The sequence below is a fragment of the Dromaius novaehollandiae genome, unplaced genomic scaffold (assembly GCF_036370855.1).
Source record: "Dromaius novaehollandiae isolate bDroNov1 unplaced genomic scaffold, bDroNov1.hap1 HAP1_SCAFFOLD_31, whole genome shotgun sequence".
Taxonomy (NCBI): domain Eukaryota; kingdom Metazoa; phylum Chordata; class Aves; order Casuariiformes; family Dromaiidae; genus Dromaius; species Dromaius novaehollandiae.
This window is the reverse complement of record NW_026991289.1, coordinates 3,281,424-3,402,727: the sequence shown is the minus strand read 5'-3', so window position 1 is coordinate 3,402,727 and position 121,304 is coordinate 3,281,424. Positions and strand designations below refer to the sequence as shown.

At 55.8% G+C, this 121,304-nt stretch overlaps 4 protein-coding genes, 1 long non-coding RNA gene and 1 pseudogene across 5 annotated transcripts; 3 read left to right on the top strand and 3 right to left on the bottom strand.

The window, feature by feature from the left end:
- Positions 1 to 9,787: 9,787 nt before the first annotated feature.
- LOC135325580 (apoptosis-associated speck-like protein containing a CARD) lies at positions 9,788 to 12,590 on the bottom strand. Its single transcript, XM_064503679.1, has 6 exons — positions 12,365 to 12,590; positions 12,094 to 12,218; positions 11,259 to 11,400; positions 10,734 to 10,814; positions 10,471 to 10,518; positions 9,788 to 10,338 (listed from the first exon to the last, which is right to left on the bottom strand). The coding sequence occupies exons 3-6, from the start codon at positions 11,332 to 11,334 to the stop codon at positions 10,085 to 10,087; spliced, it is 459 nt and encodes a 152-aa protein (XP_064359749.1). The 5' UTR covers positions 11,335 to 11,400; positions 12,094 to 12,218; positions 12,365 to 12,590; the 3' UTR covers positions 9,788 to 10,084.
- Positions 12,591 to 13,260: 670 nt separating this feature from the next.
- On the bottom strand, positions 13,261 to 14,383 carry LOC135325524 (uncharacterized). Its single transcript, XR_010386449.1, has 4 exons — positions 14,324 to 14,383; positions 14,177 to 14,230; positions 13,767 to 13,828; positions 13,261 to 13,320 (listed from the first exon to the last, which is right to left on the bottom strand). It is a non-coding gene; the product is annotated as an uncharacterized LOC135325524 (long non-coding RNA).
- Positions 14,384 to 47,479: 33,096 nt separating this feature from the next.
- LOC135325596 (class I histocompatibility antigen, F10 alpha chain-like) lies at positions 47,480 to 49,351 on the top strand (annotated as a pseudogene).
- Positions 49,352 to 63,738: 14,387 nt separating this feature from the next.
- LOC135325598 (olfactory receptor 14J1-like) lies at positions 63,739 to 64,674 on the top strand. Its single transcript, XM_064503697.1, has one exon. The coding sequence runs from the start codon at positions 63,907 to 63,909 to the stop codon at positions 64,672 to 64,674; it is 768 nt and encodes a 255-aa protein (XP_064359767.1). The 5' UTR covers positions 63,739 to 63,906.
- Positions 64,675 to 72,569: 7,895 nt separating this feature from the next.
- On the bottom strand, positions 72,570 to 81,526 carry LOC135325553 (olfactory receptor 14A16-like). The gene is made up of 4 exons (XM_064503665.1): positions 81,485 to 81,526; positions 80,459 to 80,599; positions 74,792 to 75,706; positions 72,570 to 72,662 (listed from the first exon to the last, which is right to left on the bottom strand). The coding sequence occupies exons 1-4, from the start codon at positions 81,524 to 81,526 to the stop codon at positions 72,570 to 72,572; spliced, it is 1,191 nt and encodes a 396-aa protein (XP_064359735.1).
- Positions 81,527 to 102,033: 20,507 nt separating this feature from the next.
- Positions 102,034 to 104,566, top strand: LOC135325552 (class I histocompatibility antigen, F10 alpha chain-like). The gene is made up of 7 exons (XM_064503664.1): positions 102,034 to 102,082; positions 102,424 to 102,684; positions 102,851 to 103,119; positions 103,272 to 103,542; positions 103,624 to 103,707; positions 103,839 to 103,871; positions 104,547 to 104,566. The coding sequence occupies exons 1-7, from the start codon at positions 102,034 to 102,036 to the stop codon at positions 104,564 to 104,566; spliced, it is 987 nt and encodes a 328-aa protein (XP_064359734.1).
- The last annotated feature ends 16,738 nt before the right edge of the window (positions 104,567 to 121,304 follow it).

The window sequence follows — 121,304 nt, the reverse complement described above, 5'->3', positions numbered from 1 at the left end:
CACAGGTTTGGTAAGGGCTGCCTTGCCAGGGCGTGTGCAGGCTGCTCAGGAAGTGCTTTGGGAGCAAGTCTTCCCAAGGGCTGGTTCCCAGTGCCCTGTGGGCATGCTCTTCCCTCCTATAGCCCTGGGTGTGTGTGTGGGGGGGTTCTGCCGAGCTCTGTGCTGGCTCCCACCTTGCTGAGGGCTTTGTTGCATTAAGGGCCTGGGGATGGAGGCTGTTCTTTGCACAGGCACCGCCCTGCGCGTGGGAGGGACTGCAAGGGCTGTGGAGGAATTTCCCCTGGTGGTGCAAAGCTGGAGGGAAGGAGCCTCCTCTGTTGTGCCTGGACATGAGCATGCACAGGGCTGGCAGACAGGCTCCAGTGGTGACCTGGAGGGTTTGTCTTGGAAAGCTGCAAAGGAGCTTTCCAACGAGAGGGAGGGGAAGCCCTGGAGCAGCGTGAGGAGGAAGCTTGTGGCCCTGCAGGCAGGCCTGTTGGGTCCCTGGGCTTCCTAAGAGAGTCCTGCAGGAGCTGGCCTATTCCGCACATTCCCCTTTGGGAAAGGGTCGGCTTCCGAGCAGCTCTGACATGTGTCTGTGTGCCCAGAATTGGCTTCAGTGGCAAAGGGCATGTGGAGCCCTTGCTTGCGAGTGGTGTCTTTCGTTGCTTCCAGGTACGTGCTGGAGACGGCCCCTGGGAAACCAGCTGTGCGAGCTGTGAAGCCCACCCGTGAGGAGGAGAAGGGGCAAGATGTGGGCAGCAGCAAGAAAGGTAATGGAGTGGCTGGCTGCTGGCAGGGCTTTGTGCCTTCTCCTTCGGTCCTCCTTGGCAGGGCATCGGAGCCCAGGCTGCAGCACCATGGCTCGGCTAGCATGAGGCAACAGACTGTGGAGGCAACAAGAGCTCAGGGCAGCTCAAGATTCCCAACAGCCCTTGGTCCTGCCAAGCTCCCCTTGGCCACAGGACCCCGTGCCCTAGTGTACACTGCAAAGTACTCCTCCATTTGAGGAGTTGGAGAAGAAGGGAGTGCAACTGGAGGACAGTCCTTGTGACTCATCACGTCTGCCCAGAGCAGAATGCAAAAGGAAGGAGGGCCCTCTCTCCTGGAATCCAGGGACTTTCCTCTCATGGGAAAAGTCCCCTAGAGTAGAGGGTCCAAAGTCTGCTCACACGTGCAGAGACTTCCTTGGGTTTTCAAAGCAGGCAGTTCTAGCCTTTTCTTGTGAGTTTCTCAGACACATTCCCAAAAGCGCTGCCCTTGGGTTGACTCTGTCACCAGAGGTAACGTAGGCCTGTGACATGTGTCAAAGGATCTGCACGCCACTCTGGTTCCAAGGGTCACTGTGATGCTGCTCTGAAGTGTGTTCTTGTCTCCTGCTTGCAGAGAAAGTGTCTGGCCAGTGGCTGCTGCTGCGAGAGAGGCAGCCGGCACCCAGGGTAGCGTTTGTGCCTATGGAGGAAGACGAGGGGGTGAAGGACAAGGGGAAAGAGCCTCCTGGCAGGTGAGAGCCTTGGAGCAAGGGAGGAGGGTGACCCTGTAGCCCTGCGTGTCTTGGAGGGAGAGGTTTCCCTTGGACCCAACGTCCCTCGGAGCTCTGGATGCCTTTGAAGCTGTGCCGTGCCGCAAGGACTAGGCATCCCTCGCTGGAATTCTGGGACCTGGGAGCCCTTTCCTTCCCAGGAAATCTCGTCTGGTGGCTGGCACAAGCAGGGTGTGGTTACACCCTGCTAGCAGGAGCCTTTCTGGGTCCCCAAAGGAGTGCCAAAAACTTGTGCAAAGTTGGTGGAAGAGGTGGAAGAGAGGGCTGCAAGTCAAGGAATGGTGTTGGAGGGGAGGAGCGCCTTGGGTGACTATCTGCCCAAAGGAGTGATGTTTCCCCTTGGGCAATGCCCTTCCTTTGCCTTCCATCAGCAACGCGCAAGGAGGGTCTTCTCCAGGCCGCCGTCAGGCGGTGTTGAGCAGCAGGTTTGAGAGGTGTGCCCTTGCCGCAGGCAGTCCTTAGAGGCCAGGGCTGGTTGTTTTGTCACTTGGAAGAGGATGTAACTGTGGGACATAAGAGCCTGAAGACTGAAGGAGTGCAAGCGACCGAGCAGTTATTCCCGTTTCAGTTTCCGAAGCTTCCAAGAAACCTGGCCATGGAGGAATGGCTAACAGAGTTGGCAGGATAGCAAGTAATGGTGTTTTTTGGAGCTGCTCCTTATAGATGGCCCTGCAGCTCTTCTTGTAGCATGGACAGACAGTCTGTCTGTGGGCACCCAGAGCTCTCATTCACGCATGTCGTGCAGCACTGCGTGTTTTGGCGGGGGTTGATCTCCGCATCCATTGATGTGACCCCAGTCAGTGGAACCCACATGCTTCTGCTGCAGAAGCAGGTGCCCAGCCTGCGAGCACAGCTTGGAGACCCTCCTCCCCCTGTGCTCATCCCACCTCCCCATGATGTGTGTATTTGCAGCATGCTCCCAGCAATCCAAGCGTGCTCTGCCAAGGATGAAGCACCCAGCAGGAGGAAGCAATCTCTAGACCCTAGAGCACGAGCTGCATGGGCTGTGAATGAAGGCCATGAGAAGGCAGGAGAGGTAGGTGCTGCAGACAGAGGTGCTTCTTGTGCCAGCCTGCATTCTGCAAAAGCATTGTGCTATGGGCGCTGGCTGTACAAGAGCTCTTCCAAAGACCACGGTCAGAGGAGAGGGTGAGCAATAAGCTCCCTAGGAAAAGAGACCTGCCTCAGCCCCCACTGCCCCCTCCCACACTCCCAGGCAGGATTGCACTGCAGATTGCCCTAGATTGTAGTGAGCTGCCTTCCCCTGTGCTTGCCTCCCTTGCCTTCTCCATTAGGCAAGAACTGGTGTGCTGGCTGAGCCTCTTGGCCTTTGCCCTTGCCAAAAACCCGCGAGGGCTTTTAGCCATCCTCCTGTATTGCCCTGCAGCTGCTGCTCTGTAGAATTGAGGAGCTGCTGTGGGAAACAGCGAGGGTTGTTTCCGAGTCTCTGAGAAGCAGCTGCTTTTCTGAACAGTGGAAATGTTGGGTGCCCTTGTGAGCAGCGAGACCTTTTTCTTGGTAGCATCTCACCTGTGCTTCTCACCTTTGCAGATGCTACCAGACTGGAATTCTACCTTCACAGCCAGCAAAAAACCTAGAACTGAGGCCCCTGCTCTTCCTGCTCATCCCGATATGTTTCTACCGTGAGTGTATTTGTTTGCTTCTTCACCCCTGGCTGACGAAGGGAGCATCTTCTCAGCACAGGTCTGATAGGGCTGCCTTGCCAGGGCTTGCGCAGGCTGCTCAGGAAGCGCTTTGGGAGCAAGTCTTCCCAGCGGCTGCTTCCCAGGCACCTGCAGGCACGCTGTGCCTTCATAAGGGCTCTGTGGGGGGGAGGTTCTGCTGAGCTCTGTGCTGGCTCCCACCTTGCAAGTGGTTTGTGCTTTACTGCCTTGATCCTTTCCTCCTCCTTCGACACGGGGTGCCCAGCAACAGTCCCTTGTCTTTGGGGCCACCGAGCAGTGGCTAATGGACTTCGCAGGGCAGTGGGTAATGGTGTGTCTTGCGGGTCCTTGTAGATGACCCTGCTGCTCTCCTTGCGGCATGGACAGAAAGTCTGGCTGTGGGCAAGCCCGGAGCTCCCTTCGGACATGTTGTGCAGCCCTGGGTGTTTCATTGGGGGGTGATCTCCATGTACAGTGATGTGACTCAACTCAGTGGAACGCATGTGCTTCTGCTGCAGTCCTGCCTTCTGCTGCAGGAGCAGGTGCCCACCTTGTGAGGATGAGCGGAAGACCCAACTCCCCCTGTGCTCATCCCACCTCCCCACGACGTGCGATCGCAGCCCATTGCCAGTCATCCCGGAGTGCTCTGCACAGAAGGCAGCACCAGCGGGAAGGAAGCAGCCTCCAAAGGCCCGAGCACGTGCTGCACGCCCTGCCAACGCCGGCCGTCGGAGGACAGGCCTGGTAAGTGCTCCAGATCGACGTCCTTCTTGAGCCAGCCTGCGTTCTGCAAAAGCATCATGCTATGGGCGGTGGCTGTTGAGCTGTGTGATTATTTAGCTGCTTGGTCCAAACAAGTAAGGGCTGTTCAGCCTTGCTGGGCTTCCCTTTCCGGCAAAAGGGTGCTGCCAGGAAGGCTCAGGGCAAGGGGCAGAGGAGACGGTGAGAAGTAACCTTCCCTTGCGGGAAAGCAGACCAGCTGTCTCCCCCAGATTTCAAGCTCTGCAAGTAGCAATTCCCTCCACTTTTTTTCTGACAGCAAGAGAAATCAGAGACTGAGCCCATGGGAAAGAGAGGGAAGCCTGCGCAGGCTGAGAGCTAGCCTGGGGCGTGTTGCAGTCCCCTCGCTGTTCTGCAGCTGGGGCTGCAGCATGGCTGCCTGGGGCAGCAGTTGTCATGCGGGGTGCCTGAGGGCAGGCCAGAGCCGGGGGGCTGGTGACTGCCCAGGTCCTGCAGGCACTGGGTGCTGGCGAGGTGCATGTTGCGAGCAGCTGAGTGGACTTGGAAGTGGGGCACAAAGGGGTGTGGAATTGTCTGGCAGGTGCGGCGGGCTGATGAGAAGTTGCCTGAAGAAAAGCTAACTCTTCGGAATGTCATGAAGTACCAGCTGGGAGAAGATAAGGAGGTGATCCTGAACATTTACTTCTCGCGCCTGGAGGAAGAGGCCAAAAGGCTGGCGGCTGAAGCGGGGCCTCCCCCGCAGAGCAGGTATGTGGCAGCTCCAGGAGAAGCCTGGCAGAGCTGAGGGGCAGTGAGGCAGCGAGGGGTGCCCCTCCCAGTGCCAGAGCCCCTGGGTTGCCTAGAGCATGCTGTGACCTTTCCTGAGAGGGGCGTGAGGTGGCTGGAAGCCTGACACTAAGCAGCGCTCTGCAGCCCCAAGCAAATGGCCCGCACTGCTGTGGAGCTGAAGGGCTGTGGCTGCAACTGGGAGCAGGGTGGAGGGGCTGTGGGAGGAGAGGAGCAGGAGGGGTCCGAGGCAGAGTGAGAGAGAGGAGGTGTCAGTGCTGCTGCAGCCCCATTGCCCCCGGAGCAAGCCACAGGGCTGGCCTTGGCTCAGCCTTGCCTTCCATCCAAGGGGTAGCTGTTGGGTGCTCAGAACCAGCTTCAATGGTGGCACCTAGCAGTTGTGAGCAGCTGAGCGCAGAGGGATCCTTGCAATGCTTGTGTGCCCCTTTGCAAAGCTCTCACTGACTGCTGAAGCCAAGACACACGTTCCCCACCTCCACCAGTCTCGGTGCCAGAAAAATCAGGCACAGGCTGCTGAGCTGCACGCAGGACCTTGTTTGGACCCAGGGGCCTGTGTCCCATGCCGGTGAGCATGGCACCACCAGCAGAAGCCCCTGCAAACAGCGCTGGCCTCAACTAGTCAGCAGTATTTCTCGGCCTTTCTGCCCAGGCAGAACACAGCCTCTTCCTTTCTCCCTCCTTCTGCAGGGGGAAGAGGAGCCGTTGGCGGAGGCCGAAGAAGCAGCAGCAGTGACTGCGAGGCATGCGGGCACACAGGAAGCTTTTTTCGGTTGAATTAAACCACCTGCCCCAAGTGGTGTGGCTCTTTGCTGGGTGTGCTGTGACCTCTGTTGCTTGCAGCATGGGAGCATTGGGGAGGCCTGAACAGGGCAGCTGCGGAGTCAGGGCTTGGATGTCGGTGGCTGCTTCCAGGGCAGCTCTCTGCCAAGGTGCTGCTGTAGCTCTTTGGCTGCAGCTGTGGTTGTGGCGTAGGGGTGTGCTGCATGTTGTTGGTGCCTGCGAGATGCGTGGAGAGGGCTGTGCCCTGGGCAGCCCATGCCCTGGGGCCAAGGGGCGTGTGGGGAGAGAGCTGGTTTAGGCCTCTGAGGCAGAGAAGGGCTTGAGCCTCCCTTACTGGTGCCCAGTGCTGGCTGCATGGTGGGAGGGAGCTTTCACCTTTGTGTGTGTGTGTGTGTGTGTGTGTGTGTGTGTGTGTGTGTACACACGTGTTGGGTGCCCTTGAGTGGGGGCTTTTACGGGTGTGAGGGGCCTAAGGACGGTGCCAAGGGCCAGAAGGGGAAGCTGCCACCCAGGAGGTTTCGTGCCAGCAGAGTCCATGGCCACCTTGGCGGTAGCATCCATGAACTACGGGAGTTGCAGAGCCTGAGGGGAGCGAGGAAGGAGAGCAGCAGAGCACAGAGCCTGGCCTTGAGGCGAGCAGACTTCCCCTTCTGCAGGGACCTGCTAGGACAAAGGAGCTTGGGAGATCTGGCAGGTCTTTAAGGTCTTTAGGGACAGCCTCCTCCAAGTGCTGCAGTGCTCCACCTTGCTACTGGAGCAAGGAAGCAGCCAAGTCTGTTCTGCCCGTTCTGTGCACCTCCAGGTCTGCATTTCTTTCAGTGAGCAGTGGCGAGGTGTTTCTCGCTGTGGTGTCTCCAGGACCAAGCCTGCTCCCCATCTCTTCCTCTCCCAGGCTACAACTTCTGTGTTGTGGACTCCAAGCCAAGAACTACCTGCTACTGCGAGCAAGATCAAACTAGCGTCATAGCACTCAAAGAGAAACAAAACCCATGAGCCATATGAACGTGGTGCAAGAGAGAAATTGCTCTCACAGCTAAACCAAGTGAAAGCAAGCTGCAGGCAGGTCTCCCAGAGGTCAGTGACAGCAAGCCTGACAAGCCTCAGGCCTGAGGCCTTGCCAAGTCAGTGCAAAGCTTACAGCCCATCACTAGGAATGGCAGATTCCATAGGACAGGGCTTCATCGTTACATCTGGTAAGTGCACATCTGCAAATGCAGGAGCTTTGCTTGCGAGCCCGCTCATGAAAACATTCATAAGCATTTCACGAGGATCAAGTGCCCTTCTCCCTGCAAAGTGACAAGCTTAGGGGAAGAACGTGCACCTCAGACAAGTTTCCAGCCTCTTCATCCTCCACAGCTTTTCACTAACCCCCCCAGCAGGCGCTGCGAGAGAAAGCCCACACCAACTCTTGCAACTGCCTTGGCAAAGCCAGAGGAGGGCCTGCAGAAGTCCAGGACGTCTGCTGTGGCAGATGTCCTACACGGACACCGAGGTTCTGCTTGCACACTGCAGATCCCTAAATGCTTGTTCCAGGGTTGTGAGAGCTGCAGGCTGCTGTGGCAGCAGAGGCCTTGGCTGTGCTTGGGTTCATTCCTCAGCTGCCATCTTTGCCTCAGTCTTTACTGCTAAGCCTGGGCCTCAGGAGTCCCCGGCCCTGCAGACCACAGAGGAAGGCTGCAGAGAGCACGTCTTTCCCTTGCTGCGGGAGGACTGGGTTAGGGGTCACTTCAGCAAAGCGGACATACATCATGGCACTCTGGAAGAAAGCAAATGTCCCCTCGGTCTTCCAAGAGGGCAAGAAGAAGGACCCAGGGCACGACAGGCCGGTGAGCCTCACCTCGAGCCCTGCAAAGCTGCAGGGGCAGCTCATCCTGCACACCATTGCCAAGGTGATCAGGAGCAGTCAGCACGGCTTCGCCAAGGGGAAATCACGCTTCAGCAACCTGAGAGCTTTCTACAATGGAGTGACTGGCTGGGCAGATGAGGGGAGAGCAGTGGACGTTGTCTGCCTTGACTCCAGGACGGCCTCCAACGCTGTCTCCCATGACATCCTCAACGCTGGCTCCAATCCTCAACGTGTTCATCGGTGGCCTGCATGCTGATCCAAACCTGGGAGGGGCAGCCAATACCCAGAGGGCTGTGCTGCCATTCCGACGGACCTCGACAGGCTGGAGACGAGCGGAGGGGAACTTCATGAAGGTCAATAAAGACAAGTGCAAAGTCCAGCACTTAGCACAGGTTACTGAGGTCAGGAAGGGAGCGGAGCATCTCTCCTAGGGGGAAAGGCGGAGAGAGCTGGGCCTGTTCAGCCCGGAGAAGAGACGGCTGAGGGAGGATCTCATCAACGTGTGTAAGTGTCTGAAGGGAGGGTGCCGAGAGGATGGGGCCAGGCTCTTCTCAGTGGTGCCCAGCAATAGGACAAGAGGCAACGGGCACAACCTGAAATCCAGGAAGGTCCATCTGAACAGAAGGACAAGCTTCTTCCCTCGCAGGGTGACTGAGCACTGGAACAGGTTGCCCTGAGAGGCTGTGGAGTCTCCATCCTTGGAGCGAGTGAGAAGCCATCTGGCCAGGGTCCTGGGCAAGCTGCTCCAGGTGACCCTGCCTGAGCAGGCCGGGTGGACTACAGGACCTCCAGAGGTCCCGTCCAACCTCAACCCTGCTGAGCTTCTGTGGTTCCGGGAGTGGAGGCCAGCTCCCAGGCTACTTGTGGGTGGGCAGGGCCAAGCCCCCATGGGGCCAGGCCTCGAGGAGCCCCCCCGGGGCTGCTGTCGTCATGCCGTGTCTGCCCGAGTCCTGCCGTGGCCCCCAGCATCGCTGCGGCCTCCGCTCGCACGCCGCCGTGCTGTCCGGGATGGAGAGCGGAGGGAGCCTTCGCCCGGTCTATGTGCGGGCGTCTGGGCCGGGCGATGGCCTGGCCAGGTCCCTGTGTCCTCGGGGCCTCCCCGGAACGGCAACGCCGCAGCTCTCCATGCTTTCAGCCACGAGACCAACCGCTCTGGAAACACCTCCTGCGAGAAGACCTCCAGGGACGTGACGCTACGTGCATGCGTGTCCCCACCGCCTCATTCTTCAACCCTTTCTGCAGTTGGCCTGGGAGAAGAGCGAAGCTTTTGGGTGCTGCAAGGAGATGACCATGCCAGCGCTGTCACCCCGGAGAAGGGCGGAGCAGGGGGATGTGGGTCTCCCCAGCACACGCCATTGCTTATCTCGGCACGCTCCCTGCCGTCATTGAACATCTGCATTTGTCATCCCACCGCTGCAGATGTGGGCAGCGATCCGAGGCTGCTGGGACACAGCAAGTCCCTCCCAACTGCCGAGAAGGAAGAACATCTGTCCCGAGGGGAAGAGTGAGCTCAGGAAGCCTCTTCCAGCTACGAATTGGCAGTGCCTGACGGGCAGGAGCAGTCCCATGGTGTCCATGCTGCTTGTGAGGTCACTTCTGCGCCAGGACCTGATAGGCCAGCAGCAGGCCCATGACTTCGAGGCTGACCGTGAGGTCCCTTGTGCCTAAAATGACGTCAATGCTGCCTGTGAGGTTATTCCAGCCTCCCTGCGAAGCCAGGAGGAGGCACATGGCTGCTGCTTCTGCTCGTGAGGTCACTTGTGCCTCGGCACTGGAGAGGCCAGCGGCGGGCACATGGCTGCTGCTCACGCTTAGGAAGGAGCAACCTGCCTGGGGAGGCATCAGGAGCGTCGCCGAGCTCGGTGCAGGAGGGGAGAGAGGGGCCACTGGGTCCAACCAAATGTTTCTGCAGCCTGGGCCTCTCCCGTTGTGTCTTCGTAGACGCACGGATGAAGTACGAGCTGGATAAGAGGCCAGGGAGGTGGACCAAAACCTGGCTGAGCTGCAAGGAGCTTTGCAGAGAAGCACCTGGTGGGCACCAAGTTGACGGTGAACCAGCGACGTGCTCTGGTGGCCACAAAGACCCATGGCATCCTGGGCTGCATCAGGAGCAGCGTTGCCAGCAGGTCGAGGGAGGAGATGCTTCCCCTCTCCTCAGCGCTGGTGAGGCCACACCTGGAGGGCTTGGTCCACCAGTACAACATGGACCTAGTGGAGCAAGTGCAACCACCGAGATGACTAAGGGCCTGGAGCTGCTCCCATACCAGGAGAGACTGAGAGAGCCAAGACTGTTCAGCCTGGAGGGGAGAAGACTCAGGGGGATCTTATCAATGTCTAGAAACGCCCGATGGGGACAGGGGGTGAAGAAGACGGACACAGATTCTTCTCAGTGACAGCCAGGGACAGGACAAGAGGCAACGGGAACATACAGAAATACAAGAAATCCCATTAAACATAAGATTTTTTACTGTGAGGGTGATGGAAACACTGGACCAAGTTGCCCAGGGGGGTTGTGGAGTCTCCATTCTTGGAGATATTCCAAATGCGACCACACATGGTCCTGGGCAACCTGTTCTAGGTGACCTTGCTATAAAAAAGGCGGTGGGGGTAGGTGATCTCCAGAGGTGCTTTCCGACCTCAGCAAGCCGTTGATCCTGCGGTGATGCTGCCATTGGTGAGGTCACTTGTGAGCTGCCTGAGGGACTTTGCTCCTCCACGGAAGACCGTATTGAGGAGCAGCATTGGTTACTTCTCAAGATCTTCGACGAGGTGTGGGTGCTTCTCCTTCAGGGCCTCGTAGATGCGGTCCTTGCACCAGGGAGTCCAGCTCGGCATCAGCTTGAACAGCTCGCGCATCCTGCTGTGGGACGTTTTCTCCACCAGGATCCTTTGGTATTGCTCGAAGTCCAGAACATCCCCAAGCAGGAGGTCCAGGACGCCCTTCACTTCGACGACGCGGTTGATCAGCTCCACTCGGTGCAGATCCAGGAAGTGCTTCTCTGCGGAGGCCACAAGCGAACTCAGCGGACTAGCCCGAAGCGGAGGCCTGTGAGAAGGTCCCATCCGATCCGGGGCCGTGCCAAGGTCGATGGTGGGGTTCAGGGCGGGCATTTCACCCCCAAAGGTCTCACCTGTCGTCGTCGCGGAGGCTCCTGGGATTTGTCCTCTGTCTGCCCAGCCTGTGGGAGAGCAAGACGGAGCAGACACGAGAGGGTGAGCGATGGCGGGGCCCAACGAGGGATCTCCAACCCCGCGTGGTCAACGGGGCGCTGGAGGACACAGGGACGGAGCAGACGCACTTCCACGGGAAGCTCCGTCCTGCAGGAGCACCCAGCCTCCCAGGCCACCTCCCGACCTTGGCTTGGTGACCTTTTCCCACGGCTTCGCCTCCTACCTGGCCGGCTGCGCCGCGATCTGGGGGGCCGGCAACTGGCGCGCGGTGCATCTGCGCCCGCCCCGCTGGGTGCGATGTCTCCTGGAAGAGGACAGGAACCAAGGTTGGGTTCCTCCACCCTAGGGCTGCTCCCGTTCCCGGCCAGCTGGTGCCATCACGTGGCAGCAAAGCTAATTACAGCCCTATCAGGGCCCACCACCACTCTCACATTGGCCGTGGGAGCTGCTGGAGCTACGGGTGATGTTTGATGGGCACCTCTGACAGGGAGGTGAGATCCCATCACCTGGTTCAACACGTATGTCTTCCTGGGAACTCACTGCAGTGGAGCTTTAACCTAATTTCAGACACCGTCACGGCAAATACGTACGATCGAGCTCGTCACCCTCGGTTTCTTCTGCAGCCAGCAGAAAAAGAGACGTTTTGAAGGTTCTGCTTCTGTCTGAAAAGACTTGGGCACCAGCCTTCCCTCCTTGGGGCATCTCACAGCTTCACCATGCTGGAGGGGAAAGGACGCGAGACACCTACCTCTTCGCAGCACCGCGTGCCACACGCACTTGTCCTTCCTTTTGTCTTTCAAGCTGAGTTTGACTTCCTCTACCATGACACTAAGGTAGATTTCACTGAAGATCTGCTGCTTTTCTGCCCCTCTGAGATGGAAGTCCAGGATCTGGTGGAAAGGCAGGAATTGCTCTCAGGAGCTGCTCTTTCATAGCCAGCACAGCAGAAGAAACCAACCCTGTGACCATCCATCATGGTCAAGCTCATCCGCTTGATGGAGGAGCACAAGAAACCAACCCCATGACCATCCGCCATGGTCAAGCTCATCCACTTAATGGAGGAGCAGAAGAAACCAACTCCATGACTGTCCATCGTGGTCAAGCTCATCTTGGAAGAGTATGAATGAGATGGAAGAGTAGAAGAAACCTTGTCTTAGCATATGTCCCCAAAATTTGGATATTTCATGTAAACAAATAGCTTAGGCTCCAGGCGGCAACTCTTGCCCCAACCTTAGACACCGATATTGGGGTGGGATAAACTACATTTTGACAGAAACCAGTCTCCTTGGTTGTGGAGCAACCTGAGATGGTTCTTCCACCTGAGACAGATGCATTTTTAGTAACAGAAGTTGGAGAACCATCACATTCTACCAACCTAAAGGGATCATAGGAAGGAACTGGAGACACAGGCCATTTTCTAGAGGTCACAGCTCATGTTGAGGATGTTTATATAGGAGTTGAGGCTTGCTAACAGCGCAAGAACCGTCGCTCTGCCACGTGATTGGGCTTATTCCACCCTTAAAACGCTCGGCTCTACCACGTGAAGTACCACCGGCCTCAGCTCTTCCCCAAATCCCAGTTACCTTGGGGTGTACGGCTGCGGGTGCGGAGCCAGAAACAACGTAGGACCTCCCGCAGTTGAGAGCTTGGTCAACGGCGGTTTATCCACCCGGTAGGACATGGATGACTTCTCCCTCTCTTCGATTGCCTGCAGAAAGTCAAACATGGTCAGCGCCAAGAGGGAAAGATGAGCAAACACGGACGTACATGTAGATCCGGACTCGTCAGGCGCCGCCCAGCCTTGGAGGAGCGGTGACGCTTCCACAGTGTGGCATGTGCTTGCTGGGATCTCACCTGCTTTATGGAGCGGTCATCGGGGATCAAGTAGAGATGGAGGGTGACAGGTTCGTTCCTGGTGGCGTGGTAGATCAGCACAAGGGAGTGGAGAGGCAAATGGAGAAGCGAAGCCACCTTCCTCCAAAGCACCCCCAGAAAGGAGAAGCTGGGGTCTTCCAGCACCGTGTGGAACGGCTACACCTCCGCCGGCATCTCCAGGATCAGCTTCCCATCCATGAAGCGGCCAGTTCGCATCTTGGAAGCGTTGTCTTGGCCTACCGGGAGGAAACGAGGTCTGCTTCGGCTTCCAGAGGCTCCCGCCAAGGGTTTAACCTGTGAGCCCGGAGCAGGGACTCCCAGACCTTGGCTTTGGAGGAAGAGGAGGACAGAGAAGGAGGTGCAGGACCCCACAAAGCCAGGGCAAAGCCGCGGCCCGGCTGCTCCACCTCCGAGGCACACGAAGTGTGGCAGGTAGACGGCACCCACGGCGCCAGCCGGCTCCACCCAGATGTTGAACGGGCCGACGAAGGTCCATCTCTCCGCGTCAGCTCCCCACAGGTGCTGCTGCCAGGAGCCGTACTCGTAGCTCAGGGTAACCACCGCCTTCACGTCGAAGCACAGATCGGTCTCAGCGCACCGAAACAAGCTGGCACCAGGGAGGGAAACTCTGAGTGGCAAAGAGGAGAGCTGGATCAGGGAACGGTCAGGAGGTCTAGCTTGGACCCATGATGGAGTTAACATCCTGCACGAGCAGCGCTTAAAACCTGCCTCCTAGAGAGGCCAAAAGCTCTCAGATAACAGCAGCCACCTGGTAGACACCATAAATTCAAGCAGGCTGCTCCTACCTCAGTCCCGCCAAGCATTCGGCCATGTTGCCTGAGATGCCCCCAATTTGGAGCCACCACCTCTCACCTGTAGGCTTTCTTGTCACCCTCATCTCAAATGATCTCTGGCACAGTCGCTTCTGGGAGATACTGGAGAGAGGAACGAGCGTTAGCTTGGCACCCACCAGAGATGTCCCAGGAGCTCTGCGAGGTGCCGTGGGAGAAGAGCTTGGTAGTTTTGGAGCCGAGGAGGTGAGAGGGACCAAAGCCCAGCCTCGTGGTTTGCATCCTTGCGGGAGTATCACGCGCACGGAGATGATCCCCAAAATTCAGCGCAAGGAAGGAAAGGCAGAGCAGATGGAGAAGATGCATCACACCATTCTCCATCACCAGCTCAGCAAATGGGCAGGAAAAATTAAAAAGCAGGCAGAAAAAATGAAAAAACCCATCTCAAGCCCATCCCAGCAGGTCCCCAGAGACCCAAGGTGGATGTACGTCTCTCCCACCATGCGGCCAGGGCTGCCCAGGCATCTAACACTGGGCGAGGTGACTCTTGGGGACAACGGAGAGGGACGCCGGAGATAAGGAGCTCCCACCTTGTCCCTCTGACAGCGGCCACAGCTGTCCTCCTCCCTGCGTCGGGCCACCAGGGAAACATCTGTCACGGAAATAGCAGAAGAAATAAATCCCAGACGGCTTTCGAGGCTCTTCAGGGTGTTGTGAGGCAATGGTAACTGCATGCGAGAGCAGCTGCGCTCTCGCTCGCGGTGTGCGACGCTACAGCGTGATCCCCTTTGACCTCGTTTCAACCAAGATCAGACCTGGACCATCCTCCTCTCCCCGGCTGAAGGTTGGGTGAGTTGCATCCCGCCGTTGGTCCCACCAGGGCTGAGCCTCGGTGAAAGGCAGCTCCCCATTTCAGCAAAATTCAGTGCGCCGGCAACGGGACACGAAGCCCCTGAAACGCCTGTGAAACCTCCCTGTGGACAAGCTCAGCACCACTCACCGGGATTAGATGAGTCCTCCTCGGAGCTGGATGAAAAGCCAAACCTGGACATCACTGAAGAGACACGAGAATAGGTTAAAAGACACAAAAGAAAGACGATGAGCGACACAGAGCCTCAGCGGAGGTCGGAAACATAACCTCGCTCACCCGTCAGCGCAGCATCTTGCTGCACCCAGGACACAACTTCAGCCCCTCCGTGGGTTTCTGGAGGAGAAAGTGAGGGGAAAGTCCTCAAAATCTGGAGCCCGGATCAGCTCTCCGCTAAACTGCCGGCTGCAGGCAGGAGCCAGGCTGCCCCATTCCCCGTAGCAAGCAGGAGGGACTTTGTGCCATCTCAGAAGGGTTCAGGACCCAGCTGGATCAAGCCCTGCTTCGAGCAGGTTGGGCCAGAGACCTCCCAAGGTCCCGGCCGAGTTGGATTGTCCCCGCGTTCCCACAACGCTATGGCTGAAACCACCACAACACCCCGTCCCCAAGCGGATGAAAATGGGACCGACCTGCTTCTCTTGCTGCCACCAGAGAAAAGCCACAATTGTTGCTTCTGCTCATTTCTGGAAGGAGACGCAGAGAGGAAACCGGTGGGAAACCCGTTACAGCGGCGCGACGTGGGACGAGGACCCCAACCCAAGAGGACACCCTTAACCCCCCTCCAACCTCCGTCCCAGGGAGGGGGTGCAAGGAAAGAGGACTAGGTTTCACACCCATTATTTCTGCCCCGCTTTTGGCTTGGGAAGTCCCGGCTCCTTCTCCAAGTGACCTAGGTCAAACCGAGCCATGGCTCCAGGGCGTTTCGTTCCTCAGAAAACGCACGTGCAAGGAGGTGGACGTCACTTGTTGGGACAAAGCCAGGAGGAGAAAGGTAGCTGCTCCAACTAGGAGGGTCCAAGCAGCTCTTCTGCACCCTCAGCAGTCAAAAAGAACCAAAAACAGGGCCAGACTGAGCACCAGAAAAAGTAAAAACATGATCTGGGAGCAACTCAGCTGGTAGATCGCATCCTTGTTGGCTGAGAGTCCATAGAGATGCATTGAAGTGACAACGTGTTGGAGGCTTCATGTGTCCAAGGGACCACGTGTCCGAGGGACCACACGTACTTCGGAAACGGAGGAGCCCACCAAGACCCGACAGAGATGACTGACTGGAAGGACGAGGCAGTACTGGGAGCTGGAAGGAGTTTTGGTGTCTAAAGCTGGGGCTGAATCCCACCGCAAGGGTTGGAGGGGCCAAATCCCACCACGAGCGCTGGAGGAGCTGAATCTCCCCTGGGAAGCGGGAGGAGATACAACCTACCCAGAAACTTGGAGAGGGTAAATCCTACCTGAAGAGTTGAAGAAGATAAACATCACCTAAAAAATCAAGTATGAATCCCACCAGGAGAATTGGAGATGAATCCCACCTGGAGAACTGGAAGAGAAGGAAAATCTCACCTGAGAAATCAAATATGAATCCTACCAGGAGGATTAGAAAAGGCAAATCCCACCTGGAGAGTTGGAGGAGGAGATAAATCCCACCTGGAAGAACAGGTGTGAATCCCACCAGGAGAGCTGAAGAAGCCAAATCCCACCTGGAGAGCCAGAGGAGAAGGAAGATCTCACCTGGAAAGACAGAGGAGGTTGGATGAGGTCAATCCCACTCCAAAAGTTGCATGAGGTCAATCCCACCGCAAAGGTTGGATGATATCAATCCCACCCTGAAAGCTGGACAAGCTGAATCCCACCAAGAACACTGGAAAAGCTGAATCCCCCCAGGCAAGTCGGAGAAGGTCAATCCCACCCAGAAAACAGGACAAGGACAATCCAACCGGGAAAATCAGAAGGAGTCAATCCCAACTGGAGAGCTGCAGGAGCTGAAACTCACCCGGAAGGCCGGAAAAGGTCGATCCCACCACAAAAGCTGGCCGAGATCAATCCCACCTGGCAAATTAGAAAAGCTCAGTCCCGGCCCAAAAGCTGGATGGGATCAAGCCCACCTAGAAGGCTGGATGGCATCAAGCCCACCTAGAAGGCTGGAGAAGGTCAACCCCACCCCCAGAAGGTCAATGAAGTCAGTGTCACCAGGGAGACGGAAAAGGCCGTTCCCACCCCAAAAGCTGGGGGAGTTCGGGGCCACCAGGGAGATCAAACGAGGCCATTTCCACCCAAATGTTGAAAAGGTCAGTGCATTGCTTGCACAACCCTGGCCCTCGCACCCCCGTCCCTCACACACCCCATTCCTTGCACACCCTGTCCCTAGTGTACGCCAATCACTCGTGCACCCCTGTCCCTCACACACCCGTCCCTCGCACAACCTATCCTTCGCACACCCTGTCCCTCACACACCCTGTCCCTAGTGTACGCCAATCCCCCTTACACCCCGTCCTTCACACCCCCGTCCCTCGGGCACCATGTCACCCCGGTCCCTCTCACTCCCATCCCTCGCACCCCTGTCACCCGGTCCCTCGCACCCCAGGTCCCTCGCACCCCCGTCACCTCGTCCCTCACACACCCATCCCTCGCACCCCTAGTCCCTTGCACACCCTCAACCCCGTCCCTTGCACCCCTGTCCCTTGGGCACCATGTCACCCCATCCCTCGCACCCCCGTCGCACCCTCATTGTCGTCATCGTTGTCGTCGCCGCCGCCGCCGCCACCCCGGAGCCGCTTTCGCTTGGAGCTGCTTTCGCTTTTTGCTCCTGCCGGAACTGGAACCCGGCGGCCGCTCGGGGTGGGGGGGTGCATGGTGCTGCCCCATGGCTGCCCCACGGCCGCCCCATGGCAGCCCCACATCAGCCCCACAGCACTGCCCCACGCACACGCCAGCCCCACGGCAGGGCCCCACGGCAGCCCCACGGCACTGCACCACGTGCACGCCAGCCGCACAGCAGCCCCACGGGAGCCGCGTGGCAGCCCCACGGCCGCCCCGTGGCCTCCCCACGGCATCCCCACATCAGCCCCATGGCGCTGCCCCACCCACATGCCAGCCCCATGGCAGGGCCCCACGGCAGCCCCACAGCACTGCCCCACATGCACACCAGTCCCTCGGCAGCCCCACAGCAGAGCCCCATGGCACTGCCCCCCTGCACACGCCAGCCCCACACACATACCGGCCCCACAGCGCTGCCCCACAGCAGCCCCACGGCCCTGCCCCACGCACAGGCCAGCCCCACACAGCCCAAGGCAGCCCCCAGGCTTGCCAACCCCATGGCAGCCCCACAGCACTGCCCCATGGCAGCCCCACAGCAGGGCCCCACAGCAGCCCCCCGCACACGCCAGCCCCACGGCAGGACCCCACAGCAGCCCCATGCACACAGCAGCCCCACGCACACAGCAGCCCCACAGCAGGGCCCCATGGCAGCCTGGCAGCACACGTGTGTGCAAGGCAGCCGCACAGCGATGCCGGGGGGGGGGGGCACACGTGTGTGTGAGGGGGCGGGGGCCAGCAGGGCCATGTGTCCCCCGTCCCCTCCCCCCAGGGACCCAGGCGTCCAGGCCCCCCCCCCCCCAGGTGCCATGGGGATCCCCATCCCCCCGCAGGGACCTAGGCGTCCGGGAACCCCCAGGGGCTCAGGCGTCCGAGCACCTCCCCTCCCCCCACCCGGGGCGCCCGGCCGTTACCTCAGGGCCGGCTCCGCCGCCTGGCTCCCCCCGCCGGGAACTACAACTCCCAGCAGGCCGTGCGGCCGCCGCGCCCCCCCTCTTCCCGGCGTCCCGCGCGCGCGCATTGGGCGGGCACTGAGGCGGCGGCGCGTCCGCGGGGAGGGGGCGGGCGCTGGGGCGGCGTGTCCACGGATTGGGCGGGCGCTGAGGCAGCGGCGGCGCCCGCGCGCGGGCAGGGGGCGGGGGCGGGAAGATGGCGACGGAGCGGCTGGAGGCGGCCGCGGGCCCTGGCGCGGGGGAGCTGCTGCCGCTGCCGCCCTCCGCGGCCCCCGCGCAGGGTCTGGGGGGGGGGGGCGGGACCGGGACGGGGGGCGCAGGGATGGGGGGTGTTTGGGCACAGGGAGGGGGGGACTAGGGACAGACCCTGGGGGCTATTTGGGGACGGGGGGGGTTGGGGACAGGGGTAGGAGGGGACAGGGATGGGGGGGTTGGGGACAGGGATGGGGGGAATTTGGGGACGGGGATGGGAGGAACAGGGATGGGGGGGTTAGGGACAGGCCTTGGGGGCTATTTGGGAACAGGGATGGAGGGATGGGGGGTTTTGGGGACAGGGGTATTTGGGGATGGAAGGGGTTAGGGACTGACCCTGGGGGCTATTTGGGGATAGGAAGGGGGGGACAGGGATGGGGGGGTATTTGGGGACGAGGGGGTAGGGATAGGCCCTGGGGGCTATTTGGGGACGAGGGTGGGGACAGGGATAGGGAGGTTTGGGGGATGGGGAGTATTTGGGGATTAGGGGTTTGGGGACAGGGATGAGGGGATATTTGGGGATGGGAGGGGGTTAGGGACAAGTCCTGGGGGCTATTTGGGGACAGGGAAGGGGGGTTGGGGACAGGCTTGGGGGGGGGACAGGGATGAGGGGGCTCTTTGGGGACAAGAGTGGTTAGGGACAGGTCCTGGGGGCTATTTGGGGACAGGGAGGGGGGGTTGGGGACAGGCACGGGGGGGCAGGGATGAGGGGGCTCTTTGGGGACGAGGGGGGTTAGGGACTGACCCTGGGGGCTATTTGGGGATGGGGGGGGACAGGGGGTTGGGGACAGGGAGGGGGGGCTATTTAGGGACTGTGGTGGATTGATTCATGGACTCCGATGTGCTGGATCAGAATCAACTTTATTCAAGCAAGCAAGCCCTTTACATGAGCTCTAGCCCGGATCTGTACTTTCCCGAAGGTCACGTTCCCATCATCACTCCTTACTCCGCGCGGCTACTACCTTATCTACATACTGCTATTTATTCCTCCCAAGGCTTTCGGCTCCTTAACTCTTATCTTGTCCAATCCCTCGCTGTCTGCCCCTACATCTCCCCCTTTTTTATTTTCTAAACTAAATATTGCCAGTGCAGTGTGTATTTGTACAGCAAGTACTTGATGCAAAGCCCTTCGAGTCGTTCTCTGCATAAGGCTTATTAAGCAGGGGAGATAGATAGCAAGGGCTAGAAATCTTAGCAAGATTACCAGTCCACACGCCAGTACCTTCTTAACCCACGACCCCAAACCTAACATCCAGTCCTGTCCCTCAAAAGGGTTCCACTCTGATTCTATCTACAACTTATTAGTAAGGTCACGTAGTCGCGGTAAGCTTTTATGAATCGATATTGACCCTGCACGAGGCAGGTAGGTATTGCCAGAAAATGTCCTGAAATGGGCTCATCTTAACTGGCTCTCAGTCCTCGTTTGGTGTTTTGAGGGATGCGTCAACAGGTCGAATCAGCCGTGCAGGCATTCAACGAGGCCCATTACCTGTGGAGACAAGCATAACCTTTCCCCCATGTTATTAAGTCTACTGGTTCACTCCATTGACCTGTTTCCAGGTTCTTGTAGTGAACCTGAGGCTGTCCTCGCCACGTTGGGCATGAGAAATGCTTATTAACTGCACTTTGGTCTGTATAACGGTTTAAGAGGTTGAGAACATATAAGGCTTTCCAGAGCTGCTCTTGTGGGGAGGCACTGGGGCTATTCCCCCTTTTTAGAGTACGATGGGTATGTTCCACTATTGCCTGGCCAGTTGGGGAATAGGGAATTCCGGTCACGTGAGTGACCCCCAGGTTTGAGGAAATGCCCGCGTTCGTTGTATGCGGGACCATTGTCAGTTTTAATTTGAGTGGGAACCCCCATTGTGGTGAAACAGGCAAGCCAGTGACGACATACATCACGGCTTTTTTCCCCACAATGGGCAATAGCGACAACATAATGGGAAAAGGTATCTACAGAGACATGGACATATTTCAAATTTCTGAATAAGGGATAATGGGTAACGTCTGTCTGCCAAATACTGCAGGGTTGCAGGCCTCGAGGGTTGGTCCCTAAGTAGGGTGGTAACAGGGATACATTTTGGCAATCAGGGCAACTTTGAATAAAGTTTTGGGCCTAGTCCCTTGTGATATGATAATTTTTTTGTGGCGCTTTTGCATTTTAGTGGAAAAAAAAAAATTGTGGGACAATTTAGCCTGCTGATCCAAAGCCCCTTGCTGGGTTCTGCTGAGTTTTCCTCCTTTGTCAGGAATGGGCAATCCTCCTGACATAGTTGGACCAACTCTTTTTTTTTTTTTTCCTTTAATCACACACTCTCTCTCTCTCACTCTCTGGGAACCGCAGTCACACCCCCCGAGTCTTTAACTGCTAGGACTGCTGTCCCTTCGCAGCGGGCGGCTTCCTCAGCCAACGGGTGCCCCGATCGGTTCCCAAGCTATACGCACTCACACACAGCACTGTTCACGCTCACACCAGTCACAGTGACTCTAGATTTCTGTCTTACAGTTTTGCAGCGCGCCTTATGCTGATCAAGCTGCGCACCCCTTCTCTGGCCGGACCGAGCTGGGACTTACAACCCACTCAAACCCTGGGGATGGGACTCGCACCCGTCCCCCTGGTACGCCTTACGGTGGCCAGCCCGTGTACCCCCCTGCCTGGTACGCCTTACAGTGATCAGCCCGCATACCCCTTACAGTGCACTGTTCCCAGACCAGGATTTAGAATTTAGGCAGGAATTTAAGACTCACCTTTTCGGTGCCTCTCGGTGCCAAAGATCCCAGGTGAACTCACCCGATGGCGCCAGATGATCGTTTGGAGATGAGAGGCCCTGACAGTGGTTGCCTAGGGTCCCATCGGGGGTGCCAAAATTGTTATGGAAACTAGGCTTGTCGGCCACTATAACAGGGCCCTAACATGAACTGTCCTACGGTAAGAAGAACTATGCCCTAAATCTGACTAAGAATAACTATAACTAATAACTAGGACTAATGCTCCTAATGGTGCCGAATAGCTCTAACCAATAACTATGACCAATGCTACTTAGGATGCCTATAAGAAATAATTGACCCAAGGGGAACTAAAAATAAGAACTCTATCCTACACTTAGCCAAATACCTACGAACTTAGACCCCACCCCCGCAACTGCTCTAAGAATTCTCTAAGTAACTGCCTAAGAACCCACTAAGACTACAATAACTATACCTACACTATCTTCATACTACTTATCTTCCTAATCCTAAAATACTAATAATCCTAACTAACTTATCGCCTGAAGAGAGCTGTGGTAGGGTGGTGGGAGCCGTTCCTGGGTGCTGTCTCCATCCTGCAGCGGAGGTGGAGGGGAGTCCTGGCAGGGAGGTGGCCCCGTGGTCGGCCCTGCCTCTGCCGGGCAGATGTTGGTGCCCGGCAGTCAGGGGCAGGCCAGGAGGTGCCGCGCAGCCCGGCGCTCCTCAGCCTCCAAGGCCGGCGCCTTGGGCTCGGCTCCCCCGGGCTGAGTGCCAGCCCCAGCCTGGTCTTGCTGGGGGGCCGTGCCCTGGCTTGTGGGCAGCGGGGGCCTTCTGCCGGGCTAGCGCCTCCTCCTCCTCTTTGGCCCCTGGGGCAGGTCCAGGGGCTGCGGGGCGGGCTGCCCCTCCACAGGGTCCACCTGCATGGGCTCCTCCTCCTCCTCCGTGCGCTCCACCTCCACGGGCTCCGGGGCGGCTGCGGCACTCGGCAGGAGGGCGGCGCGGCGGTCCCAAACGGTCGGGCCCACCTTCCTCCTGATGCGCAGCGCCGCCTTCCTCCTCATCCACAGCCGCTCCGGCTGGCTCATGGCGGGCAGGAACGGAGAGCACCGTCTTGGCCCTTCTCCCACCAACGGTCTCCCAACAGCTCTGGAACAGCGGTGCTGAGGTCACTGCTGATGACATAGGTGGGCCATGGTGACGGCATGCCTGGTTCCGTCCCCACCTGTGGGGGCCCTGCCGGGCAGGGCCTTGCTGAATGTGTGTGTGTGTGTGTGTGTGTGTGTGTGTGCGCGTGTGTGTGTGTGTGTGTGTGTGACAACTGGGAAACCAGGGGATCCAGGGCCAACGACAGGACCGACTGAGTGTCTAAGGGCAGTTCTTGGAGGGAGCCACAGTGCGGGTGTGTGCGCGTGTGCGTGTGTGTGTGTGTGTGAGTGAGGGCCGTGCTGGGCACAGATGGCTCGGTTTGGGAGCAGGGCTCTGCAGGAGGCCCTGTGTGCGAGGAGACCACGAGCTGCCCTGGGCCAGGCTCAGCCACTTCCAACCAACTCTGCCACAGACGACAACAGCCCATTGCGCAGCAGGACTTCAGGCAGTCAGAGGAGCCCATGGTGCCTCTGCTGCAACGTCCTGAAGAACGGGCAGGAGACGCTGCAGGCAGGAGACACAGGAGGAGGCACATGGGAGGAGATACAGGAGACATGAGAGGCCCCCGTGAGGAGAACTGTGATGAACCATGTTTGGAGAAACAAAAGGCAGGAGCTACGTGGCAGGGGACATTGTCAGGCAAATGGCTGGAGTTGCACTCTTGCAAGGAGGTGCTCCATGCTGGAGCTGGTCCTCCTCTGAGGGCACCGTGGCCCGGGGAGGAGCCACGCTGCAGCAGGGACAGCCCCGAGGGACCACCGCCCGGGGAGGACCCACGCTGGAGCAGGCACATGCCTGAGGGACAGCTGCCTTGGTGGGAACCCGTGCTGGGGCAGAGGAGTGGCTGCTTCCTGTAATGTGACTAGTAGCCTGTGGAAAGCCAGAAACAGAAGAGAACCCTATTCTTTAAACAAACCGTTTCAAGAGTGCTACATGTATGAAAAATAACAGGGTTGTCCAAGGGGAACATTCACTCTTTTACTCCACTCTAGTCCCTGATTCTTTTCACACACTTTCTGGCCATCTTGTGCAAGCTGAAAGCCTCCAGGTTCACAAGCCTTACTCAGGTCCAGGGCAACAACCTCCACTGCTCTCCCCTCAGGCACCAAGCTAGGCATCTCCACGGAGAAGCCTATCAGGCCACCTTTAAGCACAAATACTTAGAGAAGCCGACCCTCCAAGGGATCTTTTCCCATGGCAATGCGCTCCCTCGCCTGCCTTGCAAACTGCTCTTTCCTTGGAGGCGTCTGAAAGTGCCAAAACGTCCTTTCCTTTGGACTCAGGAAAACTGGATGGCCGCTGCAGACACCTTTTCCCCTGGCGCAAGTAGGGATGCCTGGCGTCCTTGCTCGTAGAGTCACTGAGACACAGGTCCCAAGGGCTTTCCCTTGTCAGAAAGGGCATCGCCCTTTGCCGCACCTCCTCCTTCAAGGGGGGGCCTCCTCCACCCGCAATAACTGCCATGCATCTGGAGGCAGCAACAGGCAGAAAGGGGTGGGCAAAGAGCCTCCTGCCAGGGGAGACTCTGGGCCAGGGAAAAGGGGGGCCGTGTGTTCCATGGGGGAGCGAGGTGATTCCCACGGACACAACAGCTGTGTGACCTGGGAATAGTGATGGACACCTGGCCCAGGGAGGTGCGTCTCCTTGGGAGGGGCAAGCGCGTGCCAGGGTTTGGGGAGACTCTGCCATCGGTTGCGTTTTTCTCCTGACGAGGAATTAGAGCCTCCTCTTGTGCCTCTGTCTCTCTCCCCCTCGCTTTGTGGATTTCAGCGCCTGCAGTCGCATCTACCTCCCTCTCCTGCAGGACCACCTGCTGCGGCGCAGGCAGGCGCACAGCTCGGCAGCAGGGCACAGAGACCAAACCCCTCTGGTGCTCACACCAGCTCACCCGGCGTGTGCAGTCACGGGCAGCTTCCAGCAGCTGCCTTCTGGAGCTCCCCATCAGCGATGCAGGGGACTCCCTGCTTTGACTGCCCACTTCCACTTGGCTTTGGAAGTCTCACAAAAAGCATCCAGGCCCCGCAGCTCTCCCTCCCCAGGCCCTCGGGGATCCTCTCCGGCAGAGACACGGGAAGGTCTCTCTGGGGCAGCTGCTGCCCCCGCGGCAGCACCTCAGCAGCCCCCCCCACGCCTTGCCCAGGCCCCAGGCCGCGCACGCGCAGCTGCTGCTGCCTCCCCAGCGCCTGCGGCCTCCGCGCATGCGCGCAGCCCCGCCCCTCGCCCGCCCTGCCCGGGGCGCTCTGCCGCGGGGCCCCGCACTGCGCACGCGCACGCCCACTGCCTCGCCCCGCCCCTGCCCTGCTCGCCCCGCCCCTGCCCTCCCCTGCCCTCCCCTCCCGCCTGTGCAGCCCCGGCAGGCCACGCGCCGCCGCAGCCAATGGGCAGCGCGCAGCAGGGAGGGGCGGGGGGCGGAGCGTCGAGGCGGGAGGCCTCACTCGCATTGGGGGCGGGCAGGTGGGGCGTGTGGGGCGGTGGGTGCCGGTGTGGGGCGGCGGCTGTGGCTGGGTTGAGCTGGGCCAAAGCCTTTCTGAGCGCGGAGGGGATTCGTCAGAGCTGGGGGTGACAGCGCGGAACCGGCCCGTTTCTGCCTTGCTCCGCTTCTGCTGTCACGGTCTCGGCAGCCTGTGCATTTCCGGAAGGCAGGTAAGGCCTGGAGCTCCGCGAGCCCGCAAGGTGCCCGTGGGCAGAGGCCTGTGCTCTTGCCGGGCTGGGGACGGAGGGGCAGTTTTTGCCAGGAGAGGGCCCGGCTTTGCGAGGAGGCTGTGAAAGGACAGGAGTGCTGTTGGCAGAAGGCTGAGGTGTCCTGGTGCTGCTGCTGGGCTCTGGAGAGGCTCTTGGAAACGCCCGTGTGAGAGCTGGAGCGTTTGCTTTGCCAGAGCCTGTGATTCCCGCTGCTGAGCTTGGCTTTGTGTTGAGAAGCGCAGTCACGGCCCCTGGTTTCTCGCCCCTGGTTGTGCTGGTGCCTGCAGAGCGGGGAAGAGGCTCTGCCGTCGGAGACGCCTTGGCCTCCTGGCTGGGAGGAAGCCCTTGTGGCAAGCCTTTCTTCTGCCCTTCTTTTGTCTCCAGAGCTCTGGTGGGGCCAGCGGAGGGCTTCTGGTTGGATGTCAGTTAACGTGTCAGCTCTGCAGCTGCCCGCTGTGCAGGTTCTCTTGGGATTGGTGGTGGTGGTGGTGGTGGGTGCTGCCTGTGTCTGCTTGGTTTGGAGCGGGTGGGATGGTGGTGAGCTTGTTGACTTCAGGCAGAGCCCATGTTTTTCTTGCTGCCCAGATGCAGCTAAAGTTTGGGAGAGCGTGTGTGAGTGCTACTGCCAAGCGCTGCTGCTGAAGGAGGTGGGGCTCATGTCCTCCTTGTCCCTCCGACCTTGATGAGTGCTGGCTCCTGCTTGCATGCTGCCACTGAGCAGCCTTCTTCCTGCCTGCCTTGGAAAGCAGCAGCCAGGCCCCAGCAGGAGCCTGCAGCTGGCAGTTTTGCCCCAGAGCAAGCTCTCCCTCAGCGGAGAGCAGAAGCAAAGCGCAGCTGGAGAAGCCGAGTGTGGGGTTTCTCCTCTGGGGCCCTCTCTAGCTGCTCCTGGCAGGGTGGAACAACCCGCCAGAGATGGTGGCATGCTGTGGAGAGTTTCTGCCAGGTGTGGTCCCTCCTCGGAGGTTCTGAGGCTCCAGGGGTTTTTCCCTGCTTGTGCGTCAACTCTCAGCTGGTGGGAGGTGAAGGAGTGGGAGAGGGGGAGACTGGAGAGTGCAAGGCTCTCCTGCAAAGCGCCGCATCTTGCCCCTTTGGAGATCACCCTTAGTGTGCCCTGACAAGTCTAGTCTTCATTATTGTGTGTGTGAAAGCCCTGCTTTTGTTCCTTTGTTGCTCTCCTGTTTTCAGCCTGTCCAGCTAGCAGGCGTGGGTAACATGTCCGTTCCGGAAAACTACTTGCGTGATGTGGATAAGAAGAGTTTGCATGTTTGGAGACGAGTGTTTCGGGTGGACAAGGTGTTTCTGCTGGAGAAGAATCTCAGCTCTGAGAAGAGCCCGTGGCCTGGTAAGAAGCGAGATTCAAAGCTGGGCTTGCCCCTGTGTCGTAGTGAGGATCTGCTTCACGATTAGTGAAATACAGCTGCATCTTTGGCAGAACTGCCTCCCACTGCAGAGGCAGGAGCCCAGCACGGGCGCACGGGACGCAGAACAACGTCCTGCTGTGCTCATGCCAACTCCTCCTGCTATCTCCTTGTAGTCTGCTCCCACCGTGTCCAGGCAGCTCCCCCAGGACCAAGGAGGCCGGCAAGCAGCACCCACCTCCTCCAGCCAGGTGCACGGCTGCTCTCGCTGCTCCTGAAGGCTGTTGGAGACTATTGCAGGTACATGCCCTGGGTTGCTGTAATGACTGTGCTGTTGCAAACGGTGCCAAAGCCCCATTGTGCACATACCGACTCTGCCAAGAGCCCTTAAGCACTCTTCCGTTGACCATTGCTCTTCCTTCCTTCAGATCTCCTTGTGGGCCAAAGGCCTGCTCTACCTTTCCAGTGTGTCCTTGCCTCCTGTACTTGCAGGAAGCAGCCACGGACACTTCCCCAGGGCACTGTTGGCTCTAGCAGCAGGACCTGCTGCATTCTGAGGCTGTGGCAATGCACAGGTCTTTTCTAGACCCTTGGTAGTTGAGATCATTGGTCCTCCCAGACCGCTCAATGGTGTGTGCAGTGAAGGGAGGAGCCGGGCGTAACTTCAGGCCTGCTCACCTTTCCGGAGCCAAACTCTGGCAACAGGCCGGCTGAGGAGAGAGCCCAGGAGTGAGGGTACGACCTGCAGAAAGCCGTGCCCTGGCAGCAGCTGAGACTAATCCTGTGTGCTGTGGCATTTCTGTGGCCCTGCAGGAAAGCGGCGAGCTGTGCGCGCAGTGGGACCGAAGGCAGAGCCTGGGCTCCTTGTACAGAGAGCGGCAGGAACAAGCAGAGGCCGAATGGGCTGCGTGGGAAGCCTGGTGTACAGGGGAGGCTCCAGAGCCGGCTCAGGTACCGGCCCCATTGGACACCCTTCAGAACAACGGCCATCCTCTGCGTCACGGAGCCGAGGGCGGGAGGTCCTCTGGCCTTGGGGGCAGTGTGGCTGCTCAGTCAATGGGACATTTTGACACCTCCTCTCTACCTGCCTCTCTTGCTCCACGCAGACTCCTGCCAGACAAACAACGTACACCTCACTGCTTTTTTCCTTCTTGGTCCCAATCGTGCTGCAGTCAACTCAGGCTGCAGATGCTGCGGAAAGCTCTCTTCTCACCTGCCTCCAAAAGGCAGGGCCTCTTTTTGTTCTTTGCCTAACAGTTGGCCCCAGAGAAAGACCTCCACCCCAGGGAAGCTTCTTGCAGCATTTGGGAGGATCCAGAGCTGCCCAGAGCTGACAGGAGCAGAAGTACAGCTGAGAGCAGAGCACACCTGGTAGGAGCATTTGGGGAAGGAAAGCAGTAGTTCCCGCCCCACTAATGGCTGTGTGAATCCTGCGGGGTGTTTTTCCGTGAGTGCTGCAGCAGCCAAAGGCCAAGCAGCAGAGGGGTGTCCTGCTGAGGAGAAGTCACGGTGTTATCAAATCCCCCTTGCTGGGCTGCCGGGGGTTGGGGAAGCAGCCAGTGGGGCAGTGAGGCCTGAAGCTGTGGGTAAAACCTGAGTCCAGAAGGGTTTGGATCGCTTGGTGTGCCCTGCCAAACCTAGGGAGGAGCTCATTGGAAGTTCCTGCTCTGCAAATGGCAATTCCCTCCTCCCCATTTCCCATGTTCTCAGTGATGTCAGCAGGAAAGCAGAGAGCCAGCTGGGAATTGCAGTGAAGCCCTGCTCCCACCCTGCCCTTGCCCTGGGGGCCTGTGGTGGAGAGGTTCCTGGTTGCCCAGCTCCTGCTGCCGGGTGCTCGCCAGAGGGCCTCTGGGAAAGGGCTCCTCTCTTCCCGGTCTGGTTTGCAGACAGTCAGTCGCTCCTTCTTGGCAGGGCTTTGGCCGTAAAGAGACTTGGGCTCCCCACCCTCCCGCCCAGCCGAGGAGAAAGGAGCACAGGCAGAGGTGGAAAAGCCTCCCCCCAGCCCGTGGAAGAGAAGAAAGCAGCAGCCAAGCTGGAGACAATCCGGCCCCAGTAAGTGTGTGCTGAGCCCAGCCCCAGCCTGGGGCGGTCGAGTGTCCCTGACCCCCACAGGGTGTTATGGCTCCAAATCCCTGGGGCCTGGGGTTGCGGACAACACCCTTGGCATTCTGGTGACACGGGAATGGCCTGGGTTACACCTCCCTCCTCCCAGGTGTTATGGAAATTAGGCTTGTCAGCCACCATAACAGGGCCCGACCCTAGGTTCCCACAGAAAAGTTCAGAGCCAAATCAAAGCAAATTAAATAATTAAATTTTAATGACGCGCATGCAGTAATTACAGCTCGAGCTGGGTGCCTCCGAAGAGGGACCCCGAGCAAAGAAATCCCTGGCAATTATATCTTCCAATCTAACCTCTCCACCCCTCACGGGGTAGTTTGGACCAATAGTAATATTTAGGTCTGGGGTCTCCTGCTCCTTATTGGGTCTCATCCCTGTCTCTAGGTAGGCTGTTTATCTTTACTGTTGCGGTTTCTGCTGACAGATGTGTCTTAATTGTTCGGGTCCCGCCCTTGTCTCTCAAGGCTCTGACAAAGCGGTGTTGTTCCAGCAATTAGCACTGCCCCAGCAGTGACAGTAGGTGTTATCTCCCAAGGTCCTGATGAAGGGGATATAATCCAGACCCCAAGATAGTCCAGACCCTGTAATTAACACTGTTTCAGCAGTGGGAGGAGGCTTTGTTTCCCAGGGTCCTGGCACCCAACGAGGCCTTATTTCAGAGCCTTGACACCCTCCCTCCCGGAGTGTGAAGCACAGGAATGCAGACTGCTTGCAACTCCCTCATCATTCCAGTTTGAACCAGCTCTCAGGCCCTTTTCTTACTGAACTAGGTAAAAGTTCACTATTTTATCTAAGTGCGGCCTAAGGCTTCAACAAATTTAGCTCCTCATGCTAAGCAAGTTTTAGAGAAGTCGTGCTAAGCGGCTACCTCTAGACAGTTTCAGTTTGCTATTTCTTGACACAAGGATCCTGCCTGGAAAGTACCAAGTGTGATGACATGGCTCTAGGCCTGGCAGAGTAGGTGGGTTTTTTTCTGCATGCTGCCAGTGAGGGGAATGGGCTTGAGCAGCAGTGCTTGGATCCAGCAGGTCAGCCCCTGGGCGTGCAGCTGGTGTTGGCAGCAGGGCTTTGGTTTCCTGAGCGTGGGCCCCTCTTTGTGCATGAAGGCTGGTGTGGAGAGATGGTCCCCATGTTGTCCGAAAAGCGGATTCGTTGCCCGGTGTGCAATGAGCCAATAATTACACACTCAGGAGAGACATTTGTTTATTTATTTCAGAGTTGCGCAAGCCTGGGTGCTCGGTGGTTTTCCACAAATCGAGCACACACCCCCAACTTTTCAGATAGCATTTATACAATCAAATTTGCCATATTTGTGACTTCCTTCCTCTTATTTGCCATATTTGTGACTTCCTTCCTCTTTCACACTGATTGGTTAATGATTTCTTCACATTTCCCTGGGTCCCACCCCTACTTCTCAAGGTCCTGGTCAATTAATTAACACTGCCCCAGCTGGGTCAGTAGGTGTTATCTTCTAAGGCCCTGAGGAAGAAGACATAATCCAGACCCCTTAATCAGCACTGTTTTATCAGTGAGAGGAAGCTTTTTGCTTCCCAAGGTCTTCGCGCCCAAACAGGCCTTATTTCTCAGCCTTGGCATCCTCCCTTTCGGAGAGTGGGGCACAGGAATGCAGACTGCTTGTAACTCCCTTATCTTTCCAGCCTGCACCAGCTCTGAGGCCTTTTCTTAACGAACTGGGAGCGCGGCCTAAGGCTTCAGCAAATTTAGCTACTTATGCTAAGCAAGTGTGCGGCTACTCATGCTAAGCAAATTCTATCTAAGATAGAAGTTATCCAAATCTACCTACTTCAAACATTCCTTCTGAGCTTCTCAGGGTTGTCCTGTAACAATTCCCCCCTTTGAGACTTATATGATGATTTTCATATTAGTCTCACTCTTTTAAAATCTTTCCCATATTAGTTTCATATAACACTTAGAAATACATACATAAACGCATACAAAAACTACTAACACCAATCCCAAAATTATTAAACACTTTTTAACCCATGAGCTCACATCAGGGAACCAGGAAGTCAACCATTTCCATGTTTCTTCAAATCCAAAAGAAGTATCATCTTTCTGAACCTCATGTAAGATTTCAGTCTGCTTCCAGATTTCATTTAGATCGGTAGAAATTCTCCCGCTTTGATCCACATATACACAGCAACTAGTGTTTATTACTGTACATTCTCCTCCCTGAGATGCCAGTAACATATCTAGAGCCATCCTGTTTTGGGTACTTATTTTAGCAATTTCTGAAACCTCCTCTTGTAAAGCTGCAATGGCATCAGAGGTTTTATTCCCTATTTTTTTCAATAACTGCTGAAATATTTACTATTGCTTTTTCAAGTTCACTCACTCCCAGTTGTGGAAACAGCCACCTTACGAATGACTGCAACCTAGTAGGTCGATCTATTAAAGGATTATTGACCCTCTTTTGTCTCCTCATGAATGTTCTTAGCCAGGATTTTTGATATTTATTACTCAATTCTTTTCTTATAGTAACATTAGGGATTATTGCCCCTAAAGTACACGTCCCTGACCAATTAGGAGGTAGCACTTTTCGTGCCTTGTTCCCACACAACCAATACCATCCACTACCTTTCGGAACACGCCACCCATTTAGTTCCTTACTTGGCCACTTATAACCTATTTCAGGTATATGAGAGCAATTTTTATAACCTCCCACCTTAATGGCTCCAGTACAGTTGATCAGCTGCTTTCCATAGGGTACAGTTTTTTTCCCACCATCTTTTACTATTATTACATCTTCGGATGCATTGATAATAATCTCCTGTCACACTCTGGACTTCCCATTCCTGTTTGGTTGTTTCATTATATTTCGTTTGATCACTATCATTTCTTATCTGTTTCATAAATTCCATAAAGGAAAAATTAAGAGGCACTCCAATTAGGGGGAAGCCCTTGTTGGAATGTTCAGGGAAGTGGGTACACACCCAGCAATCCTTCTGGTTAATTATCTTCATAGATTTCGTAATTACTTCCAAATGGAGATTATGGCTCCAAAATCCTTCCTGGTTCCCTTTAATTGTTTGGCTCAGGTAACTTAGAAAAACTAACCACCACATTTCTCCCCTGGTTATTTGGGAGAACATCATTTTTACACAGATACCATAGATACCATAACAACAATATTAACCCTATTCCTAACAAACAGATTAAAGCAATTCTTTCCTGAATACAATCTAAATTTAAAACCGATTCGCTTTCAATACAACTCATATATCTTTCTATATTTTTAACTTTAAAGGTTGAACTTGTTCAGCTTTCCACGTCTCTCGAGGTACTGCTTTCACTCGGGTGTAGTGGATCCAGGAATCAATTCCCTGCAGTTTCACAGCAGTATTTGTTGTTAGCAATACAAGATACGGTCCCCTCCACTTTTCTACCAATGGCTCGTCCTTCCAGGTCCGAAGATACACTTGATCTCCTGGCTGGAATGAATGTACAGGTGAATCTAAAAGTACAGGAGATCTTAACTGGATGTACCTACGGAGAGAAGTAAGAACCTTTGCCATAGACAAGAGATAATCACTTAAAATTTGATCGCCCTTAACGTGCATTTGAATTTCATTTCCAGTTAAATTTACAGTGTAAGGTTTACCATACAGAATCTCAAATGGACTAACTTTCTCTCTAACCCTTGGGGTTATTCTGATTCTTAATAATGCCAGAGGTAAAACATCAGTCCATTTCATCTGAGTCTCCTGACACCATTTTCCTACCTGTCTCTTAATTGTTTGATTCATTCTTTCCACTTTTCCACTGGATTGTGGCCTCCAGGGGGTATGTAAGTCCCATTTAATTTGTAGTATTTTTGAGATTTGCTGTACTATTTCTGCTATAAAATGAGGTCCCCTATCTGAAGAAAACCCTTCTGGTACCCCAAATCTTGGTATGATTTCTTTTAATAACATTTTTACTACCTCCCTTGCTTTATTGGTACGACACGGGAAAGCCTCAGGCCATCCTGAAAAGGTGTCAACAATTACCAACAAATATTTATATCCATTACATCTTGGTAATTCAGAAAAATCAATTTGCCAGTAATCCCCAGGCATGAAGCCCCTTTTTACCTCCCCTGGGAGGGGGGGGGCTTCTTCTGAAACACATTAGTCCATTTTCCCTCCGATAATTCCAGAGCCCAGGCTAAAGCAATCAGTTCTGCTTTCTGGGCTGATGTATTTGCTGGTAGTGATCTTGCTTCGATTTCTCCTTCCAAAGTGACGACAGCATATCCAGCCCTTCTTTCTCCCTTTACTATAAAACTGCTTCCATTGGTAAATAATTCGCAGTCTGGATTCTGCAATGGAACATCTCTCAAATCTGGACGGCTGGAATATACTCGCTCAATAGTTTGCAGACAGTCATGAGCCAACCTCCCCCTTCATGAAATGGTAATAAAGATGCCAGATTAAGGGTATTAGACACCTTCATGGTTACATCTTCTTGCTCAAGTATCACTGCCTGGTACTGCACCATCCTACTCGGGGATAACCAGTGATGCCCTTTTTGTTCTAAAACTGCTGCAACAGCATGTGGCACATAAACAGTCACTTTTTGTCCCAACGTCAATTTTCGTGCCTCTTGTATTAACAGCACAGCAGCTGCAACTGCTCTGAGGCATCCCGGCCACCCTGCACTCACTTTATCCAGCTGTCTTGAAAAGTAAGCCACAGGTCTTTTCCAATTTCCTAAAGTCTGTACAAGCACTCCCAAAGCCTGGTGCCCTCTCTCATGTACATAAAGTTTTTTTTTTTGTTGGTTTTTTTTTTATTTATTTTTATTTTTTTACAGGCAGGATTGGAGTATTGTACTTGGACTGACATTCTCGCAACAGTCCATACTTTAAGAAATTATTAATCATAGGTTCCAGTCCAACACGGGCCTCTAACTTCATGGGATACTGTTTTCGCCTTACCGGTTTGGCTTCTTGTTTTAATTCCACCTTTACCGGTTCTGCACATCTGGCTCTTCCGGGTTTCTCCGTTGCCCACACAAAAGGGATTACTGCGTCCATTACTTCAGAGGGAATTTCGCTTGGTCCATCCTCCACCTGTTCAGAATCCAGTGCTTTCTGCAACATATATGCTTGTGCCTTCCAGGCGTTACTTTGTGGAATGTGCACCTTAACTTTGTTTTGATCAAAGGTTATCTGTGCCCCCAGTTTATTCAGTAAATCCCTCCCCATTAGGGGTAATGGGCATTCTGGCATGTATAAGAATTCATGTGTTAACACCTTATTTCCTATTTCACATTTAATTGGTTGACAGAAAGGTTTGACCTCTCGCTTTCCCGTGGCCCCAATTACTGGCATAGAGAATTTACTCATTGGTCCCTTACAGCTATTTAGCACTGAATATGCTGCTCCAGTGTCTACTAAAAATTTAACTGTTTCGTTCCCCAGCTTTACTGAAACCAGGGGTTCGGCTGGGGAATCCAATTCCTCAACCCCCGGTCCCCGTCAGTCTGAATCCTCTGTACCAATCATGAGCAAATCTGCCTCTGGAACAGATGCAGACTGAGGCTTCCAATGATCTGTTTGTCTCTTCGGGCACTCATTTTTCCAGTGCCCCTTCCCCCTGCAAATTGCACACTGATCTCTCCTTAGCGGAATTCTATCTCCCAAATTCCCTCTTACTCTATACCCTCTTCCACGTCCTTGTCCTTTCGGAAAACTCCTTCCCTGAGAGGGAGTTTGTGCTTGGGCAAATGCAGCTGCCAAGATTGCAGCATTTTGCCTCTTATCTTTCAGTTTCTCCTTTTGTTTTTCCTTTCTCTCTACTTCTTCCCTGTTATTGTACACCTTATATGCAATTTCTATTAATTGCGATATTGACATCCCCGACATACCATCTACTTTCTGAAGCTTTCTCCTTATATCTGGTGCTGACTGTCCTACAAATAATGTAGTAAAAGTCATTTTACTTGCTTCGTCCTCGGGATCCAAGTCTGTCCATTTTCGGGCAGTTTCACATAACCGCTCGTAAAATGCAGAGGGATCCTCAGTCTTACCCTGTGCAACTTGATATAGTTTTGCAATATTTTTGGGCCTAGGTACTCCATGCTTTACCCCATATAATATTAACTGTTGGTACTGTTTAGTCATTAACCTGCCTGCCCCTGTGTTTTGATCCCAACCCGGTTCCCGGGCCGGCATAAAACGGTCTGGTCCGTCTCTGGCATTTTGTCTTTCATTCTCCTCTTGAGCTTTGTCTAATACCATTCTTTTCTCCTCAGGTGAAAGCAAAGTATTTAAAAGCACCTGTAAATCCTGCCAATCTGGATTATGATTTTCAATTATCATTTTAAAGGATTGATACATCTTTTCTGGATTTTCTCGGTACGACCCGGCAGACTCCTTCCAATTCATTAAATCTGTAGTTGAAAAAGGGACCTTCACATACACAGGCATCCCGTCTGGTCCGACTGCTTGACGCAGCGGCCTGAATCACGGGATTTTGTTGAGCCCGAGTAGCCCGAGTTCTGCCTGCAATCGGGCTACATGCCTCACTTCCCTCATTTCTGCTATCGACACTGTCTTGATCTCTTTCCGGAGAGACCAATAATTGTACATCCTCTTCCTCATCACCCGCTTTTAAACATCTTTTCCCAATGCTACAAGCAGAGCAACACCGAGACATTTTCTCTTTGTTTCCCATCATCATTAACACATTTGAGTCAGAGATCAATAGCTTACATTTTTTTCTAGTTTCATGATCATTTCTCAGAGAGAAGAACAAATGTACATATGGGACCTCATCCCATTTGTTCTGTCTTCTGCAAAACAACATAAGTTGCAAGATTGGATTATAGTTTAGCGTTCCAATTTCTGGCCATTTTTCCTCATCCTCCAGTTTATACATTGGCCACCACTGAGTACAGTATTCCTTTAATTTTCTCCTTGTTAAAGGATTCCCACCAAACTTACTCCAATGTTTCAGGATGCATCCTAAAGGAGAACAGGAGGATACCCCCACAGATTGTCCTGTTCCCATATTATTACCCTTAAAAGAACGTTCTTACCAATTACGCTTTCGTACACTCCGGTCGTCACTGTCCAAACGTGTACAAAGCTTTCCTTTGGTTACCACAACCAATTACCCTTGTATCATACCCTTTATGCAATGTCTCTTAATAATAACTGCGTTGCACCTTTGAGTCGCTTACCTGTTCCGACCAGGGAGGGTGCTCACGGAGTCCCCGAACAAAACGGTCGGTGCGCGCTGGAGTCCGATGAGCAGCGTCTCCCCGCCGGGAACTGGCAAGACGATCCGGGCAAGGCTTTACAGCAAGAGTCCCACCTGGGTCGCCAGAAAACTGTTGTCCGAAAAGCGGATTCGTTGCCCGGTGTGCAATAAGCCAATAATTACACACTCAGGAGAGACATTTGTTTATTTATTTTCAGAGTTGCGCAAGCCTGGGTGCTCGGTGGTTTTCCACAAATCGAGCACACCCCCCCAACTTTTCAAGTAGCATTTATACACACAAATTGCCAGATTTACGACTTTCCCTTTTACACTGATTGGTTAGTGATTTCTTCATTCCCTGGATCCCACCCCTGCTCCTCAAGGTCCTGGTCAATTAACACTGCCCCAGCTGGCTCAGTAGGTGTTATCTCCCAAGGCCCTGAGGAAGAAGACATAATCCAGACCCCTTAATCAGCACTGTTTCAACAGTGAGAGGAAGCTTTGCTTCCCAAGGTCCTGGCGCCCAAACAGGCCTTATTTCTCAGCCTTGGCATCCTCCCTTTCGGAGAGTGGGGCACAGGAATGCAGACTGCTTGTAACTCCCTTATCTTCCCTGCCTGCACCAGCTCTGAGGCCCTTTCTTACCGCACTAGGAGCGCGGCCTAAGGCTTCAGCAAATTTAGCTACTCATGCTAAGCAAGTGTGCGGCTACTCATGTTAAGCAAATTCTGTCTAAGATAGAAGTTATCCAAATCTACCTACTTCAAACATTCTTTCTGAGCTTCTCAGGGTTGTCTTGTAACACATTGACCATTGCTCTTCCTTCCTTCAGATCTCCTTGTGGGCCAAAGGCCTGCTCTACCTTTCCAGTGTGTCCTTGCCTCCTGTACTTGCAGGAAGCAGCCACGGACACTTCCCCAGGGCACTGTTGGCTCTAGCAGCAGGACCTGCTGCATTCTGAGGCTGTGGCAATGCACAGGTCTTTTCTAGACCCTTGGTAGTTGAGATCATTGGTCCTCCCAGGCCGCTCAATGGTGTGTGCAGTGAAGGGAGGAGCCGGGCGTAACTTCAGGCCTGCTCACCTTTCCGGAGCCAAACTCTGGCGACAGGCTGGCTGAGGAGAGAGCCCAGGAGTGAGGGTACGACCTGCAGAAAGCCATGCCCTGGCAGCAGCTGAGACTAATCCTGTGTGCTGTGGCGTTTCTGTGGCCCTGCAGGAAAGCGGCGAGCTGTGTGCGCAGTGGGACCGAAGGCAGAGCCTGGGCTCCTTGTACAGAGAGCGGCAGGAACAAGCAGAGGCCGAATGGGCTGCGTGGGAAGCCTGGTGTACAGGGAAGGCTCCAGAGCCGGCTCAGGTACCGGCCCCATTGGACACCCTTCAGAACAACGGCCATCCTCTGCGTCACGGAGCCGAGGGCGGGAGGTCCTCTGGCCTTGGGGGCAGTGTTGCTGCTCAGTCAATGGGACACTTTGCAACTGCAGCACAACTAATTACCACCCATGGTCTTAGGAATCCCACCCAGCTAGTACTGGATTACAATTGCATCTCCCTTCCCTGCCCAGCACTTAGTGTCTAGGGTGCAACTTGTTCCCTCCCTACTTCGCACAGCCCCTCCAAGGCTTTTGCGCATAGACTGGTGGAGAGTCTGCTGGCTTTTCCGAGGCTGTCAGCATGAGCTTGGGTCTGCAGCTCAGCCTCACTGCCATGTGTACACATCCACACGCTCACTGTTGGAAGATACCCCCGCTGCAGTTTCCCCCGGCCCCTCCTTTCTTCTTTGGAGTCCTCATGCCTCATTTGCTCTCTTGCTGCAACCAGATTCTCACCTCCTCTCTACCTGCCTCTCTTGCTCCACGCAGACTCCTGCCAGACAAACAGCGTACACCTCACTGCTTTTTCCTTCTTGGTCCCAATCGTGCTGCAGTCACCTCAGGCTGCAGATGCTGCGGAAAGCTCTCTTCTCACCTGCCTCCAAAAGGCAGGGCCTCTTTTTGTTCTTTGCCTAACAGTTGGCCCCAGAGAAAGACCTCCACCCCAGGGAAGCTTCTTGCAGCATTTGGGAGGATCCAGAGCTGCCCAGAGCTGACAGGAGCAGAAGTACAGCTGAGAGCAGAGCACACCTGGTAGGAGCATTTGGGGAAGGAAAGCAGTAGTTCCCGCCCCACTAATGGCTGTGTGAATCCTGCCGGGTGTTTTTCCGTGAGTGCTGCAGCAGCCAAAGGCCAAGCAGCAGAGGGGTGTCCTGCTGAGGAGAAGTCACGGTGTTATCAAATCCCCCTTGCTGGGCTGCCGGGGGTTGGGGAAGCAGCCAGTGGGGCAGTGAGGCCTGAAGCTGTGGGTAAAACCTGAGTCCAGAAGGGTTTGGATCGCTTGGTGTGCCCTGCCAAACCTAGGGAGGAGCTCATTGGAAGTTCCTGCCCTGCAAATGGCAATTCCCTCCTCCCCATTTCCCATGCTCTCAGTGATGTCAGCAGGAAAGCAGAGGGCCAGCTGGGAATTGCAGTGAAGCCCTGCTCCCACCCTGCCCTTGCCCTGGGGGCCTGTGGTGGAGAGGTTCCTGGTTGCCCAGCTCCTGCTGCCGGGTGCTCGCCAGAGGGCCTTTGGGAAAGGGCTCCTCTCTTCCCAGTCTGGTTTGCAGACAGTCAGTCGCTCCTTCTTGGCAGGGCTTTGGCCGTAAAGAGACTTGGGCTCCCCACCCTCCCGCCCAGCCGAGGAGAAAGGAGCACAGGCAGAGGTGGAAAAGCCTCCCCCCAGCCCGTGGAAGAGAAGAAAGCAGCAGCCAAGCTGGAGACAATCCAGCCCCAGTAAGTGTGTGCTGAGCCCAGCCCCAGCCTGGGGCGGTCGAGTGTCCCTGACCCCCACAGGGTGTTATGGCTCCAAATCCCTGGGGCCTGGGGTTGCGGACAACACCCTTGGCATTCTGGTGACACGGGAATGGCCTGGGTTACACCTCCCTCCTCCCAGGTGTTATGGAAATTAGGCTTGTCAGCCACCATAACAGGGCCCGACCCTAGGTTCCCACAGAAAAGTTCAGAGCCAAATCAAAGCAAATTAAATAATTAAATTTTAATGACGCGCATGCAGTAATTACAGCTCGAGCTGGGTGCCTCCGAAGAGGGACCCCGAGCAAAGAAATCCCTGGCAATTATATCTTCCAATCTAACCTCTCCACCCCTCACGGGGTAGTTTGGACCAATAGTAATATTTAGGTCTGGGGTCTCCTGCTCCTTATTGGGTCTCATCCCTGTCTCTAGGTAGGCTGTTTATCTTTACTGTTGCGGTTTCTGCTGACAGATGTGTCTTAATTGTTCGGGTCCCGCCCTTGTCTCTCAAGGCTCTGACAAAGCGGTGTTGTTCCAGCAATTAGCACTGCCCCAGCAGTGACAGTAGGTGTTATCTCCCAAGGTCCTGATGAAGGGGATATAATCCAGACCCCAAGATAGTCCAGACCCTGTAATTAACACTGTTTCAGCAGTGGGAGGAGGCTTTGTTTCCCAGGGTCCTGGCGCCCAACGAAGCCTTATTTCAAAGCCTTGACATCCTCCCTCCCGGAGTGTGAAGCACAGGAATGCAGACTGCTTGCAACTCCCTTATCGTTCCAGTTTGAACCAGCTCTCAGGCCCTTTTCTTACTGAACTAGGTAAAAGTTCACTATTTTATCTAAGTGCGGCCTAAGGCTTCAACAAATTTAGCTCCTCATGCTAAGCAAGTTTTAGAGAAGTCGTGCTAAGCGGCTACCTCTAGACAGTTTCAGTTTGCTATTTCTTGACACAAGGATCCTGCCTGGAAAGTACCAAGTGTGATGACATGGCTCTAGGCCTGGCAGGGCAGGTGGGGTTTTTCCTGCATGCTGCCAGTGAGGGGAATGGGCTTGAGCAGCAGTGCTTGGATCCAGCAGGTCAGCCCCTGGGCGTGCAGCTGGTGCTGGCAGCAGGGCTTTGGTTTCCTGAGCGTGGGCCCCTCTTTGTGCATGAAGGCTGGCGTGGAGAGATGGTCCCCACGTGCCCCCGGGGGCAAAAGCAAGAAAAGCCCAAGCCCCGTGAGTAGGAAGAGGTGCACAGGTGAGGGCAGGGCCTGCTTGCCCCGGTGGCCTGGCGGTCCAGCAGCTGGACGTCCCGAAGGCGAGCCAGCAGCGAGGCACCAAGGCTGGGGGGTGTCAGGCTTCATCAGGAGGAGAGTGTGCCCGTGTGCTGCCGTGAGGCTCAAGCCGGTGGCCAAGGTGGTGAGGAGAGCCCAAAAGTCGGCGCCCCTGAGGGGAGAGGAGGATGCACGGAAGAGTGAGGAAGCGATGATGTGGGAGGGCAAGGCAAAGGTGCAGGGTGATGTGGAGCAAAGAAAGCCTGGAGGGGCCCAGCGCAGTGCGTGCATGCCAACAGGGAAGTGCTTAGAGAGCAACAGTCTGGAGAAATCAATCTCTGGCAGCTTTTGTGGGAAATCTGCAGAGCCAGGCACCTGTCTCGGGGGTCTGTCCGCTAATGCCTGCAGCCTGGGGACCAGACAGGAGCACTTTGCAGTCTGTGTGCAGCTGCGGGCCTGCAGCGTGGCATGCCTGGAGCGCTGCGGTGGATGGCTGCAGCCTCTTTGGGAAGGCCCGTCTGGGAAGGGGCGGAGGGGCAGTTGGCCTTTCTGTGAGCAAGCAGCGGGAATGCAGGAAGCTCTGCCTAGGGCTGGACGGTGAGGCATATGGGTGAGGCTTAGTGGCCCGAGCAAGAGGAGTGGTCTTGCAGTGGCTGTGTGCTCTAGAGGGCCTGAAGAAGGGCAGCATCTGCACGGTCTGGGAGGCAGAGAGGTGGGGAGAGGAAAATCCCTGCTGCGGCACAGATGGCAGCTCGGAGCTGGGCTCAGAAGCTGGCACCAGAGGCTTGGAGGCAAAGCCGTGGGGCTGGAGGTGCCCCCGGTGAGCAGCAAGGCCTTGTGATGTCGGTGCTAGCACGGTCACCAGCGAGGCCTTGTGATGCGGGTGCCCTGGTCACAGCAGGAGGTGGTCACGGGGGTCCCCATGGCAACGTGCAGGGCTTTGTGATGGGGGTGGCATCGTGCCCCCAAGGCCATTGTGATGGGGCGGTGCCCGTGGTGACCGAGTCCGTGCTGGGAGCAGAGCCCCTGGCTGTGCCCTCTGAGGAGAGCAGCTCGCTGAGGAGGGAGCAGCTCTCTTGAGGGCCAGAGTGGCAGGTGCGCAGGAGAAGCTCCTGCAGATGGACAAGGGGCGGCAGGCGAATGCCGGCTCCCAGCCTGTGGATGGGCTTTCTGTGAGGCCGAAGCGCAGAAGCAAGGTGAGCGGTGGGGCTGGAGGGAGAGGCAGGCAGCAGGGCCGGGAGCCGCACGGAAAGCGTGAGGACGGTGGGGAAGAGGAGGTGGGGCAAGCGAGCCAGGCCTGATCTTCTCTGGCCAGGGGGTATTTCTTGCTGGTGCTGGGGATTTTCTGGTGCACAAAGCACACCGACCGGGGTGCTCCAAGGCCCAAATGGAGCCTGTGAGCTGTGCTGAGGGTCAGAGAGCACCTCTGGGCTTAGCGCAGCTGGGCCGTGCTCGGCCTTGAGCTTCCCTTCGACGTGGGGCTGGGCTTTCCTGTGCCTGAGGGGCAGCTTGTAGAACACAACCGCCTCCATCATGGGCTTTTTTCTCCCTGCAGGGGGGCCAGCGGGAGCCGCGCGCAGCGCTGCAACGCATCCCGACCCCGACTTCGTCGCACCGAAGGGACAGGCGGCCGTTGCTGCCCGGCCCACAGAGCTTGCAAGGCCTCGAACACCTCATTGCAGAGGTACCGAGCTGAGCAGCGATGGTGGCAAAGCCTCTGCCTGCCTGGCTGCAGCTGCGGAGAAGCAGGCGGGAAGCGGTGGGAGAGACCAGGAGGTCTCAGGGTCCTCAGGGGAACTGCCTTTGCCCCTGTCCTGCGCAGTGCTGATGAGCCCTGTCCCCATGCAGCCTTTGGGAGCAGGGTGGGAGCCGCCTGCGTGGCAGAGTGCTGCCGCTGTGGAGGGCATCAGAGGTGCTGGAAATTGTGGGAAGGATGGAGAGTGGGGGCGGGGGCTGGGGGGGAGGAAAGGGCTGCAATCACTTTCCTATCTCCTGGGCTTGGATTGCAGACGGTGAAGGACACTGCCAGAGATGTTCTCATCGCAGCGTTCAAGAGAGAAACGGAAACACTCCATCTGCCCAGCTTAGCACCTCGTGCACCCAAGGCAGCTAGGCAGCTCCTTGGAGGCCTGGAGGCCTCTGCAGCTAAAACAGCAGGATCTGCCCGTGGAACCAAGCTGCCTGCTCTGGAGACATCCTGCAGATCTTCTGCAAGAGGCAGGGCCAAAGCCAGGGAGCAGCTGCCGCCTCTTAGTGCTGCTGTGATGTGTCTGGAGTGCAGGAAGAGCCTGGCAGAGGAAGGTCTACAGGCAGTGCATCTTCCTTTGCCTGCCCTTCAACAAGGCAAGCAGGAGGCTGGGGCTCTGCCCCGGGCACTTCAAGCTCCTGTCCGCTGCTTGCCTGAGGCCAGGGCTGGGTCTTCTGCGCTGGGAAAAACAAGGCTGCTGCGAGCTGATGGTGCCAGGACAAGTCTTCCTGTGCAAAGCCGGCAGCTGCCAGGAGGCACCTCCTTTGTTGCAGGAGCACAGAGCATTCCTCAAAGGCAGATGCGAGGCGTGCCAGCATGCAAGGAGCAGGATGAGCCGTGGCCAGGCTGCCTGACAGAGCCAAGGCTGCCACCGTTGCCGCTGAGGGTGGCTTTTTCGAGAACTGTCGAAGGACTGTGCCAGGAGCTAGGCAGCAAGGTGCTGGCAGCTCCCAGAGATGCCTGTGCGCAGGAGACCAAGGCACAATGGTTGGAGACGATGGCGCACAGGCAGGACTTGGTGCGGAGCAAGGCCTCAGCGTCCCAAGGTGTTGAGCTGCAGCCTGCAGAAGGGCAAGTTTCCCCCGCTGAGAACCCCCAAGGAGAATCAGCCTCTTCTGGCGTGGGGGAGGTCCCGCAGTGGGAGACAATGGCCAAAGGTGTTTCACAGCAGGTTGGGCTCAGCAGCCCCCGCTTCGCAGAGGTGCCACCCAGCTCTGCCAAAGCCGTTGCTGGCAGCTGCCCCAGTGACATGGTCACAGCAGAGTCCTCCTGGCCTTCCTGGCCTGAGCCTGCTGGCCTTGTCCAGAGCATCCTTGCAGATGCGTGCATGGAATTGAGGGCTGAGAGCCAGAGACTTGCTGCACACAGCCCTGTAGCACCTGCCGCAGCTCTGGATTCCACAGGCCTTGAGCTCGTGTCTGCAGCCTGGAGCTGTGCTGGTGACATGAGTCTTGGACGTGACCGGCAGCTGGTGCAGCCTGATGTGGACAAAGGCACAAAGGAGCTCAGTGCAGCCGTGCCACAGAAGATATCGGCACACGCCCTTGGTCCAGCAGCAGTGGCAAAGAGAGCCCAAGAGGAGAGCAGCGAGCATGGCAAAAGCACAGCTGCCACAGCTCTGCAAGGGCCTGATGCCCACACTTGTGATGGCAAAAGGAAGGTCACGGGGGCCGGTGCACCAGCTTCCCCGGGCAGGGGCCATGGACTGGTCACACTAGGATGGCAGCTTGCAGTGCAGAGGCCGAAACAGCAGCCTCTGGGCATCATCTGTCGCCTTCGAGGCACGCCGCTGCACATACACCCCGACAACCCCGCGCAGTATCTCGCCGTGCTCTCAATCAAAACAGAGACGCTGGAGGAGCTCGACAGGAGCTGCGTGGCGCGCACTGGGCAGAGCTTGGCTCAGCTGCGAGAAGCCTTTCTGGAGAGGAAGGAGCCGAGGCCGAAGGAGAGGGAGGTCGAGGAAGAGGAGGGCAAGGGGAAACGTTTCTCCCTGACAGCATCGGGATGCCTCAATGTTCGCCCCAAGGAGGTGAGTGCAAAGAGTGGGCCGGGGCAGATGGTGACCCTCCGTGTGCTGGGGCCAGCCGCTGCGCCCTGCTGCAACAGCGTGATGGTGGCAGTGCTGGCAGGGCTGCGGGGGGCATTGCTGGTGGGAAAAGCAGCTGCCTTCACAAATCTCCCTCTCTGGCTTCAGCTCTGTGCCAGAAACTCCTTCTATAACCTGTGGCAACCGGAGGTGACGCGAGTGGAGCTCCTCAAGGACGCCAGGTCCAAGTGGGAAGTGCAGGAGCGGCTGTACGCCCATGCGCCCAGGAGGGAGCTGGGAGCTGGGAAGAGAGTCCGGGGAGCGCCGGAGGATGCTGGCGTGGAGTGGAGTGATGAGGAAGAGGATGTTGATGAGGAGCCTTTGCAATGGGAGGAGCTGGAGAAAAACACGGCCTTGGTCATGAGCTGGGTCAGACCGAGCCTCAGGAGCCTCTTGGCAGACCCACAGCCGTGTCCTGAGGAGGTGCCCTGCTGCCCCGTTGTGAAGGGCAGAGATGCTGCCAGGGAGGCAGCTGGTGACCTGCAGAGCACGCCTCTGGCCCCAGCAGTGCCCCGAGGAGCCGAGGCAGCGGCATCTCCTTTGGCAGGAGGCTGCCAGGATGCGGGGGACAGTGTGCCTCTGTCCCCATCGGCCAGCACAGGGACAAAGGCGGAGGCCTCCCCCGCAGCCAGAGGCCCTGAGGTTGCAGGGGAAAATGCTCCTCTGCCTCCATCGCTTCCCGCAGAGGCTGCGCCAGAGGCCTCCCACTTGTGCGGAGGCCCTTGTGGGGAGAGCAACAGCCTGCCTCTCCAACCACCGTTCCCCGAAGAAAGCGCAGCAGAAGGCTCTGCCCTGGCCGCAGGCCTTCCTCACCAGGTGAGCAAGGAGCATGGCATCGGCACCCACCACCCAAGGGAGGTGCGGTGTGAGCAGTGTCTGGGGTGTGCAGGGTGGGTGAGAAGAGCTGCCCCATCGCATGGGTCCCCCGCGGCCGTGGTGAGAAGCTGTCCCCCCAGCCCTTTGCCCTCTGCACTCTCTGCCCTGGGGAAGATGCCTGGTGCTCTGCGTTTCCAAGTGCCAGAGGCCCAGGGCTGACGTGCCCTCCCCGGCCTGCACAGCACCCAGCCCTGGGGCATGGATGCTGAGCGAGGAGGGCAGGGGCAGCCCCAGCAGCAGCCGCCTCCCACAGCCAGCGAGCCAGCCCCCTTGTGCCCCGCACCCGGCCACCTCCATCCCCCGCTGCCCGTCGTGGCCCCCGGCCCAGCCCTGCTGCTACGGCCCCAAGACAAGCCTTGTGCCACTGCCCAGCCAGCTGCATGTGCCTCCCCTTGGGGCTCGTGGCCACTCACAGCATCCCCCCACCCCAGACCCTTTCCCCCCTCACATATCCCAGGGCACCAGGATGCTGAGCATGGCCAGCTGATACCACACAGGGGTGTGTTGCTGCTCTCCCCATGCAGGTTGCCTGGGAGCCCCAAGAGGAGCACAAGTCGTCGTCTTCCCTCAGGCCCACGCCAGAGGTGGACTCAGGTAGGTACCCAAGTCGAGAGCCGCTCTGGGGACGGCACAGCGAGCGGCACTGAGGCTGGCAGCAGGAAGCACCCAGGGGCTGGCCATGCCGAGGCCGTGAGCCCTCGGGAAAGCCCTTGGTGCCAGGGACAGGCGGGTGCTTGCCCTGCGCCTGCCCAGCCCCTCGCCCACGGCTCTCCTTCCTCCACAGGCATCACCGCCCTCCCGCATGCTGCGCCTTCCAGGCGATGGCCGTCGCGGCTCAGGGCAGCGCTTCGGGCTCTGCGCAGAGCTTTTAGCTGCCGCTGTGTCTCAGGGCGGTGAGAGGAACAGCGCGAGGATGCAGCTGCCAGACAGGTCGCCCGAGATGGGGCATGGCGCAGAGCAAAGAGGCAGAGCGACGGAGGCTCTCTCCTGGCTGCTACAGCAATGCTACCGCGTCGTGTCCCACAGCCCATGTGCTGCTCCAAATAAACCCTTGGCAGCTGTTCCCGCCGTGTTACTTGGTGTCAGGGAACTGTCAGGAGAAAGACTAGTGCAGGCGCTGCCAAGGAAGGCAGTCAGGGCTGCAGAGAAAGCCCTACAAGCAGTCGCAGAGTGAGAGAGCAGCTGGGGTGGGAAGGGTCTTCCGGAGGTGTCTGCTGCAACCTCCTGCTGCAAGTGGAGGCAAGCAGAGGAGGTTTTGCAGGGCCTGTCAGGGTCGAGCTCTGACCGTCTCTGGCGATGGATTCCCGCACAGCTCTGGCACCCTGCTCCAGTGTTGCACCACCATTCGCCTTCCAAGGCCATTTGCAGTCTCTGAGGGGAATTTTCCCTGCTGCAAGCCATGCCGTTGCCCTTGTCCTGTCCCCAGGCCCCTCAGGACATCTCTGGCTCCATGCTCTCTGCACGCTCCCGTTAGGCTCTTGCAGGCAGCAGTGAGATCCCCCTACGCCTTCTCTTCCGCCGGCTGCACCAAGCCAGCACCCTTGGCCTCTGCTCCTGTGTGCTGTGCTGCAGCTGCCAGGCAGCTTGGGGGCCTGCGCTGGGCTTGCTGCAGTGTGGCCCCATCTGCGTGTGGCAGGGGGCTGGGGATATGGTGCAATGGGGCAGGGGGCTGGGGATATGGGTGCAATGGGGTGGGGGCCTGGGGATGTGGGTGCAATGGGGCAGAGGGCTGGGGATATGGGTGCAATGGGGCGGGGGCCTGGGGAGGTGGGTGCAATGGGGCAGGGGCCTGGGGACGTGGGTGGTGGTGGGTGTTGATGTGACCTCACGCCTGCGTCCATGGGTGGTGGTGGGTGTTGATGTGACCTCATGCCTGAGTCCAGGGGTGCAATGGGGGTGGCCACCTGGGTCCATGGGTGGTGGTGGGTGCTGATGGGGTGGCCACCTGGGCCCATGGGTGACAACACGGGTGCAATGGGGGTGGACACCTGGGTCCATGGGTGGTTGCAGGTGCTGATGGGGTGGCCACCTGGGCCCATGGGTGACAACACGGGTGCAATGGGGCTGGACACCTGGGTCCATGGATGGGTGTGGGTGCTGATGGGACTGGATGCATGGCTCCAGGGGTGCAATGGGGCTGGACGCCTGGGTCCCCGGACAGCTCCTCACCCATGGGTGCCACCTTGGGCAGGTTTCCACATCTTCCAGTAGACCTACGGGTGCAGGGAGTGGGCCGGGGGCCACCTACCAGCACTCGGCCTTCGATGGGCGCCACTCCCTGAGCTCCCACTGCTGGCCCCGTGTCCCCATTGCCATGTCCCCGTGGTCTCCTGTCCCTATCCCTGCCCCCGTCCCTGCATCCTCGGGTCGCCATCTCCACCGCCGGGTCCCCGTCCCTTGGCCGAGCCAAACTCCATCCCCGGAGCTGACCCCTGTCCCCACCGTGTCCCCCCGTCCCTGTGACAGAGCCAACTCCATCAGCGTCCCCACAGCATCCCGGTCCCCATGGTGTCCCCATCCCCACAGCATCCCCATTTGCCTGCTGTCCTCGTCCTCACCACATCCCCATCCCCGTGGTGTCCCCGTCCCCCTGCCCCTGCGACAGAGCCAACTCCATCTCCAGCCCCACAGCATCCCCGTCCCCACGGTGTCCCTATCCCCACCACGTCCCCCTGCCCCTGTGACAGAGCCAACTCCATCTCCAGCCCCACAGCGTCCCCATCCCCACGGTGTCCCTGTCCCCACCACGTCCCCCTGCCCCTGTGACAGAGCCAACTCCATCCCATCCCAATGGTGTCCCCGTCCACACATCGTCCCCAACCCCACATCATCCCCATCCCCACATCGTCCCCATCCCCATGGCATCCCATCCCCACATCGTCTCCGTCCCCATGGCGTCCCATCCCCACATCGTCCCCATCTCCACATCATCCCCATCCCCACATCATCCCCGTCCCCCCAGTGTCCCCGTCCCCACATCGTCTCCGTCCCCACATCGTCCTCGTCCTCCTGCATTGCCTCCGCGCTCCCGCCCATCACCCGCTCCGCGGAGATCTGCCCGGCGCCCGGTGGCGTCACCACTGCCGCGCCGCGCCATTGGCGGGCGGCCGCCAGCAGGGCCAATGGCTGCACGACAAGGCGGGCCGGGAGCCGCAGCTCGGCCCTGCGCAGCGCCCTCCGCACGCGCCCTCGCTGTCGCTTCTCCCAACCTGCCGCGCCGGGATCTGCCCAGCGCCTGGTAACGCCTGGGTCGACGCAAGCCGCTATTGGCGGGTGGGACAGAGCGCAGCCAATGGCGGTGCGCAGCAGCAGAGCCAATGGCAGCGCGGGGGCGTGGCCGCCGTGGGCTTCGGCGCTGCATGAGGGCGAAGGTGATGGCAGCGAGGAGGCGGTAGCGGGGCGGGTGATGGGGCCGGGGCTGCTGCTGGCGCTGCTGCTGCTGCTGCTGCTGCTGGGGGGCGGGGACCCCAGCCCCCCTCTGCCCCCGCCCGCCGCCGGGCTCCCCGTCAGCGGCCCCACGGACCGGCCTGCAAAGGCCCCTGGGATGTGCTGCCCCCCCGACCTGCCCCCCGGGACGTGCTGCCCCCCTTGACCCTCCCGGGATGTGCTGCCCCCCGGAGCCCCCCAACCTGCCCCCCCAGGATGTGCTGCCCCCCGACCTGAACCCTGGGACATGCTGCCCCGCCGACCCGCCCGTCTTGTCCCCCCGGGACATCTTGATCCCCCGGATGCCCCCCAATGTGCCCCCCCAGCCCCTCACTGCACCCCGTGTCCCCGCAGGCCCCCACTCCCTGCGCTACTTCCACACCGCCGTGACGGAGCCCAGCCCGGGGCTGCCCGCCTTCATCTCTGTGGGCTACGTGGACGGAGAGCTCATCGATCGCTACGACAGCGAGATGCAGAGAGCAGTGCCGGGCACGGCCTGGATGGAGCAGGAGGGTCAGGACCACTGGGACGAGGAGACCCGGATCAATCAGGACTGTCAGGAGACTTTCCGTGTGTACCTGGACACACTGCAGAAGTGCTACAACCAGAGCGGGGGTGAGCACGGGCCGGGGCTCCAGGGGCCGGGCTGGGGCTCCCGGCGGCAGCCGCTCGCCATCAGCGCTGGGGGCTGCGGGACTGGGGTGCCCCCGGCCCTGCGCTGGGTGCCGGGTCTGAGCCCCTCTGGTGCCCCTGAGCCCCCGTCTCCCTGCTTGTGTCTCAGGGTATCACACAGTGCAGCGCACGTACGGCTGTGACCTCCTGGAGGATGGCGGGACCCGGGGGTTTATGCAGCTTGGCTACGACGGGAAGGACTTCATCGCCTTTGACAAGGACACGCTGACATTCGTCACGGCGGATGCTGCTGCGCTAATCACGAAGAGGAAGTGGGAGGCTGAGAATGAGCCTGAGCGCTGGAAGCACTACCTGGAGAACAGCTGCATCGAGGGGCTGCAGGGGCTGCGGACATACGTGGAGTACGGGAGGGCCGCGCTGGAGAGGAGAGGTGAGGGCGAGGCGGGACCCCCCGGACACGGGGACGGGCCCCGGGCTCGGCGCTGGGCCCAGGCGCCTGAGGGCGCTGCTGGCGGCATGGTGCGGCGTGTGCGTCCGGGCCTGGGCGCGAGCTGCCTGACCTCCCTCCCTCGCGCCGTCTCCCCAGAGCGCCCCGCGGTGAGAGTGTCGGCCAAGGAGAGCCACGGCTTCGTGACCCTGTCGTGTCAGGCTCATGGCTTCTACCCGCGGCCCATCAGCATCAGCTGGCTGAAAAAGGGCCGCGTCCAAGCCCAGGAGACCAAGCGGGGCAGCGTCACGCCCAACAATGATGGCACCTCCCTGCCTGGGCCAGCACTGAGGCCCTCCCCACAGAGAAGCACGAGTACCAGTGCCGCGTGGAGCACGCCAGCCTGCCAGAGCCCGGCCTCTTCTCCTGGGGTGAGCGCGGGCGGCCAGAGCTTGTGGAGTGCCCGCTGGGGGCAGCTCCCGGCCCCTGCTCCCGGCCCCGCTCTCTTCCAGAGCCACTGAGCTCCCTGCTGCCCGTTGTCCTTGGGGCGGTCGTCGCTGTGGTGGTTTTCATCGCAGCGATCGCCGGCTTTGTGGTCTAGAAGAGCAGATGGGGTAAAGCGCCAGGGCTGGGGAGGCGGGGGGAGGGAGGCCGGGAGGAGAAGGGGCCCGAGCTGGCGCCCCAGGGCCAGAGCAGAGCCGGGCTGCGAGGGGCCGCGTGGCCTGATGCCTCTTTCTTCCCGCAGGGAGGAAGGAGCAGGGGTACGCGATCGCCAAAGGTGAGTGCCGGGGCCGCTCCGTCCCAGGCCGCGCCTGGCAGCGGGGCAGCATTTGCTCTCTGGTTTCTGGCAGCCGCGGGGCTGGCGTGTCCTGTCCCCCGCCTACCCCCATCTCCCCTCTTCCGTGCCCCACAGCTTTTCCCCGGCTGCAGGGCAGGGAAAGGGTTGGCGTCCCGCCGCTGGAGGCTGAGGCGCCCGGGCGCTGCCCTCTGCTCCTGGCGCCTGTGAGGCGGCTCCAGGGCTGGGTCCCGGCCCAGCGGGCTCTGCCCTGGCCCAGCTTTGCCCGCGGCTGGTGCGGGACCTGCAGTGCCACTGGCACGGGGCCGGGGCTCACTGCCGCTCCTCTCTCACAGGCCACGACGGGGCATCCAGCAGCTCCGGAATGGGTCAGAGCTGGTGCTGGGAGCGGGGCGGGGGGCCCTGGCCCAGCGCGATACCAGGCTGGCACCCGCTGCGGGGCTGCCGGCTGGCTGGGCGCTGCGGCTGGGTTCCTGGGGGCTTCTGCCTGCTCCCCTGGCTCTGGGAGGGGGGATTTAGCCCCGCAGCGCAGCTCCCATGGGGGACGGCGACGTGGGGCTGGGACCTGCAGGACAGGGCACACACGGGGGTGCGGGGGTACCCCCCACCCCCCACACCTCTGCCTTTATTGATTTTTTCCTCTCTTGTCTTTGCAGGAAGCAAGGCCGCCATTTAAGCGCTCCGTCCTGGTAAGCGAGGAGCCGCGGCCGGACCCGGCAGCGTGGGCAGCGGGGGCCCAGCCCGCCCGAGCGCCTGCCGTCTCCTCGCTGCAGCTCCCGGGACACCGCCAAGTCCCCTCGGCTCCCACAGCCCAGGAGCAGCAGCACCCGACGCCCCGCTCGAGGCTAAACCCGCCCCATTTGGGTGCTCGGGCGCTGCGGGGTGCAGGTGGGCACCCGGGGGCAGGTCGGGGGGCTCAGGCTTTTGTCTCACTGTGCCTTGGATCTGCTCCCTGGCTCCGACGTGCTGCAAAAAGCTGTGAAGGTGGCAGGAAGCCCCCAGAGAAGAGGAGCACTCGGAGCCTGCTCCGGCCATGGTCCCAGCTCTGAGCTGGGGTAAAACTCATCTGTTTTATCGGTGTGCAAGGCAGGGTTTCCATCTGCCAGTTGCCTGGGAAATAGAGAATTTGCTGGATTTTTTCAGCACTTGTCCTGGTGGCTCTCTTCGAACAAGAATGCTGTTTCTGTGGTGGGCCTCTTCAAACAAGAACGCTGTTTCTGTGGTGGGCCTCTGAACAAGAACGCTGGTTTTTTTGGTGCGTCTCGTAGCACAGGAACGTTGTTTTTAGGTGTGTCTGTTACGACAACAGTGCTGTTTTCTGACTGTACTGTTATGGAAATTAGGCTTGTCGGCCACCATAACAGGGCCCGACCCTAGGTTCCCGCAAGTAAAATTCAGAGCCAAATCAAAGCAAATTAATTAATTAAATTTTAGTTACACGCGTGCAGTAATTACAGCTCGAGCTGGGTGCCTCCAAAGAGAGACCCCAACAAAAAAAAATCCTGGGCAATTACAGTTTTTTCAACTTAAGTTTCCCACCCTTCACGCAGTAGTTAGACCAATAGCAATTTTTTTGGTCTGGGGTCTCCTGCTCCTCATTGGATCTCATTGTTGTTCCTAGGCAGGCTCTTTTTCTTCCTTATCTTTACTGTTGTGGTTTCTGCCGACGGTTGTACCTTCGTTTCTTGCTGGGTCTTACTGTTGTCTCTCAAGGTCCAGAGGAGGAGGAGGAGGTGATTCTAAATCATAACAATGAACACTGCCCTAGCAGTGAACTAAGGATTTGCCCCTCAAGGTCCTAATGCCCTGCACTGGTCTTATTTCAAAGCCTAGACACCCTCCCTTTGGGAGTGTGAGATGCAGGAATGCAGACTGCTTGTAACTCCCTTATCTTCCCAGCTGGAACCAGCTCTGAGGCCCTTTTCTTACTGGACTAAGTAAAAGTTCATTATTTTCTCTAAGTGCGGCCTAAGGCTTCAGCAAATTTAGCTCCTCATGCTAAGCAAGTTTTATAGAAGTTGTGCTAAGCAGCTACCTCTAGACAGTTTCAGTTTGCTATTCTTTAACACTGCCAGCAGCAGCTGCACACCCAGGGGCTGACCTGCTGGATTCAAGCACTGCTGCTCAAGCCCATTCCCCTCACTGGCAGCATGCAGGAAAAACCCCACCTGCCCTGCCAGGCCTAGAGCCATGTCATCACACTTGGTACTTTCCAGGCAGGATCCTTGGTGCCCATATGGAGCAGCAGTTAAAAAGAATAGGCAAGATTCTGATGTCGATTCAGAGTATCAGTTTGTACAAGACTTAAGGGCTATAAACCAACATGTAGTTGCTCCACATCCAGTAGTTCCCAACCCCTCAACCATTTTACTACAGATACCTCATTGGGCAACTTATTTTACTGTGATTGACCTAACCGCAGCCTTTTTTAGTATACCGATAGCTGAAGGTAGACAAGATCTCTTTGCTTTCACTTGGAAGGGACAACAGTTAACTTGGACGAGGCTGCCACAGGGATTTACTGGGTCTCCGACTATTTTTTCGCATATACTCAAAAATGACCTCTCAGATATCGAACTTCCAGGACATTCTGTATTAATACAATATGTAGATGATTTGTTATTAGCAAGTAAAGATTATGAGACATGTTTGAAAGATACTGTTTCTCTATGTAACGCTCTTGCAGAAAAAGGGCATCGAGCATCTCTGTCTAAACTCCAGCTGTGCCAAAGAGAGGTAAAATATTTGGGTTTTATCTTAAAAGAAGGACACAGGTTAGTTGATCCAGAACGAGTAAAGACAATTCTTGATATGCCTCGTCCTGTAACAAAAAAACAGCTTAGGGGATTTTTAGGAGCTGTAGGATTCTGCCGACCGTGGATTCCTGGGTTAGCAGAACTTACTAAGCCTCTGGTACAGGCAACAAAAAAGGAGGAGATAGAGCCTTTGGTCTGGGGCCCAGAAAGGGAGAAAGCTCTTACATCTGTGAAAAAAGCGTTGGTTTCAGCCCCTGCTCTCGGGTTACCAGATTATAGCAAACTATTTGAATTATTTGTCCATGAACGACAGGGAGTAGCAAGTGGGGTACTCACCCAAAAACTAGGCCCTCACCGTAGACCAGTGGCCTATTACTCCACGCAACTAGATGAGGTAGCTAAAGGCACTCCAGGACGCATCAGAGCAACAGCAGCTACGGCAGCTCTTCTTGAAAAAACATGACCTGTATTTTTGGGTCATTCATTGACTGTGTATGTGCCACATGAAGTAGAACTGTTAATGAAACAATACGCGACTCAAGCACTATCCCCACAGAGAGCTCACCGCTATGAACTGATAATACTGCATGCAGATAATGTGACTTTAAAAAGATGCAAGATTTTGAATCCAGCAATGCTATTGTCTCTACTGGAGGACGGAGAGCCACATCATTCCTGTGAGCAGGTGGTCGTCAGCTCGAGCAAGCCCCGGGAGGACCTTAAAGATGAACCTTTGGAGAACCCGGACTTAGTTCTGTTTACAGATGGATCATCCTATTATTTGGACAGAAGGCGCCACTCCGGCTATGCTGTCACTAACGTCTTTGAGGTACTTGAGGTTAATCCTTTGTCTCCGTCTGTAAGTGCTCAAGGAGCAGAATTAATAGCATTGACCCAAGCAGCAAAAATAGGTAAGAACCTGCAGGTAAATATCTATACTGATTCTAAATATGCATTTGGAGTATTTCATGTAACAGGGATGTTATGGAAAGAGCGAGGATTCTTTTCGTCATCAGGAAAGAAATTAGCTAATGGAGAAGAAATACATAATTTGCTGGAAGCAGTTCAACTGCCCAAAGTAATTGCGGTATTACACTGGCCAGCCCATACTAAAGACACTACAGAAATTAGCAGAGGAAATGCTTTAGCAGACGCTGCTGTGAGGGCTGCAGCTCGACAACCTCTGAGAGAATGTATGGGGGCAGTTCCAAGGATGGACCAGAGTGAGTGGCCAAACTTAATAGACCCCAAAACTATGTATGAAAAAGACTGCTCAGTGGAAGAGAAAAAAAGATGGGAGCAGTGGGAAGCAAAACAAAATGATGATGGAATATGGACAATTGGGGAAAAACCAATTCTACCAAAAAAATATTTAACTACGATAGCTAGGTGGTTTCACGATAAAGCTCATGGGGGAGCCGAGGCAATAGCTAAACAGGTACAGAAAGTATGGGCTGCTCCAGGAATTTATGCAGCTGCTACAAGAATAACAAATAGCTGCCCGACCTGCCAGAAGTTTTCAAATAACAAGCCAAGCTCAGATTTCGGGGGGGGCGACCATGGGCTTACTTCCCTTTCCAGAAGCTGCAAATAGACTACGCGGATATGCCATCTGTTGATGGATACAAACACTTGTTAGTGATAGTAGATCAGTTATCAGGCTGGGTAGAAGCTTTCCCAACAAGAAAGGTCGACACAGGGGGAGTGGTAAAAGCCTTACTGAAAGAAATCATACCCAGGTATGGGGTCCCAGAAGCCATTGATTCAGACAGGGGTGCCCATTTTACGGCAAGCATAATCAATCAGTTATGTAAATCGTTAGGAATAAAAAGAAACCTACATACTCCTTATCACCCACGATCTTCAGGACAAGTAGAAAGAATGAATAGAACATTAAAAGAGAAAATAGCAAGAATATGCACACATGCTAGCCTGAAATGGCCAGAGGCATTAAACTTAGCTCTATGGGATGTTTGAAATTCTCCACGGCAACCCATAGGACTAACACCAGCAGAAATTCTTTTTGGGAGACATTTAGCGATACCAGGGACTTCTATCCCTGCTAAGAGCAGCCTATTAGAAGGAGATGAACAAGTGACACAATATGTACTAGCCTTACAGGAACGGTTTAAGGCCTTGCAAAATCAGGCTCAGTGGTTTCAGCCGGTGCCATCAGACATTCAGGCACATGATATACAGCCTGGAGATAATGTGTTGATAAAGGTATTCTCGCGAAAAACAGAATTAGAACCAAAATGGGAAGGACCCTATACTGTATTGTTAAGTTCTTACTACGCTGTTAAAATTCTAGGAAAAGAGAATTGGATTCACCACTCTCACGTGAAACGAGTGGCAGTCCAAGAAGCAAGCACAGCAGAGGTTGCAGCAGAACAGTGAAAACAACCACGTAAAGCTCGATGGGATACACGACTTCCCCAGGGTAATCTGTTCGGACTCACCTCACTAACACAAATCTCTTTCCCTTTACTGCACCGTGCAGGATGGCAGGCAGAAGTGCCATGCTGATGTTGCTGTTTCAAACCCTGGCAATACTACTTTCCCTAACCTGTGGTCAAAGAACCTTAGAGTGGCCATGGTCCCAGGCCTGTGTTAAGTATACCGGAAGTATGGGATTAAATTCTACTAAAAATTTAAACCTCTCAACCCTGGTCATGCACGGAACTGAAGTATACTCAGAAAATGAATGGAGCTGGGATAATACTAACCAACTTCCCCAACTCCTGGGAGGGACAGGAAAGGAAATAAAGATAGGGTGTCTAATGATCAACGGGTCCACCCATGAGAAGGCAACTCAAATCTCTCACTAAAATCAAATCAAATGAAAAAGAAAGGAAAATTTGTGCCACTGAAAACCTGGATTGTTGGTACAATTTTACCTTAGAGCAGCCTGTTTTAATAGTTTGTCTGTGGGCTCACCACAATGTGGGACTATCATTTAAATTTAAAATAGGCGTTATTGAGCCCAGCACAGCAATACCTACCCTGACTACAATTATTTCCACCAATAGAAATAACTCTGTTACCATGAAGAGTAAGAAAACCTTATCCCCACAAATCTTTGAAATTGGACCGTATGTGATTAGAAATACAGGCCAACAAGAAGTGTTATTTAATCCATCATGGTCTCTCAAACGAGTAGAGCTATTAATGCAAATTAATATCTCTACAATCAAACCGACCTGTTCACCATTCTTAGGTACGTCCTATGTGGGATGGATGGCGTGGTTACATAGGCGAACCCTCACCTCTCCAAAACGAATAAGGAGAGATGTGACCGGTATCATAGGAACAGGATTGGGAGTCCTAAACAGTATAGCTGCTGAAGTACTCGTAAATAAACCGAGCACAACAACAAGTGACTTATACAGATTAAAACATCCATTGAGGTCTTCTCTGTTAGCATTAGGAACTAACCAATGGCTTTCATCCGAGATATTACCTCAATGGGAAAAAATGAATGAAAAAGATCACCAATTGATAATAGATGCACTTGGGGAAACTCTGAACTTCTCTGCGGGAACCTAGGGTCGAGCCCTGTTATGGTGGCCGACAGGCCTAACTTCCATAACATCCTGATTAAACTGATCATTTCTAAAGGCATCTTTTCATCAGATGATCTGGACATATGCACTTTCCATAGTTTCCCAATTTTCCTCCTCCCCTTGCTCTTTATCATTCAGATAGCTCTCAACTCTCCAGTTGCTGCCCTGAGCTTCGGGGAGTCTGAAGCTTGCCTCGTCTTTCAGCAGGCTCATTGTCTCTTAAACAAACTCCTTCACTGTGTGCCTATCCAGCCTTTCCTATCTATTTGTCAAGAACATTTCCTTGTAGACTCTAGACATCAGCACAGGCAACGTGGAGTTGACATAAAGTTGAGGACTGTATTTTATTTCTTATGAAACTGGATAATGTTTATTTTCGTTTGATTGCAATTAAGACAAATCCTTCTGTGTCTGCTTGCAGCTAGTTCTCTAAGGAAAGCAGATGGGAACTGGTGCAGGAGCTGTAACCTTCAGCTACAGCCTTGAGTGGAAATAGGTTAGATTTTAACAAGAGTGATCTAAGTCCCCAGTGGCTGATGAGAGAAATGGCAGGGCTGGGGAGCTGGGAGAGAAGGTTGTCCATACATGTCTCCTATCAAAAATACTGCTTGTCCTACATGTCCAGACTTCATCTGGAGACCCAGTGGGTCAGTGTGAATTGGAGAATGTGAGTGTTGCTTATTCTGAAAACTGGAGAATAAAGAAAGCTTCAGAAGCAGACATCTGTCTTTTTCAGGTGTTCATTGAAATCTGCCTAATTTCAATACTCTCCTGAAAGTTTCACAATTAGCCACACAAGAATTGACAAAATGAGGAAAATTATGGAAAGATGCATGGTTCCTTAGGTGTTTTTGCTTTTTAATGACCCCTCGGCTATATTTGGTGCTCAGCCTGCAAACCGCAGATGCCGAGAGGAGACTGAAGAAACCTCTCAAGAAGTTAAATACAGAAGAAAATTCCAAGTTTCTTGGAGCGTTAACAGGTCTCACTGAGGGTCATTAACCACAAAGTCTCCCCAGGGACTGATTAGAGCAGAAAGTTGGAGGCCCTGATTGCAGGTAGGCAAAGGCAATGTGCAGGTGGCTCTGAGGCCAAGTCAACCTGGATGTGTGTTATCAAGCAGAGCAGCCAGGCACTGACACCCAGCCCCTGGTAGGGTGATGCTTTCCATCATGCATTGCTCAGGGCTCTTCCTGGGGGCAGTGTATGGGTGGGGGTGCGCGATGCCGAGTGCAGGCAAGGATACAGCTCCTCCTGAGCTCTCAGGGGGACAAGGAGGCAGCCAGGCTACAGAAGGTTTACTTCCACTGTCATAGGGAAGCTGTGTCCTTTCCCTGACATCAACAAGCGAAAATCGAGAGTGGGATGAATCACAGACACTTTCAGGACGGAAGGGACCTTAAGAGGTCTCTAGCCCAAACTCCTTGTCAGAGGAGCGTCAGCTCTGGGGTCAGATCAGGTGGCTCTGCACTTCATCCAGTCTGGTCTTGGAAACCTCCAAGGCAGGAGGCTGCACAGCTTCTCTGGGCAACCACTTCCAATGCTTGACCATCCTCATAGTGGAAAAGCTTTTCCTCATGTCTTGCACAAATTTCTCTTCTTTCAACTTATGCCCATTTTTTTGTCTCTTGTCCTCCCAACATGCACCCTGGTGAAGAGTCTGGCTCCATCTTCTGGATGACCGCCTGGTAGCCATTGGAAGGCTGTGATGAGATCCCTGCAAAGCCATCTCTTCTGCAAGTTGAACCAGCCCCATTTCCTCACAGAGCAAGTGCTCCAGCTCCCCAACTACTGCGAGGACCCTCGGCCAAATTCGCTCCCAGTTATCAGCCTCTTTCTTTTCCTGGGAATCCCAAACTGAATGAAATGTTCTCTATGTGGTCCAATGAATACTGACTAGAAGGTGATCATCATTTCCCTCGACCTCCTGGCTGTGCTCCTGCTCAGACAGCCCACGATGCTTCTGGCTTCTTTGCTGCCAGGGAATGCTGCTGGCTCATGTTTTGCCTCTCCACCAGAACCCTCAGGTCCTTTTCCACAGAGCCGCTCCTCAGGCCTTAGCCTGTAACACTGCAGGGTGTTGGTTTCTCCCAGGTGCAAGACCTGGCATTTGTCCTTGTTGAATTTCCTGAGGTTCCTGACAGCCCATTCCTCCTGCCTGTCTAGCTCCCTCTGCATGGCAGCCCTCAAGCATATGGCTGGGCTCCCCACTTCCAGTCTGGGGTCATCTACAAGCATGACAAGTGTTGCCTCCTGCATGTAACCAATACAGAGGATAAACAAGAGTATTGGGGGAGACAGGGTCAAACACCTTGCTAAAGTCTGGGTAAAAGACATTTACTGTTCTCCATCCACAAATGCAGTTATTTATTCATAGCAGGCAATCAGGTTGCTGTGGCACAATCTACCCTGGGTAAATCCATGCTAAGTGTTCCCAGGCACCTTCTTCTCCTTCATGTGCCCAGAACTGTGATCTGAGAGGATTCATTTCATAACTCACTCCTCACCAAAGTGAGGCTGCACTGCCTGCAGCTCCCCAGGTTGCCCTTGGAGCCTCTTTTGAAGATGGATGCAACATTTGCCTTTCTGCAGTCATTGGGACTTCACCCCATCTCCACAACCTTGCAAAGATGGTGGTGAGTGGCCTTGCAGTGACAGCAGTCAGCTCTCACAGCATCCTCCTATGCAGCTCATCCAACCCCACTGACTGGTGTAGTTTGAGTTCTCACAAGGAATCCCTCACTAACCTCATCCACCATTGGCTGTTTTTCTCCTCTGGAGTCCTGACTCAAGGCACAACATCCTGGGAGACCTTGCTTGTGGACACAAAAGCTAACAAGGGGTTGAGTTCCTCAGACCTATCTGCATCTGCTGCTAGAGGATTCCCTGTCCCATTTAGCAGGGAGGCCATATATTCCTTTTTATTTTTCGATTTTTACTGGAGCAGTGGCAGCTCATCTTCATGCCCTTGACGTCCCTTGCAAGTGTCAATCCTACGGGAGCTTTTTCTTCCCTAACACCAAGCCTATGATGCTGGACAATATTTCTAAATGCCTCCTTTGCCTCTCCCTTCTTGCCCCTGCTGCATGCTGCCCTATTACCCTGGAGCTCAGGTGTGAGGTCCCTGTGTAGCCAAGTTGGTCCCCTGAGGTGTCTGCTGGTTTTAGCGAGTATCGGGATGGCCCATCCTTGTGCTTGGCACGTCTGTCCTTAAAGACCTGCTGGCTTTGTTGAGCTCCTGGGCCCTTGAGAGCTGCCTCCCATGGCATCCCCCACCAGTCCCCTGAACAGCTCAGGATGTCTGTTCCTCTGAAGTCCAGGGTCTGTACTCTGCTACTGTCCTTCCTCACTCCCCTCAGGATCTGGGACTCTACGTTTTCATGGTCACGGTAGGCAAGGCTCACACTTACTATCCCATCCCTGATCAGCTACTCCCTGTTTCACATTTCCAGATACAAGAAAGCATCACCCTTATCTCTTCATCTGGCAGCTGTGCAAAGAAGTTGTCCTTGATGCCCTCCAGAAACCTCCTGGCCTGCTTGCACTCTGCTGTTTGCCCTTCCACTTCATGTCAGGCGGATCAAAGTGCCCCCACAAGAACCAGGGCCTGTGATCAACAGACTTTCTCACACTGCTTATGGGAGACTGCATCCACCTCCTGACCCTCATTGGGTGGTCTGTAGCTCCCATCATGATGTCACCCTTACTGTGATGCTCACCCACAAGCTCTCACCCAAACCCCTATCCATCCCATGGAAGAGCTCCACACACCCAAGCCGACCCTTCACGTAAAGGGCATTCACCCCTGCTCATCTTTCCTGGCAGCCTCTCCTGAAGAGATTGTAGCCTACAAGCATCGCCCTCCCATCTTGTGAGTGATCCCACCACATCTCCGTCATTCCAGCAATGTTTCAGACCTCTGACAGCTTGTGCATCTCCAGCTGTTCCTGTGTGTACCCCAGGGTGCCTGCATGTGCATACATTTGGGTTGCAGAGCCTCAGCTGTGACACAGAGAACACACTGGTCATGGTGAAACAGGTTAGCAAGAGCCAAAGACACTGTGTGTACAATGGCCCCACTTGAGAGCAGAGACATGCTGGCATAGAGAGCAGGTGGCAATGTAATGGTGAAAGGAGGTTCCCACTAAGAGAGCAAACCCTGCAGTGCCCAAGGCCAGGGAGAAACAGAGCTGGGCTGTGCTGGAATGGCAAGAGAGGGGTTTGCTGCCTGAGCTGACTCACCATGGGGCCTGTGAGAGAAGTGCATCCATCTCCAGGCAGGACAAGGTGCCTCTGAAGAAGTCCCTGGGCCTGGGCAGCCTGTGATCCAGGCACCCTGTGGACATCATTAGCCCATGTCGTCTGGGGGCAAGAGGAGGTTCATGTGGAAGAGAGCAAGAAGGGTTTGAGGGTGCAGAGGCTAGAGCGGAGACCTTGGTGGGATGTGCCTCCCATTTATGCAGCACACTAATGCGGACGAGACGGATTTTGCCTAAAGACAGTGGTGCGATTCTGTTGCCTGGGCACAGGTAGAAAAACCTGAGATAACCTGGGGTGTTTGCCCAGCAAGCACTCCAAAAGGGCATTTTTTCCCCATAGGTCCCACCCACGTGGCTGTGCTAGAAACCCAGGCATCTGACATGGACCTGCCCGACTATTTTGAGGTCTTGATATCAAGTGTCTGCACTGAATTACATTAGCAGTTTGCACTACAGGCATCTCCATGTGTCTCAGCTTCATAGTGAGTGGTGCTCGAATAGTAGTGGGCATCTAGTGTCCTTTGAGATGGCCAAGGAAATTCCCCATCTGGCCCCACCTGAGGCTCCAGAAGGATGGGGGTCACACAGTCACTCCAACAGAGCAAGCAGACACTGGCACGTGCCTTGTACCATCTCTGTCTCTTCACATGTCACCAGGTGTTTGTGTGTGGGCAACTGACTCCCATCCTCCATCTCCAGGGATTCCAAAGGGAGCTTAGACAAGGAGATCGTGGACAGATCTCTCTGTTGTGCACGCTTCAGCTTAGCAAGGGGAATCTCAGCTCCTGTGTCTTTGTGGATATAATGGGAGGGATCTGAATCCCACTCCAGCCCGGAGACTTCTAAACCATCATGACATGCCCAGATTGACTCATCTGAATCAACACCTGAACCATGTGTCAGTGAACTCCCTTCTTGTCCCCATCCAGGTGTCCTGCCTAGTGAAGAGATGGGAAGAGGGGCTTCCAGAGTGGGACATTTCCACCTCTCGTAGATAACCATCCTCTGATGAGACAAAAGGCAATGCTGGAATCGGTTTCTCTCCACTGTTTAGAGAGGGACCATCGGTGATTATTTTGGCATGCCCCCTCTGCACACCTTGCCACTTCTCCTTGCAGATCTTCAGCATGTTTCTGTTGTCCAAATCCCTGAGCAACTCTGCCCTTCACAGCTGCCTCCCTTTGTCTCCCTTCTTGGCCCCATCTAGGTGTCCTGCCTAGTTAAGAGATGGGAATAGGGGCTGACAGAGTGGGACACTTCCAACTCTTGCAAATAACCCTCCTCTGATGAGACAAATTGCAATGCTGCAATCAGTCTTCCTTCAGCGTTTAGAGAGGGACCATCAGTGATTACTTTAGTTTATTGCAGTGAACATTTCCCAGGAGGAGGGAGCACAAGGGACAGGGAAATTTGTGTCTTCAGCTGGGCCTCTGCTCCTGAGTGGGGCCAGGCTCCTGGGATGGAGGGAGCTCATGGCAACCTGGCAGCACTGCCCAGAGACAGCTGTGTGCAGGAGCAGCTCCTCTGCAAGGAGCAGCAGGGCTATGGGCACTGCCTGCTGCTGCTGACATGAGATGAGAGAAGGCAGAGAGAAGTGGAAGGCAGTGTGGAGTGGGAGGACAGAGCAGAGCTCCTTGTGGGAGAAATCTTCGCAGCGCTAGACATGGTAAGTCTCTGGCTGCAGGGCAATGCTCCAGAGGTTCCTGGAGGGGTCTTCGGAACCCAGCCCAAACCATGGCTGATAGGATTTTTAATGATCTCTCTCCTGGATTATCCAGGACATAGCAGGAGGAGGAGATGCTTCAGAGCAGGGATTCCCTGCCAGAGCGTCACAGGGACAGGGCATCCTGCTTTCTCCCAGGGATGGCTGTGTACACCCAGGCTGTGCACCCAGGTCTACCCAGGTTCATGAGTCAGAGCAGCATCCCTGCACCCCAGGGTGCTGTGTGCCCGGGGCAGTGACTCTGCTGCCTGCGAGGGTCAGTGCTGCAGGGAGATGCTCTGCGTGAGAGGATCGACCCCCCGGCCAGGCATGTTCATTCTCCTGTCAAGAGGGAGCTGCATCGGTCAAGGCTGCTCACAGCTCTAGCTCATGCACAGGACATGTCCAAGGGGTCTTTTCAAGAGGAGCATCAAGAGAAGGGCTACTTCCAAGGGAAGGAGCTTTCCTTCTGGTGTCTGTGTTTTCGGTTTTCTCCCTAATTTTAGCACGGAGAAAAAAAGAGAGTTTTCTCTTTTGGCAAGGATCTGGGACTCGCAAACCTTCCCTCTCAGAGATCGGGAGGTCTGGGAGAAAGCTCAGCAAACCCCTTCAACCCCACCTCCAGCGACAGCATCAGCATCACCTGTGTGGTCTCCCTGGGGTTTGTGGTACCTGCTCCTCATGAACTGCAGGCACAGAGACACCTCTGGACAGTGCACTGTCCTGGGAAGTTTCTGTAGGGCAGATCTGAGCACACAGAAGGGGTGATGTGGTCTGTGAGCACTGACTGGAAATGATGTTGGGACAGAGAAAGGTCCCAGCAGGGACTGCTCCAGGCAGCAGAGCTGGGCAGGGAAGGAGAGGGAACTGCTGACAGAATCATTGTGGGAGGATGGATTTGGGCAAGTCATGGTCAGTTCTGTTGGCAGCAGGATCATGGGGTTGCTCCTTGTTTCCTCTCCTGTCCATGCTGCTCCTGTTCTTCTCTCAGGCTCTCCAGGATGGATGGGTTTTCAGCTGCAGTTCAGACACCATCACTGTGAGTTGGGCAACAGAGGGGTCTGCATGGAAGTGAGGGGTCCGCAGCCCCCTTCTAATCTGTGAGGCTCCAGGAAATGCAGTCTGTGGGGTTGGGAAATGAGCTGATCCTCCCTTAAGGAGAGACCATCTTTAGTCCTGATAGTCCTTTGACTGTTTCCCTGTGGTGTCCTGCCAGACTGCAAGCTGCCCTCCAAAAAGGCACTGCTGTCTCATAGCATATCGATAAAACTGTAGAGACTGTGAAGACGATACAGAGATGCTGAGAGTATGGAGATGATGGTGGGAGGCTGCATATGGGCATCTGAAAAGAGCCCTGTGTGTCCTTGGCTAGAGGGGGAGTGTGGAGACCTCCCTCTGGTGCCTGGAGAAAGGGTGAGAAGGTTGGAGACCTGCACTTTGAAACTGGACTGCTCTGCTCTCAGCAGTGGCTGGTTTTCTTTTAGGGCAACATATGGGTGTGATCGTCCACCAGATCGACGAGGTGGGAGCACAGGACAGCTGGGAATAAGACTAATAGACAGACTAGCTGTCCTCACGCTGCAACAAGGGACAGTGAATCCGTTTTTCTCGGGACTCACAGTAGAAATGCCAAGGATTTCTAGCTTTGAGGAACAGTCCCCGGGGGTGACAAGGGCATCTCAAAGAAAATAAAAAATCCCTGAAACTCTGTTCCTCAAACATCGTTCTTTAGAATTCACAGTAAAGATGCTGAAAAGCACTTCTATGTGACAAGTGTATTTCAGCTGACAGAAATGGTGAATGTCAGAGCTAGTCACCCCCATTCCCCTGTGCCCACTGCTGCACAGCAGGACTGACTCCTCTGCAGCCCACGGGCAGAGGCCCCTGCTCCTCACAGCAGCACACTCAGGCAGTGCAAAGTGGAGCCCAAGCAAGGGAGCTGCACAAAGATGCTCTCAGTAAAGACAGCGGCAATGTGGGGGGTTGTATGAGAACTGCAACAATTTGAGTTTTTCTTGCTTGAAGATTCTCTTCTAACTTCTCAATGTATTTTCTCCTTTGGACAGTACCCCATGCCTGGAGAGAACAAAACGTCCAGCAGCAGCTCCCTGAATGAGTTCCTTCTCCTGGCGTTTGCAAACACACGGGAGCTGCAGCTCTTGCACTTCTCGCTCTTCCTGGGCATCTACCTGGCTGCCCTTCTGGGCAACAGCCTCATCATCACAGCTGTAGCCTGCGACCATCACCTCCACACCCCCATGTACTTCTTCCTCCTCAACCTCTCCCTCCTTGACCTTGGCTCCATCTCCACCACTCTCCCCAAATCCATGGCCAATTCCCTGTGGGACACCAGAGTCATTTCCTACTCAGGATGTGCTGCTCAGGTCTTTTTCTTCTTTTTCTTAATTTCAGCAGAGTATTGTCTCCTCACTGTCATGGCCTATGACCGCTTTATTGCCATCTGCAAACCACTGCACTACAGCACACTCATGGGCAGCAGAGCTTGTGTCAAAATGGCAGCAGCTGCCTGGGCCAGTGGTTTTCTCAATGCTCTTCTGCACACTGCTAACACATTTTCAATACCACTCTGCCAAGGCAATGCCCTGGACCAGTTCTTCTGTGAAGTGCCCCAGATCCTCAAGCTCTCCTGCCCAGACTCCTACCTCAGGGAACTTGGGTTTATTGTATTTAGTGCCTGCTTAGTCTTTGGGTGTTTTGTTTTCATTGTTCTGTCCTACGTGCAGATCTTCACGGCCGTGCTGAGGATCCCCTCTGAGCAGGGCCGGCACAAAGCCTTTTCCATGTGCCTCCCGCACCTGTCTGTGGTCTCTGTGTTTGTCAGCACTATCATATTTGCCTACTTGAACCCCTCCTCCCTCTCCTGCCCAGCTCTGAATCTGGTGGTGACTGTTCTCTATGTGGTGGTGCCTCCAGCAGTGAACCCCCTCATCTACAGCATGAGGAACAAGGAGCTCAAGGAGGCACTGAGGAAACTGATTCAGCTGGTACTGTTTCAGCAGGAATAAGCTGCCCATCCCTCTTCACAAGTGATTTCCAGTTCATCTCAGACAGCTCTTATGCTTTGGGCAGTCCCTCTGTGATAATCACATTTGGGCAGAAGTGCCGGAATTCCTAGCAGGAACCCAGTCTATCTGACCCAGAGGCCTTCTGTGAATGTGTCTATCACTATGCCAGAGCTGGCCTCTCTAATAAAAGGGGATTTCCTCGGTGCAGTGCTTGAAGATTGGGCTCTCCTTCCAAAGCTGGAGTCAAAAATGTGCTCAAGGACTTTCACCCTGAAAGGGACTGTTCCTTTTCTGGGGCTCTCCATGGGCTCAAGGCGATGAGCTCAAGGGGTGATGTGTTAGGAAATGAGGGCTGGGTTCATTTCTCACTTGTGGGCGCCCATTGTTCCTGGAGGTGCTGAATGGTCAAGCAGTATCTCCCGTATGACAGGACTGGAGACAGATGTCTGTCATTCTCGAAGGGAGTTTGGAGCCCCCAGGAGAGCACAGGGCATCTCCAAGGGCACCACCTGGGCAGTGAATGGAGCTTCTCAAAATCAGGTGGAGTCACCCAAAGGTGAAAGGATAAACCAATGAATGTCCAGACTAGTGAGAGCTCTGCAATCCAACAAGCGGCACTGGGGACCCTGCAGGCACAGGAAGGGAGCCTGGAGAGTGGTTCAGGTCACCTTCAATCCAAAACCATGGGCTATATTTAATGACACACCTGAACACAGCCTGAGGCATTTGAAATGCCCTGAGACTGCGCAGAGCATCATCCATGGCCACAGACCCCTTGGTAGGGGCTTGTTACATGCAATGATGCCCATGCGGCTGGGTCTGCTTCCCACCCTGACCACCATGGCCAGTGTGGAGTCACCTCGTGGCCCTGCTGCCCCACAGCCACTCGCTCTGCAGAGCAGCACCGCCAGCTCGGGCCCCGCAGGGAGCACAGGGGAGGGTCCAGGAATGGCTGAGCAGGCCAGCACCCTTGCACGGACACACTCACCTGGGGAAAGGCTCTCCAGAGAGCAGGGATATGCCACCCCCGTGCTGCCCCATCTCCCGTCCCCTCTCCCCACACTGCAGGGACCAGCGGTGCAGCAGGAGCTGGCACAGCCCCGCAGCCGCTGCCCGGCCCTGGCCCTCCCCACCTCCCCCACCAAACATGGCACCCATCTTCAAGAAGGACAAGAAAGAGGATCCAGGGAAGGAGCTGGGGCTTGTGGTGGACATCAAGTTGACAAGAAGTCAGCAGGGTGCTCTTGTAGCAAGGACAGCCACCGTTTTTCCGGGTTGTATTAGCAAGAGTGCAGGCAGCAGGGCGAGCGCAGTGGGACACACAAAATATCCTGGCAGCCTCAACCAAAGAGGAGCAAAATAAAGAAAGAGCAGAACTCACAGACTACCCATGTTGGAGAGAGTGGTATGCTCAGCAAGTGCCCAGGTACTGCAAGCACTTCAAAACAATCAGAAAAAGGCATTTCTGCCAGTGGCCAAGTGGCTGGATGTCCCAGGCTTGCTCACGGGAGACTTCTGGTTTACTCTACCTCTAATAGCATGGCCAGGATGATGATTTTGTAGTGATAGAACATGACTTTGCTAATCTAACTTAATCCAAGATTAAAGCCTCATGCTCAAGCACACCAGTGAGGGGAAAAGAAGCCCCCAAACCCCTTTCCATTGCCTCCAGTGGCTGCAAGATGGATTCTAGTCTGAAAAAGAAAGCATTAGGACTGAATCTCCTGAGGGGGACTATAAACTACCTGATGCCTTTTGTGCTCTTCAGTGATGTTTCCTCTGGTCCCACCTCAGTCTACACTGAGCTGTATTTTTCCCCTTGCCTAATAGATCAGGACTGTGAGGAAAGAGCCGAGTCCAGGCCACTGCCACGCTGATGATCTGGGCAGCCTGAGGAGCCCATTGAGAAAGGAAATGGGTGCTCAAGACCTCACAGCACAGGCCTGGGAAAAGCAAGCGGCAGTGACCCTCCCAAGGTGCCAAGGAGCCCAACCCTGAGCCACGAGGCTGCATATGGCTTCCTCTGCTCATGCCGTGGGCTCAGGACACACCTCACAGAGTCAGATACATTTCTGTGGGAGAGGCGGAGGAAGAAAGTAGAAATGAGTCAAAAGAGGGGGAATGCAGGCCAGGAGTCCCACCAGTAAACATCTCCAAGTATAGGTGGATTCACCTCCTCTCTGGCAAGGCCATTTCTTCCATGACCAGCAGCACCTGCAGGAAGGAGGGTTTTTTCCTGACACCCCTTGTGGGATGGAGGGCAGCAGGATTTGAGAGACCTCTTCCAGCCAGGGACAAGTTTCTGGGCACCCAGGCAAAGATTTCAGCCTGGGACCTTAAAGTGCAGGGTGGCTGAAGACTACGAGATGCCTCCAATGTGTGGCTCACAAGGGACCTGAGTCACATCACAGCCACCACTGAGACACCCTCAGAAGCAGATCCCGTAACGTGCGGCCTGAGCAAGACCTGCAGTATTTCCCAGCCTTTCTCTGTGCACGTAAAGCTTTTGTTTTAGCCCCTCAGCACTGGGGAGCAGTCTCAGCTCCTGCAGTGGCGGGGAAGGCACCAGTGACTGCCAGCCCTGCCGTTACACCCAGAATTGCATTGTGTTGAACTAAACCAAGTCCCCCAGGTGTTCCCTGCAGCCGGCTGGATGGGCACAGATGGGACCTGTCCCTTCCTGTTCCTCTCAAGCATGTTGTTTGAGGAAGTGCTGGAAGAACAGGCCTGGAGGGATCCTCATGGCCCTGCACTGCCTGGGGCTGTGATAACTGATCATCTCCCTCCTGCAGACAGTTCCTGGGCCAGGTGCTTGAGGACAAGCAGCCAGCGGTGCTTATGGGAGTCCCCCAGGAGCATGCCCTCTGGGTGGGCAAGGAGACCTCAGGCTCATCACCCTGTTGGAGACCAGCTGGCCACTCAGAGGACTTGGAGTAGGAGGGACCAGTCCCACGACTCGTGAGGTGAAGGTGTTGACGTGTGCCTGGGGCCAGGACACTGCTACCTCCTAGGCCATCTCTCAGCTCCTGGGAAGACAGTGCAGGAGCAAGCAAATCCTGGAGAACAGCCTTTCCCACATTCCTGGATGCCAATGGCAGGGTCACCTATGTGTGAGAACGTGAGAGACCAGCAGCAGGGACATGGCTGGGGTGTCATAAGGGGTCCTGGGGCCCTTTCAGGCCAGTGACTTTCAGGCAGGCCTTTTGGAAAATCCTAGGCACATGTGATTCAACCTGCACACGCCAACAGCTGGAAGGCCTGGCAGCAGCCGTCTCAGGGCATGGTCTTAGTGTTGACAGGCCACTGTGTACCTTCCAGAGGTTGTGCTTATGCTGGCCGTGTTTAGAAGAGAGAGCCCTTCTTTGCTGGACCTGCTGCTGCTCTGTGCCTGAAAAAGTCCGGCTGGGGCCCTGGCCCTGATGCTGTGAGGCAGGGCGGAAGATGGGCCTGCACCCGTGGCCCGCGGCCACGCTCTGGTGCCCAGAACAACTGAGCTCGCCCCTCCCCTCCAGCACCCCCACCTCCACCTGCCAGCAGGTCACTGCTGCCCAGCTGCTGGCACTGTGCCTAGCTCTGCCAAGCTCCCCGGCTGCTGGTGGAGCTGCGAGAGAAGCCACTGCCCAAAGCCAGCAGCTGACTGGACTCCTGCCCTTCCTGCAGTGACAGGGGCACCTTGGTGCACAGGGACACAGAGCAAGGAGCCCAGCAGGCTTTCCTGGGCATGCCCAGTGTGCAGCCATGCAAGGACAGGACCAGCTGCCCTGGCGTCCTGGGCACAGGGACTGCACGAGGGCTGGCACCTAGGGACCTTGTGCCGATGCTGGGCCAGCAGGCAGCTGGCAGGGGAGGCTGCGGCGAGGCCCCGGGGCCCCCATGTCACAGTGCTGTCCCCCGGCAACGCAGTCACAATGCCCCGGGGCAGCAGAAGAGGCGCAGCCTCCCGGGCCCCCTGCCAGAGCACAGAGCTGCCTGCAGCCAAGGGCTCTCGGGAGGCTCTCGGCAGGCTGTCCTTGGGCACGAACACACCCCTGCGAGGGCAGCAGGGCTATCGATGGCTTCCGAGCAGGGCACTGTCGCAGGACATGCGGGGGCACCAGTGCCTGCACCTCCGGCCACCGAACGATGGAAGCACTCAGCAGTTGCACCTCCATTTGGTACGGAGACCTCCTCCTGGCCTTCCGCTCACCTTCCTTCCAGCCCTTGCTTTGCACCTTATCTGCCCGGCTTTGCTGCTGAGACCACTCACTGCTCTGCCTCACAGACTCGTCAAGTGCCTGTGTCTGCCACTCCGCTCCCTAACACTGCCTAAACACGGCCGGAAGAAAACCAGGATGCAGAAGACAGGCACGGTGAGACCCTAGGATGCCTCTTTGCCAAGGAGAGCGAGAGAAGGGGCCTAGCCAAGAGAGGTGCACCACTCTGCAGCCTCCTCAGGCCATGAGGGAGACGTGACAGCCCCAAAGCACTAGTGATCTCTCTGGCCCCACTGGCCTGCACTTCCCATTGGCAAGAGACTGCAGGGAACTGAGGAGCCTGGTGCTGGCCCAACCACTTTCCCGTGCACTGCAACAAAGCTCTGCCTTCCTCTTGCTCTGCCCCTGCTGCCCTTGTTTCTCCCTTTGTGGTGGCCATTGGTGTTGCGGCAGGAGCTTTCTGAGGAGACTGCATGAGCTTCAGCAGTGCTGAGACAAAGCCCGAGCTGTCCTGTGCTTTTGGGGTGGAGAAAGCCCTGCCTTTCCGGAGCTCCCAGGTTGGCTGTGTTCTGCATTGTGCTGGCTCAGGGGGTGCTGCTGGGTGTTTGGAGCTGTCCTCTGAAAGCTTGTGGTGACCTCAGGCATCTGGTGCTTGTCCGGCCCTCAAGGGGCATGGTGGAAATTGTCTTGGGGCTGCTCCACCTTGGGAGCTGTGGCAGCGGCATTTGCAGGAGAGGTCAGCGGGGAGGGACATGCTGAGGTTGAAGTGCGCGGTGCTGTGTTCTGGTGCTAGTGCAGAGCTTGGAGGCAGTGCACTGCGCAGGGCTCGAGTAAGACTGCTTGGGCGTTTGCAGGAGCTGTGCGGGGTTTGACTGTGGAGTGCTTCCTTCCTCCAGCGAACAGGAGGGAGACAAGCCAGCCAATCAGAGAGGCTGCCTGTGCCCACATGTCTCTCCAAATCATGCTCTTCCAGCGGGCTTGCCTGCTGAGTGTCACGCAGGGCTGTTCTGCACTTGCAGCTCCCCAGGGAGAGCTCCATTCCACTGCTCCTTGGGAGAGGGAAACACGGCTCTTCCATAGACTGCAAAAAGATAACAGCCCTCTCATTCTTTCTGAAGCCGTTTCCGGGCCCTTGTTGCCACCACTGGAATGCAGGTTCCAGTGCACAGGAATCTGCTGGCTCATTGCAGGACTCAATGTGGTGGCAGGAGTCAGCAATGGGTACTATGATGCATATTGTGAGGCAGTGTTCTGTGTGTGCTTTCAGTCAAATGACCTAGAGCAGCTCGTGATGCTCGTGGCAAGTGGCCACGACCTGGCCTGTGGCAACTGCCCCGCGTGCAGCACCTTTGCTGGCCTGCTGAGCGAAGTGGCCCTCAGTGCCTGACCTGGGACAGCAGAGATGGGTCTTGGAAAGAGCCTCAGGAAATGGCTGCCTGGGATGAGGACTGCTGAGAGCCTGATGCAGATGGGAGGTCCGAGCTCCCTGGCAAAGCCTCGCAGAGCTGCTGGAACTGGCAATCAGGTGGCCCTTCCCCATCACTGCATGAATGTTCCCCCTGAGGACAAGGGACTCTCGGAGGTGCCAGTTCTCCTTGCCTGTGCTTGGCGTCTCGTGCCAGTCTGCACCTGTGGGAGGTTGCAGCAGCACGGGCAGAGAAGAGGTTGCCTGCTGATTGGGGACCGATAGCCTTCTTTCTTCAGAGGAAGTGCTTCCAGCCTGATGGGACAAGGGCCTGTGCCAGCAAGGGCTTTTGTTGGGAAGCACGGACTTGGGGCGAGAGAGTCCTGCTGCAGTGCCCAGCACCTGCTCTAAGATTGGGCCTTCGGCTTGTCTGAGCCTCACAAAGACTGCTGATCCTGTTCCTCTTCTGCCTGGGACTCCTCCAAAGACGGAGAGAGCAATACCAAGTGACAGCAATGTTTTCACAGTGTTTTCCCTCTCCGGAAAGCAGAGGCAGGTCAGCATCTGCCAGCTCCAGGTCTCTTCAAAGCCCCATCAGCTGAGCTGACCCAACGAGGCCAAGGCAAGCAGGCTGGAAGGCTTTGCTCCTGTCCTCGTGTTGCGCTGCTGGGCACTGCTGACCTCTGCATGCCTCCTGTGGGAAATGGAAGTGACACCTCCCGCCACTGTCAGCAGCCATTCCTCTGGGAGCGGAGACTGTGCCCAGGCATTTCCTGACGGGAAGGCAACGGGCTGAATCTCACAGCTGAGTCAGCCCTTGTGTAGCCATTGGATTGTGGAAGAATTTCCATTGGAGGAGTTGTCTGCAGGTGCTCTGATCCAAGTCATGCTCCGAGTAGGCTCGGATTCCAAGCCGGATGTAGCTGTGGTCCTTCAGAGACTGGAGCAACCCCTTGCTGGCATGAGAAGACCCCCACACACCTTGAGATGCCCAAGGGCACCAGGCCTTTTCAGCAGGAGATCAGTGGGAAAAGTGAACTCGAGGGCCTGCAAAGAACAAGGACATCCTTTCTCGGCAGCCAAAGACCGTTCCAAAGCTCCCCATGCAGATCTGCTTCGGTGCCAGATGCAGCACCCAGGAAATGCAGGGCATGGGATGTGAGGCTGTTCCAGGTGGTTATCCTCAGTGTCATACCTCTCCGCCAACCCTCTGGAGCAGCCGGTGGTTTCCTGCAGGGCCCGGGAAAGATTTGTTTCCCCCCAGCTCTGTCAGTGTGTGGTTTTTTTTTTTTTTTTTGGCCACTCTCTGGAGCCCCTAAGGTGGCTGCAGGTTGAGAGAGGAAAGGGGTTGGGCAGCGCTGGTGTCTCGAGCCCTGGTGGGCATGAGAAGCCTCCCAGGGCTGGCCGGGAGGCAGGCCTTGCTCACATGCACAGGGAACAGCCGATCGCCAGCTTTGGGGTCAGGAAGGAATTTTCCCCCAGGACACATTGGCAGCAGTCCCTGGGGGTTTTTCGCCTTCCGCTGGAGCAGTGAGCACGGCCCATTCCCAAGGCTCCTCTGGGCCCTTGCAGGCCAGTGGCTGCCTGCTTGCAGCACCAAGACCCCAGCTGTGTCCTGCAGCTCTCAGTTTCTCCCTGCCCTGGGGCAAGTTTGTCGCAGGAGCTCAGGGACTGCCGTTGCTCCCATATCCCTGGGGTGTTCTGGCTTGTGCAAACAGCACAGTGTGTTTGGAAAGGCTGCAGGCTTGAGGATGAGTGAGGAGCTGCCCCTTGTCATCTGTGCCTGCATGCACACAATAAAAGCCAAGTGCTGTTCTCCTCTCTGAGGTGTGCTGTTTGTGTGGTGCATGTCCTGGCTGTTGCCTGAGAGCTTGCTGCTGCAGCTGCGCTGTCAGGAACTGCCGGTCCCCTCCTGCCCATGGGGCTTGTCATCTTCTGACCTTTCTTTATCTTGCTTCTCTTTGGTCGAGGCTGCCAGGATATTTCATCTGTTCCAGTGCAATTGCCCTGCTGTCTGCACTCTTACAAATACAACCCAGGATAAGGCTGGCCATCTTTGCTACAGGAGCAGCCTGCTGGCTTCTTGTCAACTTGCTGTCCACCGGGTCCCCCAGGTCCTTTCCTGCAAAGCTGCTTTCCAGCCAGTCAGCCCCAGCGTGTCCTGCTGCTGGGGGTTATTTCATCTCAGGGACCGGACTTGGTTGAACTCCCCGTGTTCCCATCAGCCCGTATCATCAGCCTGTGCTGCCCCTCTGCTTAGCAGCCCTGTCCTCCAACAGGTCAGCAACTCGCCCCAATTAGGCATCATTGATGAACTGGCTGAGAGTCCACTCCATCCCACCATCTAAATCATTCACAAAGACAAACAGCATTGGCTCCAGTATTGACCTCTGAAGAACATCCCTGGTAACAATTAGTCAGTTGGGCTTTGTACCACTGCTCTCCACCCTTTGAGCCAGGCGGCCTCCAGCTCATTTCCCACACCCTCCATTGCTTACTCCTCTACCCCACCTCTCCCCAGTTTGGCTACAAAGATGTTATGGAAGACCATGTCAAAGGCCTTCCTACATTCAAGGAGTGCATGCACTGCACCCCTCCTTGTCCACACAGCCAGTCATTCTGTCACAAAAGGCAGTGAGATTGGTCAGGCACGATTTGACCTTGATGACATCATGCTGGCTGTTCCCAACGCCTTCATGTGGCTGGAACTAGCTCCAGGAAGATTTGCTCTCCAGGGACTGAGGTGACGCTGACCAGCCTATCACTCCCCAGATCCTCTTTCCTGTCCTTCTTGAAGATGGATGTGATGTTTGGCAGGCAGGAGGGGAGGGCCAGGGGCCGGGCAGCGGCTGTGGGGCTGTGCCAGCTCCTGGTGCATCACTGGTCCCTGCAGTGGGGAGAAGAGGGACAGAGGATGAGGCAGCACGGGGGTGGTGGCAGGTTGGCAGGGGCAGGTCGGCAGGGGCAGGGGACAGTGGGGGCTGCAGCGAGGGGTCATGGCCGGTGCTTCAGCAGCAGTGGCTGTCGCATTCACTTCACAGGCCAAACTCCTGCACTGAGCCCAGGCAGAAACAGGCCATTTCCCTGGTGCCCGTGCCACCCTCCCAGCAGGACGGGGACATACAAGGAGTGTGCTCTGCCTGTTGCGGTGCTCAGGGCAGCTCCCCAAGGAGCACAGCTTTGCCTGAGGGACCTCTTGGTCCTCGGCCTCTGCTCCAGCAGCTGGAGCAAGAATAAAAGCTCGTCGGCCAGGCCAACATCCCCCTGGCACAGTGCCTGCGACAGCCTTTGGTGCCCTGTCCCCCACAGCCCTCCTGCTTTGGCAGCCTCCACAGTTTCTGCACCTTACCCAGCCCTGGCCATGCCCCACACAGGGGTTAGCACACAGCCATCCCCAGGGTCTGCTGGGGTCTGGGCCAGGAGAGAGGCTGCCTAGGCCTGGCTCTTCCCCTCGATACCAGCACTGAGCCCAGCAGGAACAAGCTGGCCGCACAGCAAAACTCGCCCATAAACCTGGGCTGTGCAGCCGGGGCTGGAAATGGCCTCCACTCTCCTGTGCCCAGCATGTCTTGCTTCCCCTCCACGAGACCTGGTTCTGCCCCACAAACCCACCGATGTGTGTCCTCACCCCAGGGAGTGCATGAGTGCTGGCCTGCCTGGCCACTCCTGGAGCCTCCCCTATGCTCCCCGCAGGGCCCCGAGCTGGTGGTGCTGCTCTGCAGAGCGAGCGGGTTGTGGTGCCCCAGGGCCATGGGGTGACTCCACACTGGCCATGGTGGTTGGGGCGAGAAGCAGGCCCAGCTCGACAGGCACCATTGCACCTGACAACCCCTACCAAGGGGTCTGTGGTGTGGATGATGCTCTGAGCAATCACAGGACATTTCAGATGGCTCAGGCTGTGTCCAGGTGTGTCCCTAGTGAGTCCACGGTGTTTCAATGAAGGTGACATGAACCACTCTCCAGGCTCCCTTCCCCATGCCTGCAGGGTCCCCACTGTGGGTATCTGTCACCAGCCCTGCCATAGGGCAGACAGTCCCAGGCAGATACCGCTTGACCATTCAGCACCTCCAGGAACACTGGGCACCCACAAGTGAGAGCTGAATGCATCCCTCATTCCCTAACACAGCACCCCATGAGCTCATTGCCTTGAGCCCATGGAGAGCCCTGGAAAAGCAACAGGCCCTTTCAGGGTGAAAACCCTTGAGTGAATTATTGGCTCCAGCCTTGGAAGATGAAATCAACTTTCAAGCACAGCACTGAGGAAATAGTCTTTTATTAGAACCAGGCCAGCTCCGAAACAGTGATAGACATATTCACAGAAAGCCTCTTGTTCAGACAGGCTGGGTTTGTGCCTCTGGAGAAGTGGGATGAATTCAAACACTTCTGTACAAACATGATTATCACAGGGAGAATGCCCAAAGCACAAGAGTTGTCTGAGATAAATTCAAGTCACTTACAAAGAGGGATGAGCAGCCTATTGCTGCTGAACTAGTACCAGTTGAATCAGTTTTTTCAGTGCCTCCTTGAGCTCCTTGTTCCTCATGCTGTAGATGAGGGGGTTCACTGCTGGAGGCACCACTGAGTACAGAACGGACATCACCAGATCCAGAGCTGGGGAGGAGATGGAGGAGGGCTTCAGGTAGGCAAACATGACAGTGCTGACAAACAGGGAGACCACGGCCAGGTGCGGGAGGCACATGGAAAAGGCTTTGTGCTGGCCCTGCTCAGAGGGGATCCTCAGCACAGCAGTGAAGATCTGCACGTAGGACAGCACAATGAAAATGAAACACACTGAAGCTAAACAGATACTAACCACAATAAGCCCAGCTTCCCTGAGGTAGACGTCTGAGCAGGAGAGCTTGAGGATCTGGGGGATTTCACAGAAGAACTGGTCCATGGTGTTGCCTTGGCAGAGTGGTATGGAAAATGTGTTCCCAGTGTGCAGCACGGAATAGAGGAAACCACTGGCCCAGGCAGCTGCTGCCATTTTGACACAAGCTCTGCTGCCCATGAGTGTGCTGTAGTGCAGTGGTTTGCAGATGGCAACAAAGCGGTCATAGGACATGACAGTGAGGAGACAATACTCTGCTGAAATTAGGAAGACAAAGAAAAAGACCTGGGCAGCACATCCTGTGTAGGAAATGACTCTGGTGTCCCACAGGGAATTGGCCATGGATTTGGGGACAGTGGTGGAGATGAACCCGAGGTCGAGGAGGGAGAGGTTGAGGAGGAAGAAGTACATGGGGGTGTGGAGGTGGTGGTCACAGGCTACAGCTGTGATGATGAGGCTGTTGCCCAGGAGGGCAGCCAGGTAGATGCCCAGGAAGAGCGAGAAGTGCAAGAGCTGCAGCTCCCGCCTGTCTGCAAAGCCCAGGAGAAGGAACTCATTGAGGGAGCTGCTGTTGGACATTTGCTGCCTCTGCGCTTTGGAGGACTGTGCAGGGAGGAAAAGATATTGACAAGTTAGGACTGACTTGGAACAAAACCCACAGCATTTCTCAGAGCAACTCCCCACACGTCCTTTCTCCTTACCAGGAGGACCTCTCTTCACCTCCTCTACTTCTGCTCTAATCTCTGCTTTCAGAGTATACCATGGGGAACAGGGTCCTCTGTCCATGGGCTCCAGAGCAGTCAGCACTGCTTGTTACACACACACTCAGAATCAAAACAGGATGGTCAGTCGTTGTGCAGTGACAAAGTGTCCTTGCAGTGCTGTCAGCAGGAGTAGGTGAGACTCCTGAACCCCTGGTTGGCTCAGTTCTACTCCAGTTGGCTGGGAACCCACGTGACCACCCAGCACATACATAATTCATTGCTGTTGATGCACCTTAACCACATAGTATGTGGCAATAATTGCAGGAACACTTTGTATGGACTATTTACAAATGTCTTAGCTATGCACACTCTGATCACTTTTGCAACAAGGACACTTCAGGATACCCCACCCAGGATTTTTATCAACACATTTCAGCATACAAATTGGACTAGACACAGCAAGATTTGCCATGGGGGGATTTCTACAACCTACAGAAATTCCTACCTGCAGGGCTGCCATAACTCTCAGTCAAATATTTAATTGCCTAGGTCCAGTCAAGCACCTAGTTTCAAGGTGGTCCATCGTCTCAGGACAACCTATTGTCTCACCTGTGCAGATGACTGGCCAGGAAATTCTTGGGCCAGGCAAGGAGCTAATGACCGAAGTGCTCTGGGTGTGCACACAAGTGTAGCCCTGGTACCCAGCCAAAACCACAAGCATGACCCCAGAACAAAACTGCCTTTTCATATTTGAAACTCATCTGTAACTTCAGTTCCTTAGCACTCACCAGATGCTCTGCCACACTGGGTACATGCAGATAGCAAACAGCAACATGTATTTGGGGGTGGGGTGGGAGGGCAGTTTCTGGGGATGGATGACCTGAGCTGAGTGAGGGGGATTTCATACAGTGACCCCGTGGGAATACTCTCCATGTCCTGAGGAAGAGATGACATTAGCATCCAGCCCATCAGCCTCTGGAAGAGAAGAACCCTGGGAGGAATCCATCTCCTCTTTCACCCTTCTGAACAGAGGTATCTCTATCCGAATCAACCACCCCCAGCTCCCTTTCGGTGCAAGGGAGGAAAACAGGCACATGAAGGCAGGGGTTACAGGACCCATCGCAGAGGTCCTCGTTCCACTAAGATAGATCCTATCCTCACATCAGTTTACCACCTGCACCACATCTGCAGCCACAATAGGGGTTGTGGGGCAGGGGGTACAGGCAAGCTCTGTGTCCACATCCTCTCTCCAATTAAGCCTACTCCTAATGTGGAAGGGGTCTGCAACATCTTCACAACCCATTCTCCAGAAGAAGGGCTGTAGCAGAGGGGCTTACTCACCACACATGGGGCACATCTATTGAAGGGATAGAAATCCTTGGCTTTTTCCATTACTAGAGAATCCTGAGGGGCAAAAGTGTTTGGGTTAGTGCATTGCCCAAAAGAGGATGTCTCCTTAGGGAGGCTTGGCACATTCTCCAGCCCTACAGACTGCATGGCCCAAAGACCCACAGGCTAGAAGGGATCTTGGACCCCTCGCTCCCATGCAAACACCTCCAGATGGGCACGCAGGAAAGCCTGCATCTTACTCAGCTGTGCACATCCCCCTGCAGAGGAGGTTTTGCTCTCAGCCACTCTGTCAGGCAGTGGTAAAATGGGCACATACAGGAGAGAGGCACATCTGCTCTCCTGGAGGTTGGACTGCAAAATCTCATGCCCTGGATGCTGTGGCCTTGCAGGCAGAGGCTCTGCTAGGTGGCAGAGGGGACACAGGGGCTGGCTCAGGGGAAGGCATCTGCATTGCAGAAACTGTCAGGGAATTGCCCACATCCACCCTCCCACAGCCTTTCCTGTGAGAAGTTTCCTCTCTTTCATGCATTATCCCGCTGCTGCCTGGCACTGTCCCAGGGGCAGATATCTTCAGGTTTGCATGTGTAAGGAGCAGCTAAGACCAACCCTGAGGAGGCTAACAAAGATTATGGTGATGCTGCGTGTACACAGAGGGGTGGCTGAAGGGATTTGCTGAGGTTCCTTGCAGACCTTTTGATCTCTCAGTGGTGAAACAGTTTAGGAGTCGCAGTTTCTTGTCTAAACTAAACACCTCTGTTTCCATTGCAGCCCTGTCAAAAGATGGGGAGATTAAGCACAGACTCAGGAAGGAAAGCTCTGCCCTTTGCACGTATGACCAACATATACCTTGCTCCTGAGAAGTCCCCTTCAGAAAATGTCCTGGGGGTGAGCTAGAGCTGAGAGCAGCCCTGAGCCATGCAGCACCCTCTCAGCAGGAGAATGAACCTGCCCCAATGTGGGTCACTCCTTCCACCCACAGCTTCTCCCTGCAGCACCACCATGGGGAGTTCCCTGGGCAGGCTGAGTGCTGACCCTCACAGGCAGTGGAGTCACTGCCCCGGGTGCACAGCACCCTGGGGCACAGGGACACTGCTCCGAATTACAGGTCGTGCAGACCTGGGTGCACTCCCTGGCTTCACACCCCTGCACCATCCCCTCAAGAAGGTAGCTGTGATGCCCTGTCAATCTGACGGTGCGGCTGGGAATCTCCGCTCTAAAGCACCACCTGCTCCAAACAGGAGAAGCTGGGAGAGCTGCCCTGACAGACCCTATCAGCTCTGGAAGGTGCCAGCTGCAGAAGAGCCCTCCAGAAACCACAGCAGTGTTGTCCTGCAGCCAGAGACTTACTGTGTCAAGGGCAGTGTGGATTTCTGCTCAGAGTGTGCTGCTCTCAGCTGTCCTCCTGTTGCTGACTGTCTTTCACTTCTGAGTCGCTCCTCTCATCCTGGCGCCTGCAGGCAGCACCCTGAGTCTTGCTGCTCCTTTAAGAGGAGCTACTCCTGGACAGAGCTGTCTCTCTGCAGTGCCTGCCAGGTTGCCATGGGCTCCCGCAGTCCCAGGAGCCAGGCCCAGCAAAGACGTGACTTTCTCTGTGCCCTGTGCACCTTCAAGAAGTTCCTGGGGCTCCAGGGCTGACATCTCCTGGAAGATCATGTGGTCAGCCCTGGAAAATCTCCATTCAAGTAGCCTGAAATAATCACCGATGGTCCCTCCCTAAACAGTGGAGAGAGACTGAGTTCAGCATTCCAGTTTGTCTCATCACAAGATGGTTTTTGGGACAGGTGGAAATGTCCCACTCTGGAAGGGCCTGCTCCCATGTCATAAGAAGACAGGACATGTAGCCAGGGAGAAGAAGGGAGTTCATTTGTTCATGCTTTAGCAATTAGTTTAGAGGAGTCAAGCTAGGCATTAAATACCGATTCGGAAGCTCCCGGGATGCAGTAGGATTCAGTTCCCTCTCATGCCCTCCACAGCCTCACAGGAGGTGGGATTCCCCTTGCCCAAGTTTTGGGGTGCATAGTGTGACTGTCTGCTTCTTGTCTAAGCTCCCATTGGAATCAATGGAGATGGAGGGTGGGAGTCAGCTGGTCTTACACAAACAGCTTCTGACATTTGAAGTGTCAGAGGTAGTCCAAGACATGTACCAGTCTCTCCTTGCTCTGATGTAACAGCTCTGAAACCCACATCTTTCTGGGGCATCAGCTGCCAGGTGGAGAATCTCCTTGGCCATTTGAAATGACACTAGCTGCCTACTCCTGCAAGAGCTCCGCTCACCCTGAAGCTGAGACCTGTGCAGATCCTGATGTTGCAAACAGCTGATGTAATTCAGTGCAGACACTTGGTTTAATGCAATGACAACAGGCCTGCAGGGCCATGTCACATGCACAGGGTGTCCAGCACAACCACCATGTTTCTAGCAGATACAGCTCAGGACCTACAGGAAAATCATGCCACTCTGGAGTGGTAGCTGGACAAACACCCCAGGGCATCGCGAGTCTCCTACCTCTTCCCAAGCAAAGGATTCCCACCACTGCCTTCAGGCAAAGTCTATCGCATCTACACCCAAGCATGCTGCAAAGATGGAAGGTACTTTGCACCAAGGTCTCCACACATATGCCTACACTCTCCAATCCATCTAGTTCTCCTCTCCCTAAAGCTTTTCTCACCCCCCAGTGATATGAACAGGGACTGTACTAATGATGCAGCTACAGCGTGGCTAGATTGCAGGCTGTTCAGGCCCAAGGATGTTCTTAGTGGCACCTTGTCCTTCCTGGACATCCAGTCACCTCCGTGACAGGCCCCAAGGTGCTGCAAAGTCACCTTGGGTACAAAACACTTTTCCTGCCACGGCTGCATGGCCCAGCTCTGGTTCTCTCTGGCCTTGAGTACTGCAGGCTTTGCTCCCTTAGTGGGTGCCTCATATCATCATTTTGTTGCTATCTGCACTCTACGCCAGCAGGTCTCTGTGCTGAACTTTGGCCTTTGCATACACGGTGTCCTTGGCTCTGGGGAACAGGTTTCACAGCAACAGCGCTGCACTCAGCCCTGGTGCCACAGCTGAGGTTCTGCAGCCCAAATATACACAAAGGCACAAAGCCTGAGCCACAGAACAAGAGGAAGGGGAGATGCACAAGCTGTTGCAGAACTACAAAAGCAACCTTAGGCAACCTGAGGAATTCTGTGGATCACAGACCCCAGTTCCTATGGGGAGACTTTAATCTCCCTGGCATTCCCTGGGAGGGCAATGCAGCAAGGCAGAAAGAGTACAAGAGGACTCTGGAGGGTGTGGAGGACAACTCACGAGCACAGCTAAGCAGGACAGGTCAAGAAGGGTGACACTTTCCTGGACCTGGAACCTGCAAAGAAGGCAGAAATGACTAGGGGTGTCATAATCAGTGTCAGCCTTGCTTGCAGTGGCCACGAGGTAGTGGAGCTCCTGCTCCTGAGGGGAGCGAGGAAGAAGAGTAGCAAAGTCCACACTCTGGATGTCAGAGGAGCAGCCTTGGGCCTACTGGGGAGACTGGTTGAGGAATCCCATGGGAGGCAGCTCTGAAGGAAAAAGGAGCTCAGGAAAGCTGGCAGGTCTTTAAGGCAGCATCCTCCAAGCTCAAGAATGGCCCATTCTGATACCCAGCAGAACAAGCAGACATCCCAGGAGACAGGGTGGCTAAATGCACAACTGAACAACAGTACAAGAAGGCAGCACACAGGAATGGGCAGCAGGGAGAGCCTGCAAAGGGGGAATTCAGAAATATTGTCCAGGGAAGTGGGGAAGAGGAATCTGGTCAGAGCAGATGCAGATAGGTGTGGGGAACTCAATCCCTTGGCTTCAGGCTCTGCCAAGAATGTTTCCCACACCATTGTGCCTATACTAAGGACTCCCCAGGACAAAAACAACCTGGAATGAAGGAGGGTAGAGTCAGGAATTATTTGCAAGACCACAAATCTATGGGCTTGGATGGGCTGCAGACAAGGATGCTGAGAGAACTGGCCTCTATCTAGCAAGGCCTCTCTCTATCGTCCTGGAAAGCTGTGGAGGCTCAGGAAGGTCCCAATGCCTGCAGGAAGGCCAATGTTGCATCCATCTTCAAAAAAGGCCAAACGAACAGTGCGGGGAACTACAGACTCTCCAGCTGCACTTTGATCAGGAGAATGTCATGGATCAATCCATCTCGGGTCCCATTTTGGGTAAATGAAGGAGAAGGTGGTGACAGGGAACAGTCAGCATAGATTTACTGAGGGTAAATCATGCCTCACCAACCTGATGGCCTTCTGTGTTAAAAAAAAATCTATAGTCGTGGATGAATGAAGAGTGAACGTCTGTTACCTTGACTTTAGGAAGGCTTTTTGACACTTCCTCCCACAGCATACTCGCACACCAAGTAGGACTTTATGATCTCAGTGGGTAGACAACCAATTGGCCAAATAACTGGTTGGATGATGAGGCTCAGAGGGTGGTGGTGAGTGGGTAGTGCTCTTCCTGGAGGCCAGAAGAGAAATGGAGCACCACAGGGTCTCCATTGGAGCCTGTCCTGCTTATCACCCTTACGAATGACCTGGAGGGAACAAATTTTATCCTGTTTGTAGATGACCTCAAACTGCGTGGGAGCAGTGTTATTGTTGAGGGCTGCCTTTGAGAGGGACCTAGACAGGCAGGAGGAAAGGGCTGTCAGGAATCTCATGCCATTCAGCAAGGACAAATGCCAGGTTCGGGCACCTGAGACAGACCAACACTGTGGCGGTCTGATTCACGGACTCCGATGTGCTGGATCAGAATCAACTTTATTCAAGCAAGCAAGCCCTTTATATAAGCTCTAGCCCAGATCGGTACTTTCTCAAAGGTCATGTTCCCATCATCACTCCTTCTCATCCCGTGCGGCTACTACCTTATCTACATACTGCTATTTATTCCTCCCAAGGCTTTCAGCTCCTTAACTCTATCTTGTCCAATCCCTCGCTGTCTGCCCCTACATCTCCCCCTTTTTTATTTTCTAAACTAAATATTGCCAGTGCAGTGTGTATTTGTACAACAAGTACTTGATGCAAAGTCCTTCGAGTCTTTCTCTGCATAAGGCTTATTAAGCAGGGAAGATAGATAGCAAGGGCTAGAAATCTTAGCAAGATTACCAATCCACATGCCAGTACCTTCTTAACCCACGACCCCAAACCTAACGTCCAGTCCTGTCCCTCAAAAGGGTTCCACTCTGATTCTATCTACAACTTATTAGTAAGGTCGCGTAGTCGCGGTAAGCTTTTATGAATCGATATTGACCCTGCACGAGGCAGGCAGGTATTGCCAGAAAATGTCCCGACATGGACTCATCTTAACTGGCTCTCAGTCCTCATTTGGTGTTTTGAGGGATGCGTCAACAGGTCGAATCAGCCGTGCAGGCATCCAACGAGGCCCGTTACCTGTAGAGAGACAAGCATAACCTTTCCCCCACGTTATTAAGTCTACTGGTTCACTCCATTGACCTGTTTCCAGGTTCTTGTAGTGAACCTGAGGCTGTCCTCGTCACGTCGGGTGTGAGAAATGCTTATTAACTGCACTTTGGTCTGTATGACGGTTTAAGAGGTTGAGAACATATAAGGCTTTCCATAGCTGCTCTTGTGGGGAGGCACTGGGGCTATTCCCCCTTTTTAGAGTACGATGGGTACGTTCCACTATTGCCTGGCCAGTTGGGGAATAGGGAATTCCGGTCACGTGAGTGTCCCCCAGGTCTGAGGAAATGCCCGCGTTCGTTGTATGCGGGACCATTGTCAGTTTTAATTAGAGTGGGAACCCCCATTGTGGTGAAACAGGCAAGCCAGTGACGACATACATCATGGCTTTTTTCCCCAGCATGGGCAATAGCGACAACATAATGGGAAAAGGTATCTACAGAGACATGGACATATTTCAATTTTCTGAATAAGGCATAACGGGTAACGTCTGTCTGCCAAATACTGCAGGGTTGCAGGCCTCGAGGGTTGGTCCCTAAGTATGGTGGTAACAGGGATACATTTTGGCAATCAGGGCAACTTTGAATAAAGTTTTGGGCCTAGTCCCTTGTGATATGATAATTTTTTTGTGGCGCTTTTGCATTTTAGTGGAAAAAAAAAAATCGTGGGACAGTTTAGCCTGCTGATCCAAAGTCCCTTGCTGGGTTCTGCTGAGTTTTCCTCCTTTGTCAGGAATGGGCAATCCTCTTGACATAGTTGGACCAACTCTTTTTTTTTTTTTTTCCTTTAATCACACACACTCTTTCTCTCACTCTCTGGGAACCACACTCCCACCCCCCGAGTCTTTAACTGCGAGGACTGCTGTCCCTTCGCAGCGGGCGGCTTCCTCAGCCAATGGGTGCCCCGATCGGTTCCCAAGCTATACGCACTCACACACAGAGCACTGTTCACGCTCACACCAGTCACAGTGACTCTAGATTTCTGTCTTACAGTTTTGCAGTGCGCCTTATGCTGATCAAGCTGCGCACCCCTTCTCCGGCCGGACCGAGCTGGGACTTAAAACCCACTCAAACCCTGGGGATGGGACTCGCACCCGTCCCCATGGTACGCCTTACGGTGGCCAGCCCGCGTACCCCCTGCCTGGTACGCCTTACGGTGATCAGCCCACGTACCCCTTCAGTGCACTGTTCCCAGACCAGGATTTAGAATTTAGGCGGGAATTTAAGACTCACCTTTTCGGTGCCTCTCGGTGCCAAAGATCCCAGGTGAACTCACCCGATGGCACCAGATGATCGTTTGGAGATGAGAGGCCCTGACAGTGGTTGCCTAGGGTCCCATCGGGGGTGCCAAAATTGTTATGGAAACTAGGCTTGTCGGCCACCATAACAGGGCCCTAACATGAACTGTCCTACAGTAAGAAGAACAATGCCCTAAATCTGACTAAGAATAACTATAACTAATAACTAGGACTAATGCTCCTAATGGTGCCGAATAGCTCTAACCAATAACTATGGCCAATGCTACTTAGGATGCCTATAAGAAATAATTGACCCAAGGGGAACTAAAAATAAGAACTCTATCCTACACTTAGCCAAATACCTACGAACTTAGACCCCCCGCCCCGCAACTGCTCTAAGAATTCTCTAAGTAACTGCCTAAGAACCCACTAAGACTACAATAACTATACCTACACTATCTTCATACTACTTATCTTCCTAATCCTAAAATACTAATAATCCTAACTAACTTATCGCCTGAAGAGAGCTGTGGTAGGCTGGTGGGAGCCGTTCCTTGGTGCTGTCTCCGTCCTGCAGCGGAGGTGGAGGGGAGTCCTGGCAGGGAGGTGGCCCCGTGGTCGGCCCTGCCTCTGCCGGGCAGATGTTGGTGCCCGGCAGTCAGGGGCAGGCCAGGAGGTGCCGCGCAGCCCGGCGCTCCTCAGCCTCCAAGGCCGGCGCCTTGGGCTCGGCTCCCCCGGGCTGAGTGCCAGCCCCAGCCTGGTCTTGCTGGGGGGCCGTGCCCTGGCTTGTGGGCAGCGGGGGCCTTCTGCCGGGCTAGCACCGCCTCCTCCTCTTTGGCCCCTGGGGCAGGTCCAGGGGCTGCGGGGCGGGCTGCCCCTCCACAGGGTCCACCTGCATGGGCTCCTCCTCCTCCTCCGCGCGCTCCACCTCCACGGGCTCCAGGGCGGCTGCGGCACTCGGCAGGAGGGTGGCGCGGCGGTCCCAAACGGTCGGGCCCATCTTCCTCCTGATGCGCAGCGCCGCCTTCCTCCTCATCCACAGCCGCTCCGGCTGGCTCATGGCGGGCAGGAACGGAGAGCACCTTCCTGGCCCTTCTCCCACCAACGGTCTCCCAGCGGCTCTGGAACAGCGATGCTGAGGTCACTGATGATGACATAGGTGGGCCATGGTGACGGCATGCCTGGTTCTGTCCCCGCCTGTGGGGGCCCTGCCGGGCTCTGCCCCGCGGGGGGATCCTGGGGGCTGGAGGGGGCCCCCATGGGCAGGGCCTTGGTGAATGTGTGTGTGTGTGTGTGTGTGTGTGTGACAACTGGGAAACCAGGGGATCCAGGGCCAACGACAGTACCGACTGAGTGTCTAAGGGCAGTTCTTGGAGGGAGCCACAGTGCGGGTGTGTGCGCGTGTGCGTGTGTGTGTGTGTGTGTGAGTGAGGGCCGTGCTGGGCACAGATGGCTCGGTTTGGGAGCAGGGCTCTGCAGGGGCCCTGTGTGCGAGGAGACCACGAGCTGCCCTGGGCCAGGCTCAGCCACTTCCAGCCAACTCTGCAACAGACAACAACAGCCCATTGCGCACCAGGACTTCAGGCAGTCAGAGGAGCCCATGGTGCCTCTGCTGCAACGTCCTGAAGAACGGGCAGGAGACGCTGCAGGCAGGAGACACAGGAGGAGGCACATGGGAGGAGATACAGGAGACATGAGAGGCCCCCGTGAGGAGAACTGTGATGAACCATGTTTGGAGAAACAAAAGGCAGGAGCTACGTGGCAGGGGACATTGTCAGGCAAATGGCTGGAGTTGCACTCTTGCAAGGAGGTGCTCCATGCTGGAGCTGGTCCTCCTCTGAGGGCACCGTGGCCCGGGGAGGAGCCACGCTGCAGCAGGGACAGCCCCGAGGGACCACCGCCCAGGGAGGACCCACGCTGGAGCAGGCACACGCCTGAGGGACAGCTGCCTTGGGGGGAACCCGTGCTGGGGCAGGGGAGTGGCTGCTTCCTGTAATGTGACTAGTAGCCTGTGGAAAGCAAGAAACAGAAGAGAACCCTGTTCTTTAAACAAACCGTTTCGAGAGTGCTACATGTATGAAAAATAACAGGGTTGTCCAAGGGGAACAGTCACTCTTTTACTCCACTCTAGTCCCTGATTCTCTTCACACACTTTCTGGCCATCTTGTGCAAGCTGAAAGCCTCCAGGTTCGCAAGCCTTACTCAGGTCCAGGACAACAACCTCCACTGCTCTCCCCTCAGGCACCAAGCTAGGCATCTCCACGGAGAAGCCTATCAGGCCACCTTTAAGCACAAATACTTAGAGAAGCCGACCCTCCAAGGGATCTTTTCCCATGGCAATGCGCTCCCTCGCCTGCCTTGCAAACTGCTCTTTCCTTGGAGGAGTCTGAAAGTGCCAAAACGTCCTTTCCTTTGGACTCAGGAAAACTGGATGGCCACTGCAGACACCTTTACCCCTGGCGCAAGTAGGGATGCCTGGCATCCTTGCTCGTAGAGTCACTGAGACACAGGTCCCAAGGGCTTTCACTTGTCAGAAAGGGAATCGCCCTTTGCTGCACCTCCTCCTTCAAGGGGGGCCTCCTCCACCCGCAATAACTGCCATGCATCTGGAGGCAGGAACAAGCAGAAAGGGGTGGGCAAAGCGCCTCCTGCCAGGGGAGACTCTGGGCCAGGGAAAAGGGGGGCCGTGTGCTCCATGGGGGAGCGAGGTGATTCCCACGGACACAACAGCTGTGTGACCTGGGAATAGTGATGGACACCTGGCCCAGGGAGGTGCGTCTCCTTGGGAGGGGCAAGCGCGTGCCAGGGGTTGGGGAGACTCTGCCATCGGTTGCGTTTTTCTCCTGACGAGGAATTAGAGCCTCCTCTTGTGCCTCTGTCTCTCTGCCCCTCGCTTTGTGGATTTCAACGCCTGCAGTCGCATCTACCTCCCTCTCCTGCAGGACCACCTGCTGCTGCGCAGGCAGGCGCACAGCTCGGCAGCAGGGCACAGAGACCAAACCCCTCTGGTGCTCACACCAGCTCACCCGGCGTGTGCAGTCACGGGCAGCTTCCAGCAGCTGCCTTCTGGAGCTCCCCATCAGCGATGCAGGGGACTCCCTGCTTTGACTGCCCACTTCCACTTGGCTTTGGAAGTCTCACAAAAAGCATCCAGGCCGCGCAGCTCTCCCTCCCCAGGCCCTCGGGGATCCTCTCCGGCAGAGACACGGGAAGGTCTCTCCGGGGCAGCTGCTGCCCCCGCGGCAGCACCTCAGCAGCCCCCCCCACGCCTCGCCCAGGCCCCAGGCCGCGCACGCGCAGCTGCTGCTGCCTCCCCAGCGCCTGCGGCCTCCGCGCATGCACGCAGCCCCGCCCCTCACCCGCCCTGCCCGGGGCGCTCTGACGCGGGGCCCCGCACTGCGCACGCGCACGCCTACTGCCTCGCCACGCCCCTGCCCTGCTCGCCCCGCCCCTGCCCTCCCCTGCCCTCCCCTCCCGCCTGTGCAGCCTCGGCAGGCCACGCGCCGCCGCAGCCAATGGGGAGCGCGCAGCAGGGAGGGGCGGGGGGCGGAGCGTCGAGGCGGGAGGCCTCACTCGCATTGGGGGCGGGCAGGCGGGGCATGTGGGGCAGTGGGTGCTGGTGTGGGGCGGCTGTGGCTGGGTTGAGCTGGGCCAAAGCCTTTCTGAGCGCGGAGGGGATTCGTCAGAGCTGGGGGCGACGGCGTGGAACCGGCCCGTTTCTGCCTTGCTCCGCTTCTGCTGTCGCTGTCTCGGCAGCCTGTGCATTTCCGGAAGGCAGGTAAGGCCTGGAGCTCCGCGAGCCCGCGAGGTGCCCATGGGCAGAGGCCTGTCCTCTTGCCGGGCTGGGGACGGAGGGGCAGTTTTTGCCAGGAGAGGGTCTGGCTTTGCGAGGAGGCTGTGAAAGGACAGGAGTGCTGTTGGCAGAAGGCTGAGGTGTCCTGGTGCTGCTGCTGGGCTCTGGAGAGGCTCTTGGAAACGCCCGTGTGAGAGCTGGATCGTTTGCTTTGCCAGAGCCTGTGATTCCTGCTGCTGAGCTTGGCTTTGTGTTGGGAAGCACGGTCATGGCCCCTGGTTTCTCGCCCCTGGTTCTGCTGGTGCCTGCAGAGCGGGGAAGAGGCTCTGCTGTCGGAGATGCCTTGGCCTCCTGGCTGGGAGGAAGCCCTTGTGGCAAGCCTTTCTTCTGCCCTTCTTTTGTCTCCAGAGCTCTGGTGGGGCCAGCGGAGGGCTTCTGGTTGGAAGTCAGTTAACGTGTCAGCTCTGCAGCTGCCCGCTGTGCGGGTTCTCTTGGGATTGGTGGTGGTGGTGGTGGTGGGTGCTGCCTGTGTCTGCTTGGTTTGGAGCGGGTGGGATGGTGGTGAGCTTGTTGACTTCAGGCAGAGCCCATGTTTTTCTCGCTGCCCAGATGCGGCTAAAGTTTGGGAGAGTGTGTGTGAGTGCTACTGCCAAGCGCTGCTGCTGAACGAGGTGGGGCTCATGTCCTCCTTGTCCCTCCGACCTTGATGAGTGCTGGCTCCTGCTTGCATGCTGCCACTGAGCAGCCTTCTTCCTGCCTGCCTTGGAAAGCGGCAGCCAGGCCCCAGCAGGGGCCTGCAGCTGGCAGTTTTGCCCCAGAGCAAGCTCTCCCTCACCGGAGAGCAGAAGCAAAGCGCAGCTGGAGAAGCCGAGTGTGGGGTTTCTCCTCTGGGGCCCTCTCTAGCTGCTCCTGGCAGGGTGGAACAACCCGCCAGAGATGGTGGCATGCTGTGGAGAGTTTCTGCCAGGTGTGGTCCCTCCTCGGAGGTTCTGAGGCTCCAGGGTTTTTTCCCTGCTTGTGCATCAACTCTCAGCTGGTGGGAGGTGAAGCAGTGGGAGAGGGGGAGACTGGAGAGTGCAAGGCTCTCCTGCAAAGCGCCCCATCTTGCCCCTTTGGAGATCACCCTTAGTGTGCCCTGACAAGTCTAGTCTTCGTTATTGTGTGTGTGAAAGCCCTGCTTTTGTTCCTTTGTTGCTCTCCTGTTTTCAGCCTGTCCAGCTAGCAGGCGTGGGTAACATGTCCGTTCCGGAAAACTACTTGCGTGATGTGGATAAGAAGAGTTTGCATGTTTGGAGACGAGTGTTTCGGGTGGACAAGGTGTTTCTGCTGGAGAAGAATCTCAGCTCTGAGAAGAGCCCGTGGCCTGGTAAGAAGCGAGATTCAAAGCTGGGCTTGCCCCTGTGTCGTAGCGAGGATCTGCTTCACGATTAGTGAAATACAGCTGCATCTTTGGCAGAACTGCCTCCCACTGCAGAGGCAGGAGCCCAGCACGGGCGCACGGGACGCAGAACAACGTCCCGCTGTGCTCATGCCAACTCCTCCTGCTATCTCCCTGTAGTCTGCTCCCACCGTGTCCAGGCAGCTCCCCCAGGACCAAGGAGGCCGGCAAGCAGCACCCACCTCCTCCAGCCAGGTCCACGGCTGCTCTCGCTGTTCCTGAAGGCTGTTGGAGACTATTGCAGGTACATGCCCTGGGTTGCTGTAATGCCTGTGCTGTTGCAAACGGTGCCAAAGCCCCATTGTGCACATACCGACTCTTCCAATGTTACAAGACAACCCTGAGAAGCTCAGAAAGAATGTTTGAAGTAGGTAGATTTGGATAACTTCTATCTTAGACACAACTTGCTTAGCATGAGTAGCTAAATTTGCTGAAGCCTTAGGCCGCGCTCCTAGTGCGGTAAGAAAGGGCCTCAGAGCTGGTGCAGGCTGGAAAGATAAGGGAGTTACAAGCAGTCTGCATTCCTGTGCCCCACTCTCCGAAAGGGAGGATACCAAGGCTGAGAAATAAGGCCTGTTTGGGCGCCAGGACCTTGGGAAGCAAAGCTTCCTCTCACTGTTGAAACAGTGCTGATTAAGGGGTCTGGTTTATGTCTTCTTCCTCAGGGCCTTGGGAGATAACACCTACTGACCCAGCTGGGGCAGTTTTAATTGACCAGGACCTTGAGGAGCAGGGGTGGGATCCAGGGAATGAAGAAATCACTAACCAATCAGTGTAAAAGGGAAAGTCGTAAATCTGGCAATTTGTGTGTATAAATGCTACTTGAAAAGTTGGGGGTGTGTGCTCGACTTGTGGGAAACCACCGAGCACCCAGGCTTGCGCAACTCTGAAATAAATAAACAAATGTCTCTCCTGAGTGTGTAATTATTGGCTTATTGCACACCGGGCAACGAATCCGCTTTTCGGACAACACCAAGAGCCCTTAAGCACTCTTCCGTTGACCATTGCTCTTCCTTCCTTCAGATCTCCTTGTGGGCCAAAGGCCTGCTCTACCTTTCCAGTGTGTCCTTGCCTCCTGTACTTGCAGGAAGCAGCCACGGACACTTCCCCAGGGCACTGTTGGCTCTAGTCGCAGGACCTGCTGCATTCTGAGGCTGTGGCAATGCACAGGTCTTTTCTAGACCCTTGGTAGTTGAGATCATTGGTCCTCCCAGACCGCTCAATGGTGTGTGCAGTGAAGGGAGGAGCCGGGCGTAACTTCAGGCCTGCTCACCTTTCCGGAGCCAAACTCTGGCGACAGGCCGGCTGAGGAGAGAGCCCAGGAGTGAGGGTACGACCTGCAGAAAGCCGTGCCCTGGCAGCAGCTGAGACTAATCCTGTGTGCTGTGGCGTTTCTGTGGCCCTGCAGGAAAGCGGCGAGCTGTGCGCGCAGTGGGACCGAAGGCAGAGCCTGGGCTCCTTGTACAGAGAGTGGCAGGAACAAGCAGAGGCCGAATGGGCTGCGTGGGAAGCCTGGTGTACAGGGGAGGCTCCAGAGCCGGCTCAGGTACCGGCCCCATTGGACACCCTTCAGAACAACGGCCATCCTCTCCGTCATGGAGCCGAGGGCGGGAGGTCCTCTGGCCTTGGGGGCAGTGTTGCTGCTCAGTGAATGGGACACTTTGCAACTGCAGCACAACTAATTACCACCCATGGTCTTAGGACTCCCACCCAGCTAGTACTGGATTACAATTGCATCTCCCTTCCCTGCCCAGCACTTAGTGTCTAGGGTGCAACTTGTTCCCTCCCTACTTCGCACAGCCCCTCCAAGGCTTTTGCGCACAGATTGGTGGAGAGTCTGCTGGCTTTTCCGAGGCTGTCAGCATGAGCTTGGGTCTGCAGCTCAGCCTCACTGCCATGTGTACGCATCCACATGCTCACTGTTGGAAGATACCCCCGCTGCAGTTTCCCCCGGCCCCTCCTTTCTTCTTTGGAGTCCTCATGCCTCATTTGCTCTCTTTCTTCAACCAGCTTCTCACCTCCTCTCTACCTGCCTCTCTTGCTCCACGCAGACTCCTGCCAGACAAACAGCATACACCTCACTGCTTTTTTCCTTCTTGGTCCCAATCGTGCTGCAGTCACCTCAGGCTGCAGATGCTGTGGAAAGCTCTCTTCTCACCTGCCTCCAAAAGGCAGGGCCTCTTTTTGTTCTTTGCCTAACAGTTGGCCCCAGAGAAAGACCTCCACCCCAGGGAAGCTTCTTGCAGCATTTGGGAGGATCCAGAGCTGCCCAGAGCTGCCAGGAGCAGAAGTACAGCTGAGAGCAGAGCACACCTGGTAGGAGCATTTGGGGAAGGAAAGCAGTAGTTCCCGCCCCACTAATGGCTGTGTGAATCCTGCCGGGTGTTTTTCTGTGAGTGCTGCAGCAGCCAAAGGCCAAGCAGCAGAGGGGTGTCCTGCTGAGGAGAAGTCACGGTGTTATCAAATCCCCCTTGCTGGGCTGCCGGGGGTTGGGGAAGCAGCCAGTGGGGCAGTGAGGCCTGAAGCTGTGGGTAAAACCTGAGTCCAGAAGGGTTTGGATCGCTTGGTGTGCCCTGCCAAACCTAGGGAGGAGCTCATTGGAAGTTCCTGCCCTGCAAATGGCAATTCCCTCCTCCCCATTTCCCATGCTCTCAGTGATGTCAGCAGGAAAGCAGAGGGCCAGCTGGGAATTGCAGCGAAGCCCTGCTCCCACCCTGCCCTTGCCCTGGGGGCCTGTGGTGGAGAGGTTCCTGGTTGCCCAGCTCCTGCTGCCGGGTGCTTGCCAGAGGGCCTTTGGGAAAGGGCTCCTCTCTTCCCGGTCTGGTTTGCAGACAGTCAGTCGCTCCTTCTTGGCAGGGCTTTGGCCGTAAAGAGACTTGGGCTTCCCACCCTCCCGCCCAGCCGAGGAGAAAAGAGCACAGGCAGAGGTGGAAAAGCCTCCCCCCAGCCCGTGGAAGAGAAGAAAGCAGCAGCCAAGCTGGAGACAATCCAGCCCCAGTAAGTGTGTGCTGAGCCTAGCCCCAGCCTGGGGCGGTCGAGTGTCCCTGACCCCCACAGGGTGTTATGGCTCCAAATCCCTGGGGCCTGGGGTTGTGGACAACACCCTTGGCATTCTGGTGACACAGGAATGGCCTAGGTTACACCTCCCTCCTCCCAGGTGTTATGGAAATTAGGCTTGTCAGCCACCATAACAGGGCCCGACCCTAGGTTCCCACAGAAAAGTTCAGAGCCAAATCAAAGCAAATTAAATAATTAAATTTTAATGACGCGCATGCAGTAAATACAGCTCGAGCTGGGTGCCTCCGAAGAGGGACCCCGAGCAAAGAAATCCCTGGCAATTATACCTTCCAATCTAACCTCTCCACCCCTCACACAGTAGTTTGGACCAATAATAATATTTAGGTCTGGGGTCTCCTGCTCCTTATTGGGTCTCATCCCTGTCTCTAGGTAGGCTGTTTATCTTTACTGTTGAGGTTTCTGCTGACAGATGTGTCTTAATTCTTCAGGTCCCGCCCTTGTCTCTCAAGGCCCTGACAGAGAGGTGTTGTTCCAGCAATTAGCACTGCCCCAGCAGTGACAGTAGGTGTTATCTCCCAAGGTCCTGATGAAGGGGATATAATCCAGACCCCAAGATAGTCCAGACCCCGTAATTAACACTGTTTCAGCAGTGAGAGGAGGCTTTGTTCCCCAGGGTCCTGGTGCCCAAGGAGGCCTTATTTCAGAGCCTTGACATCCTCCCTTTCGGAGTGTGAAGCACAGGAATGCAGACTGCTTGCAACTCCCTTATCATTCCAGTTTGAACCAGCTCTGAGGCCTTTTTCTTACTGAACTAGGTAAAGGTTCACTATTTTATCTAAGTGCGGCCTAAGGCTTCAACAAATTTAGCTACTCATGCTAAGCAAGTTTTAGAGAAGTCGTGCTAAGCGGCTACCTCTAGACAGTTTCAGTTTGCTATTCCTTGACACAAGGATCCTGCCTGGAAAGTACCAAGTGTGATGACATGGCTCTAGGCCTGGCAGGGCAGGTGGGGTTTTTCCTGCATGCTGCCAGTGAGGGGAATGGGATTGAGCAGCAGTGCTTGGATCCAGCAGGTCAGCCCCTGGGCGTGCAGCTGGTGTTGGCAGCAGGGCTTTGGTTTCCTGAGTGTGGGCCCCTCTTTGTGCATGAAGGCTGGCGTGGAGAGATGGTCCCCACGTGCCCCCGGGGGCAAAAGCAAGAAAAGCCCAAGCCCCGTGAGTAGGAAGAGGTGCACAGGTGAGGGCAGGGCCTGCTTGCCCCGGTGGCCTGGCGGTCCAGCAGCTGGACGTCCCGAAGGCGAGCCAGCAGCGAGGCACCAAGGCTGGGGGGTGTCATGCTTCATCAGGAAGCAGAGTGTGCCCGTGTGCTGCCGTGAGGCTCAAGCAGGTGGCCAAGGTGGTGAGGAGAGCCCAAAAGTCGGCGCTCCTGAGGGGAGAGGAGGATGCATGGAAGAGTGAGGAAGGGATGGTGTGGGAGGGCAAGGCAAAGGTGCAGGGTGATGTGGAGCAAAGAAAGCCTGGAGGGGCCCAGCGCAGTGCGTGCACGCCAACAGGGAAGTGCTTAGAGAGCAACAGTCTGGAGAAATGAATCTCTGACAGCTTTTGTGGGAAATCTGCAGAGCCGGGCACCTGTCTCGGGGGTCTGTCCGCTAATGCCTGCAGCCTGGGGACCAGACAGGAGCACTTTGCAGTCTGTGTGCAGCTGCGGGCCTGCAGCGTGGCATGCCTGGAGCGCTGCGGTGGATGGCTGCAGCCTCTTTGGGAAGGCCCGTCTGGGAAGGTGCGGAGGGGCAGTTGGCCTTTCTGTGAGCAAGCAGCGGGAATGCAGGAAGCTCTGCCTAGGGCTGGACGGTGAGGCATATGGGTGAGGCTTAGTGGCCCAAGCAAGAGGAGTGGTCTTGCAGTGGCTGCTGTGTGCTCTAGAGGGCCTGAAGAAGGGCAGCATCTGCACGGTCTGGGAGGCAGAGAGGTGGGGAGAGGAAAATCCCTGCTGCGGCACAGATGGCAGCTCGGAGCTGGGCTCAGAAGCTGGCACCAGAGGCTTGGAGGCAAAGCCGTGGTGCTGGAGGTGCCCCCGGTGAGCAGCAAGGCCTTGTGATGTTGGTCCTAGCACGGTCACCACAAGGCCTTGTGATGCGGGTGCCCCTGGTCACAGCAGGAGGTGGTCACGGGGGTCCCCATGGCAACGTGCAGGGCTTTGTGATGGGGGTGGCATCGTGCCCCCAAGGCCATTGTGATGGGGCGGTGCCCGTGGTGACCGAGTCCGTGCTGGGAGCAGAGCCCCTGGGTGTGCCCTCTGAGGAGAGCAGCTCGCTGAGGAGGGAGCAGCTCTCTTGAGGGCCAGAGTGGCAGGTGCGCAGGAGAAGCTCCTGCAGATGGACAAGGGGCGGCAGGCGAATGCCGGCTCCCAGCCCGTGGATGGGCTTTCTGTGAGGCCGAAGCGCAGAAGCCAGGTGAGCGGTGGGGCTGGAGGGAGAGGCAGGCAGCAGGGCCGGGAGCCGCACGGAAAGCGTGAGGACGGTGGGGAAGAGGAGGTGGGGCAAGCGAGCCAGGCCTGATCTTCTCTGGCCAGGGGGTATTTCTTGCTGGTGCTGGGGATTTTCTGGTGCACAAAGCACACCGACCGGGGTGCTCCAAGGCCCAAATGGAGCCTGTGAGCTGTGCTGAGGGTCAGAGAGCACCTCTGGGCTTAGCGCAGCTGGGCCGTGCTCGGCCTTGAGCTTCCCTTCGATGTGGGGCCGGGCTTTCCTGTGCCTGAGGGCCCACTTGTACCAACGCAACGCATCCCAACCCCGACTTCGTCGCACCGAAGGGACAGGCGGCCGTTGCTGCCCGGCCCACAGAGTTTGCAAGGCCTCGAACACCTCATTGCAGAGGTACCGAGCTGAGCAGCGATGGTGGCAAAGCCTCTGCCTGCCTGGCTGCAGCTGCGGAGAAGCAGGCGGGAAGCGGTGGGAGAGACCAGGAGGTCTCAGGGTCCTCAGGGGAACTGCCTTTGCCCCTGTCCTGCGCAGTGCTGATGAGCCCTGTCCCCATGCAGCCTTTGGGAGCAGGGTGGGAGCCGCCTGCGTGGCAGAGTGCTGCCGCTGTGGAGGGCATCAGAGGTGCTGGAAATTGTGGGAAGGATGGAGAGTGGGGGCGGGGGCTGGGGGGGAGGAAAGGGCTGCAATCACTTTCCTATCTCCTGGGCTTGGATTGCAGACGGTGAAGGACACTGCCAGAGATGTTCTCATCGCAGCGTTCAAGAGAGAAACGGAAACACTCCATCTGCCCAGCTTAGCACCTCGTGCACCCAAGGCAGCTAGGCAGCTCCTTGGAGGCCTGGAGGCCTCTGCAGCTAAAACGGCAGGATCTGCCCGTGGAACCAAGCTGCCTGCTCTGGAGACATCCTGCAGATCTTCTGCAAGAGGCAGGGCCAAAGCCAGGGAGCAGCTGCCGCCTCTTAGTGCTGCTGTGATGTGTCTGGAGTGCAGGAAGAGCCTGGCAGAGGAAGGTCTACAGGCAGTGCATCTTCCTTTGCCTGCCCTTCAACAAGGCAAGCGGGAGGCTGGGGCTCTGCCCCGGGCACTTCAAGCTCCTGTCCGCTGCTTGCCTGAGGCCAGGGCTGGGTCTTCCGCACTGGGAAAAACAAGGCTGCTGCGAGCTGATGGTGCCAGGACAAGTCTTCCTGTGCAAAGCCGGCAGCTGCCAGGAGGCACCTCCTTTGTCACAGGAGCACAGAGCATTCCTCAAAGGCAGATGCGAGGCATGCCAGCATGCAAGGAGCAGGATGAGCCGTGGCCAGGCTGCCTGACAGAGCCAAGGCTGCCACCGTTGCTGCTGAGGGTGGCTTTTTCGAGAACTGTCGAAGGACTGTGCCAGGAGCTAGGCAGCAAGGTGCTGGCAGCTCCCAGAGATGCCTGTGCGCAGGAGACCAAGGCACAACGGTTGGAGACGATGGCGCACAGGCAGGACTTGGTGCGGAGCAAGGCCTCAGCGTCCCAAGGTGTTGAGGTGCAGCCTGCAGAAGGGCAAGTTTCCCCCGCTGAGAATCCCCAAGGAGAATCAGCCTCTTCTGGCGTGGGGGAGGTCCCGCAGTGGGAGACAATGGCCAAAGGTGTTTCACAGCAGGTTGGGCTCAGCAGCCCCCGCTTCGCAGGGGTGCCACCCAGCTCTGCCAAAGCCGTTGCTGGCAGCTGCCCCAGTGAAATGGTCACAGCAGAGTCCTCCTGGCCTTCCTGGCCTGAGCCTGCTGGCCTTATTCAGAGCATCCTTGCAGATGCGTGCATGGAATTGAGGGCTGAGAGCCAGAGACTTGCTGCACACAGCCCTGTAGCACCTGCCGCAGCTCTGGATTCCACAGGCCTTGAGCTCGTGTCTGCAGCCTGGAGCTGTGCTGATGACATGAGTCTTGGACATGACTGGCAGCTGGTGCAGCCTGATGTGGACAAAGGCACAAAGGAGCTCAGTGCAGCCGTGCCACAGAAGATATCGGCACACGCCCTTGGTCCAGCAGCAGTGGCAAAGAGAGCCCAAGAGGAGAGCAGCGAGCATGGCAAAAGCACAGCTGCCACAGCTCTGCAAGGGCCTGATGCCCACACTCGTGATGGCAAAAGGAAGGTCACGGGGGCCGGTGCACCAGCTTCCCCGGGCAGTGGCCATGGACTGGTCACACTAGGATGGCAGCTTGCAGTGCAGAGGCCCAAACAGCAGCCTCTGGGCATCATCTGTCGCCTTCGAGGCACGCCGCTGAGCATACACCCCGACAACCCCGCGCAGTATCTCGCCGTGCTCTCAATCAAAACAGAGACGCTGGAGGAGCTCGACAGGAGCTGCGTGGCGCGCACCGGGCAGAGCTTGGCCCAGCTGCGAGAAGCCTTTCTGGAGAGGAAGGAGCCGAGGCCAAAGGAGAGGGAGGTCGAGGAAGAGGAGGGCAAGGGGAAACGTTTCTCCCTGACAGCATCGGGATGCCTCAATGTTCGCCCCAAGGAGGTGAGTGCAAAGGGTGGGCCGGGGCAGATGGTGACCCTCCGTGTGCTGGGGCCAGCCGCTGCGCCCTGCTGCAACAGCGTGATGGTGGCAGTGCTGGCAGGGCTGCGGGGGGCATTGCTGGTGGGAAAAGCAGCTGCCTTCACAAATCTCCCTCTCTGGCTTCAGCTCTGTGCCAGAAACTCCTTCTATAACCTGTGGCAACCGGAGGTGACGCGAGTGGAGCTCCTCAAGGACGCGAGGTCCAAGTGGGAGGTGCAGGAGCGGCTGTACGCCCATGCGCCCAGGAGGGAGCTGGGAGCTGGGAAGAGAGGCCGGGGAGCGCCGGAGGATGCTGGCGTGGAGTGGAGCGATGAGGAAGAGGACGTTGATGAAGAGCCTTTGCAATGGGAGGAGCTGGAGAAAAACACGGCCTTGGTCATGAGCTGGGTCAGACCGAGCCTCAGGAGCCTCTTGGCAGACACAGAGCCGTGCCCTGAGGAGGTGCCCTGCTCCCCCGTTGTGAAGGGCAGAGATGCTGCCAGGGAGGCAGCTGGTGACCTGCAGAGCACGCCTCTGGCCCCAGCAGTGCCCCGAGGAGCCGAGGCAGCGGCATCTCCTTTGGCAGGAGGCTGCCAGGATGCGGGGGACAGTGTGCCTCTGTCCCCATCGGCCAGCACAGGGACAAAGGCGGAGGCATCCCCCACAGCCAGAGACCCTGAGGATGCAGGGGAAAATGCTCCTCTGCCTCCATCGCTTCCCGCAGAGGCTGCGCCAGAGGCCTCCCACTTGTGCGGAGGCCCTTGTGGGGAGAGCAACAGCCTGCCTCTCCAACCACCGTTCCCCGAAGAAAGCGCAGCAGAAGGCTCTGCCCTGGCCGCAGGCCTTCCTCACCAGGTGAGCAAGGAGCATGGCGTCGGCACCCACCACCCAAGGGAGGTGCGGTGTGAGCAGTGTCTGGGGTGTGCAGGGTGGGTGAGAAGAGCTGCCCCATCGCATGGGTCCCCCTGTGGCCATGGTGAGAAGCTGTCCCCCCAGCCCTTTGCGCTCTGCACTCTCTGCCCTGGGGAAGATGCCTGGTGCTCTGCGTTTCCAAGTGCCAGAGGCCCAGGGCTGACGTGCCCTCCCCGGCCTGCACAGCACCCAGCCCTGGGGCATGGATGCTGAGCGAGGAGGGCAGGGGCAGCCCCAGCAGCAGCCGCCTCCCACAGCCAGCGAGCCAGCCCCCTTGTGCCCCGCACCCGGCCACCTCCATCCCCCGCTGCCCGCCGTGGCCCCCGGCCCAGCCCTGCTGCTACGGCCCCAAGACAAGCCTTGTGCCACTGCCCAGCCAGCTGCATGTGCCTCCCCTTGGGGCTCGCGGCCACTCACAGCATCCCCCCACCCCAGACCCTTTCCCCCCTCACATATCCCAGGGCACCAGGATGCTGAGCATGGCCAGCTGATACCACACAGGGGTGTGTTGCTGCTCTCCCCATGCAGGTTGCCTGTGAGCCCCAAGAGGAGCACAAGTCGTCGTCTTCCCTCAGGCCCACGCCAGAGGTGGACTCAGGTAGGTACCCAAGTCGAGAGCCGCTCTGGGGACGGCACAGCGAGCGGCACTGAGGCTGGCAGCAGGAAGCACCCAGGGGCTGGCCATGCCGAGGCCAGGAGCCCTCGGGAAAGCCCTTGGTGCCAGGGACAGGCGGGTGCTTGCCCTGCGCCTGCCCAGCCCCTCGCCCACGGCTCTCCTTCCTCCACAGGCATCACCGCCCTCCCGCATGCTGCGCCTTCCAGGCGATGGCCGTCGCGGCTCAGGGCAGCGCTTCGGGCTCTGCGCAGAGCTTTTAGCTGCCGCTGTGTCTCAGGGCAGTGAGAGGAACAGCGCGAGGATGCAGCTGCCAGACAGGTCGCCCGAGATGGGGTATGGCGCAGAGCAAAGAGGCAGAGCGACGGAGGCTTTCTCCTGGCTGCTACAGCAATGCTGCCGCATCGTGTCCCAGAGCCCATGTTCTGCTCCAAATAAACCCTCGGCAGCTGTTCCCGCCGTGTTACTTGGTGTCAGGGAAATGTCAGGAGAAAGACTAGTGCAGGCGCTGCCAAGGAAGGCAGTCAGGGCTGCAGAGAAAGCCCTACAAGCAGTCGCAGAGTGAGAGAGCAGCTGGGGTGGGAAGGGTCTTCCGGAGGTGTCTGCTGCAACCTCCTGCTGCAAGTGGAGGCAAGCGGAGGAGGTTTCGCAGGGCCTGTCAGGGTCGAGCTCTGACCGTCTCTGGCGATGGATTCCCGCACGGCCCTGGCACCCTGCTCCAGTGTTGCACCACCATTCGGCTTCCAAGGCCATTTGCAGTCTCTGAGGGGAATTTTCCCTGCCGCAAGCTGTGCCGTTGCCCTTGTCCTGTCCCCAGGCCCCTCAGGACGTCTCTGGCTCCATGCTCTCTGCACGCTCCCGTTAGGCACTTGCAGGCAGCAGTGAGATTCCCCCTACGCCTTCTCTTCCGCCGGCTGCACAAAGCCAGCACCCTTGGCCTCTGCTCCTGTGTGCTGTGCTGCAGCTGCCAGGCAGCTTGGGGGCCTGCGCTGGGCTTGCTGCAGTGTGGCCCCATCTGCGTGGGGCAGGGGGCTGGGGATATGGGTGCAATAGGGCGGGGGCCTGGGATATGGGTGCAATAGGGTGGGGGCCTGGGGATGTGAGTGCAATGGGGCAGGGGGCTGGGGATATGGGTGCAATGGGGCGGGGGGCTGGGGATATGGGTGCAATAGGGCGGGGGCCTGGGGATGTGGGTGCAATGGGGCAGGGGGCCTGGGGATGTGAGTGCAATGGGGCAGAGGGCTGGGGATATGGGTGCAATGGGGCGGGGGGCTGGGGAGGTGAGTGCAATTGGGCAGGGGCCTGGGGACATGGGTGCAATGGGGCAGGGGGCTGGGCATATGGGTGCAATGGGGCAGGGGGCCTGGGGATGTGAGTGCAATGGGGCAGGGGGCTGGGGATATGGGTGCAATGGGGCGGGGGGCTGGGGATATGGGTGCAATAGGGCGGGGGCCTGGGGATGTGGGTGCAATGGGGCAGGGGGCCTGGGGATGTGAGTGCAATGGGGCAGAGGGCTGGGGATATGGGTGCAATGGGGCGGGGGGCTGGGGAGGTGAGTGCAATTGGGCAGGGGCCTGGGGACATGGGTGCAATGGGGCAGGGGGCTGGGCATATGGGTGCAATGGGGCGGGGAGGCTTGGGATATGGGTGCAATGGGGCAGGGGGCTGGGGATATGGGTCCAATGGGGTGGGGGGCTGGGGAGGTGGGTGCAATGGGGCAGGGGCCTGGGGACATGGGTGCAATGGGGCAGGGGGCTGGGCATATGGGTGCAATGGGGCGGGGAGGCTTGGGATATGGGTGCAATGGGGCAGGGGCCTGGGGATGTGGGCGCAATGGGGCAGGGGGCTGGGACCATGGGTGCAATGGGGTGGGGGGCCTGGGTTCATGGGTGGTGGTGGGTGCTGATGGGGTGGCCACCTGGGCCCATGGGTGACAACACGGGTGCAGTGGGGCTGGACACCTGGGTCCATGGGTGGTGGTGGGTGCTGATGGGTGGCCACCTGGGCCCATGGGTGACAACACGGGTGCAATGGGGCTGGACACCTGGGTCCATGGGTGGCGGACGGTGCTGATGGGGTTGGACAGCTGGCTCCATGGATGGGTGTGGGTGCTGATGGGACTGGATGCCTGGCTCCAGGGGTGCGACGGGGCTGGATGCCTGGGTCTCCGGGCAGCTCCTCACCCATGGGTGCCACCTTGGGCAGGTTTCCACATCTTCCAGTAGACCTATGGGTGCAGGGGGTGGGCCGGGGGCCACCTACCAGCACTCGGCCTTCGATGGGCGCCACTCCCTGAGCTCCCACTGCTGGCCCCGTGTCCCCATCGCCATGTCCCCGTGGTCTCCTGTCCCTATCCCTGCCCCCGTCCCTGCATCCTCATGTCCCCATCTCCACCGCCGGGTCCCCGTCCCTTGGCCGAGCCAAACTCCATCCCCGGAGCTGACCCCCGTCCCCACCGTGTCCCCCCGTCCCTGTGACAGAGCCAACTCCATCAGCATCCCCACAGCATCCCCGTCCCCACAGTGTCCCCATCCCCACAGCATCCCCATTCGCCTGCCGTCCTCGTCCTCACCACGTCCCCATCCCCGTGGTGTCCCCGTCCCCCTGCCCCTGCGACAGAGCCAACTCCATCTCCAGCCCCACAGCGTCCCCGTCCCCACGGTGTCCCTGTCCCCACCACGTCCCCCTGCCCCTGTGACAGAGCCAACTCCATCTCCATCCCCATGGCATCCCCATCCCCACGGTGTCCCTGTCCCCACCACGTCCCCCTGCCCCTGTGACAGAGCCAACTCCATCCCATCCCAATGGTGTCCCCGTCCACACATCGTCCCCAACCCCACATCATCCCCATCCCCACAGTGTCCCCCTGCCCCTGTGACAGAGCCAACTCCATCTCCATCCCCACATCATCCCCATCCCCACATCATCCCCATCCCCCCAGTGTCCCATCCCCACATCATCCCCATCCCCACATCATCCCCGTCCCCCCAGTGTCCCCGTCCCCACATCGTCTCCGTCCCAACATCATCCTCGCCCTCCCGCATTGCCTCCGCGCTCCCGCCCATCACGCGCTCCGCAGAGATCTGCCCGGCGCCCAGTGGCGTCACCACTGCCGCGCCGCGCCATTGGCGGGCGGCCGCCGGCGGGGCCAATGGCTGCGTGACAAGGCGGGGCGGGAGCCGCAGCTCGGCCCTGCGCAGCGCCCTCCGCGCGCGTCCTCGCTGTCGCTTCTCCCAACCTGCCGCACCGGGATCTGCCCAGCGCCTGGTGACGCCTGGGTCGACTCGAGCCGCTATTGGCGGGTGGGACAGAGCGCAGCCAATGGCGGTGTGCCGCAGCAGAGCCAATGGCGGCGCGGGGGCGTGGCCCCCGTGAGCTTCGGCGCTGCGTGAGGGCGACGGCGATGGCAGCGAGGAGGCCGGAGCGGGGCGGGCGATGGGGCCGGGGCTGCTGCTGGTGCTGGCGCTGCTGCAGGGGGGCGGCGGCGAGTGGTGAGTGCGGGTGGGGACCCCAGCCCCCCTCTGCCCCTCCCCCGCCGCCGGGCTCCCCGTCAGCGGCCCCACGGACCGGCCTGCAACCGTCCCCGGGAGGTGCTGCCCCCCCGACCTGCCCCCCGGGACGTGCTACCCCCCTGGACCCCCTCGGGCTGTGCTGCCCCCCCGGAGCCCCCAACCTGCCCCCCCAGGACGTGCTGCCCCCCCGACCTGAACCCTGGGACATGCTGCCCCCCCGACCCGCCCGTCTTGTCCCCCCGGGACATCTTGATCCCCCGGATGCCCCCCAATGTGCCCCCCTGGCCCCTCACCACACCCCATGTCCCTGCAGGCCCCCACTCCCTGCGCTACTTCAACACCGCCGTGACGGAGCCCAGCCCGGGGCTGCCCACCTTCGTCTCCGTGGGCTACGTGGACGGGGAGCTCATCGATCGCTACAACAGCGAGACGCAGAGAGTGGTGCCGGGCGCGGCCTGGATGGAGCAGGAGGGTCAGGACCACTGGGACGAGGAGACCCGGATCAATCAGGACTGTCAGGAGACTTTCCGTGTGTACCTGGACATGCTGCAGAAGCGCTACAACCAGAGCGGGGGTGAGCACGGGCCGGGGCTCCAGGGGCCGGGCCGGGGCTCCCGGCGGCAGCCGCTCGCCGTCAGCGCTGGGGGCTGCGGGGCTGGGGTGCCCCCGGCCCTGCGCTGGGTGCCGGGTCCGAGCCCCTCTGCTGCCCCTGAGCCCCCGTCTCCCTGCTTGTGTCTCAGGGTATCACACAGTGCAGCGCACGTACGGCTGTGACCTCCTGGAGGATGGCGGGACCCGGGGGTTTATGCAGCTTGGCTACGACGGGAAGGACTTCATCGCCTTTGACAAGGACATGCTGACATTCGTCACGGCGGATGCTGCTGCGCTAATCACGAAGAGGAAGTGGGAGGCTGAGAATGAGCCTGAGCGCTGGAAGCACTACCTGGAGAACAGCTGCATCGAGGGGCTGCGGAGATACGTGGAGCACGGGAGGGCCGCGCTGGTGAGGGCGAGGCGGGAGCCCCCGGACACGGGGACGGGCCCCGGGCTCGGTGCTGGGCCCAGGCGCCCGAGGGCGCTGCTGGCGGCATGGTGCGGCGTGTGCGTCCGGGCCTGGGCGCGAGCTGCCTGACCTCCCTCCCTCGCGCCGTCTCCCCAGAGCGCCCCGCGGTGAGAGTGTCGGCCAAGGAGAGCCACGGCTTCGTGACCCTGTCGTGCCGGGCTCACGGCTTCTACCCGTGGCCCATCAGCATCAGCTGGCTGAAAAAGGGCCGCATCCAAGCCCAGGAGACCAAGCGGGGCAGCGTCACGCCCAATGGCGACGGCACCTACCATGCCTGGGCCAGCATTGAGGGCCTCCCCGCAGAGAAGCACGAGTACCAGTGCTGCATGGAGCATGCCAGCCTGCCGGAGCCCGGCCTCTTCTCCTGCGGTGAGCGCGGGTGGCCGGAGCTCGCGGAACGCCTGCTGGGGGCAGCTCCCGGCCCCTGCTCCTGGCCCCGCTCTCTTCCAGAGCCGCCGAGCTCCCTGCTGCCCATTGTCCTTGGGGCGGTCATCGCTGTGGTGGTTGTCATCGCGGTCTGGAAGAGCAGATGGGGTAAAGCTCCAGGGCCGAGGAGGCGGGGGGAGGGAGGCCGGGAGGAGAAGGGGCTCGAGCCGGAGCCCTGGGGCCGGAGCAGAGCCGGGCCGTGAGGGGCCGCGTGGCCTGATGCCTCTTTCTTCCCGCAGGGAGGAAGGAGCAGGGGTACGTGATTGCCAAAGGTGAGTGCCGGGGCCGCTCTGTCCCGGGCCGCGCCTGGCAGTGGGGCGGCATTTGCTCTCTCGTTTCTGGCGGCCGCGGGGCTGGCGCGTCCCGTCCCCCACCTGCCCCCATCTCCCCTCTTCCGTGCCCCGCAGCTTTTCCCCAGCTGCAGGGCAGGGAAAGGGTTGGCGTCCCGCCGCTGGAGGCTGAGGTGCCCGGGCGCTGCCCTCTGCTCCTGGCACCTGTGAGGCGGCTCCAGGGCTGAGTCCCGGCCCAGCGGGCTCTGCCCTGGCCCGGCTTTGCCCGCGGCTGGTGCGGGGCCCGCAGTGCCACTGGCACGGGGCCGGGGCTCACTGCCGCTCCTCTCTCACAGGCCACGACGGGGCATCCATCAGCTCCGGAATGGGTCAGAGCTGGTGCTGGGAGCGGGGCGGGGGGCCCCGGCCCAGCGCGATACCAGGCTGGCACCCGCCATGGGGTTGCCGGCCGGCCGGGCGCTATGGCTGGGTTCCTGGGGGCTTCTGCCTGCTCCCCTGGCTCTGGGAGGGGGGATTTAGCCCCGCAGCACAGCTCCCGTGGGGGACGGTGACGTGGGGCTGGGACCTGCAGGACAGGGCGCGCACGGGGGTGCGGGTGTACCCCCCCGCCCCCCACACCTCTGCCTTTATTGATTTTTTCCTCTCTTGTCTTTGCAGGCAGCAATGCCGCCATTTAAGCGCTCCATCCTGGTAAGCGAGGAGCCGCGGCCGGACCCGGCAGCGTGGGCAGCGGGGGCCCAGCCCGCCCGAGCGCCTGCCGTCTCCTCGCTGCAGCTTCCGGGACGCCGCCAAGTCCCCTCGGCTCCCACAGCCCGGGAGCAGCAGCACCCGACGCCCCGCTCGAGGCTAAACCCGCCCCATTTGGGTGCTCGGGTGCTGCGGGGTGCAGGTGGGCACCCGGGGGCAGGTCGGGGGGCTCAGGCTTTTGTCTCACTGTGCCTTGGATCTGCTCCCTGGCTCTGACGTGCTGCAAAAAGCTGTGATGGTGGCAGGAAGCCCCCAGAGAAGAGGAGCGCTCGGAGCCTGCTCCTGCCGTGGTCCCAGCTCTGAGCTGGGGTAAAACCAGTTTTATCAGTGTGCGAGGCAGGGTTTCCATCTGCCAGTTGCCTGGGAAATAGAGAATTTGCTGGATTTTTTCAGCACTTGTCCTGGTGGCTCTCTTCGAACAAGAATGCTGTTTCTGTGGTGGGCCTCTTCAAACAAGAATGCTGTTTCTGTGGTGGGCCTCTGAACAAGAACGCTGTTTTTTTGGTGTGTCTCGTAGCACAGGAACGTTGTTTTTAGGTGTGTCTGTTACGACAACAGTGCTGTTTTCTGACTGTACTGTTATGGAAATTAGGCTTGTCGGCCACCATAACAGGGCCCGACCCTAGGTTCCCGCAAGTAAAATTCAGAGCCAAATCAAAGCAAATTAAATAAGTAAATTTTAGTTACGTGCGTGCAATAATTACAGTTCGAGCTGGGTGCCTCCAAAGAGAGACCCCAACAAAAAAAAATCCTGGGTAATTATAGTTTTTTCAACTTAAATTTCCCACCCCTCACGCGGTAGTTAGACCAATAGTAATTTTTAGGTCTGGGGTCTCCTGCTCCTCATTGGATCTCATCATTGTTCCTAGGCAGGCTCTTTTTCTTCCTTATCTTTACTGTTGTGGTTTCTGCCGACGATTGTACCTTTGTTTCTTGCTGGGTCTTACTGTTGTCTCTCAAAGTCCAGAGGAGGAGGAGGAGGTGATTCTAAATCATAACAATGAACACTGCCCCAGCAGTGAGCTAAGGCTTTGCCCCTCAAGGTCCTAATGCCCTGCACTGGTCTTATTTCAAAGCCTTGACACCCTCCCTTTGGGAGTGTGAGACACAGGAATGCAGACTGCTTGTAACTCCCTTATCTTCCCAGCTGGAACCAGCTCTGAGGCCCTTTTCTTACTGGACTAAGTAAAAGTTCATTATTTTATCTAGGTGCGGCCTAAGGCTTCAGCAAATTTAGCTCCTCATGCTAAGCAAGTTTTATAGAAGCTGTGCTAAGCGGCTACCTCTAGACAGTTTCAGTTTGCTATTCTTTAACACAAGTGGCAGTGTCCCTCCTGAGGTGCCAAGAATCCCAGTCCCTGAGCCATGGGGCTGGATACAACCTCCTTGGATTATTCATGACATGGGCTCATGACACACACCCCAGAGTCAAATAAATTTCTGTGGGAGACTGGGAGGAAGAAAGTAGAAATGAATCAAAGGAGGGGGAATACAGGCAAGGAGGCCCACCGGTAAACATCTCCAAATACAGGTGGATTTTGCCCCCACTCTGGCAAGGGTGTTCTTCCACAACCAGCAGCACCTGGGGGACGGAGGGTCTTTTCCTGATAGCCCTCATGGCACACAGGGCATCAGGATTTGAGACAGCCCTTCCAGCCAAGGGGCAATTTCTGGGGATCCATGGGATCTCTCCTTGCTTTCTCCGCAGGTCTCATTACTGATTGTTTGCAGAAGAGATGGCTTTGGAGGGATCCCAGGGCAGCCTTCCAATGCCTACGAGGAGGTCATCAAGAAGATGGTGCCCAGCTCTTCACCAGGGTGCATGGGGGGAGGACAAGAGACAATGGGCATAAGTTGAGAGAAGAGACATTCGTGCAGGACATAAGGAAAAGGTTTCCACTGCAAGGATGGTCAAACATTGGAAATGGTTGCCCAGAGAGGCGGTGCGGTCTCCTCCCCTGGAGGTTTCCAAGACCAGACTGGATGAAGGCCAGAGCAACCTGGTGTGACCCCAGAGCTGACCCTGCTGTGAACAAGGAGACTGGGCTAGAAACCTCCTGAGGTCCCTTCCACCCTGAAGGAGTCCGTGATTCATCCCACTCTCGATCTTCTCTTGTTGATGTCAGGGAAACATGCAGGTTCCCTGTGACAGTGGAAGTAGGCCAGCTTTCTTGTGCTCCTCCAGGCAGAATTGTTCAGATGCAGGGCTTCTTGGCAGGAATCCCCAAGACAGCCATGACCAATGCTTTGCTTCACTTTTAATTTCCTTGTTTTTTTCTTTTCCCCCTTCTAAGTGTGTCTCTCTTACCATCCTAATCCCTTCCCCTACAGTCAGCCCACTCCTGATTACCCTTAACTCTTTGGTGCTGGGGATTTCCTTTTTTTTATTTTGGTGTGTGTGTGTGTGTGGGGGGGGGGGTGCTTTTTTGTTTTGACACAGAGGAGCTTTTGTCCAGAAGGATCTTGAGAAACTCGGGTGATTCGGACAACAGATACCCTGTGAAGATTTACAAGAGAAGTGTCAAGTCCTGTGCCTAGGCAGGAATGACCCCGTCCATGAGGAGAGGTTCAGGGACCTGGGCTTCTTTAGCCTGCTGACGTGGAGGCAAAGGGCAGTAGAGTAGGAGCCTGTGACTGCTTGAAGGGTGGTTTCAGAGATGATGGAGCTTTTCTTGGTAGTGGGAAACAGCATAAGAAAGGGAAAGAGCCACAAACAGCAGCTTGTGGGGTTTAGATGTGACTATAGGAAAAGAAAATGTGACTCGTAGGGCAGTGCTGTGGTGCAACAGGACACCCAGAGGAAGTCTGAGTTCAGCCCCTGGCTTTGTGTTTTAAGGAAAAGCAAGTGAGGACAGGAAGACATCAGGAGATGTCGGGAGATCCCGGGGTGAGAACAAGGTGGGGAAGCAGGTTGGGTGTCTACAGTCTGCAAGGAAACAGACACAGGCATGGGAAAGCGTAGGACAGCCTGAGGTGAAGATGGCCAAAGGCACTGCCAGGGTTGAAAGCTTCTAACAGAACTAGGTCTTTGTCCTCTTGGCTATGGCTGGGTGCCTCTGCCACTGAGGCCCACAAGATGTCATTCCTTAAAGCACTGTGGCCTTGCTGCCTCCTTGTCCCTTGCAAGCACAGGAGGTGCCGTATCATGGTCCTGCACTCAGCATTGCGCACCCCCACCTGCACACTGCCCCCAGGAAGAGCCCTGAGCAATTCATGATGGAAAGGATCACCCTACCCAGGGGCTGGCTGTCAGTGCCTGGCTGCTCTGCTTGATAACACACATCCAGGTTGACTTGGCATCAGAGCCACCTGCACATTGCCTTTGCCTACCTGCAATCAGGGCCTCCAACTTTGTGCTCTAATCAGCCCCTGGGGAGGCTTTGTTGTTAATGACCCTCAGTGAGACCTGTTAACGCTCCAAGAAACTTGGAATTTTCTTCTGTATTTAACTTCTTGAGAGGTTTGTTCCATCTCCTCTCAGCATCTGCGGTTTGCAGGCTGAGCACCAAATACAGCTGAGGGGTCATTAAAAAGCAAAAACACCTAAGGAGCCATGCATCTTTCCATAATTTTCCTCATTTTGTCAATTCTTGTGTGGCTAATTGCGAAACTTTCAGGAGAGTATTGAAATTAGGCAGATTTCAAGGAGCACCTGAAAAAGACAGATGTCTGCTTCTGAAGCTTTCTTTATTCTCCAGTTTTCAGAATAAGCCATACCCACATTCTCCAATTCACACTGACCCACTGGGTCTCCAGATGAAGTCTGGACATGTAGGACAAGCAGTATTTTTGATAGGAGACATGTACGGACAACCTTCTCTCCCAGCTCCCCAGCCCTGCCATTTCTCTCATCAGCCACTGGGGACTTAGATCACTCCGGTTAAAAATCTAACCTTTTTCCACTCAAGGCTGTAGCTGAATGCTACAGCTCCTGTGCACCAGTTCCCATCTGCTTTCCTTAGAGAACTAGCTGCAAGCAGACACAGAAGGATTTGTCTTAATTGCAATCAAACAAAAATAAACATTATCCAGTTTCATAAGAAATAAAATACAGTCCTCAACTTTATGTCAATTCCACGTTGCCTGTACTGATGTCTAGAGTCTACAAGGAAATGTTCTTGACAAATAGATAGGAAAGGCTGGATAGACACACAGTGAAGGAGTTTGTTTAAGAGACAATGAGCCTGCTGAAAGACGAGGCAAGCTTCAGACTCCCCGAAGCTCAGGGCAGCAACTGGAGAGTTGAGAGCTATCTGAATGATAAAGAGCAAGGGGAGGAGGAAAATTGGGAAACTATGGAAAGTGCATATGTCCAGATCATCTGATGAAAAGATGCCTTTAGAAATGATCAGTTTAATCAGGATGTTATGGAAGTTAGGCCTGTCGGCCACCATAACAGGGCTCGACCCTAGGTTCCCGCAGAAAAGTTCAGAGTTTCCCCAAGTGCATCTATTATCAATTGGTGATCTTTTTCATTCATTTTTTTCCCACTGAGGTAATATCTCGGATGAAAGCCATTGGTTAGTTCCTAATGCTAATAAAGAAGACCTCAATGGATGTTTTAATCTGTATAAGTCACTTGTTGTTGTGCTCAGTTTATTTACGAGTACTTCAGCAGCTATACTGTTAGGACTCCCAATCCTGTTCCTATGATACCGGTCACATCTCTCCTTGTTCGTTTTGGAGAGGTGAGAGTTCGCCTATGTAACCACGCCGTCCATCCCACATAGGACGTACCTAAGAATGGTGAACAGGTCGGTTTGATTGTAGAGATATTAATTTGCATTAATAGCTCTACTCGTTTGAGAGACCATGATGGATTAAATAACACTTCTTGTTGGCCTGTATTTCTAATCACATACGGTCCAATTTCAAAGATTTGTGGGGATAAGGTTTTCTTACTCTTCATGGTAACAGAGTTATTTCTATTGGTGGAAATAATTGTAGTCGGGGTAGGTATTGCTGTACTGGGCTCAATAACGCCTATTTTAAATTTAAATGATAGTCCCACATTGTGGTGAGCCCACAGACAAACTATTAAAACAGGCTGTTCTAAGGTAAAATTGTACCAACAATCCAGGTTTTCAGTGGCACAAATTTTCCTTTCTTTTTCATTTGATTTGATTTTAGTGAGAGAGATCTGAGTCGCCTTCTCATGGGTGGACCTGTTGATCATTCGACACCCTATCTTTATTTCCTTTCCTGTCTCTCCCAGGAGTTGGGGAAGTTGGTTAGTATTATCCCAGCTCCATTCATTTTCTGAGTATACTTCAGTTCCGTGCATGACCAGGGTTGAGAGGTTTAAGTTTTTAGTAGAATTTAATCCCATACTTCCGGTATACTTAACACGGGCCTGGGACCATGGCCACTCTAAGGTTCTTTGACCACAGGTTAGGGAAAGTAGCATTGCCAGGGTTTGAAACAGCAACATGAGCACGGCACTTCTGCCTGCCATCCTGCACGGTGCAGTAAAGGCAGAGAGATTTGTGTTAGTGAGGCGAGTCCGAACAGATTACCCTGGGGAAGTCGTGTATCCCATTGAGCTTTACGTGGTTGTTTTCACTGTTCTGCTGCAACCTCTGCTGTGCTTGCTTCTTGACTGTCACTCGTTTCACGTGAGAGAGGTGAATCCAGTTCTCTTTTCCTAGAATTTTAACAGCGTAGTAAGAACTTAACAATACAGTATAGGGTCCTTCCCATTTTGGTTCTAATTTTGTTTTTCGCGAGAATACCTTTATCAACACTTTATCTCCAGGCTGTATATCATGTGCCTGAATGTCTGATGGCACCGGCTGAAACCACTGAGCCTGATTTTGCAAGGCCTTAAACCGTTCCTGTAAGGCTAGTACATATTGTGTCACTTGTTCATCTCTGTCTAATAGGCTGGTCTTAGCAGGGATATAAGTCCCTGGTATCGCTAAATGTCTCCCAAAAAGAATTTCTGCTGGTGTTAGTCCTATGGGTTGCCGTGGAGAATTTCGAACATCCCATAGAGCTAAGTTTAATGCCTCTGGCCATTTCAGGCTAGCATGTGTGCATATTCTTGCTATTTTCTCTTTTAATGTTCTATTCATTCTTTCTACTTGTCCTGAAGATCGTGGGTGATAAGGAGTATGTAGGTTTCTTTTTATTCCTAACGATTTACATAACTGATTGATTATGCTTGCTGTAAAATGGGCACCCCTGTCTGAATCAATGGCTTCTGGGACCCCATACCTGGGTATGATTTCTTTCAGTAAGGCTTTTACCACTGCCCCTGTGTCGACCTTTCTTGTTGGGAAAGCTTCTACCCAGCCTGATAACTGATCTACTATCACTAACAAGTGTTTGTATCCATCGACAGATGGCATATCCGCATAATCTCTTTGCAGCTTCTGGAAAGGGAAGTAAGCCCACGGTCCCCCCTCCTAAATCTGAGCTTGGCTTGTTATTTGAAAACTTCTGGCAGGTCGGGCAGCTATTTGTTATTCTTTTAGCAGCTGCATAAATTCCTGGAGCAGCCCATACTTTCTGTACCCGCTTAGCTATTGCCTCGGCTCCCCCATGAGCTTTATCGTGAAACCACCTAGCTATCGTAGTTAAATATTTTTTGGGTAGAATTGGTTTTTCCCCAGTTGTCCATATTCCATCATCATTTTGTTTTGCTTCCCACTGCTCCCATTGTTTTTTCTCTTCCACTGAGCACTCTTTTTCATACATAGTTTTGGGGTCTATTAAGTTTGGCCACTCACTCTGGTCCATCCTTGGAACTGCCCCCATACATTCTCTCAGAGGTTGTCAAGCTGCAGCCTTCACAGCAGCGTCGGCTAAAGCATTTCCTCTGCTAATTTCTGTAGTGTCTTTAGTATGGGCTGGGCAGTGTATTACAGCAATTACTTTGGGCAGCTGAACTGCTTCCAGCAAATTACGTATTTCTTCTCCATTAGCTATTTTCTTTCCTGATGACAAAAAGAATCCTCGCTCTTTCCATAACATCCCTGTTGCATGACACACTCCAAATGCATATTTAGAATCGGTATAGATATTTACCCGCAAGCTCTTACCTATTTTTGCTGCTTGGGTCAATGCTATTAATTCTGCTCCTTGAGCACTTACAGATGGAGACAAAGGATTAACCTCAAGTACCTCAAAGACGTTAGTGACAGCATAGCCAGAGTGACATCTTCCGTCCAAAGAATAGGATGATCCATCTGTAAACAGAACTAAGTCCGGGTTCTCCAAAGGTTCATCTTTAAGGTCCTCCCGGGGCTTGCTCGAGCTGACGACCACCTGCTCACAGGAATGATGTGGCTCTCCGTCCTCCGGTAGAGGCAATAGTGTTGCTGGATTCAAAATATTGCATCTCTTTAAAGTCACATTATCTGCATGCAGTATTATCAGTTCATAGCGGTGAGCTCTCTGTGGGGATAGTGCTTGAGTCGCGTATTGTTTCATTAACAGTTCTACTTCATGTGGCACATACACAGTCAATGAATGACCCAAAACCACAGGTCGTGTTTTTTTCAATAAGAGCTGCCGTAGCTGCTGTTGCTCTGATGCATCCTGGAGTGCCTTTAGCTACCTCATCTAGTTGCGTGGAGTAATAGGCCACTGGTCTACGGTGAGGGCCTAGTTTTTGGGTGAGTACCCCACTTGCTACTCCCTGTCGTTCATGGACGAATAATTCAAATGGCTTGCTATAATCTGGGAATCCTAGAGCAGGGGCTGAAACCAATGCTTTTTTTCACAGATGTAAAAGCTTTTTCCCTTTCTGGACCCCATGCCACAGGCTCTATCTCCTCTTTTTTTGTTGCCTGCACTAAAGGCTTAGTAAGTTCTGCTAACCCAGGAATCTATGGTTGGCAAAATCCTACAGCTCCTAAAAATCCCCTAAGTTGCTTTTTTGTTACAGGACGAGGCATATTAAGAATTGTCTTTACTCGTTCTGGATCAATTACCTGTGTCCTTCCTTTAATATAAAACCCAACTATTTTACCTCTCTTTGACACAGCTGAAGTTTAGACAGAGATGCTCGATGCCCTTTTTCTGCAAGAGCATTACACAGAGAAATAGTGTCTTTTAAACATGCCTCATAATCTTTACTTGCTAATAACAAATCATCCACATATTGTATTAACACTGAATGTCCTGGAAGTTCGATATCTGTGAGATAGTATATGCGGAAAAAAAAATAGTCGGAGACCCAGTAAATCCCTGTGGCAGTCTCATCCGAGTTAATTGCTGTCCATTCCAAGTGAAAGCAAAGAGATCTTGGCTGTATACTAAAAAGACCTGCCGTTAGATAATATAGTTGATGGGTCGGGAACTACTAGGTGTGGAGCAAATTATATGTTGGTTTATAGCCCTTAAGTCTTGTACAGACGGATACTCTGGATCACCATCAGAATCTTGCCTGTTCTTTTTAACTGGCAGAATTGGGGTGTTGCACGGGGATTCACAGACTCTAAGGATTCAAATAATGATAAATTTGTTTTTGGATACTCTTCTCTGCTTCCAGCTGAAACCTTGAGCAGGTAGCTGGGGGAAGCCTCATGGTCAGAGATCCTGGTTCTCACAGAGAAGTTTAACCCCCTTGAAATCTGCTGGAAGGGCAGTGGGCCTGGGCACAAGCAGCCCAGGAGATTCCTGGAGAATTTGCTGAAAACGATTTCTTGGCACAGGCAATCAATGAGCCAACAATGGCTGGACTCTGTCAGTCACAAGCAGAACAGACCTGGATGGGGATGTCAAGGTTGAGGGCAGCCCTGGCTGCAATGATCATGAGCTGGTGGAGAAGTAACACAAGAAACAGAATCACAGCCCAATACTGAAGGAGAGACGATTTCAGCTCATTCAGGATCTGCTTGGCAGGATCCCCCAGGAGACTTCCCTGGAGGGCAGAGGGGCCATGAGGCCTCTGCAAAGACAGACTAGGCAGAGGAAGAGAGGACGGAGAGGGAGAAGAAGAGAGGAGACATGTCAATTTGAATGCAGTAGTTTCTCAGAAGAAAGTTTCTTCATTGAGAGTGTTGCCAGGAAATGTATCATGAAGAAAAACATATATATATAAACATGCAAACTCACACAGAGTAATTACTGTAGTGCACACACATGGTGCTGCCAATAAGAGAAAGAAAGCAGACATTAGAATTGATAAATAATGTTTGAGGTTCTGAAAAGAAAGATTTTTTTTTTCAGTTCTTGCATAGAGCTGTTTTTTGAATAGATTTCAACCTATGAGGAGAACTTTACATTCAGGCCTTCATAGACACCTACAGAGGCCATGGCCGCCTGAGATGCCCTGTGTAGCTGTGTTCCTGTGTGGTGCCATGAAATGTGACCCAGGAACTATGGGGACCTTTTTGAAGCATTAGCTGGTCACCAGGAGAAGCATCTCCAGACCTCTCAGTGGGACAACTTTTTTCTTTCTGTTGACTAGAAAGGGAAGTCTAGACAACTGGGTTAGCCAGAGACATGTGCACTGAACGGTCTGGCATCAGGTGAGGAAATTCCCATCCTTGTTGTCACCTAAAACGGCATCACACTTCATTGACCATGCAAGGAATGAAAAGGGAGTGTGGCTAGATGTTTAGGGATTCCTTCAAGACATCACTGTCAGACAGGTATGTGGAGATTGGTGCAAATTAGGCCATCGATAAATAGAGCATTTCCTTGAAGCTGGTCAAGCTGCTTTCCTCTATCAGTTGTGAGAGCTCGACACCTCCTGGTGCGATTTGCTGTGTGCAAAAAGCGAGAAGTAGCAAGGAAGATCCTGGGCAGGGAGTGGTTTGATGGGCACTGGACTTGTGCAAGACACAAAAACAGCTTTTTTAATAGTGTAGGCCCCATTATAAAAGAAATCTTTAGAAACTGTCAATAAAAATGAAACAAGAAAGAAATTAGATAAATTGATAAATTATCTAAAGTGAAAAAAATGTTTTGTTACACTTCTCCTCTTTTGAAACTTCTTTGTGTTCTTATTGCCTTTTGTTGTTTGGTTCTTTTTTGATACACTGGTCTTCTGGGGAGATCCTTTTTCTTTCTTTTTCTTTTTCTTGAAAGGGAAAGTGATTTTCAGAAGTGGGATGGGATGTAGTCACAGGGACATGAATGGCAGGTGCCTTTGCAGGAGCCCTGGTGCCCTCTGCCCAGCCTCCCTCTGCACCTCCAAGGGGCTCTGGTCTCCTGCCAGTCCTCTCTGAGAGCTGCCAGGCCCAGGCAGGTCCCTCGGAGACACCAGGGCCTCTCCAAGTGCCACTGGGTGCTTGTGGGTGGGCACCTGAGCTCTGCCTGGAAAGGTGAAGAAGAATTTTTTCACTGTTTAAAAAAAAAGTATGAGCACATTTTCACGAGTTGAAATGACTGGCTAACTTTCATAAAAATGTCAGTGGTTCTCCATGATGACATAATGGAAATTTTGAGGCAGGGTATGACTCTCAGGAGAAGAACTGTAGATCTGCCCCTGAAATTCTGTTACCGCTGCTCTGTCTCTTATGCTGTGTACATAATCTCAGTAATTTTCTACGTATTTTCACACATCCGGATTAAATGGATCATTTCTAAAGGCATCTTTGCATCAGATGGTCTGGGCGTATTGTCTTTCCCTTGTTTTCCTCCTCCCCTTACTCTTATTACACTCTCATACTCCTATTCATGGAGATTTCTCTACCCTCTCTGCTTTGAGTTTCTGCTTTGAGCTTGAGGGCATCTAAAGCTTGCCTCATCTTTCAGGAGTCTCCTTGTCTCCTTAGCCGACAGCTTAATTGTGTTTCTCTCTATCCTTTCCTGTCTACCCATCTGATGCATTTCCACGAAGGTTATTCCTGGTGGCAGCTTGGACTGGAGGCTGCACTGGAGGCAGCTTGGACTTAAGGGACAGCTGAGAAGTGCTGGACATTAAGTTTATTGAACTCTATGATGTTTTATTTTTGCTTGATCACAATTGAGACAGATCCTTCCGTGTCTGTTTGCAGCTAGTTCTCTTAAGGAAAGCAGGTGGGAACTGGTGCCTGTGTGCTGTAACATTCAGCTACAGACTTGAGTGGATTAGAGGTTGGATTCAGAGCTGCCTTCCTTTGTCCAGCCCATGGAAGAGCTCCATACATCCAAGCTACCTCTTCACACATAGGGAACGCCCCTCCTCATCTTCTCTGGTGGCCTCTCCTCAAGAACTTGCACCCTGCCATTGAAGGAGTCCAGTCATGCAAGTGATCCCATCAAATCTCCTTTATTCCAGCCATGTGGCAGTCCTGTGACAGGCTGCATATGTGTGCATATATGTTGGCTTCAGCACCTCAGCTGTGGTGCCAACCAAAGATTTGTCACAGGGAAACATGGTACCAAGGACCTCATGTATGCAGCGACTTTGATTACAAGTGGTGACATGCTGGCATGGATAGCAGGTGGCAATGTAATGGTGACAGGAGGTTCCCACTAAGAGAGCAAACCCTGCAGTGCCCAAGGCCAGGGAGGAACAGAGCTGGGCTGTGCAGGAATGCCAGGAGAGGGTTTTGCTGGCTGAGCTGACTCTGCAGCACCTTGGGGCCTGTGACAGAGGTGAACCAATCACCAGGAAGGACAAGGTGCCCCTGAGGAAGTCCCTGGGCCTGGCCAGTCTCTGATCCAGCCACCCTGAGGTCATCATTAGCCCAGACCCTGTTCATATTGTCTAGCAGGGTGAGAAGACATTGAGGGGGAGGAGAGCTAGAAGGGTTTGAGAGTCCTGAGACTAGAATCAAGACCTTGATGTGATGTGAATCCCATTTATGCAGCATGCTTGGATGTAGACAGGATGGACTTTCCCTAACGGCAGTGGTGGGATTCATTTGTTTGGGAACAGGTAGGAAACCCAAGACACCCTGGGGCACTTGCCCAGCGCCACTCCAAAGGGCCATGGTTTTCCTGTAGGTCCCATGCTGTATCTGCTAGAGGTATGTGTTTGTGCTGGAAACCCCAGGCATCTGAGATAGCCCTACTGACCTGTTTCTGTGTCATTAAATGAAGTGTCTGCACTGAATTATATTAGCTGTTTGTAACATTGGGATCTTCATGTGCCTCAGCTTCACAGTGAGTGGAACACTAGTTCTCTTAGGCATCTAGTGTCATTTCAGATGGCCAGGGAAATTCACCACCTGGCCCCCACCTGATGCTCCAGAAGGATGTGGGTCTCCCAGTTGCTCCGTCAGAGCAAGCAGACACTGCACATGCCTCGGACCACCTGTGTCTCTTTAACCGTCTCCAGGTGTTTACGTGTGAGCAACTGACTCCCACCCTCCATCTCCATTTACTATAATCGGAGCTTAGACAAGGAGCTCGCGTGCAGACCTCTATGTTGTGCTCACTCCAGTTTTGGCAAGGGGAATCCCACCTCCTGTGTCTTTGTGGAGTTCATGGGAGTTAGCTGAATCCCACTGCATCCCAGGGGCTTCTAAACGGGCATGAGATGCCCAGACTGACTCATCTGAATGAAAACCTGAACCATGGGAAAAGGAGCTTCTTTCTTGTCCCCTTCTAGGGGTCCTGTCTAGTTAAGACCTGGGAGTATGGATTTCCAGAGTGGGACATTTCCACCCCTCATAGATAACCATCCTCTGATGAAACAAGTGACAATGCTGTAGCTGGTCTCTCTGCATTGCTTAGAGAGGGACCAAAGCTGATTATTTTGCTTTACTTCAGTGAACATTTCCCAGGAGGAGGGAGCACAAGGGACAGAGAAAGTCAGGCCTTCAGCTGGGCCACTGTTACCAAGTGGGGCCAGGCTCCTGAGATGGAAGGAGCTCATGGCAACCTGACAGCAGTGCTGAGAGACAGCTGTATTCAGGAGCAGCTCCTCTGCAGAGAGCAGCAGGGCTGTGGGCTCTGCCTGCTGCTGCTGATATGAGGAGAAACAACAGAGAGAAGTGACAGGCAGTGTGGAGTGGGAGGACAGCTGGCAGTATATTGTGGGAGAAATCTTCACAGCCCTTGACACGGTAAGCCTCTCGCTGCAGGGCAACGCTACTGAGGTTCCTGGAGAGGTCTTCTAAAGCCAACCCATCCCATTTCACATCTGTTTGTTAAGGCTGTCTCTCCTGGTTTACCCTTTGCACAGGAGAAGGAGATGCTTCAGAGCAGGGATTCCCTGACACACCATCACAGGGACAGGGCATCTTGCTACCTTCTTCCAGGGACACTGCAGGGCTGTGGAGCTGGGATGTGCAACCAGTCTGCCCAGGGCTGTGATTCAGAGCAGTGTGCCTGCACCCCAGGGTGCTGTGTGCGCAGGGCAGTGGGCTGCGAGGGTCAGCACTCAGTGTGACCAGGGAGCTCCCCACAGCACTGCGAGAAGCTCTGAGTGGGCAGAGTGACCCCTGGCAGGGCAGGTTCATTCTCCAGTTGAGAGGGTGCTGCATAGGTCAGGGCTGCTCTCAGCTCCAGCTCACTCCCAGGACATTCCTGGAGGAGACTTTCCCAAAGGAAGGTCAAAGCAGGGGATACATGGAAGGGAAGGAGCTGTCATGAGTCTGTGCTTTCAGTTTGATTCACTTTGGGTGGGGTGAAATGGGATTGGATCTGTCAGGTTTAGACAGGGGACTGAGACAGTGACACGGAGAGGGGAGCAGCTCTGGGAGGCACTCAGCAAATGCCTTCATCCACCCCTCAGCCTACAGACAGAGCCAGCAGCACTCAGCAAGGTTTGTCTCCCCTGCTCCATAGCACCTGCAACCACGGAGGTGCCCTGGGCAGTGTCCTGCCCCTGGGAGGTTTCTGCAGGGCAGAGCTGAGCACCCAGTGGGTGGGATGGGGTCTGTGAGCACTGACAGGGGACAGATGTGGGGACAGAGAAACAGCTCCCCGCAGGGACGGCTCCAGGCAGCAGAGTCATGGTCAGAGTGTGAGAGGAAACCATCAACTCCGGCACCTCCTATCCTCTGCCAGCCAGCACAGCCCTCTGCTCTCAAGGCTGTGGGGTCCAGGGCAGGAGTCGTTTCCTCAGCAGCTGGACATCCAGGAGAGGAGACACTGCTGAGTGCCCCTCTGTGCCTGCCTGTCCCTGCCTCCCTGGGCACAAATATCATGGTATTGCTCCCTGTTTCCCACCTGCCCTTTCTGCCCTTGTCCTTCCCCTTGGACTCTCTGAGCAGGGGGTTTCTGATGCAGTTCAGACAACACTGTCCCTGCAGGTCCTGCCATGCAGACGTGTCCTTGACAGTGAGGTGCCCAAGTGCCCCTCTAGCCTGTGGGGCTCTGGGCAGTGCAGTGTGTGTGTGTGGGGAGGGGGCTGGGAATGAGCCAACTCTCTCGTCAGGACACCCCGTCCTTAGGACATTCCACCATTTCCCTGGGGTGTCTGGCTGGGCTGCAAGCTGCCCTCCAGAAGGGCCCAGCTCTCCCGTTGCCTCTGGGTGTTATGTAGGTGCCCCAGGGAGAAGCCACCTAGATACTAAGGCCACAGAAATGCTTCTGGGCATCTGGATGTGGACAACTGGAATGCATGCATTATGTTCTTGGCTAAAAGGGGAGGGCTGAGACCTCCCTCAGATACTCTGAGCAAGAGTGCTGGGTCTGTTGATCTGCTTTTTGAAACTGGGCTCCTCTGCTTTCAGCAGTGTCGTTTCTTTTTAGGGTAACATGAGTGCAAGTGTCTTCCACCTCGGAGGAGCAAGCGCAGGACAGCTGGGAAGAAGACTGATGGCCAGACCAGCTCTCCTCCCTCTGCACTAAAGCCAGAGTGAATCCTCTTTTCCTCTCAGGAATCACAGTTGTTTACACCAAGTGCAATCGCAATGCTGAGGATCTCTACCTGCAAGAATCTTCTTCAGGGATGACAGAGGAATCTGAAAGCAAACAAAGAAATTCTTAGAACTGTTAATGAACCCCCACTGTTTGGATTTGGGAGTGAAGATGCTGAAAAGCCCCTCAACGTTATGAGTGGATGAAATCTCACTAAAACTGTGAGTATAAAAATTTAGTCACCCGTGTTCCAATTTACCGACTGCTGTAGGTCAGGGCTGACTCCTCTGGAGCGCACGGGCAGAGGCCCCTGCTCCTCATGGCAAACTCAGGCAGCGCAAACTGGAGCTCAAGCCACAGAGCTCAAGGATGGTCTTGCTGAGGACCTACCTCTCCCTGCTGGGGAGAGGTAATGTGTGTGTGTGTGTTTGGGGAGGGCGGGGGTTATGAGAAATTCTTGCTCGGAGAAGTTTGTCTTAACTTGTAACTGTCTCTTCTCCCTCAGGGAATCCTTCTATGCCCGAAGGGAGCATAATGTCCAACAGCAGCTCCCTCAACAAGTTCCTCCTCCAGGCGTTTGCAGACACACAGGAGCTGCAGCTCTTGCACTATGTGCTGTTCCTGGGCGTCTACCTGGCTGCCCTCCTGGCCAACAGCCTCGTCATCACAGCCATAGCCTGCGATCATCATCTCCACACCCCCATGTACTTCTTCCTCCTCAATCTCTCCCTCCTCGACCTTGGCTCCATCTCCACCACTGTCCCCAAATCCATGGCCAATTCCCTGTGGGACACCAGGGCCATTTCCTACTCAGGATGTGCTATCCAGGTCTTTTTCCTCTTTTTCTTACTTTCAGCAGAGTGTTTTCTTATCACTGTCATGGCATATGACCGCTTTGTTGCCATCTGCAAACCGCTGCATTATGAGACCCTAATGGGCAGCAGAGCTTGTGTCCAAATGGCAGCAGCTGCCTGGGCCAGTGGTTTTCTCAATGCTGTGCTGCACACTGGGAACACATTTTCAATACCACTCTGCCAAGGCAATGTCGTGGAGCAATTCTTCTGTGAAGCTGCCCAGCTCCTCAAGCTCTCCTGCTCAGACTCCTACCTCAGGGAAGTTGGCCTTGTTGTGGTTAGTGGCTGTTTATTCTTTGGCTGCTTCATTTTCATTGTGGTGTCCTACGTGCAAATCTTCACAGTTGTGCTGAGGATCCCCTCTGAGCAGGGCCGGCACAAAGCCTTTTCCATGTGCCTCCCGCACCTGGCCGTGGTCTCCCTGTTCATCAGCACTGCAATGTTTGCCTACCTGAAGCCCCCTTCCCTCTCCTCCCCAGCTGTGGATCTGGTGCTGGCTGTTCTGTACTCGGTGGTGCCTCCAGCAGTGAACCCCCTCATCTACAGCATGAGGAACAAGGAGCTCAAGGAGGCACTGAAGAAACTGATCCAATGGGTACAGTGTCAGCACAAATAACTATCCCATGTGCATCGTCTCATCGTTTCCAGGGTATTTGTGGTCAAGGCTGTGGGTTCTTCATTTCTTTCTCTTTTCTGTTACATTCATGTCAAAAGGAAAACACTTAGGTTCATACTGCTTCTCCTCAAGAATCTCTCATTTGAATCTGACCCAGAGACCCCGTTGAAGCAGGAAAACAGCTTCCTCCTCCATCAGCAGAGATGGGAGAACCTCAGAGCCTGCTAGTCTGAGCTCCCTCGAACCACCCCCAGTGCAATGAGGAGAGTTTCCCTTTGCAGCGTCTCTTTCAGCACTGACACCAAGGGAGCTCAGGGCCATGGAGCCAGGCTTGGACAAATAGAGACACGGTGAGACCATGGGTCCCATGTCCATTAGGAGAGCTCAGCTCCCCTGGCCACAGTCACACCCCTCTTCTGTGAGGGTGGCAGCTGGCTGTCACCGTGGGCTGGTCCCTTCCCCCTGTAGTGCTCCAACACTCACAGCAGAGCAGGAGTGGAGGAGCGG

Excerpts from the sequence above, each read along its gene's own strand:
- LOC135325580 (XM_064503679.1), bottom strand. The coding sequence starts at position 11,334 with ATGGTAGAGGAAGTCAAACTCAGCTTGAAAGACAAAAGGAAGGACAAG. Across the intron at positions 10,815-11,258 it reads GCACGCGGTGCTGCGAAGAG|GAGACATCGCACCCAGCGGG; the intron begins GTAGGTGTCTCG and ends GTCCTCTTCCAG. Across the intron at positions 10,519-10,733 it reads ATCGCGGCGCAGCCGGCCAG|GCTGGGCAGACAGAGGACAA; the intron begins GTAGGAGGCGAA and ends GCTCTCCCACAG.
- LOC135325598 (XM_064503697.1), top strand. The coding sequence starts at position 63,907 with ATGTACTTCTTCCTCCTCAACCTCTCCCTCCTTGACCTTGGCTCCATC.
- LOC135325553 (XM_064503665.1), bottom strand. The coding sequence starts at position 81,526 with ATGCTGTGGGAGGAAGTGTCAAAAAGCCTTCCTAAAGTCAAG. Across the intron at positions 80,600-81,484 it reads AAAGCCTTCCTAAAGTCAAG|GAGCAGGAGCTCCACTACCT; the intron begins GTAACAGACGTT and ends CGCTCCCCTCAG. Across the intron at positions 75,707-80,458 it reads TGTCCTGCTTAGCTGTGCTC|TCCTCCAAAGCGCAGAGGCA; the intron begins GTGAGTTGTCCT and ends CTCCCTGCACAG.
- LOC135325552 (XM_064503664.1), top strand. The coding sequence starts at position 102,034 with ATGGGGCCGGGGCTGCTGCTGGTGCTGGCGCTGCTGCAGGGGGGCGGC. Across the intron at positions 103,708-103,838 it reads GGTCTGGAAGAGCAGATGGG|GGAGGAAGGAGCAGGGGTAC; the intron begins GTAAAGCTCCAG and ends TTCTTCCCGCAG. Across the intron at positions 103,872-104,546 it reads GGGGTACGTGATTGCCAAAG|GCAGCAATGCCGCCATTTAA; the intron begins GTGAGTGCCGGG and ends TTGTCTTTGCAG.